Source organism: Manis javanica, chromosome 2 (genome assembly GCF_040802235.1).
Source record: "Manis javanica isolate MJ-LG chromosome 2, MJ_LKY, whole genome shotgun sequence".
Lineage (NCBI taxonomy): Eukaryota > Metazoa > Chordata > Mammalia > Pholidota > Manidae > Manis > Manis javanica.
This window is the reverse complement of record NC_133157.1, coordinates 90,699,876-90,843,421: the sequence shown is the minus strand read 5'-3', so window position 1 is coordinate 90,843,421 and position 143,546 is coordinate 90,699,876. Positions and strand designations below refer to the sequence as shown.

The window sequence follows — 143,546 nt, the reverse complement described above, 5'->3', positions numbered from 1 at the left end:
TGGGCCCTGACCGGAGGGGGCAGGAGCCCCAGGCTCTACACGTCCAGCGGGACACCCGTGGCCCAACTTATACGGGGCAGTTGCAGCTGCCCTGAGGGAGGCCATTGCTGCAGTAGGAGCTGGTTGTGATTTTTTAGCTCCAGCTAAATTAATCCACTTCGTAGCCGAGAAGCCACAGACAGCTGCGTGAGGCGGGCCCACTCTGGGTGGGCACTGTGGCTGATGCGTCCAGGCAGGTTGTTCTGCTTTCTGCTGCTGCACCCTCTTGGTGCCAGGATGGCCTGTTAGTGGGGTACACTGCATGACAGCCAGGACTTTAACCCTGAGAGTGCACACAGACTGCCCCAAAGTCAGGGCCATGGGAAATGCCCTCACTGGGCACCATGGGGCAAGAGACGCAGCGGCACAAACCCACGCTTCTCACAGCCTGGGCACCTCGTGAGGTCTAGGTGGGCGTCCTGGGTTTGCATTCCTGCCTCATTTCTGGAATATTCTGCCCAAAAGGCACAGTTTAGACTAACTGTGAGGGAACATCAGACAAACCACAGGGAGGGCAGGCTACAAGTGCCCAGCCTGCACTCCTTAAAGGCACAGCGATTCTGAGGTTGCGTCGCGAGGGGCACTCCTCGCCACACTGCTCTTTGCTGTCGACTGCATTGCTGACTTCGCTGGTGAAGTGGGGGCGGGCTCCAAATGTCCGTGGGGGTGCGAGAGAATGGCCCCGCTGTTACCGTATCTGGGGGTCAAGTGCATGACCCTGCCACTCTCACATGGTTCAGGAGAAAAAGCATGCATGTGGATATAGAGACAGACAGACAGACAGGAAGAGAGAAAGAAGAGGGGAGGGAGAGGAGGAAGAAGCCGCAGGGTAAGTTCACGGTGGGGAATCTGGGGGAAGGGAGAGGGCAGCCCTTTGTCCGACTGGTAGCTCTCCTCTCTGTGATGATGTCCAACTACTGATGTTAAAAGGAAGGGGCAGGGCTGTGGAGGCACACCTGGAGGTCCATCCACAATTCCTGGGCCTCTCTGCACCTCACCCCGGGGTCCCCTGGCCTGGAGGGGCTCAGATGGCAGCCCTGAAATCCTCCCTACTCCTAGTACTCCTTGTGTGGGCACGGTTCCTCTTGAGGGATCCCATGGACCTGTGGACAAGGTTGGGGGTGGTGCTGCTGTCTGGGCCATGTAGGCTTTTCTGGGCCAGCTGGGAGGACAGTAACAGTGGCTGGGGGAGGCTGGCAGGCCCTGGGGCCCTGGCTAGACACCCACGGGGGACCTGATTGTGCATGTACGTGGGGGAGGGTGGGGCTCGGCTGGGAGCCAGGGGGAGCGGCACTGCCCAGAGATGACCCCTGTAGCCCAGGGGTGGCTACACCTGCCCTGCTGTCTCTGACCACACACTGTCCCTCCATCTGTCGAGTCCTCATGTTATCCATTTCGGTCAACTACCTCCACGATGGGTGTAAGCCTCCTGCTTTGTGTAACAGTTTCTGCTCTTTTGGTTCTCATTTCTGCCTACATGTCTGTCACTTGGAGGGGTTATTATAAGTGCTGGGGCCCCAGCCCAGGCCCCAATATCAGATTGCCTGGGCTGGGGCAACTGGGCATTTGGTGTTTTACCAGGTTATTTTAGGGGTTTTCAATGCCCACTGAGGACAGTAAAGAGCTGCCTGGAAGGCTGGCCTCAATTGCCTGGCTGCATTCTTAAAATGAGCAGGGACAGCCACCCCAGCAGTGTCCCTGAGCGTAGTCAGGCATGGGGTCATCCAGGCCTGAGACTTGGTGGTACAACGGCCGATGTTGAGAGTCTGGCATCTTCAGGATCCTGCATCCCAACCCTTGCACAGAGCCTGGCATGCATGGGAACGGCAGAGTGCGTCTGCGGGGCACTGCATGGGAGCATATGCTCGCTGACGTCAGCAGTAGGAAGACAGGGCATTTTTGGCGTGTACAGATGGTTATGGTGCAACCAGAGGTCCTGAGGCCCCTAGCCCCCCACTCAGCTGGCCTGTGAAAACCCCAGTGCAGAGCAGGACACGGAAGGAGGCTTTCTGGAACTTCTTCTTACCTGAAGTACTCTGTTCTCTCTGCTCAGCATGCAGAGGGCTGCATGAAACTCCTCATTGCTGCATCTGTTTCACTCTTCAGATGCAGTAGGGTTGTTTCCTCAGCACAATGTGGGACTGGGAACACCTGAGCTGCTGGCCAGGTTTCTGCCGTGAGGAGTGCACAGCCCAAGCCCATGGACAGCTCCAGGGGCCCGGGGAGTCTGAAAGAGCTGCAGGGCTGGGCCTCAAAGTGAATTACTTAGAAATGAATGCCTCCGAAGGCATCTACACAGGTTCTGTTCTGCTCTGGGAATGGCAGTCAGGCTCTGACACTCACAGAAATGGGCTCTGTGTGCAGGGAAGTAATAGGGGCCCTGCTGGGAGAAGCAAGTGTATGAAGGCATGAGGCCCCTCAACTGGGGGCTGGGGTCCTGTCTTTGTTGGAGCACCAGATGGGGCAGCTTAAACAGCATGCATTGCTTTCAGCTCCAGAGGCTGGGAGCCTGGGATAAGGGCCAGCCTGGAGGGGCTCTGGTGAGGCCTTTTCCTGCTCGAAGATGGGTGGCTGCGTGCTGTCCTCATGTGGAGAAGAGAAGGCTCTCATCTCCTCCTCTTCCTATAAGGGCACTAACCCCATCGTGGGTTCCACCCTTGTGACCTCATCAAAACCTAATTACTTCCCAAAGGCCTCCTGATGCCATCTCTCTGGGTCCAGGGGCTTCAATATGTGAATTTTGGGGGATGCACACATGCAGGCCACATCAGTCTAGGTGATGGTGGGGGGCATGCTGGGTGCATTCCCAACTGCATCTTGCACAAAGCTGAATCCCACATGTCTGTGGAATCGTTTGCAAAGGGACTGCACAGGCACCATGAGAGCTGAGCACCAGAGCAGGAGACCCAAGCAAAGGGGGCGGAGCTGCTGGTAACATGGCTGACAGACAGTTAAGACAAGTCATCAACAAAGGGACGGTTGTTTGCTGCCTTTGACAAGGTCAATTCCAATCTGGAGAAGCTATAAACCCTCATCTCAGTGTCACCGAGTGCCCTGCATTTGCTGTGTGGCCCCCTCACCGTCAGGTCTCTGCAGTCGGTTCCCTGCTGAGACACTGCCTGTGCTGCTGGAGGGACTGTGTGTCCCTGGCAGCTTTAAGAAAAGAACAGAGCCAGGGCAGAGGAAGCCGTCCTGCCATTTACTCTGCCTCCAGGAAGGGGCGGCTTTAGTGATGAGCAGGTTTGGGAGTCTGGTGGGTCAGTGCAGCCAGTTCTGGGTGGCAGTGTTCCTGGTAATGCAGCTCTGAAACCCCTCAGAGGCTGGGGGAGGCTGCAGGGCCGCCAGGGCATCCAGCACAAAGGCCCAGCTGCTGGTGACACTGTCCGTGACATCAGCTGGAGGAAGGCTTGTTGGCAAGGTGCTGGCTTCTGCTGCCCCTGGGTGCCATGGGTGCTGGCTGACCCGTGAGGGAGCCCCAGTGCAGGGGCCCTGGACAGAACACCTGCCTCCAATCCAGGTGTGGCTGAAGCAGGTAGGGAGGGACACATCCTTTCGTTAACCACGTCTGCACAGTAAAGGCTCTTCAGGAGGACTCCGTGCCTGTCTGTCTGTCTGAATCCAAACTTTCTCTCTCCCACCATGTCTACACCACCTGAAAGCTGGCCTTCGGTGAGCTGATAACCCTGGAGTGGACACATGTGCTCAGTATATGTGAGGGCTGTAACCCAGGAAAGACAGAGTTCAGCAATGGGCTTTGTGCTGCAGGGCTGGCCTAGGCTGGAGTCCTGGGGCCACTCTGCCTCAGCTCGGGCTCCTTGTCTGGAAGTTGGGGGAGCAGCCCATGGTCTGGCGGGACCAGAATTGCGGGGGCCAGAAACCATCCATCCCTGCTGAGGGTAAGAGAAAGACCCAGCAGGAGTAAATGCTGCTCAGAAATGGCCTGGGATAGGACTGCCGCTGCATATGTGGGTTATGCATGTGTGGTGCCCTGTGCTCAGGGGTTGGGCACAGGAGCCCCAAGTAACCCACAGTGGGGAAGCAGCACTTCGTGTCTTGTGTTGCACCACGCGCCCTGGAACCCATCACAGCCCTCTTGGTTGTGGCAGGGCCGGTTGCCCAAATCTCCTACCATCTCCTACCTCTAACCTTCCGAGGAGAATTATTTGGCAGGTGTAGCAGCACGAGTTATCCCTCCGAGGAGGCTCCTGGGGACAGACGGGCCAGGGTGGGGCACAAAGCTCACCCAGTCTTTGCATGGTCCTCGGTTTGCACTGCTCTGCAGGGCTCAGAGCTGGAAACGCTGAGGGCTTGGGTCTAAAAGTGCTGGCAGTGGCTCTTGCGGGGCTGCCTGCAAGTGTGGCCTGTCTGGGCACAAGGCCCTAGGCTGGGAAAGAGGCCCCAGGGTTGTCCACGTGGACAGAGGCTGGAGCCTTGGTCACCCCCCAAGGAAGGTACAGCCCCTTGCAGCACTCAGCCTGGCTACCGATGGGCTGTGCTTACCTTCATGGGGGGGCCCTCCTGCGGCCGGCGGTGCCCGCAGATCCCCTTAGTCAGCTTAACCCATTCCACGACATTCATGTTCTCACAGTCGGCGTGGGTTCTGAGAGTGATGTGTCCAGCCGAGAGTCAGCAAAAGGCAGGGTTTGGGAGTAGCAACTTGGTGCCTGATGTCCTCTTTTCTTATTTAATGAGAAAGCACATTTTGTGCTGTCGTTTTCCCTCAGAGCCAGAGGCTAATTAGACTCAGTTTCCATTGTTCCCAGGAAAGCAAAAGCTAACCACGCTCCTGGTGGAAGACGGAGGAGGCCGTGCCCATGTCTTGCAGGCGCAGAGACCCCAGCCAGCAGCCTGGCATATGTGGGGCCTGAGAGTGAGGGGCTGGCGCTTACTTGCTCTTTTCTTCTCTAGCCTGCCTCTCCATAGAGGGCACTGAGGGGCAGCAGATGCCCCCTGGACGGCAGGAGGTAGATGTGCCCAAGTGACCTGTCTGCCCCCACTTCTGGTTGGGACAGCAGACCTTTGCATGCCATGGTGTGCATGTGGCGGTTTTCAGATAGGCTCATCTGTTGTGTGGCACCCCTCCTGTCAAGGGACAGGGTTTCTGTTCCTTCCCTGGGAGCCCAGGCGCACCTTAAGCATCCAGCATGTGGGAAGTCTTAACACCTTGAGCTGCCTGCCGTGTTGTGAGGAAGCACAAACTGGCCCACCAGAGTGAGTCCAGGGAGAGGCCTACACCCATGAGGAGACCTGGGCAGCCCTCAGCAGCTCCAGCCACCTCCCGCCTGCACCTGCCAGGGCCTGGTGCCAGAATCACCCAGTTGAGCCCTTCCCCAAACCGAGAAATCAGAAGATGGTGGGGGTTGTTTTAAGACACTAATTTGGGGGCAATTGGTTTCACAGTGACAGCTAGCTAGAAGGCATGGTGCTCCACCTTGCTATTACGCCCCACCCCAGACCCAGAAACCAAACTCCCCCCTGGATGGCCCTCGGAACTCAGACAGGGTGTCCTGGACCTCTGCCCTTCCCTGCCCTGGGCTCCCTACCAGGCCTGCTCGGGCCCAGGGGCACAACGCCACTTCTGTTCTTGCCTGCAGCCTCACCTACTGACTTTTAATGCCCCCCCTGCTCTCCAAGGGGCTCAGTCACCTTGGTAGCTCACACAGGAAAGTAAAATGAAATCTGGGAAACTGGGCAGCTTCCCAGTAGGAAAGTGGGGAAGGGCATTTTCAGTAGGAAAATGGAGACATGGGAAACCTGAGACGAAGCAGTCACTGGAACCAAGTTCATATCAACTCTGATTTCTTGGCAGCTGAGGGGCTTTTAAAAGTGCCAGTTCTTAATTTAAAAAGAAAAAAAAAGGCACAGCAGATCTTCATGAGAGATGAGTTACTTTCCTGGCATGTATATCCAGGAAAACTAAGTATTTGAACATAAGGCATAGGAAATAGCACAGCATCCAATGTTTCCCACAGTGTGGGTTTTGTGAGAAGGAAAGTCTTTTCACGTGGTAATTTTTAGTGTTGTTGCATAATAAAGCCTTGGGTGGGTCGATTAGCCCTCCACTGGGTGCAGCGTATCTGCTGGCAGCTGGATGGCACCCAGGGAGCCTGGGAGACAGAGTCCACCTGGGTGGGCAGGTCCCTTGTGCACCCTGGCAGGGACAGGATGGTGTCCTGAGGATGCCAGGGCTGGATCTTCTGTGCTGATAATTGAGGCCAGATCCCTGTGTTTTGGAGCCCTGCAGACAAATTGGAATGCTGACATTCTGTTCTCAGAGATTTGGCTTAGGCTGAGGGCAGGGGAGGGAGTGGCCCTCAGGGCCTGCTGATCTGAGCCTGCTACTCCCTTAGAAGTTCTGCTTGGCCTGACCTCTCTAGGGCATGAGGCTTTCTGGTCTGGTGGCCCCACTTACGCGTTCCCGAGCACCAAGCCTCAGGCCAGGGTCCTCTGAGGGCCCCCAGATCTATAGGTCCTGAGACAGCTCAGCAATGGCCATCTTTCTGCAGGAACTGGGCCAGACCTCCCCTCGCATGCATGGATGGTCATGGCATAATGAATTCATTTCACACAAAACACAGGCATGCATGGTGCAAATGTTTCTATGCATTATTGTCCCGCACTGAGAAAATAACTTGTTTTTATATGACCTTACCTGGGGATTTTATATGGAATTAAAGCCATTTCCTTCCTCCATGCCTGCCTATACTCACAGACAGAAAAATGGGTGAGCACACAGAGGTTTCCCCTGGACACTGGACATTTGTGAGGCCTGTCTATGCTGTCTGTGTGTCCCTAATCAGGAGGTCTTATGCCCTGTCCCTCAGGGGTGCTTAGGGGTCTGGTGGGCATGGTGTCTGGACATTCCATGTTGGTCCTCCAGCATCCTTAGAGAGGTCACGCCCAGCTTGGCAGAACATTGGACCCTGTCGAGCGGTCTGAGCCCCCTGAGCTTTGGGACGCTGCTCTCTGTGGGCTTCCCAGGGTGCTCTCCCATGGCTTGGCCCTGCTTGAAGTCAGGGACTCAGTCACACTCTGGGCTGGGGGCCCACATGCTGTGTTGGATGTAGCTTTTGATTTGTAGGGCAAAGGAGAACATGGGCTTTCCTGTTCACTGCAGTCCGTGCCACCCCAAGAGCATTACTATTTTGTGATGGGATGTAAAATCAGTACTTGTGATTCCATGCAATCCCATTATTTGCCCCAAGCCAGCTCTGCTCTGTGCTTACACAGTGCCCGCAGACACCCCACCTCCCGTCCGGCCACCCCAGTGAAAGCACCTTCTCTTGCAGTAGCTCACCTCAAGGTCCTCAGCTCCAGGCTCTCCTGCCACCTTCTCCCTCTCCTCCCACAAGGGATGGCGGCTGTGGGAATTTACCTGAGCTGGAGAAGACAGAATCTGCTCTGGGGTCTCACCCTTTTTTGTGTGGGCTGTCTGGCAATTCTGATCTATGTCACCTCTGAGGTCTCTGGGTGTTTCCAATAAAGAGTCCCCTTAAGATTCTACTTAATTTTTTTCCTTTGGAAACCTGCTGGGCTATACTTTGTCATCATTTTTGTCATTTGGACCGGCAGGATATGCTTAAAATTAGTCATATGTTTATCTGGGATTTGAGATTTGGCTGGAAGGAATTCCATGAGTGTGTAGTGTTGTTAGCATGTTGTAAATATTGACCTCTGTAGCTAGGTGTAAAACCACAGGATTTGTGAATTCAAACCACTAATGAGTTCTGAAAATAGCAACTCTGAGAACTGAGTTCAGAGTTGATTTTATTGTGCTGATAGTCGGGGGGAATACTGCTGACTGCAGGGAGACTGTACTGGCTGGGATACGCTGATGAAGACAGACCAAGATTAACCATGAACATGACAAGCTTACCTGATTTCCTCTCCTCTCCTTTCCTCTCTTCTCATTCCTTCCCCCATTCATCTCCTTCCCTCATCCATCCATCCATCCTTCCACCCGTCTACCCACCATCCAACTACCCATCCTTCCTTCCTTTCATACACACATATATCCCACCAGTATTTTTCAGAGTTTCTTCAAATTACTACAGCTGCAGATCTTTCTCAGCACCTCAAAAGGTCAGAGGTTTTTGACTGCGGATCCCTGTGGGATTACAGACCACTGTGACCCTTAGAGCCAGGAGGGGCACTCAGAGGACACATCTTCTCACATAATCCAGCACACAGGTGATGTCTGGGGGGAGACTAAGAAACACTCCTCTACTTCTTAGAAAATTGGATTTTTTTTTTAATCTGTGGTGGAGAAAGCAGAAATAATGGATAAAATTCAGATCCTGGGAGTTTAAGAGGACCATATAAACCAAATCAATTTTCAGCCTTTTCTAGAGAATTCAAAGGCCTCCAGAAGCTTCCTGTCACACTGCAGGTCAGAATTTGACAAAATGCAAGCAACTGAGGGGAAAACGATTGTAAACTGTGGTTGCTTTAGATACTGTTCTGGCTTCCACCTCAGCGACAGCTTTACTGAGACAGTTTCCATGCTCTCCAGAGAGGGGAGAGTCTGCAGCCTCGACTTTTCCTCTGGATCATTAAGTTCTCTTTGGCTTTGTGGTTCTATCAACCAGCTAAGTATGCTGGGGCATGCTGCCAAGGCCTGCCGTTACGGGCATTTCATGGGTCCTTTTGGATTGTTCTTTGCAGCTGCCTCAGGCTCATTCCACAGGATACCCTGAAATTTCACTGTGTGCTCCATGCCGCAGATCTGCTATAAATGGGGGTAAGGCCCTGGACACCATGCTCATCAGCTCACTGAGGTGACAGGAAGTACCTATGAAAGTACTTCTAAGTAAAAATGCACATTAATAATCTTAATAGGTTGGTACTTATTCAACGTTCACGTGGGGGAAAGCGGGCCGCACTCAGGATGAAGGGGCCAGCAGCCTGGAGCCCAGGGCATTGCGATTGCATCCTGGGTCCAGTGGGCATTGGTGGGGCTTCTGAGCTGAGGTGAAAAATACAATGAGATTTGTGCCTACAACTAGCTTCTTTCCTAGGTTCCAAAAAGAAAAGATCGAGGTATAACACCTATCACAAAATCCTATCTGAACAATAATTTTTATTCTGGCAGACTTAATCACCAACACAGCCGTCACCATAACTTAAATAAGGAAGACTGGGGTGTCAGACTCAGGGTCTGGTGGAGCTGATTGCTCAGCTCCGTACCTGAAGGAAACACTAGACAGGTTGGCAGAGGCCCTCAGGGCCACCTTCAGAGGGAGTTGGAGGTGTTCTCTGGTCAGTTTCTTGAGCAGAAATTTATGGTCAAAATGGCTGAAAAAAATGGTGGCATTAAATGGGTGATGGCATAGATGGTGGCCTGATTTAAGGGAGAGGAACTTTATTGGAGAACTGTGAATCACAAGAAAGGTGGTTGGATGTTTTTAAAATGTAAATAAAAATAGGAGACTGAAAACAAATAGACATGAAGGAAAGACAAAGACAGTCTAAGATGAGGTGCATTTGGAGGGATGAAGCTGTGCAAACTCCATGATTCAGAGGACTGACAGCAGCAGGCCCAGCGAGGAGCTCTGGAGACAATGGGGAAGGCGCAGTGAGGACGGGGTAGGACAGGGCTTCTGGGAGGCAGGCTTCTGAGCTCAGTCACGACTCTCTCACCACCCCCAGCTTCCAGGTGGCCAGTGGGAAAAACACACAAGACAGGAATGTGCAAGTAGGCAGGCTGCCACTCAGGGTTCAGATGGAGAGATTACAGATGTGCTAGAAGAGAGTGGGAGATACCTGGGTGCATATCTGGGTGAGTTTTTGGTGGAAAACTAACCATCAAAAGTAGCTATCGATGCATTAGTTTCTTTTTTCCCTTTGGTTCTTGCACAACGAGTGCAAGAGTGAAGAATTCCCTTCCACCAGTTATCACTCAGGACAGGCTGCGGGCATGCAGCATTCACAGGTGTGGAAGGCTGGGAAGGAGTGGTGTGGGAAGGGACTTGGAGAGGACTGTGGTGCCGGGCATGGGAGAACACCCTTGTGGGACTGTCTGCAGGTCTGGAGGTGTGCTGGGCTCACCTGGGCATGTGGCCACCCTTAGGAGGGCAGGGGTCTGCTGGCTGGATGCACTGTCATGTGGTGGGGCTATCAAATGGTGGCCTTCTTTGCTGTCCCATGTGTGGACCCTGGACAAGAGTGGAGTCTGAACCATTTTATTGTGGTTACAGGGGTGAGGGGTGATCATTGCCCAGCAGAGTGTGGGAGGCTCGGCCCCTGGCTTCCTCCTGAGTGGAATAGTAGCAGCCAGGGCACAAATTCCAGTTTAATTTTAAGCGTGCTCCAGCCCAGGTCTCTATTTCAGCCGTGTTGAAAAGCGGTATGTAAATTTATGCAAACGAGAGGCAAATCAGCCTCTGGCTGCGCTGGGGGCTGGGCCCCCTGCTGAAGAGAGCAGGACTGTCTGCTGCAGGTTTTGTCTTAGTCTTTCAGGCTTCTGCTGTTTGTCAAATTGTGGGCAGGTCTGTTGCCCTGAAGCTAATTTGAATTCATAACCAACTGCAACAGGCCCTGGAAAGCAAGTGTTCGCCAGATTTTATTTCACCTGGACCTGAGTCCTATTAGGGCCCATATGGATACTGTGGTGTTCAGCTCAGGAGAAGAAACAACTGCTGGCTGCATTTGAAATTCCAGGAACCCTGAGGTCTACCTTGCAGGCTCACAGCCGAATTTGCATCTTGCTCAGGTGACAGAGAACCTGAGGCACTCCCTAGTGGTGCCAGGCCCTCTGGGGCCACTCCACCTTAGGCCACCCTGCTGCTGAGTCTTGTCATCTTTCAGGTCTACCAGCTGCCCCTGCGACCTGCAATGGAGCAGAGGTTTCTGTGCAGGAAACTTGGAGGGACAGGAGCTCACCTTCTCCCTGGGCACTGACAAAGGATATGGCATGATCCCTGTTCTCTCCTAGCTACTGGGGCAGACCCAGCCTACAGAGGAGAAGATGGATGATCAGCAGAGACAGCCAGGGTGCTGGACTGTCCCGCTGGCACATGGCAACGAGGGCTGGGGTCTGACTCAGCCACCAGCACAGTGTGGGGCCCTTTCCATGAAGCTATGTCTTCCTCACTACTGCAGTGGCCTGGAAGAAAGGTGCCACTGTGAACAGGTGGTGCAGTTATGGACAGCAGGTGCCAGGCCAGCTGCCCAGGTTCCATCCTAGCTCCTCCTCTCATTGGGGGCACAGACTGCTGTGATGGTTAATTCTGAGTGTTAACCTGGCTGGGCCGCTGGCTGCTCAGATATTTGTCCAAACATTATTCTTGAATGAGATTAACATTTAAATCAAATAGACACAGTAAAGCAGATGGTGCTCCAAAATATGGGTGGGCCTCATCCAATCAGTCGAAGACCTAAATAGAACAAAAGGAGCAGCTCCCTCCCAAGCAAGACGGGGTCCTCCTGCCGATGGCCTTTGGACTTTATTTGCACCATCAGCTCTCCTGGGTCTCCAGCCCGCAGGTTCTGCACTTGCTAGCCTCCACAATCATGACAGCCAGTTCCTCACAATGAATCTCCTTCATTCCATATACACATCCTGTTGGCTCTGTTTCTCTGGAGGACCCTGACTCTGAACCTCAGTTTAATGTCTGTACTCTGAGGTAAAAGACACCCGACTCACAGAGGTGTATGGAGAATGAAATGAGATGATGGAGGCCATGGTGTTTATTTTAGCAAGGTTTGTAACCATTTGGAGGTTTGTTAACGCTCAGACCTCTGGGCCTTGGCCTGGGACATTCTGACTGAGCAGGCCTAGGGTGGGGCCCAGGAGTTTGCATATCTACATGTGCCCAGTGGCACTGCTGCCCAGGGAACCCACCTTGAGAACCACTGATGTGAGTGACAGCCGGGCTGGGCTCCCTGGGTGTGGGTGAGGTGCATCTCACAGGCATCCCTAAACTCACCTGTGCTAGGATTGGGGCCTGCAGTGGTTGGTGAGACACGATCCTGGTGCCCACTCCAGCCTGGCTTGAGCGGTGCCTCTTTGCTCACCACTCATGTGTGAGCTGAATCCAGGTGGACAGAGAGGCAGTGGCAGCATTTGCTTACTCTCTACAATGCAGCACGTGGGCAGCTATGATATAGCCTCATTCGCCCTTAAATTTTACACTGGCAGTTTGCAGTCTTAAAATTAAGGTGGATAAAATTTAATTGACTTCAGATACCTAAACTTCATATGTTGGGCACTTTGGGATGATCACATGCAGTTTAAAGCCCATCCCCTGTCTGAGTGAACCTGGGCTTTCACTAAGAAAAGTGTGGGGAAATCAGAGAGGTTCGTCTGAATCCTTGGGCTCGGTTGGGGATTGGGAGTCACAGTCAAGCGGTTTCACTCTAAGTCGCCTCTGTTGAAGTCAGCAGTGCCCTGGAAGCCATCTACTGCCCCAGCCACAGCATGGGGCCACACTCCCCCAGGTGCTCAGGGCTCATCTCTTGGTCTGGGCTGCCAGAGAAGCTCCTTCTTTCTCCTCTTCGCCCGGATTGTGCCCAGCAGGACAACAAACCCACTAGCGAACCCAGCACTGCACCCTGCTGGCTGCGTTGGGCGCCCCATCGTGGAAGAGCTCTGGTGGGATCTGAAGGAGAGCCGTGCCTCCAGGGAAGTGGCTGGATGACGCATGGACAGCGTGGTGGCTGCAGCCCAGCCCGGGAGCTTCAAGAGGGCCCTGGGACCAGCCACACCGGAGTGCCCTTGGAGGCAGGTCCCTGTGTGCACTGTGCCATCAGGGACCTGGGAAGGAAGTACCCTGGCCTGCTTCCTGCTCTCTCCCCAGGCATGGGTGGGGCCTGGGCATCTCCCTTGGGTGAACACCTTCCTGAGTGATGGTGATCTGTGGGAATGAGCGTGCCAAGGCAGTTGGGCCATGTCGGGGTTTGCATTTCTTGTAAGCTCCCAGGAGAGGCTCCTCGGCAGACCACTCTGTGCAGAGGGCTCCAGTCTAGACAAGACACTCCAGGCATAGACAAAAGTCAACTTTTGAATCATGGGTGCAAATTGGAATAGGAAAGTTCCTCACTTTCTAATTTCCATTTGCATGATCTTCTCCTCATACTGGCAGAGCCTGATGTTACAGGCTGTGTTGTTTCATCACAGCAACACCTGGCAAATGTCATGTGTCAGGACCGATCAAATGGACGAAGCCCAGATGTCCCCAAGAAAGCACTTACAACCATGGGCAGGTGGGCAGTTTGGTAAATAGGGTGGCAGGTGCTTACGCAGGAGCCTATGATTGATGTCCAGCTCTCTCAGGGTCAGCTGCGGACTCTTGGGGCATCTGCAGCTGAGTGTCCCATGAGTTTGTGTCTCTTGGGCCTGCTCCCTGGGTCCTCCCAACCACTCGTCCCAGGCCGAGCACATTGCAGACACCCTCCACACCATCGCCTTTGAAGATGTCCCCTGCTCTGGCCACTCACACCCCATGGAAGCCCATGGACATGTTCTCAAAGCCACACTATCGTCCCCTTTCCACTGTCTCCTCTCCAGCCATGTCCCCATCCCTGTAGGATGGTGACCATGGGCCACTAGCACCTGTGCTGAGTTAGGAGTCACCCACTACCTTTGATGCACCACCCACCCCGCCCCACCTTGTGCTTTAAGATGTAATTGACTCCACTCTGCCTACTTGGAATGACTGAATTGCCATCTTATCTCCACACACAGGAGTCACTGTATCCTCAGTTGATATGCTTTGGAGTATGAGGTGTCTTGTGACCAAATTGCCTGCAGCACCATCTGCTTCCAACCTGCTTCAGATTCCACCCAAGACTCTCCGTCTCCACACGGCCTTTCCTGGGAACCACGGCTCTGCAGGGGCAACCTTCACTGTCTTCCCCGCAAACACGTGGACAGTCCACACTTTTCTCTACACCTTACCTACATTTCTTAGCTGGAAGGTCCCTGATATGCCCACGTCACTCTCCAGGGACTGTATTCTTGTGACCACGCTCGTGGGCTGCAGTCACCACAGGGGTTCATGGTGTCTGCCTCTGGCTCTTTCTCCATGTGGCTCCCCGGCTGCTCTTCATTTATAAACATCTTCAGTTCCACAAATGATCCCTGTTTTGCTTCCTAGGGCATAATATGCAACAAGGCACAAGTACTTTGTGGCAGTTAAATGGACAAAATTTAAATTCATCGATATGTGTCTGGTTAGAACACAGGGAGTGTCTGCTTTGTCAGAAAAGTGATCTTTAGAAAGCAGCCTTGTAAATGATGTGGGCACTCCAAGAGTCAATATTTAGCATTTGCATTTCACACTGACTATCCATGCTGGATGACTTTAGGGACTTCCTAGTGGAATGAGGATTTCATGTCCTTTGAAAGGGACTCAAAAGGCTTGGAATTCCTGAGTCTCTTTAGTAAACCCCTAAGGAGACCTGAGTATGTGGCCATGTCTCCCAGCTTTGGAGGCAGGGCTGACGGGCCCTCCAACAGTCTGCCTGTCGACTTTCAGTGCTCTGAACTGCACCTGAAAGACTCCCTAATGCTTTTTACATATGAAGGGTGCCCCTGCAATGTGCTAGGGGCCACTGCCTGTGGGGTGCTTGCTTTCTGCCTTTCCACTGAAACAAAAGGGGCCAACATCACTCTCTGTGATGTTGGAGGGAGCAGGAAGTGGGGAGAGGCGTGTGGTGAGTGGTCAGGGGCAGAAAATGCAAAGCTGTTTGAAGTCAGTGCTGCCCAGGGACTGCTCTGTAATTTCCCCAGGCAAGACCCGACCAGTGTTTCTTGGAAAAACCCTGACAATGTCACTGTGCTCAGGCAGTCACTGCATGCCTATGTTGGGGCAGTCCCTGCAGAGCCATGCAGGAGGGCAGCTCAGCCCTGGGGTCCCCATGGCAGTGGTAGCTGCCCAGGGGCCAAGTGTGGGCAAGCCCAGGGTCACTCCCTGTGTGGTGTCCGAGCCTGAATGCCTATGTGCTGTGGACAAGGCCACACCCAGGTTAAACAGTATGGAGGCCCAATGCTTCTCTCCAGGGCTAGTGAGGGCTTTTGGTGAGTTGCAGGGGGTCATCCCGGATGGCCACTCAACTGCTTGCCTAGGTCCTGATGGCTAACTACAGGCTAGAATTGGCATTTTCTGGCAAACTTCCATTCCCTGAGTTTGTTGCCTGCTGTAGGAGTGATTCTGGGCTGACCTAATGGATAGCTACAAACTGTGCCGTGTGTAGATTTTTCTGGGAGTTTGCTATCAGTACAAGATTCCATTTGGTTCTCCCTGGACAGACAAAGAGGGTGAGTCCTGATTTTGCACACCTGATCTTGATATGATTTGGGGGATCTCTGAAATAAAGTATATACAAGTACAACACAAAGTGCTCCTGGCACCCACTAGGCGGGAGGTGGAACGTGAGTTGGAGGGCAAAGCCTACTGTGGCTTAGACCCCTTATGTCATCAAGCAGAGGGAAGGCATCATGACCACATTTGCCATGAAGTCTCCTCTAACACGTGGGGGGCCTGAGCATGTGGAGGGTCTTGGGCTCGCCTTCCTTCACGTCATGGAAGCTCCACACCACAGCCAATGATGCCATTCTGGAACATTTCTGAAGCACCAAGACCACAACACTTAATTCAAAATAACACCCCTGTATGTGACAGCTCGTGCCAGTGCTGAAGGAAACTCAAGAAAGACAAAATATTCACATAATTCCATCATTCTAGCATAAGAGCTGCTCTCTTCTCAGTATGGGCACAAGCACTCAAAATGTTGCAGTAGTGATCTTGGAGGCCTTGCTGAGAAAGACATGGAACCTGGAGACCATAGAGGAAAAGTCTGGCATCCAAAAAATAACAAGGGCAATGATCAGCCTGATCTAAAGCCTAAGAAATCCTGGGAAAATACAAATCATTAACAACAAGGCTGGTAGTACAAAAGGAGAGAGTAAAAATATTAGTAAATAGCTCTCAGGCAAGGAATTCAAATAGTTTTTAAGTACATGAAGGGAGTCTCTACTGCACTCAACGTAGAAGACATACAACAGAGCGACAGTGACATTTGTAAAGAGCAGGGTTTTTTTTTTTTTTGGTGGAAGTTGACAACTGATTCTAAAATGTAGGAAATTCAAAGGGCTAAGAAGGGGCCAAGCTGATCTTGAAGAAGAAGAAAGCTGGAAATCTCTCACAGCCGGAGAGGAAGCTGGAGGGGTCAGATGCTGTAGCATCTGCACAGAAGTAGGCAGAACAACACAGCTTGACTTAAGCAAAAAAACATGGTACAAAGGGAAAATTTTCCCCCAATAAATTGTACTTACTCATATTATTATATAATATACAGTTGACCCTTAAACAATGTGGGGCTTAGTCTGTATGTCCATATTCCATATACTTCACATATATATATATGGAAAATAGTTTGTCTTGACTCTTCTCTCACTTGATACTCATGATGAACTGCAGTTCTGAAGGTGAAAGGCACAAACAGTAAGGTTTTAAATAAAAACAGGAGAGTATCTTCATGACTCGAAGTAGGCAACATTTCTTCACCAGGACACAAAAGGTACATCGAAGGAAAATGTTGATGAATAGGACTTCATTAAGATGAAGCATTTCTCTTCCTCAAAGATGAAGGATAAGGCCGCAACACAGGGTGGGAGAAGTTATTTGCAATATACAGATGCAACCAAGGACTTGCAATATGCTACATGCATTTTTCTAAGTTTCTAGTCTGCTTGTTTTAAAATGTGGCACCTTATAATTGTTATTATGGCATTAAGTTAGCCCAGCTGTTCTCCTACTGCACATTTAGATGGTTTTTCACTTTTACTAGTTATTTCACCTCCTGATTTATTTTCTGGAGACTGTCTTCTCATTAGTGGACTTGGGGTCTCAGGATCAGGCTGGTTGTGGGCTCCAGGTGGAGGGCCACGAGGCTGCCTCTCTTGCTGGTGCCCTGGCTGCAGCAAATGCAGGCTGGCAGCCTTGCATGGCTCTGCCTTTCTGGGTGGAGGACAGGATCAGAAAGGGTGATGAGAGCTGAGTGTCCATTGCTCAGATGAACTTGGTGGGAAATTCACGGGAACGACAGATCGGGGGTGTGGACTGAGGAAGAGCAGCCCCCAGGGGCGCCAGCTTCCACCAGCAGGGGTCTGCAGACCAGGCTTTCGTTGGCTAGCCTTTCTGGACCAAAGGCATCAGTAAGAACGTGACTCAAGTTCTGGTTGTAACAATTTCTAACTCAAGGAATGAATGACAATTGAGTATAGTGCCTGTGCTCTTGACTGGGGCAGCCTGGTCCATCTTGCTCCACGTGCGGTCAGTTAGGTCAATGGACTTTACAGTTTATGTAAAGTTTAGTTCCCCTCTGGGGAGGCTATACTGTGTTCGAGAGAGAACAATCCCAGGGTGGCCAAGCAAGCATCTTGGTGCTATACTTGCACCTCTGGGTCCTCTTGCTCCTTGGGAGGACCTGGGCTCAGTGCATATGCTCTGTTTGTGATCTCAAACATCTTGATTCTCCAGACCCGTTTTTGCTGAAAGTCTACAGCAAATTTAGTGAAGTGAAAGTCTACAGCTGTTAGTGAACTGAAACCCTTTAATGCTAATAGTTATGAAAATAGGTCAGTTTTATAAAGCAAAATATGCAAACTGAACAACTGGGAAAGAAATATTTGAGAAGTTTAACATGTATGTGTGTATTATGTGGCTAGGAAGATTTTTCCCTCTGCAAAATGAAATAGTTTTCAGAGATATAAAATATATTTTTTTGAAATTAAAAAATCATTCTTGCATATGCTTTGGTTGCAAGAATGCACATTGTGTTTTGGAGAAACAGAACATTCAATATTGCAGAAGACTTGGAAAACATTCAGCTGATGTGCATTTGCTGAATCGGTCCCAGAGAGAAGTTTCAGGGGTGAGTACTGCCATCACTCTAGAGGGCAGTTAGTTTTGTCTAATACTTAGCCCTGGGCACCCCTTTGGAAATGGGTCTGAGGTGTTCCCCTGCAGTTTGTGAGCAGACTGTGTTGGGTGACCATGTGTAAGTTCCTGGGAAGGGTTCAGTCCTGGAAGGTAGCAATGGGAGGGACACAGCTTGTTTTGGGGATGAAAGCGTGTAAGGTGGTGCCGGCGATGGGAAATCCCATACTCGGGGCCTCTCCTCCTTGGTCGGGCTGCATGAGCTTGGTCACCAAAGGAAGAACATCTCCATCTCCTTACTCTGCTCAGGCCCCAACTAAGAAGGCCTTTGTCCCACCAAATGGCAACGAGCAGCTCAGGGCTCCACATCTTGGACGTGGTCCAGGCGCCATCCTCAAGGCTAGAGGAGGGTTCCCTTCTCTGTCTTCCAGCTGTATCATCGGGGGCTTCTGGAACAGGATTTTTAAACTTGGGGTTGAAAGACACTAATGGATTTATGGTTTTGTTTTTAGTGTGTGGTGAGCAAGGTAGAGGAAATCTGTTCCTTAGCGGGGCTCACACACAGTGGGCACAGGCGGCCACCTGACATAGATTGCATCTCTCTCTGGGGCACAGAGAAGTTTGAAAGCTGCTGTTCTAGAAAGAGGTCCCAAGCATCTCATCTGAAGGGATGAGTTCTTCAGAGTGGGAGTGCACACAGCCTCCTCAGGGGTGAGCCCCAGGCCAGGGGCAGAGACGGTGTGCACGGCCAGGGTGCTCCAGCAGGGGTGAGAACTGCCCCAGTGAGTGGTTCCATCTCTCCTCAAATAAGCCAGATGCTTTTAGGGTGGTCCCGTGGGAGTGCCACTTTTGTTTTGCCTGCCAGGAAGTGTTTGTCGAAGGCGGGTGAGAACCTGCTGACCTCGGCCCCATGCAGGCCTCCATCCTTCAGGAAGCCAGGGTTGAGCGCTCAGGGCCAGGTGGGCTCCGAGCGGAGCGGCAGGAGGGTTCGTCACTGCGCTCTGCATCCCTGTCACCTTATCCCCAACCCCATGCTCGGTCCAGGACGCCCTGGCCTCCTGTCCCCACTAGCTCACATGCTGTCTTCTTAGGGATGCCTTCCCTCCTCCCACGGGCCTGACCCCTTCCCTCACCTCCTCTCCATCCTGCCAGCTGCCTCCTTCCCTGTTCTGCAGCTCCGTGGCAGAGCCCCCGAGAGCCTCCTGGCCTTAGAACAGCAAATCATTCCTCTCTCCTGTGGTTGATAGCTCAGCCCTGCCCTCCTTGCTTGGGGTTTCTGAGGTGGCTGCAGCCAGACAGCGCCCAGGCCTGGACTCACCCAAGAGCGCCCAGCAGCGGGAGCTGCAGCCAGAGTCTTGGTCCTCAGGCCTGCTGAAGATGTTGTGGCCAGCAGTTGGCCTGCAGGGCTCTCTCACCAGAATGCCATGCCTGGCCTCTCCACGTGCGCTGAGCTTCTATTGCATGGTGCTGCATCCCTGGGCAGCACCCTGAGAGTCCTGGATGGCTGCAAGGCCTCTTAGGACAACCTTGAAAGAGCCAGAGCTCCTATTAGTTGAACAAGTGGGTGGGGCCAGCCCAGATTCCAGTGAGCAGGGTTAGAGCCCCAACTGGAGTCCCAAGGTCACACTGCAGAAGAGCCTGGGGATGTGAGAGATTGTCCAGCCTTCTTGGGAAAACACACCTGCCACTGTAGACTCACCTGACATCCTTGCCTTCATTCATTTATTTCTTTGCTGTGCCAGCGGGGTAGAAGGCCCAGCACAGCAGGCTTGTCTGGGCAGCTCATGGTGGGCTCCCTGCACCTGGACAGACACACTAAAGCAAAGACATGAAAAATCACCTGTTGCATTTTGACAGAGGGATAAAACTATCTGATTAATGTCAAAGGAGAACATTTCGGCAGAGGATGTAAAAACACAACTAACTGGGATCCCACTAAATATTTAGAAGTAGATGCTTGTCATTCATTCATTCATTTTTTAATTAATTAAACAATTATGAAATGTCATTGCTACCATGTGCCAGAGCAGCGCTAGATTCTAAGGACTGAAAAACACATGAAAGCCACAGGTCCTGTACTTTCTGTTAGAGAATGGCTGTGTGGCTGCAAAGCAGTAATGCTCCTTCCCTTTTAGGAACCTGAACTCTGTGCTAGGCATTGAGGTGTCTGGCTGCAGCCCTGACACCTGAATCCTTATAACAACCTTATGAGGGGGCACATCACCCCCACTTTACAAATGTGGATTCAGGTTTACAAAGGTGGGGTGGCATGCCTATGAATCTACAGCTTCCCCAACCCCACTTGCACCTTTAGGACTGCAGGGTGGGACCCCAGCACCTGTAGGTCAGGCCCAGCATCCTGTAGGAATTGTATGGTGGGGCTCCGGTACCCCATAGGATTGTATGGTGGGGTCACCATATGCTGCCCAGGTCACATGTGCACCAAGTCACTGAGACTGGGAGAAAAGAAGTCACTGGGACCCAGCAGTCTGTGGGTGGGGTCCTGTGGGGAGGTCGTCTATGGTAAGCTTGTCTTGTCTCAATGGAAAAACTCCAAAATGCAATCGGACCCAGGACTTCGAGGTCATCAGGGACAGAGATTTAGGACAGACCTGTGTGGGGCCAAGTGTGTTTATTCTTGACTAAAAACGACTTCCTTTTTCTGAGAAGAGAGGCCCACTGTGGACATAAAACATTTCTTACAGACAACTTTGTGCTGAGCTCAGGCCTTGTGACTCAATGTCATGTGGAATATATTTCCTATAACATGCTCCAGGGGTGAAAAATTAAGGGGAGAATGTTGGACAGGAGGCGTTTGGAGGCAGGTTGTCCCCAGCATAGATGGGCTATTTTCCACACTCTTCCCCTGGAGATGGTGTCTGGTGGGAGGGATGTGAAGCAATGCCTTCCCTCTGCTCTGGGACCCCAGAGTGGCCCTTGTCCCAGGGCTTTGCTGCTGGTCCCTGGAGCACGTTCTTTCCTGGAGGCCAGAGGTCCAGGTCCAGGGGTCAGCAGAGCTGGCTCCTCCTGAGGCTGTGAGTGGAATGTGGCCAGGCCTCTGTCTCAGCTCCTGGTGGTCACTGGCAAGCCTGGATGCATCACCCCATCTGTCTTCATGTTCCATGGCAACTTCTTGTGTGTGTGCTGTGTCCAAGTTCCCCTTCTTATTAGGACCTCAGTTGTATTGGATTAGGACCCGCTCTGCTGACCTCATGTTGACCTGACCATCTGCAGACACCCTATTTCCAAATAAGGTCAGTTCACAGGTGCTGGGGCTTAGGACTCCAGCATATCTTTGTGGGGGACAGAAACAGCCCATCGCAGTGGTTGCTGGGGAGGAGTTCCTCTCTCCCCCTCCCACCCTGCCCCTACACCCACACTGCCGTCACCTCCCTAACCACGTGGGTAAGTCAGGAAGTAGCTTAGATGCTAGCCCCAGGCACCCCGCAATCAGACTGGTCCTCCCACAGTGGCCCCACCTTACATGTGATGCTGCAGAGGCTCCGGGAGCTTTGCTCCTGGGGTCACCAGGTCAGAGTCACCAGGTCAGAGTCTTCTGTTTTTCAGCTGTTGACTCCCAAGGACACCTGCTCAACCTGCAGGTGCCCCTGGGGAGCTTCCCCACACAGACTGCTGGGCCCCTGTGGAGCTCCGTACTCTGTACTTGTACCCAGTCCCTCTGCAGACCAGACAGCCAGAAGGGATGGCCAATTTTTATCCTCCGGGACGTGCCCAGGACTGGTGGTGCAGGGGTCTGCAAGTGTCTCAGAGGGAAATCTCCATGTGTGACTGGTGCTCCCCAGCTCCGGGGAAGAGGGGGTCCCACCAAGACTGGGGCTTCCCCTGGGCTTGCCTGGCCCAGCTTCTCCCTTCCCTCTCTTTACCCCTGCATTCCTGCCCCCCCAGGATGTCCTTAAGAAATCATGAGAACATGAACCTGTGCTTCAACTCTGCTTCTGTGAGCCTGCCTTGGGCACCAGCACAGTGCCAGGCACAGAGTGGGCACGGATGAAACTCCTGCATGAGCCAGCAGGGAAGGGGGTCACCCTGCTTCTGTGCACTTGTTCTGTGCTGGACATCGAGGCCAGCCCCCTGCATCCACACCATGGCAGGGCTCCCAGGGGTGCCACAGACCTGCGGTGAAGTGGTCTCGCCAAGGCACGTGGTCAGGCAGTGGCAGATCGGGGATCCGAACTCACGTCTGTGTCACACCAAAATTGCAAGGCAGTCTTCATGAGGTGGGTGGAGGGGCCCCATATCCCTCTGCCTTAGGTCCCTTGTCCATCAGCTGGGACCATTGTGAAGATTCAGTGGTTTGATCCCCACAGAGCACATACATGAGTGTAGACATACACATGCACATATGCATACATCATGCACACATGTGTATATATAAGCACACAAGGCATGTATGCATACATGCACACACATGCATATAGGTATATGTATGTACGTATACATGCATGCATTATGTGCAAAACCACTTACCTGCACAAAGGCTCACTTAATGCTGGCTGGCGGCAATGTTGTTCTTTTAAGGAAGAGTGCAGTGTTAGGGAATGTGTCACAGAGCCCTGGACCCCTTCTCCCGCTGTTGGAGTCTCCCTCATGAGCTCCTGTGTGACAGGTGCTCCTCTCCTGGGCATCTACACCTTGTGGACGGCAAGTGGCCTGGGCCTTGGGAACTGCCAGAGCTCCCTGGGTGTGGCCTGCTGCTCCTCTGGCCCTGGTTACTGGGGTCTCCTCCTCTGGCTTCTGAGTGCCTGCCTCCCCCCCCCCAGCCATTGCTTTCGCCTGGCTGCTTGGGGACTAAACAAATGCTGAGAAAGTGGTTTCAACCCTGTCTGAGGAATGAAGGGCTATGGCTACCGCTCGGGTCATTTTTGGGCCCATGAGCTGGTGGAGACCCTTCAGCAGCTTCTTCTTCAGAGGAAGGTTGGAGCCCCAGTCTGCGGGCCTGCTCTGGCCCAGAGCCCCATCTGGCTTTTTTGGGTTTCTTGCTTACTCATAGAAGCACAGCTGGAGGTCCAAGCTCCTGGGATGGCTCTCCGCCAGAGCGCAAGCACAGGGAAGCAGGATGCAGGACGGGAGGGGCAGGAGGCAGCTGGGGCAAGGGCAGATCCTGGAGGCTGGGGTGCTGGCCACACCTCCGCCTCAGAGGTGCTGCTGTGTGACCGCTCACTTCTGCAAGATCACCACTCCCCTTTATTCCTGGACACCTGAGCAGGGGCCAGAGGCACAAGCTCGGACTGGCCTAGGGGCCAGAGGGACCCCTCTCTGCCCATGGATGGCGGTGGTGTCTGCGGGACTAGGCAGAGGCATGGATCCGAGGTGCCACATTGACAGAGCTGCTGAGCAGCTGCGGGGATTCAGAACCCTTGGCCATGCCCTCATTCCCAGGCACGCATAGGCTCAAGCCTCACCTGCTCCCTGCGGGAAAATGGCTGGGTAGGTCTGGGCTGCCTGGATGTTGATTCCACAGATGAACCCCTCTGCATTTACACACACACACATACACACACACACACACGTATATATCTCTCCCATATGCATAGACACACACACATACACATATATGCCCACTTCCCCACATACACACTGATATGCACACACACATGCCTGTGTACATATACACACACACTCACATATATACACCGATATATACCCACAAATACACACACACATATATATTCATGCACACATAGATGCTTGTGTTTACACACACACATATGCATGCACACATATACACACATCCATACACACGTGGAGAGGAATATGTATCCAGGAAGTAGGAATCATGGGGAGCCATTTCAGACGCTGTTAGCACAGGGGCCAAGCTGGGAGGAGTCCTCTGTGGAGTCCCTCCTGGGAAGGTGTGGGGCAGGAAGCTTTTGCTCCTTTGAGGAATAGGGTTTCCTTGGGCTCTCCCAGGTGGAGCACCCCACAGCCAGCCAGTTGGTGCTGGTTGAGCTGCCCACTGCTCAGCCTTAGTTGTGGCCCAGGAGTTCTAACCCCATCCTTTCTGGGCCCTGGGTTTCCCCACAGCAGGGCACTGGGCAACCAGAGCAAGCATCTGGGGGTGAGCCAGGAGAATGCCTGCCAGAGGGTGCAGAAGGGCCTGACGATGCAGGCAGGCCCGAGGTTTGCCGGGGTCTGCAGCAGGGACCCAGCTCCCCCTAGACGGACGGGTGGCGGGATCCCAGGAAGAGGGGTGTCTGGGTGGGACCTGGTGGAGACCTCTGTGGAAATGTGCCCCTTCCCACATGGCTATGTGAGGGACCATCCCCTCCCACACAGAGGGGCTGCTGATGTCACTGCTGCTCTCACAGGGCACATGCACAAACTGAGGGGTGGGCTGGAGACTGCCCAGAGACTTGCAGTTGGAGATACACGAGACTTTTAAAGGAAGCTCATCAGGGACTTGGCCACCACCTGTCCAGGCTCATCCCACTTATCTGTGGGTGACTGGTTCACCTCCAGGATTTGCCTTCAGCCCAGGTTACAGTGTGTGGCTGACAGGGGAGGTGTCTCAGGGACACTGGGACACCAAGAATGAGTCAGTGGGAGGTGTCACACTGTGTGATTCAGCCTCTCATGTCCTCTGTGCCCCCGACCACACACAGAGGTGGGAGCCTGCACCTGCTGAGGCCACACCCTGGAGCACTGGGCAGACACTTGCCTTTGTGGGTGTACCTGGAATACTGCTCTACACGGTCTCGAGGGGTTTTCCTGAGTACAGGAAACACTCCTCTCTAGGGCGGTGGCCATGCTGGTCTGCAGATTCCAGCAGCCACAGGCCACTCCAGGTGGTCCACAGGAAAGCTCTCCCACCAGCCTGTGGCACTGAGGTCATATATTCCCAGACGGGCAGACACAATGGAGGGGCCTGAACTGACGTGCCTGGACCGGAAGCTGATCCTGTTGTAGATTCCTGGCCTATAAATTCAGGGCTGTCTCTCACCCCCTGGCCTCTTTGACTTCTCATGGGCACTGGGGCTGTTGTCTGGTGTGCAAATCACTAAACATTCTGGGTTGCAAAAAGCTGGCTCCTTTGTAGTCCCATTGGCTCTGGCTGAGTTTCCCAATGTCTTCCAGCCAGCTTCCTGCCTCCCTTGTGCACTCTGGCTTCCAGATGTCCCCACCAGCTTCCGGGCTCCTCTGTGACTCTCCTCTGCTTTCCTCCTGTGACAGTGCTCAGCAGAAGTAACAAAGCCCATGATGGGGGTTCAGGGAGCCCCCTCACATGTGTTAAGAGATGACTGTATAGCTCTCTCATGTCTCTAATTAGGCTGGTGCACTTGAACTCTCCAAATCTCTCTGTTCTCCACTAGGCAGAAAGCTAATGTTATTAACTGACCTCTCTATCTACAGAGTGGTATGATCAGTAATCAGTAGGCACTGTAGATAAGCATCATGCCAGCAGATTCTCATATAATCCTCACAACAGAGAAATGAAGGCAGAAAGACACTAGACCACAGTTGGCATCTAGTAACAAGAGTGGTGGTTTTCAAACCTGTCTGCAGACCTGGGGACACTCCTACCACTGGGGGTGGAGTGTAACACTCCTCTCCCTGAACGTGGGCTGGCTTTCCTGGCAGAAGTGACCGTGTATGGCTTTGAGGTTAGATCAGAGAAGGCGATACAGCTTCTTCCTGACTCTCAGCATCTCATTTCTTGGATCGCAGCCACTATGCTATGGGGAAGCCCCACTTCCAGCAAGAAAGGCCACTGTAGCAGAGGCGTCACCTGGCAGCCAGTGCCCACCGCCCACCATGTGTGTGAGTGGTCCTTCAGATTCTCTGGCCTCCTAGTCACCCAAGCAGTCCCTCCTGGGTCCTGCCTAATTTGCAGATTTGTGAGCAAAATAAATGTGCTGTGTGGCCGACCTGTCATCCAAATTGGTACCTGTGCTTCCATCCTCTCAAACACATCACTTTCCAATTAGCATTCATCTTCCCTGAAACTTTTGCTTCTTGTGGCATATTCACTGTCTCTTTATCTATGGAGGAAGTTCCTGAGTGATCTATCCTCCCAGGGTGACTCAGGGGCAGCAAAGCTCCTAAAAACAACTGAAAAGAAACAACGATGGGAACTGTGCCTTGACTTTCAAACCAGGTCAAAATCTTCAACAGGCTTTAAATTGGTAAGACACCCTCCTTGCACTTCGGTTAAGATTTGGTTTCACCACTATTCTAGAATGAAAACTTTAAATCTATTATGCTTATCTTAAGGTTACCCCATGAACTTTAAAAAAATTAACACACAAAGCAATGTAAAAAAAAAAATAAAATAAAATAAATGTGCTGTTTTTCAGACACCATTTCTTGAGGTGGTTTGTTACCCAGCAGCAGATAACCGGAGTGCGGGTCTGTGTGTCTTCAGGGTCCCCGCCAAGAAGAGTGAAACGAGGAGGCTGGCCGGGCTTCCTTGTTGTCTGTCTGCTGTCGGTCTTCACGCAACCACCCTCACGAAGCCAGGGCCCCAACAGCCAATGGTGATGAGGGCCCCTGGGCACTGACGCTGCTGTTGTTTCCTGGCCTTGCTACACAGCCACAGTGGCCCAGGACCTGGCAGCCCATGGCTAGCCGCTGGAGCCTCTGGGAGGAAAAGGGGTGACTAAGGTGCCTCGCTGAGTCTTGGGGCCACAAGAGTGAGGGCCCGGGCTTGGAGGATGGCACTGTTCCTCTGCCCGGTGTCTCTCACCGGGGGCCTCGACCTCCTTGAGGGCACTTTGTCCTCATGGCCCCATGAGGGACAGGGCTGAGATGGGCCTGGTGGTTCTCTGTGCCACCCACCCTCTGCGGTACAGCTGCTGAGACCTGGGCAGGGTGCCACCGCCTCCTGGAAGTTCAAGGACAGTCACTTGGACATGGCAGCTGAGAGGTATTTGGGGATGCTGAATTCCACACCACCTGTACTTGTGAACAGAGTGGACTTCATGGGGTGTGAAACTTAAATTCTGAGACCCAGCGGACCCCAGGCACTGTTGAAAGCAGGCATTATATATGTAATAATTTTGCCATGCCTTTTTTCTTTTTTCAATTATGGCAAAAAACAGACAACATAAAATTTACAATTTTAACAATTTTTAAGTGCACAGATCAGAGGCACTAGCATTTATACTGCTGTGTGGCTGACCCCACCATCCATCTCCAGGACCTTTCATTTTCCCAAACCAAAACTCTGTCCCCATTAACACTAATTCCCCAACCCCCTCCCCAGCCCCTGGCAGCCATCCCTCTGTTTTCTGTCTCTGTGAATCTGACGACTCTAGGAACCTCATGTAAGTGGAATTCACACAGTATTTGTCCTTTTGAGATGTGCTTGTTTCACTCAGCATAATATCCTCAGGTTGATCCAGGTTGCAGCATATGCCAGAATTTCCTTCCTTTTTAAGGCTGAGGGGTATTCCACTGTATACATATAACACAGTGTGCTTATCCCTTCACCTGTCTGTGTCCACCTGGGTGCTTCCCCCTTTTGGCTGCATCACCGTTATGAAGGTGGGTGTGCAAACACAAGGCACATGCTGTGTGCCTTGGGTCTGTGGTGGCGCCCCATCCCCCTGGGCAGGCTCAGGGCAGCCCGGACCCCAGCTCTTGGCTATCTGTGGGCTCCAGGCCTTGGCTCACCCCGAGGCTTCCTGACAGGAGGGGCAGACAGGGCAACCTGAGCGGGAACCGGCGCCAGCAGCTGTCAGATGTCTTCACTTTCACGACGTCCAGGTGCCACCAGATACAGCCGGTACAGCCCATGAATCACCCGTAACTGCTTTCCTGACAGCCATAGCTGTCATCCACCTGTTGCAAATAAGAAGTCTCCGGTTTCACTGGCCAGGTCGGGTAAGTGTTTCCAGTGCCAGTGAGTGCTATGTGTGCCATGCAGTGGCAGGGCCTACGGCTCTGGACCGACATCAGTGTGTCCTGCATAGGGGCGCAGACCCAGGCGGCTGAAGAAGTCCTAGGGGAGCAACCCAAGAGGACACCTAGGAAGCCGTGCTCACTGCAGGCAGGTAGGAAGCTGCTGACGCCAGGTCTGGCTGCACAGCTGCATAAAACTCAGCAACCTGGGCCAGCAGATACAGAGCAGAGGGACCTGGCTGAAAAATTTGATAGGCTGTCAGGGTGTGCAAGACAGATAGTGTGGGGGTAAGGGAGCTGGGCCCAAGGCCATGCTCCTGGTGGCTCCCAGGCTCCAGGGCGGTCTGTGCCCTAAGACATCCGATAGTCACCCTTCCAGCCAGTGTACCCACAGCACTGCTCAAGGGCTGGCCACCGTGATAACTGAGAGATACAGGAGAGAGCCATAAATCATGGAGCCAGGGGTGTCAGGTGGCACAGACTGCAGGGGGAGGGAGAAGAGTCTGCTTGCATTTCCCATAAAATATCCCTTAGCTCCTCAATCAAGCTCACATCCTGTGTTCTTGCAGCACCCTTTTGAATACACAGTTTTGAGCAGTCTCTGGAAGGGATCCGCAGCCCCAGACACCTGGACAGCTCTGAGATGATGACGCAAGCAGAGGGCACTGCAGGAGATCAGGAACCACAGGGGCCGGGCTGCTGGGGAGGGTCCCAGCTGCGGCCCTGGGGACATGAGGCTGTGCGTGAAGGCATGGCTGCCCCACCACATCTCCTATCCCCTCTGCCCACCAGCTTTCACCCGGCGCCTCCAGCCTACCTGCTTCATGACAGCCCAGGATGCTGCTCTGGTTGCAGATTGTAAGGACTGCTGGGCTCTGCCTGGTAAATCTTGTTGCTGGAGGTACCCTAGATGGTGGCCAAGTCCCAGTCCCATCCTGATGGTTCTTTGTTATCACGATGCCCTCTCCTGTGAGTATTGGTTTGGATTTAAACTCATTTAAGTGGGAGAAGAACCAGAAGAGGATGGGAACCACCTGGTTTAACTTTCCCCAAAAGGTTGGATTTACATGAGATTTTCATCACTTTGGTATAAGAGAGGAAATCAAGGTTAAGTCCAGGGTACTGAAAAGTGCACAGAAAGAGCGACATCGCGGAGCAGATGTGTGGGGCCACAGGGGCACTGGAAGGAAAGTCAGGACCTGCCATGGGTGACAATGAAACATGTACGCCTGAAGGAATTTGAGCCAAGTGCGAACCCTTGAAGCAAGGGAGAAGCCAGTGATGTGAACCCAAGGAAAAGGAAAGAAGGGAGAAAAACACACCCAGTAGATAAGATCCGTGAAATCCAAGTTTGTTGCTTGGAAAAGAGCAGCTCCAGTCCCACCACTTAAACCAGCACACACAAATGTCTTGCAAATCTGATTGAGAAAGAGCAGACACAGCATTAGAAATGCAAAGAGTTCAATTAAAAAGGTGAATATATTAATTTTATATCTATGCATTTGGAAATCCAGATAGAATTGATGATTTCCTCAGAAAATAGGATCAATAAAGTTAAACTGCTTCAAGGATCAGAAGATTTCTGAATGCACCAGAAATTACAGAAGAAATGGAACATGTGGTCAAAGCTCTCCCTCCATAAAAGGGCTCATACTCTTACAGTTTCAGAGACTCATGTAATCACCCCAGATAATTTAACACATTTTCAGGGGATTAAAAAAAAAGAGAAGACTTTGCATGTTATTGTACAAAGGCAGACACATACCTAAGAATAAAACAATATATAAAGGACACATAGTATCATGATGACGTTTTGGAAGCATTTCCATTATTTTCAGAAAAAACTTGCATGCCTAATACAAATGCAGTGAGTCAGCACTGTATATGAGATCCCAGCAAAACCAGGGAAAGACAAGACATGCATGTATTTAAAAGATAAAGACATAGTTTTAATTATTTGCATGTAAAAAATCCAAGGTGATCGCAATAATGTGAACTAAGCTAATTATGTTGCTGTATCTAAGATAATTTTACAAAATGTGATTGTTTTGCTAAATGCCAGCAACAGGATAATGTAAATTTTTAAAAAAGGTCTTATTCATTTTATTAAAAACTGACAATATCATACAATGAGTGTACAGAGATAGATGTGCTACCTATTGTTATGGGCTGAATTGTGCTCCTGCCGTCTGTATTCCATTACTTCAGAATGTTACCTTACCTGGAAGGTCACTGAAGTTGTAGTTGGTTAAGATGGGGTCACACTGGAGAAGGGGGCCTCTACCCCAACCTGACTGGTAGCCACACAAGCACGGAAATCTGGGGATAGACGCACACCCAGGGCGAGCACCACTTGAAGATGGAGGCAGAGATGGACTGATACATCTACACAGCCAGGAACCCCCAGAAGTTAAGGCAGCAGCCTGGACCAGACTCCCCTTCACAGCCTCAGGGGGGACAAGCCCTGCCAACAATGTGATCTTGGATGTCTGGCCTCCAGAACCTAGAGACAAAAAATTTCTTTTGTGGTGCTTTGTGATGATTCCCTGAGCTGACAACGCACCTATGTATAGAATGCCAACAGCCTTTGCTGAGAGACAGAACAGAGATTTGGACAAAGGGAGAAACCCACCCATTCTTTGGTGGAAGGACTAACAATTGTTAGTAGAGCGCATTTCCTCAAGTTATATAAAGTCACTGCAATAACAGTAAATTTGTGGAAGCCAGCATTCGCGGGTACTATTTGTAGAGGGCCATTTGTCAATGCTTAACAAAATGGAAACTTTGTGTACCCTGTTAGCCCAGTAATCACACTTGTAGGATTCTTTAGGAAGAATTACATCTAGTTGTAAACACACAGGTTTAAGAGATCTCGCTGCAGCACGGTCTGTAATGGGAAATAATTGGGGAAAAAACACATAAATAGGTGTCAATAGGGATCGCTAAATAAATTATGGTATATGCAAAGTCTAGAATTCAATTCCTTCGTTAGAATGTTGAGATGGAGATGCCTGTATGTGTAGCTGACATTAGAAGACATCTATGACAAATTTTTAAGTGATCACGGCAGGTTTGCTTAGAACACAAATGCTACCATAAATTTTCAAAGCATCAACTGGAATCTCCCAACACCAGGATGGCAGGTCCTGTCTCCTGGAAAGTCTTCCCACCTCCCAGTCATCTAAATGCTCGCAGGGTTGCACAGTCTGAACAAGAGCTCTGCTGTGGTCCCTCCCCCTCGGGACGAGGCCTGCTGTCCACTGGCAGCTGTTGTTGCTGAGGCTACTGCCCAGGCAGGTGTCCCGGGTCTGTGCTGGGTGGTGCCAGCCTTGCCTGGGCCCACTGTGCCCCTGTGCAAGTTCCAGGGTGGTTTCTCCAGGAGTCCGCTTTCTCCTTGCTGGCTCATCTGCACACACAGGGCCAGTTAAGGTTCCTGGGCTCTTCAGGGTTCTGAGTTCCTCACCTGTAGTAGCGGGGTCACAGTGGGCTCTCCCCTCTCTCCCACCAGCCCCAAACTAGCAGGTGACACTGGGGTCCATCTCTGCTTTCCATTTCCTGCTAGGGAGTGCAGCTCTCCTGAATCTCCCTGTCTGACATAGGAGCTTGATTCCGTCATGGACCTGGCTTTTCAGAACACAGAATACACTCTTTTTAGAGCAGCCTGTCACCTGGCAATCTCCTTCTTTGAGGACCATTCACACAAAAACTGGGGGTGTGCACTGGTCTGAATTTTATGATTTATTCCTCTACTGAGTTACCTTTGCTCAAAAGCACTGGTGTTTCTCTTGCCAAAAGCAAGAACAACAACAACAACAAAAAAGAAAAGATACAAGTTAAACATTCAGTCGGTCACCTTATTTAAAAACAAAAACAAAAGCCACCATCCCCACCTGCACAATACACATATTTTAGATAAGTGGACAAAGGTCTGAAGGAATTGGCAGCAGACAGTCAACAGAAGTAATCTTGGGGTAGGAGAATCCTTCAGGGGGCTAGGAGAATAGTAACTGGGGGGAGTTCCTTTTTGCTCTCTAGATTTAATATTTGATTTTTTGCAACAAGCATGCATTACCTTTGTAGTTTAAAAACTCACTAGAGCTCATAGATTTATAAGTACTTACTAGTTGACACAGTGCTTTAATTAAAAAGTCCAGGGTTCATGAAACACATACTATGCAAAGCTCCAGTCTTGGAGAGGAAACAAATGTGATCAATAGGACAAACTCATAGACCCTGCCTTCCCATTCTCATTCTGTAGACACAAAAATGTGGGTAAAATTGCAATATTTCCAGAATCTTTCACCTGGCCTTAGTGCATCCAAGGGGTGGAGAGAAGTAGTCTATCTCCATACCAATAGGTAATTACAAGGGCAGGCAAGGGCATATCTGGACACAAGAGGTGGGTGGGGTCTCTTCTTCTGCAGCCAGGTGGAAAGAGATGGGGGACGACCACTTGTAAGAAATAAATGGCTTTCTCCCATTTTATTTCTCCCTTTGACTGATTTCAGTTTCACAGGTATTTTGCCCTGGGATTTTCACCCAAGAGTTACAAAAAAGTATCTCAGTTGATCAGAAACAGAATGATTGTCTTTGTCCTTTCAACTAAAGACACATGTAAATTAGGATTGCTAGAATATTTAGCATTTCATGTCATCTGCAGCAACTGTAATGAGCCACTCAAATATCTGTGCCTCTATGGTGATGAAGTCAATTTCCCAAACTCCATAGTTTTCTGAAAATAAAGATGTAATTTTTCTTCCCATTCAGGTTCATGCACTTCGTGAATCCTATCCACAGACCCATTGGATAAATTTTTGGAAGTTCATTTGTCACCTTATTGGTGAGTTACTTCAGGGTGGAGCTCTGGCCAGCTGATTTTCGTTAAGTCAGGAAGGTGTCCTCTGAGATGGGTCTGGTAATCAATATTTCCAAAGTAATGGTGAACAGAAGAGACTCCTTCTAAAGAAGGTGGCCATTCTGTTCATGTATTGCAGAGGACACTGTTCCACACTTAGTGCCCCTGGAATGACGAGGGGCAAGGACACAGAACCCGGAGGAGAAGCTGCCTTGGGAAGATGACTCGTGGCCATGGAGTTCCTCCCAGAGGATGGCAGGAGGGTGCCACACGGCCCTGGGAACCTGCCACCCCTTCAGGCAGGGCTTTGGGGAAACAGGCCCCATTCCCCGCCCCATTCCAGGACCAGGGCAGAGCCGACTGCTCCCAGCCTTGTTGGGCCCCCCACATCCTCCTTCACGGGCCTGTCCCTGTGAGGACACTTGGAGAGGTAGGGGGCCTTCCATCTGGCCAGGAGCTATCAGCTCATTCTGGGAGGGGAGACTTGGTTCATCCTTCTGAGATAGGCCTGTGATGAATGGGTCCTTTGAAGGGGAGAGGGAGGGTCTTGTCTTGGGAGTTTTCATGACATCACAGCATTATCATTCTCTCCCTTGACTTGGATTTTTGTCCTGTGGGAGGGCACAGTGCAGGGCCTGGCGGGGCTGCCCAAGGGCTGTCCCAGGGCAGATAATGCCCACAGAGCCCTGGCCGGCCTCAGCTTGGTGAGCTCACCCTGAGGTCCCTGACCTCATTGCTGCAGGGCGTTTTCCTGGCTTCCGGAATTGCCAAGATTAGCTACAATTTTTTCCTCATTAGGAACCAGAAGCATTGCTGAGGTGGGAGGATCCTGTACAAGGAGACTCGTGGTGAGAATTCCCAGATTACCAGCCTCACTGGGCTGTTGAAAGAATTCAAGGCTTGCCTCTATGGGGAGCTGTGAGATATACATGTTTCTCTTACAGTCTGGCGGCCCTCTTCTTCAATCAAGAGATTAAAGGTTTAAGGCCTGGTTCTTCTGGAAACAGTGAAGCTCACACTTTAAGAGTGTTAACATACACATTCCTAGATCCCATCTCCTAACAATTCTAGTACTCTGTGTATGTGTGAGTGTGATGTGTACATGTGGTATTTGTGCATGTGGCGTGTGCTTGATCACAGTGTGTGTGACATATGCATGTGCATGGGTGTGGTATGTGTGGGTAGTGAGGGCATGTGTGTGTATGTGTGTGGTGTGTGCAGAGGAAGGGAGGAGGAGGTGGGAACCTTCACCTTTAACCTGTGCCCCTGCCGCAGAAGCTCTGCAAGTCACGCTGCCCCCAAATCCTGGATCAGGGCCAGCCAGAATGCATTTTCATTCAGAGATTATTACTAAATATGTTAAAAATGTGGGGGAAAACAAAGGCAGTCTGGATAGTCTTTTTAAACAATAAATCCCATGCTTGGGGGATAAACTGGGCCCTCCTGCATCCTGTGGTCCCGTGAGAAGGCCACCGACCGCTCCGTCTCCAGCCCTGGTCTGCTGACCCAGCGGGCAGGAGTTGCGGAGTGCGGTGAGCAGCAGGGGTCGGCGGCCACAGCCCATCTCCGTGGTGAGGTGCCAAGTGAGCATGGGCAGGCAGGGACCCCTCTCCCGCAACCTGCCTTCCAGTCAACACGGGAATGTGTGCCTCCTGCTGGCTCTGTGGGAGCTGCTGACGGGAAGCCTTTGGAGCTGCTAGGAAGTTCTCCCTGCTGGTGCTGTGGGCAGCTCCAGAGCCCGGCACCCTGGTGCGGTTCTGCGCTCCAGCTTTGCCAATTGCTCCGAGTCTAGTTTGGGTGAACTAGGTTCAACTAGTTTATAAGCTAGTTATTTATAGAACAGCATATTAATATTAATAGTTGAGCTATTTTACCTAAGAAAGTTCCAGTATTGGTGATTCACATGCTTTGTTCCTTGGACATTTATTTATTCTTCATTGTGTGATATTTGAGTTTGTTCCATTTGGGTCCTAGTTCAAAATCTTCATATGAGAGATTCTCTTTTGTTACCATGTACACACTTATCTATATCTAATCTATCCATAAATATGTCATACATGCCGTGTTACCCAATTGGATATGAACGGAACGCCCCCCTCGCCCCCCAGCTCTCAGTTTATTCTCCCGTGATGATGTCTTCCTGGCAAGTGTGAAACAGTTCTCGGTTACTTCTCGAACCCAGGGCTCAAGGCTCACAGTTCTGCCTCCCATTTCTTCAGTCTGAGGTTGTGTGGCCGCGATTGCCCTCGCATCTGGTGCCCATCAGCCCTGCTCCCTGTGCACGCCCGGTCTGCCGAGGGTCTCTGGTAGAGGAGTCCTCTGAGGCGGCCCCCAGCCTTGCCCTCTGAGGCTCTGCTTCCCATCCGCCTTGGCCACCTACCACGCAGCGGCTTCGCGGGCGTCCAGGGCCCTCACAACCTCATTTCCCTCGTGGGCCGCCCTTCTGGGCCTCTGTCTCTCTTTCTAGAATGAGACTGCAGCCCTTTAAAGAGGGACTGGAGGCTCTTCCCCCGCTCCAGCCCCTCAGTCTCACCCAGACGCGGTCGCCACAGCTCCTACTGAGGGGCGGGCTGAGCTCTTGGCTGCTCGTCACCACAGATTTTGTTTTTGACACCAGTTTCCCTGGATAATGGGAAAAAATGGTCTGTTCATCTGAAGGCCCGAAGGATTCCTGGGCCCTCCCATTTGTGGCTTTCAAACTCACGTGCATGAACAGAAGCAGCGCTGTGAGAGAGCTGGGCAGCTGAGCTGGTGCAGGGGGCCCCGTCCTGGTGCCCTGACCAAGGGTGGTGGTCTTAGGTTCTCCCATTCTCCTAGCAGCCTGGAAACACCCCAGGCCTTAGGAGCAGCAGGGTGTGGAGTCCAGGAATTTTTTTCCTAATAATTAGAAAGGCTCCAGTATGACTTTTTTCCTTCTGGGGCTTAAGGAAGAAGCATTTGGATAAGATTTTAGTTGGAGAGGAAAGGATCCTCCAGTTAAAATATCATTTGTATCCACTCTTTCCTCTTCTTTGTGTTTTCAGGGAAAGTTGAAAAGGAAGAAATAATTCTGCTGTTTTGATGAGCAACTTTCACCATGCAGGTGGAAAAAGGGCTGGGCCCAGGCAATAGTCAAGTGCATAAACAACGTGTCCTGGCCTATAAGTAATCCTCTCCAGGCATGACTCAGTGGGCCAGGGGCCAGCCACTCCAACAATTCTGAGGCTTAAAAATCCCATGTTGGTCACAGAAACTTTGCAAAAGCACTTTGGGATCCTTATTCTCCATTCCTATCTAGCCTTTGAGAGAGAGCGGGTCATGTTTCTTTCTGCAGTGTATCATAAACCACATTGCTGCTGGGCCACAAGCACTGTGTCTGTCCATTCTTGGAAGGCGGACATGGAGGGCATGGCACTCATCTCCCATCAGAATATCTGTGTGTAGTCTGAAGTCGTATGAGCAGGGTCTGGCTTTTGGGGTTCTAGTATCAAGAAAAAAATTAATGCGTGTTCCACACTAGCACACAGCTTGGCTTATTTGTTAGCAGATTTGCTCACAATGACAGGAAAATGATCCTCTCATTTGAAAACAGCTATTATTTATGGAGAAAGTGTATGTTGTGTGTACCTGGATAGAAATTTTATGGTGAAGGCAGAATCACTGGAAAAATCCTTTCCTTCTTCACTGTACCCTGAACACCTCCATGGGAATTTGTTTTCCAGATAATTCTGCTGTTTTTGGGGCTATTGGACCAAGGAGAGGGATTTAACGCCTTCCAAAGGCTTCTCTCACTCCCTGGCTCTGGGCCACATTCTGTCCATGTTTTCTTTCTCTGGTTCCACACAGAAAGGATGGGCTGCTGGGAGGTGGGCTGACAGACAGTCCTAGGACTTTGCTGGTCACAGGCTGGTGGTCCTGGAGAGACACTGACAAAGAGGGACTGGGGACAGGACATCAGTTTTTGGTTTGTGGTCTGAGAAGTGGCTGGAGCTTTGTGAATGTTTCCTCTGAGGGTGCGTTGGTGGTCAGGTTTGTGCAAAAGACTCATGCCTGGGGCTAGCCGTGGAAGAGGTCACACTGGGATTTCGTAGCCCTGGGCCCACAGATCTTTGCAGAGCCCGTGGGTAACATACAGGGAGTTGTGAGTGTGCACAGGAATGCTGTGTTGTTTCCACTACTGTCCAGCAAATGAAGCACTTCAGTAGCTGCACTGACAGCCCCTCTGACTGCCCACCAGCAGTCACAGCTCATGTCCCTCCTCAGGGTAGTTAGTAGGCAGAAGGTTATTTTGTGTCTTCATGAAGAAGGGTATTCCAAAATTTAAAATAATATATTTTAATGGCTCTAGTTATCTCCAATTGGTTTCCTTTGTACTCCTGTGCATTTATTCATTTGAAAACATTATTCCCTGAAGGGTTCCACTGGGACCATGGCTTTGCATGGTTGCATGGACAGAAGGGCAGGTGTGGTGCTGGGGCTGTTAGCCAGGCAGTGCTCCACCTCTCAGAGGGACCTCATGCACCAGCTTTCTATGACGCATTAAAAAGGAGCAGTGTGCACCAGCTCCCAACTATGGCTTCAGTTTCTGGAGGGTCAGGAGTCCATCTGGTCTTCTGTTCAGGGAATCAGTTGGGCTGCTATCTCACCTGGAGGCTGGGCTGGAGCGGAATCTGCTCCTGAGCTCATCCAGGGAGGCAGGACCGAGGTATTCCCATACTCTTGAGGTTGCTGCCAGGGCTGCTCTAAGCTTTGGGAGGCACCCCCAGCCCTCATTCTGCAGCCCCTCCAGTGCCCTCACCCAGCAGGGAGCTCCCTGATTCAGTCATGGCAAGGGGGCCTTTTTTTGCATTAGCACCCTTCTCTGTGAACTTTTACTGGATTAAGTCAGGCCCTCCCAGAATTGTTCCTTTTTGGATAACCCCAACTTTTTGAATCGGAACCTTATTTACCTCTGAATAGTTTCATCAGCTTTTCCATCTCCTACTGGTTAGAAGTAGGTCCCAGGTCCTACCTGCCCTCTAGGGAAGGGGCCCATGGGCAGGGACCCAGGAGATGGGGGGGCCACAGGTTCCTTGGTCTGTCTGCTACAGTATACTTGGGAAGTGCAGTTTGGAGTTGTCTCAACACAGGATGTGAGAGGCAGCAGTGAGCCTGGGACCACCATACACCTGTGCCAGCTCACCTTCAGCTCCAGAGGGTCTCGGTTGGTTCCTCAGAGCCCCAGGTGGATGCCTGTACATCATCAGGGTGAGAGGAAATGAGATGGATGGATGTCCTGCTCTGCCCCACCTCATGTCGGCTGGCAGACCTGCAGCAATGTCAGGCCCTACAGCAGAGGTGGGACTCTCCCTCCCATCAGCCCCACCCTTGGTGAAGGTCTGACCCCCTGTGTCATACCTCTTCTCCTCCCTTCTTAGCAGGTTTGCTTCTGTGGAGTGACTAGTGCTCAGTCAGTGGCTGTACCCAGGGTCTGAGGTGACCAGGCCAGGTGCTGTGCCCTCATCAGGCCTCCCCTATTGTGACATCTGCTATGGTCTCTGCCTATTTTAGGAGCCACATCTTGATTTCCCTCTTTGCAGGCAGGAGCTGTTAGAGATGGTGAGTTCCTTCTCCAGGGTCATGTGGTGAATGACTGCGATCTGAATCTCAAGGGCAGGCTTCATGGCCCTCTAATGACCATGGGTGTGCAGCCTCAGGGAAAGTCTGCACCCCAAGTCCCCACCTGTGGCCACGTGCAGCTCTTTGCCTGCTGTGCTGGAAGGGACTTGCCAGGCCATCAGCACAGTGCTTCACTAAGGGGCCCAAGGCTCCCTCTGCAAGACTTCTGTCTCCCTGCCACTGACCTGCCCACAGACTGCATCCCCTCTTCCCTGTGCTCCCTGGTGCTTTGCACAAACCTCTGTTATGGCCCTCCAGGAACTGTACTGTAGTCACTGGCTCACATGCCTGTCTCCCATCTAACCAGTCAGCTTCTGAAGACAGGCAGTTGTGCAACACCAGGACCTCGTTCATTACCTGATATATAGTGGGCTCTTGGAAAATGTCTTTTGAATGACTGAACGAAGAAAGTGGAGACACTAAGGTGTGAATGACAGAGTCGGAGTAACACTTGGGTTTCACTGTTCACCAGTCAAATAAGGCACTATCCCTTTCTGTCACTCCTAAGGGAAGAGAGAGGCTTTGCCAGCACCAAATGAGACACCCTCACCTTACCAGTCTTTTCCTGTACCTATGGTTCGTCTCAAGATTCAGTCTGGGCTTTTGTCTAGACGTAAGAGGTAGTTTAATCCAAAGGCACAGACAGGGGGCTTAGTGGAGCTGGGCCTGAATACTGTTTTTGTCACTAAGTAACCAGATATTGGGCCCTGGCCAGTGACCTGCCCTCTGGGACAGGCCACTCATCTATCAACATGGAAGCGAAAACCCCGCCAGGACTCGGGGCGGCTGGGAGTGCTAACCCCCAGGGACTGGTGGGTACCAGTGGTCTTGCCCTCTGCCAACACTTGCCAAGTTCAGAATGTGCCCGGCTCCAGGATTCTGAGGATGAAGAGCTCAGCTTCGTGGGAAGCCAGATGTGGCAACAGGCGGTGGGAGCCAGGTGACGATCCTGTTGGGGGAGGACCCCTGTTGGGAAGCTGGTGATGGCAAATCAAGGAAGCTTAAATGAATAACAACAGAAAAGCTGGGATGGGTGGAGTCTTGAAGATGGGGGTGGGGTAGGTGTCCATACCCGCTGGGTCTTCTCATTTATTTATAATCAAGCACAGCTAATTCACACTTATGTAACTGCTGCATTCCCAAAGGGTTTTCTCATCTTAAACCTTCCATGGGAAGATTGCTTTGGATTTAAAGACACAGAACCTCCATTACGGTTTACTAGTTCCACAGTCCTCCTGGACTTGGACCTGAGCTGAGCCTGTGTGTGGGGCAGGAGGCCTGGCCACGGTCATAGTTCAAGCTGCTCACTTTGTCTTTTTGTCTGTGGGCAGGTGCTGCCTGACTGGACCAGCTCCCTGGGTGGCCAGCTGCCCCGCTGCCCCAGGACTGGGCTGCCCTGTTCTGGGGACCCTGCCCTGACCTCATCAGGTTCCCAGCTCTGCCCTGCTCCGTGTCCCAGAGGCTGACAGGGGTGGGCATGACAGACAGTGCCCCAGCCTCTGCCTCTCTTGGGGTTCAGCCTGTGTGTGCCCCAGAAGAACACACAGGAGAGTTGGCAGGAGAGTGAGGTTCGGTCCCTGTGGTTGGCCCCTCCAGCCAGGGCTCCCTGCCTGCCCTTGGGGCTGTCAGGGCGGTGCTCACCTCCCCATTCCCAGGAGGTTCCCTTGGGCCTTTCTATGCACAGTGAGTGGCTCCTTCATTCCTCTGCCAGGATTTGGGCTTGTGTGTGAGCCCCCCATGTGGGACCTTTGCACGCAGGCTAGATGAGTCTGCAGCGCTGCTGGATCTGGGCCACCCCAATGTCCCCCTTTCCCATGTCCCCCTCCAGTTTGTTCAGCTCACCCCTCTGTTGCTCTTCTCCCAAAGGCCGACTCCTCCTGGCTGTGGACCCTGGATTCATGGGAGGTCACACCCTGTCAGTGTGACGGGCCTTTGGGAGGTGACAGGTTGGGAGGGTGGACCCTGTGATGCGATTGGTGCCCTCCTTATAGAAGACACTAGAGCTCACTTTACCACATGAGGACAGTGAGGAGGGGGCTGTGGGCAAGCAGGAAGGGGCCTCGCCAGAGCCACCACACTGGCCCCTGACCCTGACTTCAGGTCATTCCTCAAGACGAACACGTGAGAGGTGTGAACATGTGGTCCCAGCCTGGCTTGTGATGTTAGTCGCTGCAGCCAAGCTGGCTGAGACACTGCCCCACCCACCCCTGGGCCTCACACAACCGTGCCCTCTGTGCAGCAGGCTCCCACCACCCAGCTTCGACTTCCCTCACTCAGGACCCTGCTCAGACCCTGACTGCCACTTGGCCTTCCCCACATTGATGACGCCTGGGTGCCCATGATTGCTTGGCACGTGGTGGTCCTGCTTCCTCTCCTGCAAGTCCCTTCTGAGGAATTATTCTCTGGAACATGAGTCACATACCTTCCTGAAATCTGTCGCACCAGCACGTGCCTGTTTCCTGGTGGGGGATTCCTTTTCCATCTTGCTTACTGGAGAATCCTCACAGCCCACACAGTGTCTAACCATCCTAGGTGCGCAGTAAATAACTGCTGGAGGATGTGTGACTAAAACTTCTGCTTTGCTCCAGGACATGAGGTGTTAGGTGGCTGAAGTCATAGAGCTGGAAGGGAAGGAGAGAAACTCTTCAAGACACATGTTTCTCAGCTTACTTGTACTTCTCCAAAGAGGAGAGGCTCCCCTTCTATTTCCTGTTCTTGTGGGCAAGCCAGGGAAAGGGGAAAAGTCTGTTTGATGGGCTCTGGAAGGGGTGTGAGTGTGCCAGAGGAGAAGTCAGGCTGCTGGCTCTGTGGGTGCCCAAGCCTGGGCCTCGCAGGACTGTGGGACGTTACATGGCCACTCACAGGAGAGCCATCTACGGACTTGTGGACGTGACCTGAGTACCTAATTTTCATTGGCTTTGCTTTCCCTGATAGTCTCCTAGGTGGCAACCACATCCTGTCTTGATCTGAGTTGCCTGAAAAGTTCACATGAGTCTGGGTTGGCAGATCTGAATGAGAAGTCGGGGCCCAGAGGAAGGACTTCCTGCTGACCTGTGCCCTGCACGGGTCACTGGTTTGCCTGTGTCAGTCCCGGTAGAGATTGTGTCAGATATGGCTTCCCCCTAAGGTCGCAGTGGTACTGGTACTCGTGACTCAGTGCACCAGTGTTGGTGGAGCATTACTGCCTGCAAGCAGGACGTGGCCCCAGGGCCCTGGGTTCTCACTTATGCAATGTTTCTGCTATGATTTCTCCTATCATTTATTTATTTCAGGCACCAGGTCAGTTTCACCAATTTCCTCATGAGCTCCTTATCTCTTCGGGTGCCACCGCACACGTGCAGTTTGCCTTCTACCCCCTACCCCTGTACTGAGCTCATGTCATCACTTGCGTACCCCAGCCTGTGGTGCTCATCTCTGTGTTTTTGCAAAAAATAAGCCCCTGTCCTGTTGTCACTGCTGCTGCTGGCTGGACACTAGCAAACTTCTTGCTTTCTTCCCTACCTCAGGGGTAGTGCAGCTTAAAGCTCCTGTCACCACACCACGCACGAAATCACTTGTTTTTGAAGAACCTCTCTTAGAAACCCCAAAGGCACTTTACAAGGCAGCATGGCCACTGGCTGCTTAGATTGTTATTCTTTGGCTATATCTTTTGTAACCTAGGTTTTAAAACCCGATGGGAGTGGACATCCATGCACCCCTGCTGCTCTAGGGGTGGGATTCTGGTGGGTTTCTAGGTTTGTCTCCTTCTGGACTCTGGCTGCCTTGAGGGGAAGGCATCCTGGCTGCTCTTCCTATGCCAGGCTTTCAGGCTTGGCTGCGGAGAGCAGGAGAGGGCTGCTGGGTGCATGAGGTCATGGCAGGTCACCTCCACCCCCAGCAGCACCAAACAAACCCCCCTTCATTGTGCTCCCAGATTCAGCCAGTTGGGAGAGTGGACGGCCGGAGGCCTGGTTCACCTGGAGACACTTCATCTGCAGATCTAGCACCTGGTCTGGGCTGGGGGAGCCTACTGGGATGCCTCTGTGTGGTTTGAGTTTCTTCCCACCATGGTGGCCTGGCACTTCTGGAGTGGATGTCGTCAGGAAGGTAGAAGCTGTGAGGCTACTGGGACTCAGCCTCAAAAGGCCCCCTCCCGCCTTGGCTGGAGCAGCCAAGGCAGCAGGGGAGGCAGGGGGACCCACCCTCAGAGGGCTGAGGCGGACACCACCCTGACCCACATCCTTCTCCACAAGGAAAGACTTGCACCCCGGGGCCACACCTGTGGGGCCTCAGGTGGTGAGGTGCGGCAGGTGCAGACATGCTCAGCCTTTGTCCCTCTCTGATGATGGGCAGTCATGAGTGGGCTGTGCAGTCCACACCAAGCCCCCATCGCAGCACCCCTTGCCCCCCCACCCTCCCATTCTGCTTGGGTGAGGGATGCAAGGGCTTTGGTGGAGCCGAGAGCCTGCCTTGGAAAGCAGCTGCAGGAAAGACCATCCCTGGACCTCTGCCAGCTATGGCAAGAATGTCAGCCTGTGCTCCTGTCGGTGGGGACAGGGAAAACAGCCATTTTTAGCAGCAGCATGGTCCCAGCCTGGCCTCAGTCATGGGTGGAGTGGCCCTGGAATTTGCCTGGGCTGCGTCTTGCTTTATGAGGAGGCAGGTGAGGGTGGCAGCTTAGACTTTGCACATTTCTGAGAAGAGTTCAGCTGGGTTACTGAAAGGCGAGGCTGGCAGAGGAGGACACCCTCCCAAAGAGGGACTCCTTTTGTGGGAAAACTCACATCTTGCGCAGTCCTGGAGGGGAGGCCATGCTTGTCCCGCAGGCAGATCCGTTGCCTGGAGTGATTTCCTCTTCAGGGAGCTTATGCGGAGGGCCTTTGGGCTGCAGGGGCACCAGGTGGTGTCTCTGCTGCATGAGGGAGGCATGTGGCCCTGCCCACCTTGCCCACCACTATCACACACCCTGCCAGTCACTCTTAGTCCAGCTGGAAGGATGCGGCCTCTGCAACGACAAACAGGAAAGGGTTCTCAATGTGCAGCTGATGTCCAGCACTCTTCCAGAGCTGACATGAATTCATGTTTTTCCCTGCCATTTCGTTTGGGAGCTGGGCGTGGAGACCCGGGGTGCTGGGAGAAGTCAGTGAGAGGGTAGGCCAGGACAGGGTCTCAGACCCCAGCCAGCACCTGCTGTCTGCCTTGGGTGGCCTCAGAGTCCTCCCCTGTGAAGGAGGAAGGAAGCAATAGCCATCTCCGAGCCTGGAATCCCCAGGAGGGCGGGAGTGCCTCCCCTGAGGCCCAGTCCCCAGCAGAGAAGGGGCAGAGGAGGGCCTCACTGCACAGATCCTCTCCTGCAGCTGAAGGAAGCAGAGGGCCAACTGTGTGTTTGAGTCCTCTTCTGCCTTGCACAAGGGACACACCAGCCCTGCACCTGTGGCCTTTTGCACCTTCTGACCTTTGCACTGGCTGACCCTCCTGGAATTCTCTGAAACACTGTAGTAATTCCCCTCCTTGGGTCCTCCAGCTGGGTCCCACGACGGGCTCCTTGCTGGAGCAGACACAGCAGGGCCCTGCACATCCCCAGGCTTTCCTCACTGCTGTGTCCAGCCCTTCTAGCTGCCTGCATTGGCATCTCTTGGCCCAGGGTCTTTTTTTAAATTGCCCAAGTTTGCCAAGCTGAGCTCAAGTGCAGGAGTTAGTCCCAGGAATTCAGCATTTTACCTAAGCTGGCCTCTCAGAGAGGAGTGGGATTCCCTGAGCCCTTTACCCCTTAGGTAGGGAGTTGGGGTGTGTGCTTCATGCCAGGGTGCTGGTGGGTGAGGAGCCATGTGTGGTTATAGGTGTGTCCACGGTTTCAGGGCCATGGAGAGGGAAGGACAAGACTCAAGAGTAAGCCCAAAATGTTAGAGCAATGGGGCGTGGGGCCCCATGCACACCATGATCATTGTTTTAGTCATTTCACGAAAGCATATGTCTGCAATGAGTTGGGAGGAAAAGAACAGAAGACACCCTGGGAATGTGTTTCCGGTGTCCAGGTGCCTGCTGCAGGAGTGCGTGCTCACTTGCAGGCTGGAAGTAGATGTTGTGATCCTTGTTTAGGGAATGGTTGCCTCGTTTCCCATGGAATGACAGTGTGGCTCCACAGGAGGGAGAATCAGCTCATGTAAACAGCACTCACCTCCACGAGGCCACAGCCCTCATGAGAACCTGCTGAGAGGAGCATGTTCAGTCTCCAGCAGATGTGCACACACACACACGAGCACAGGAAAATGTGCACACACATGCATACACATGTGTTCACACAGGTATGCAGCCATGTGCACGCACACATATATGTGCAGTATCCAAAGGGTACCAATATCTGGAAGCATTTCTGTGGTCGCCAGGGCTAAAGGGTCCTCTTTTAAAAGGAATGGGGGACAAAGAACAGCTGAAATAAGGAAAAGTGGGTCCTGCAGAGATCTTATTAGTTAGAATAGTGGGCTCCACAGGCTCAGTCTGCAACCTTGAGTTGTGGCAAGAGGTGCTGTCTTCCAGGAAGGGGACAGAGAGGCCTGGAAGGAGCTGCCCACGCGCCTCTGTTGGTTTGAGCAGTGAGCAGCTGGGGATGTGTGAGTGTAACCCAGAGAGCACCAAACTTCAGGTCAGCAGGCTCTGCTCCTCCTCATTTGGCAGGCCCCCAAGATGACTCCAATCCTGGGCTGGCACCGCCCTTCTGGAGGGACCCTGGTTCTCAGGGAGACAGGCTCACACCACGCCTGGGCCTTGGTGCTGTAGGGAAACAGGCTATTTATATCCCATAGGCCTTGAGGAATGGGAGTACCTCAGAGCCTGAGAATGCTGCAAAGTGTGTGTCAAGACACCTGTTCTGTGCTGGAAGCTTTGTAGGCATCATCCAGTCTAAGCCTGAAATTTACAGTCACAGAATGGCTGAGCTGGGAGGCAAAGGCTTCTGGAAAGTCCTGGGAAAAGGACCAGGACCAGGTTTCTGGATCCCCAAGCCACTGCGGTAACTGCATAGCACCTCATCAGCCTGAGGAGGTCAGGAGGGACTCAGGAAAGTGCCTTCAAGACTGAAGTCATGAAAAGTTCTTGTCTGACTAGGTAGCTAGGGGTCCTCCTGGGGGCATGTGGGAAAGCACAGTGGGTGCTGGGCATCTGCATGGAATCTGTCTGAGGCCTGGGAGACTCCTGTCTCCAGGGGGAAGGGGGCCAGGGGGGAACACTCAGGGTCTAGGCAGGACTGGCTGGCTGCTTATTACTCACTGATGTGTCTCCTGGTGCCCAGGTAAAGGGGGCAAACTCCACATCAGGTGTGACCGGGCATTGCACATAAACTGTGCCATTTGATTTGACAGTGGCCAGGGTGCTGGAACAACTCTGCACAGATGGACAGAGTGACTAGATTTTACAGAAAAATGAGACTCAGCACAGTTACCTTTCCCAGGTCACATGGTGAGTGGGGACATCCACATTCAAATCAAGTGGTCAGGTCCCAAGGCCTGCATCCCTATCACCCTGCCCACCTCCTGGTGGTGCTCCATGATGACCCCCTAACCACCAAGTACTGAGGTTGTGCATGGGCTGAGCAGAGCTGTGCATCCTAGTGTGGGCAGCTGCACGCCATCGAGTGCCTGCAGGCTTTACTGAGGAACTTGGAGCCCATCGCATGCTCTACTAGAGGGCCAGGGCCTCCCTGAACTGGCTCTGGGAAAGAACCCCGTCCTTAGGCCACCTGCTCAGTGAAGGTGGCTGGGCAGCTGTGTGAAGGGAGGTTCCCAGAAGCACATGGGCAGCAGACATGCTCTATGGAGTCAGTCATTACTGCCTCTGGCCCAGAACAGCTGGTGCACCTGGCCAGGCAGCCACAGGGAGTTTAATAAAGGAAATGGCCGGGTCCAGGAGAAGGACCCTACTGATGCTCTGGACCAGCGACCAAACTCCACCTGGGGGATGGTATGCGGAGGCTTGATCCTCGCCCCTTGGTCTCCATCCTCCAGTGTGGAGAGCTGTACTCAGCAACTGGGGTGCTTGTGTGGGCCAAGGATGCACCGTGGCTGGAGGGTCAGAGCTGTCAGAGAGCTGCCCTACTCCCAGCTGCCTGAGGCTCCACACAGCGTTCAGTGCTGCTGGCAGCAGGGTGTGCTGCAGCCACCTTCCCACAGAGCCCATGGCCTCCCACGCCTGAGAGGGGCTGTTCCTGGGCTCTCCTTTTGGAGATGAGCGTTCCCTAACCCCAGGTTCAGCTTGCTCTGAGGGCAGGCCTGACAGTCCTTCTAGCACATTCTATCCAGCCACCCAGGCCTGGGTGCCAGAGTGAGTCAGCCTGCAGACATCTCCCCATGACATGTGGTGTTCCTGGGAGCAGGTGCCCTCCCCACGGAGACCCGGAAGAGCACCCCTCTTTAGAGAAAATGCCACTCTGGACCACCACACCAGTGCTTTTGTCCTCTAAGAGGGTTTTCTTCTACCTGGAGGACTTCTTAGGGATTCTATTTACATGTTAGAACTGATCCATGCATTTTCATCTTTGGCAGTGAATGGGAGAAATCACAGCAGGACTGTGTGAGCTGAAACACTGAAGCCTCGCTCTATCCTGCGGACATTCTTATCTGCAGATGACTGGTCAGTTTTTCATTTCCTCTTCTTCCCCCAAGCTGGGATCGGATTCCACTGACTAAAGTAAAGTCTGAGTCCTGCCTCCCCTGAGATAACCCAGGCCCCCTGAGGAGGGACAGCTTTCCACCCACATGGGACTCCTGCCAACCCGAAAGGGAGCACAAGGCAGGCAAGAGGCTGACCTGCAGGGCGAGCAGGGGCTGCCCGGGAGGCAGGGCTCTGAGGGGCGCTCTGGCTGGGACACGGGCTGCAGAGGGACTCCCTCTCCCCGGGAGGCAGGGCTCTGAGGGGCGCTCTGGCTGGGACACGGGCTGCAGAGGGACTCCCTCTCCCCGGTGCTGGCTCCCTGGTTGCTGCTGGGGTCTTGCAGGGAAAAGACATCGGCTTGGCTGCCAGCTTTGCGTCCTTACTTTCTTGGGTGTGCTTTCCTCTTGACTCCGAGTGGGTAGTGGTAACAGAAGGGGCAGTCCCCAGTGGGTACTGAAAGCCGTTACATCTACAGCTCAGAAGCTTGGTCCAAATCCACTTGTAACTCAGGCCAGGAACCAGGCATCAGCCAGACTCCCTGCCCCCATCTCCCAGGGCACCCACACCCAGGCCTGGCACCCCTGAAGTTTTTGTCTCTTGAAGTCAGTGACCCTCCTCGGGTCAGGGGACACTGGGACTATGGCAACCACTTTGTGTTGTAATGTCAACAACTGTGCAAGATGCCAATGTGGCTCTGCATGCACCATCCTCAGCACCAGCGTGGGCATGTTTTTCCCTCCTTAGTTGGTGCCCCCACTGCTGTGAGCCAGGTCCACATCCTGGCATGGAGCCATGGTCCCTTCCCTCCCTAACATTTTTATTATGAAGACTTTCAAGCATGCAGAGAAGTTGATTCAATTGTACAGTGAACCCCCATCTCCCCACACACGATTCCATGACCCCCCTTCTGCTGCATTTGCTTCATCACACATCCCTCTGCTCTCCATCCCTCTACCACTCACCAATCCAGTTAATTTTTTTTCATGGGTGGGACAGGAAGTTGCTGATATCGGTAAGCACCTTGGTGCACACATCATAACTAGGGTTCGGCATCTGCAGCCCACTTCTGGGGGTCAACACATTCAGCCAAATGTGCTGACTGTGGCAGTACAGGTAGACGACCCCCGTGTAACCCAAACCCCACCAACATATGGCACCTTTTCCATCACCCTACAGAGTCCGCCTGCACCCTTTCCCAGGCAATCCTCTGCCCACCCTCAAAGTCAACCACTGTCTGGTTTTTATCAGCACAGCTTGGCATCATCTCTTCTAGAACCTCATTGAGTGGGATCATGGAGTACATGCTCTCCGTGCAAGGCTGATTCATTTGGCTTAAGGTTTTGAAATCTCCCTGTGGCTGAGAATATCTCAGTTCTCGGTTCTTTATTTCTATTGAACAGGGCCCCACTGTATGGGCAAGCCATAGTCCTCCTGGCTGAAAGTCCCCTGCACCTATCTGGTTTTGGAAACAGTGAATAACAATAGTGCAGCGGGTACATGCCTTCCTGTACCGTCTTTGAGTGGACACATGCTTTCAGGACCCTGCCTGTGGAATTCCAGCTCGCACAGCAGTCTCTGCAACATGCCCATTAACTGCTTCTCCTGCCTCACAGTCCAGCTTAGAGAAGAGCCAGCTGGTTCTCAGGTCTGGGGACTTGCATGCAGTGGGCTCTCACCAAACCCTACACTCCTGCCTCTTGCGTGTTACCTACTGGACAGTTTGGATTTCTGAGACCAGGACCAGGGAGCAGGTTGTCCTCTTAGAAGTTGTTCCAGAAGTACTGGCTTGGGTGGGAGGCATCCCCACAATGGATGCCCCGAGTTCAGCTACCAGGGAGTTGGGGGCTGTTTCCCAGCTGGAAGGCAGGGTTGCTGGGAAACGGGGTGTTTACCCTTTGACCTCCCCTTTGCCCCCATCACTGGTTGAGTTCTGTGCCCCCAGCAGTCACCTTGGAGCTCTCTGGCAGCCCAGGAAGAGGCTGAATGGGCCAGAGAGCCTCAGGCTCTATCTCAGGAGCCTGCAGTGTGTACCAGGACATTGCATTCCAAGGCCCGGAGGGCAGGGCACCCAGGTTTGCACTCCCTCTTCCCCAGAGGCCCCCTGGAGCCCTGCAGGCAGGCGTAGGGACACTGTGCCCTCCATGCTCCCATCACACAGGTGCACTTGCCTAATAGTGCTTGATCACATCTTGGCTGTGGCCCATGTGCGAGCTTCCCTGCAGCTGCAAGAGGACCCCCAGGACCTAGAGCAGTCTGCGCATGGCACTGCACAGCACCATCTGTTCAATCTAACCTTCAGGATAAACACACCTGCTCCATCCCAGGAATTGCTTCCTGCACGGCCAGTTACAGGGATTGGCTGGGATTGCTGGCAAGCGCCCCTGACTCCCTGCCCCTCTCCCCTGCCAGCCAGCCTGTGTGCTGTGCATGTAACCTCTCCCTAAGTCTGTGGTCTAAAGGTTAGGCTAAAGGTTAGGCTGGCTGGGCTGGAGGCAGGGGAGGACAGCATGTGTTGGCTGATGGAGGAGCTGTGCCAACTAGAGCAAGCTCAGGGCTGCACCGTGGCTGAACATACCTCTATTCAGAGGTTTTTGAGTATGTAGATGTCAACAATTGCAGGCTGAGCTGCTCTGCTTCATAATGAGAGGAATTAGAGGGAAATTCTAGAGACATCTATTCCTAGAAGCTCTAGCTCTTAGACTAACCTTGTGAGGAATTGGTTTAGTTTGAAGGGCATTTGCAGCCTTTACCTGGAAGAGCAGAGGACCGTTTGGGAAGATTTCTGGCCCCAAGATCCTTCTGGAACTCATTTGCCTTGAAATCTGGCCTAAGTTTCTACACAAACTTTGCACGATCCTGATCAGTTTCCATTTGAGACTGATGTCTGTGTTTAGTCAAAAGGCAAATTTTTATTGACTGGAAATACATGCAGGATTTCCAGGTTTCAGAGAAGGGAGTGTGGGGGCTTGGTTCGGGTGACGAGTGCTGTTGTTTCTTGTCAATCCCTTCTCCCAAGTGTCCAGGTAACCAAAGATGGATCAGTAGTGACAGCACCCGAGCTCCGGGCCAAGCCAGATGAAATGCCACCATGTTCTCATAGCGGCATGGCAACTACTGTCTTTCCTGTGCTCGGTGCTGGGGTGACAGTGGAGGGGACGCTGGAAACTGGTCTTCTGTTCCTGTTTCTATAATTGTGGGATTAACGGATGGGAGTGGAATTTGGCAAAGCAATATGGCCCTTCATCGACATAGAATCACAAATATTTCTATTGCCTGCAGAGTCCCTCAGGGAGCAGAGCTTGTCTACACCCAAACACACTCGGTTTTATGGACACAGTAGTTTTATGTAGTCAACAAGCACTGAGAATCGAAAGGGCCAAAGTGTTTCTGGGGCACAGGTTCAGGCTGGGAACGTTTGGGTGGGGCTGGGGGGTGCAGAGACCATGAGGTGCCCTGAGCTGACTCTGGGACCTGTCCCAGGGTCAGAGTCAGGGAGAGCGAGTCTGGGCGACTCAAAAAGGCTGTGGAAAAGAGCACCAGCGCTCTTGATCGAATAATGGCAACCTCTTTTTACTGTTGACAATTATTCCCAAGGAATGACAGCAAGTCTGCGCTGCTGGTGGGTCATCAGTAGTTGGGCAATACCGGGGCGCATATTGATTTGGGATCAGCCTGGACCCAGGTTAATGAGTGTTTTGTTTCTTTCCAAAAACAGCTTTCTTTATGCTTACAAAACAAAAGTAATGGGCAATTCCTGTATCTACAGGTCCTGTCAAATGCCCGCTCAGAAGAGGTCAGCAAGGCATTAAGGCTGGGATTCTTTTGCCTTGTAGGCCCCGCTCTGCCCTGCTCTACATAGTTCTCTTGTTGAATTAAAGGGCTCCTGGGACGCTTGCACGAGTATGCTCTATTTCTTAAAGCCTTATGATGCCTTCCCAGTGTGACAAGTCAATGCTAAGGCCCATACCTTATGTTAAAATTCATTTCTAACCAGGGAGACCAGTGTTTCTCAGTTTGTATCCACTCCTAACATGCACCGTTAAGCCAGGCCCACACATTCACCCAGCAAATGCCAAGTGCCCAGTGAACTCCAGGAGTCAGGCAAACCTAGGGCCACACCCATGTCACCTCTAGGGACACATAGGTGCCCTCCCTACTGGGCCATAGGTTCTGTGGAGAGGACATGTTGGAGGAAACATAGAGCCAACGAGAATATTATAACTTAGCAAGTTCTGAAACGGGCTGATCCAAGGGCTGAGGTCAGGACAGGGGCTGGGGCCTGTGTTTGCTGGGGGGTGGTCAGGGGAGGCTTACCTGAGGCAAGGCCTTCAAACCGGGATGGGAAGCCACTTGCAAGAGGGACCAGCTGGATGGCAGGAGCCGCTGGGGCGGAGGGAGCTGGCAGGGCAGGGGCTGGCAGCCCAGCCTGAGGTGCGTGGCCCAGGTGGCTCTGTCATTCTGGGATCTGGGTTTATTTAAGAGCAGGAAAAGGTCATTGCGGGATTTCAAGCAGGGGCTGCCAGATCTGATCTACAGTCTAGGGAAATCACTAGTTGTTGGGGGGAGAGCCAGCTGGGAAGGGGAGAGCAGGAGTGGGGGAGGCCAGTCAGGAGGCTCTGTGCTGTTTCAGGGAAGGTGTGTCTACAGGGGGGCCAGGGCCAGGGAAGGGGCTCAGGAGGGTGAGGAATCTAGGGCTCAGGTGCGACCCCCTGGGAGAACAGTGGTTTCATTGCTGAGATAGGATGTCATGTCAGAACAGGTCTGGAGAGGAAATCGGGAGGTGATACCAGAGTATCCTTTTGGTTGTTCATTGCTGCATTAAAAAAAACACTCAAAACTTACTGGCCTAAAATTGGCAAAAATTAGGTTGATTGACTGGCAAAGCCCAAGGTTCTTTGGCTGGTCCTAGTGGTGTCTCCAACAGCTACAGTCTGCTGGGACACCCCAGATGCTTTTGTCACATGTGTGGTGCATTTGTGGGGACAGCTGGAGGCTGAGCTGGGCTGGAGCACTGTCTGGCTGGGGCTCGTCCCTCCGCGGAGTCTCAGGGCCTCCCCAAATGGCCTTTCCAAGGTCCTGGTCCAGTCAGACAGCTTATGTGGTTGCTCAGGAGCTGCCAGCTTCAACCCACACATTCTTTTGGTCAAAGGAGGGCCGGGTCAGCCCAGACTCAGTGAGGGAGGGGACAGTGCAGGCCCCTCTGGGGGCTGGTGGTGAGGCACCTGATGCAGATGGCCAGCTGGTGTTTGAGCATGTGAATTGGGGCCTGGGGAGAAGTCTGCACAGAAGGTACACATCTGAGCTGTCAGTGTGTAGGTGTTATTAGCAGTCAGGAACAAGAAGGGATTTGGTCCCTCAGAGCACGTCCATGGAAAGAGGCTCTGGAAGCTATCATTTCAGGGCCGGGAAGAGCCGACTGAGTTTGAAGGAGAGGCAGTGGATGTTGAGGGGAAGCACCATGAGGAGGAAGAGACTCAAGAGAGCATTAAAACATGAGGGAATCTTCCAGAAGGCTGTGCTGACCCTACCTGTTGCAGGCAAAAGTCGGGTAAGGGGAGATGGGCAATGCTGGGCCTGCCAGGATGGAGTCCTGGGTGGGAGCCATGGAGGGTGTTGGACACCACACCTGGTGAGGTGATGGAGACTCTTCCTCCCCAAAGGCGGGCTGCATGGCACCCAGAAATGGCCCAGGCCCCGGAGCCCTTGGGGAGGCAGATGCCAGCCCTGTTCAACTTCTCCTCTTCTCCTTGTCAGGCTCTCCTCATTTCCTTGTCCCACTGCCTTGATACTTGACAAATAATGCCTTTCACTGTTACTTGCCTTGTCCGGGACTGGCCTGAGTCCTCTATTTTGCCTGGTGCCTGGGTGACCATGTGTAACTGGGCTGGCAACTTCCTCAGAGAGGAGGTCAGAAGGTGGCCTGGAGGTTTGCCCTGTCTGAAATGTAGGGTGCTGGGTCATGGAGGATAGAGGGGAGCGAGGTAAGGGTACAGTGACACTGGAGGGGCTGATCCCCAGGGACCTGTGTTCTCTACATTGCACTTCCCCAAATGGGTTGAGGTTTACAATGGTGGTTTTCCTATTTTTATGAGCAGAACCATTTCTTCTAACAAAATGCCATATGTCAAAGCCCAATAATAGCAGATAATACAAATTGGCTGCTCTGCTGAACTGTCTTGCTTGCTGGCATTGGCCCTGGGAGGGCCACCAGGAGGCTCTCCATGATTCCCACCTGTTCAGCTGTCCCCTCTTCCCCAATCAAGAGCACCCCCTGGGTCTGAGGAAACCTGGCTTGTGTGCAGGGAACCTTTTAAATGTCAGTGCATTTGCAAAGAGGTGCATTTACCCTGTTTTTCCTTTGCGTCTTCTAAGGAGAAATATGTCACCACATAAAGACATCAATTCCTTTAATGAATTCAGAACCTCTGAGAAGGGCTTCTCAGCCCAAGAATGCGCCTTCCCCAGAGTGGCCTGTGCTTACTGTAACAGTGTTCACATCAGGAATGCCTGGTGAGGGTCAGTGCCCACTGTCGCGCGCCCCGTCCTCGCCAGCAAGAACAGCACGCAACAACAGCAGGATTCTTCTGCAGAAAGCTTTATTCTTCAGCTCTTTGTGAAACAAATGAGTTGGGCAGGACCTAGAGGGGAAGGAGAGGCTTGCTTATATAGTTCTCATGCTCTGACCTGGTTGGTGCGGCTCCATATGCCTTATTAGCATAACAATTTGGTGGGTCTCATTGGTCCTTATGCCAAGGCGCAATTAGCATGTAGTTTAGTGGTGTGGGATGATTTGTCATTAGGAAGTTCGGGGCCTTCCGGCTGCCCTGCATTGGGCGCTATTTTCTGAGTGCAGCTGCCAACATCTCCCCCTTTTTTGTCTAACAGAAGCTCAAGGCGGAACTTGCCAGCAGAGGCGGAGACAGAGGCCTGACCTCCATCATACTTCCTGATGCCCCCTTTTTGGAGAGGGGTTCTGGGCATCTACCCCTATGCAGTCAGGCATGCCTCTCAGAGGGGTCCAAGACCTCTTGCAGTGCTTTGCCTCGCATCCTCTGGCTGGCGTTGGGACCGCTTGGTACAAAGGGTTTGGACCTTTTTTCTCAACCCTCTTGCACCATGAGCTTCTTAGAGAAAGCTGTGATTAAGCAATGAGGTACTCGGGCCTGGTGCAGTGCCACATGGGCTCAGGGTGCAAGAGCTACCTCAAGCTAAAGCCGAGCTTCTTTCTTAAGCATGTTGAGCCACACTTGGGGAGAGGTGCCAACGTCTAGCGCCATTAGGGCTTGAGCAAGGATCACCTTGTCCTGCTTATGTTGGTTGCGGAGTCTGCATAACAACCAGAGTAGGAGCATGAGACCTCCAAGCATGAACACACCCATCCCAGCCATGCCCGCCCACTCCTTGACATGGGAGAGAGCTCTGAGGAACCAGGAAGAGAGTCCTTCTGCTACGGAGATATCTAGATGGGTGGAGTTGATGTGGATTATTTCTCGCCGCAGCTCTTCTAGTGCCCCATCGAAGTCTTGGGACCAGTTTCCTGAAAGATACTGGGACAGGTCTTGTGACAGATTAGCTGCCCGTGTAAAATTTTCATATTGAATGCTAGTGATGCAGAGAGCATGATATTTCCGCTCACATCCCAATTGGGCCATCTGCCAAAGCACCTCCATTTGTTCCTCTACAAGGTCTATGTGCTGATTGAGGATCATTATTCCTCCTTTCAGTTTGCCATCAAGTGTGGACTGTTGGTCCAGGGCAGAAGCTACTGAGGCTGCAAGGTTATTGAGCTCTGTAGCCGATTTGATGGAGGTGTCTAAAGCTATACCAGCGGCGGTGGCTGCGACCGCGGTCGCGGAGATCAGGAGCACTGTGGCGGCTGTAACGCCGAAATCGCGCCTTTCTCGAAACAGAGTCATGGTGTTAGGGGCGTCTACAGGAACAGGGACCCAACGGGGGATGCGGACTACCAAAGCATTGGTAAAGTTACGCGCATCCCAACACTTAGACAGAAAGCAGGTTTCATTGGAGCAGGAGTCAAAGCTACTATTGGATAAGATAAACAGAAATGGGGGGTATACGCATACTGGAGAAGGTGGAAAAAGGGAATTAGGTGACTCTGGACCTGATTTTGCTGAACACGTGTAGTTCTCGTTGTTATGGGTCATGGTCATGTTCCAGTGTGCGCGCGTGTGGTTGTTCTCGCACCAAAAGGTGATATTTTTTACACCGATTCCCCCACCCTGGAGGGCGGAAAAGGGGGAGAGGTCGGTACACGAGCCATTGACTCCACACAGCATCCATTTATGGAAGGGGTTCATGCTCAGCTGCTGACGAAACTCACCTTCGAGCACCTTTACTGGCCACCAAGCCTCATTGGCTGGCCGTCCCTCCATATCTGGGGAGATGGTAAACTCCTGCCTCTCAGTTGCCCACGTTACTACAGTTGACTGACAGTCAGTCCAGGGCCACAGCTCTCCCTCATAGTCGCCCACACAATGGGAGGCATATTTGGGTTGACGAAGCCTGTCGGTGGAATTGTTCCTGGGAGAGTGTACAAATGTGCCATTGATCCAGAGAACCATCTGGTAGATAGTCATGTTCTTATAGGGCGGGCTCCCTTCCTTATTAGGCCCTTCAAATTTAGCTGACATAACGGGGAGGCTACTGGCCTCTAGAATTATGTCACTGAACCATCCGTATTTCCTCTGTTTCAGGGAGATACAGCCAGCTAGATTCTGAGTGGTGAAGCATAATGACCCATTAGTTACGAAGGATCGGTTTTCTCCCAGGGGAGCTACTAGGGTGTCTTTAACTAAGTAGGGCAAGTTCATACTAGCATTGGTAGTGAAAAAGCGTGGAAAAACGGCTGCATTGAAACGGACAGGCATAGGCTTAGGAAAGGCAGACAGGATTCCCCATCTCAATACTCCCTGAGTCGGGGTCTCCAGTGTCAGGAGCAGGGTCAGGAGGTACAGCGAAGTCATCTCCTTTGTTTAGGACTTTCCTCGTTAGGCGCTCCGGGATCCAGAAGGGATTTTCTTCACCCTGGGGGAAAACACACACAGCTCCCCTGGATCTGATTATGATTGGATCCGGGCCCTTCCATTGGTTAGATAACACGTCCTTCCATTTTACTAGTTCTTGTGGGTCTTTTGGCCACTGATTATGGCGATCCGCTGCTGTATGGCCTTGAGCATCCAGATTTAAAAAATTTATAGTGAAAAGTGCTAGGGCTATGGCAGTTTTTGGTGTGGGGGGTATATCTTCAATTCCCCCTTTTTGTTTAAGTAAATAGGATTTGAGCGTGCGGTTCGCGCGTTCCACAATCCCTTGACCCTGTGGGTTGTAGGGAAGGCCAGTGATATGTTTTATCCCCATGTGATGACAAAATTGAGCAAATTTTGTAGAGGTATAGGCTGGGCCATTGTCTGTTTTCAGAATCTGTGGTAACCCCCATGCGCTCCAAGCCTCAAGGCAGTGCTGGATGACATGGGAAGCTTTCTCTCCTGACAATGGGGAGGCAAAGATGACTCCTGAACAAGTATCCACGGATACATGTACATATTTCAGTTTCCCAAAAGACGAAATATGCGTCACATCCATTTGCCAAACTTGTAAAGGCCTAATACCTCTGGGGTTGATCCCAACATGAGGTGTGGGAAGGAAGCTGCAGCAATGTTGGCAGCTAAGGACAATGTTCCTAGCTTCGGCCCTGGTTATGCTAAACCGCTTGCGCAGTGTTTCGTCAGTGACATGAAATTGTGTATGGAATTTTGAAGCTGTGGTGATAGGGTCTAGCAGGGGAAAAGCTATGCTTCTGGTTGCGAGGTCTGCCAAGTGGTTGCCTTGGGTCATAGGCCCGGGAAGGCCTGAATGTGCTCTGATATGAGTTATATACAAAGGAGATTGCCTATGAAGTAGTGCTGATTGTATCTGTTTGAACAAAGTGGCTACTGGGCTGGACGCTTTGATTAGCCCAGCCACTTCTAGAGATTTGACTGCATTAACTACATAACAGGAGTCAGACACAATATTTAAAGGTTCAGGAAAGATTTGTAAGACCTCTAAGACTATGCGACATTCCACTATTTGTGGAGTGTCAGGCGTGTAGCCTTTTGTCACAACTTTGCCATCATGGACATAGGCACCTGTGCCTGTCTTAGACCCGTCCGTGTAAACTGTTTTTCCATGAGGCAGCGGGGTTAGGCTAGTGACCCGAGGAAATACTAGGAGATGATTTTTGGCGAAGTTGATGAGGGGATGTTTAGGGAAATGATTATCAAAGGTTCCTGAGAAACTGTAAGCAAGTATGGCCCAATCATCGTTCATAGCACATAATACTTGTATCTGTTCTACGCTGTAAGGGGTTATAATTTTAGCTGGAGCCTCTCTGAAATGAGTCATGGAGGTTTTTACTCCTCTCAAAGCAAGTTTGGCCATGGCTGCCGGATAATACTCTATTGTTCTAGCCTGAGAGGCTTGGGGATGGATCCAGATCAGTGGGCCGTGCTGCCATAAAACTGCTGTTGGCAGCTCCGGGGTGGGAAGCACACACAACTCAAAGGGTTCATTCAATTGCACTCTATTTAATTGTGCTGTCATCAAAGCCTGTTCTACTTTGCGAATGGCTTGTAATGCCTCAGGTGTGAGGGAGCGTGGTGACGTTAGTTGTGGGTCTCCTTCTAGGATTTTAAACAGTGGTGTCAACTCAGTGGTGGGTATCTTTAAGTATGGGCACAACCAATTAATATCCCCTAGGAGTTTTTGGAAGTCATTCAAATTTCGCAACTGATTATGTCTTATCTCAAGCTTTTGGGGGCAAATTACATCTGTGTAAATGGTTGCTCCTAGGAATTTGCTAACACTAGATTTTTGGACCTTCTCGCTTGCTATATTCAGTCTCCAATTTTCTAGGGATCTAGTGAGATCTATATATGCTTCTTCTATTTCCGCTGGTTGTGGGGAGCAAAGAAGGATGTCATCCATGTAATGGATGATCTTTAGCGTGGGATAGGTCTTACGAATTGGGTCTAGCGCCCGCTGAACATACAGTTGACATATGGTGGGACTATTTGCCATTCCTTGAGGGAGGACCTTCCACTGAAATCTGGCGTCAGGTTGTTCATGGTTAATAGCTGGCAGAGTGAAAGAAAATCTTTCTCTGTCCTTGGAGCTTAGGGGTATGGAAAAGAAACAATCCTTAATATCTATTATGAGCACCTTCCATTCTCTGGGTAAGGCGGAGAGGAGTGGCAGTCCCCGTTGTACGGGTCCAAGCATTTTCATTTGAGCATTTACTGCTCTTAGATCATGAAGCAACCTCCATGATCCTGACTTTTTCCTGATTACAAATATGGGTGTGTTCCATGGGGACACAGAGGGTTCTAGGTGTCCCACTTGGAGCTGCTCTTGCACTAAGCAATGAGCTGCTTCTAATTTTTCAGAGGATAGGGGCCACTGAGGAACCCATACGGCCTCCTCTGTGAGCCAAGGTATGGGCATGGCATCTTCAATGGCCCCTATGAAAAACCCAGGCCGTGACGGTCATTCTTTACTTTGGGCAGGATGGGCTCTATGCGTCCCTGTTGGTGTTTCCCCAGCCCCTTGCCGGGGATGTATCCCATGTCCATCATCATGCCTTGGGCGGGAGTGGAGTATTCATTAATGAGTTTGAGGCCTAAGTCTCTCATGACATCCCTCCCCCATAAATTGACCGGTAGAGGGAGTACATAAGGGGTGACTGTACCCTCTTGTCCTTCAGGGGCTCGCCATTTCAATGGTTTGGCACTAATTGAAGGGCTTGACTCATATCCTAAACCTTGTAATGAATGTGAGGATTGGGTCACAGGCCACTTGGAGGGCCACCAGGTTGCAGAGATAATACTTTTATCTGCTCCAGTGTCTAGGATTCCCTCAAAGCTCTTTCCCTCTATTTGCAGAGTCAATTTCGGTCGATCTGTTAAATCTAATACTATAAAGGCTGAATCCCAGTCAGAGGAGCCGAAGCCCCTTTCTCCCCTTTTTGTATTGGTAGCTGGATAATTGGCGTGGAGACTGGGCAATACTAAGAGCTGGGCTATGCGGCCTCCCGGGGATATAGGATAGATTCCTCTGGGAGCCGAACACATGATTTTTACCTGTCCTTCATAATCTTGATCTATAACTCTGGGATGGACTGTCAGGCCTTTTAAGGCAGCAGAAGAGCGCCCTAAGAGCAACCCAACGGTATTTGGTGGTAGGGGGCCTTTAAAGTCTGAAGGGATAGGCTGAACTCCCATCTGTGGAGTCAACACTATTCTGGTGGTGGCACAGATGTCCAATCCCGCGGAACCTGAAGTGGCTCTCCTTGGGGGACCTGGTTGTTCCCGAATGACACTTGCGTGCTGGTTGCCCCATATATTTGCGGGCCCTGGTGGCGAGGGCCCCTCTGGGCGTTTTTTGGCAACTCTAAGGGCTTCCCCTCTAAGTTTTTAGTAGATCGGCACTCATTGCCCCAATGCCTACCTTTCTTACACTTAGGGCATAACCCAGGGGTCTTTTGGGTTGTTTGTTCTGAAGCTGGGCTCCTACACTCTCTCTTTATATGTCCTAATTTCCCGCATTGAAAGCATTTGATACTTCTGTTAGTGATCCTGGCTTGTTTGTGGCTCTGTAATATGGCCGCGGCTAGGCCCGCATTAGTGAGTGGCCCTCCTATTTCTCTACAGGCTTTCAACCAGGCGTGTATCCCTTTTTGTTTCCAGGGTGTTATCGCCTGTCTGCATTCCTTGGTACATTGTTCAAATACTAATTGCTCCACTAGGGGCATTGCTTGTTCCTGATCTCCAAATATTCTGCCTGCGGCCTCCATCATACGAGCAACAAAGTCAGAAAATGGCTCGCTCGGCCCTTGAATAATTTTTGTCAAATTGCCGGACACTTCTCCTTTGTTGGTGAGGGCTTTCCATGCCTTGGCGGCACACGTGTTTATTTGTGCGTATACCTGTAAGGGGAAGGCGGTCTGGTTGGCTACCCACTGTCCTTGGCCCGTCAGCATATCATATGACCACGCAGGCTGTCCTTCGGCCGCGTTTGCGCGTGCCTGGGTCATACTGATATCATGCCACAATGCCTTCCATTCTATGTATTGCCCCATACTAGAAAGGCATGCCTTAGTTACATATTGCCAGTCTGCGGGTGTCATGGCTGTCTCTGTTAGTCTTTCAATTTGTGCTATGGTGTAGTTAGCACTGACTCCATAAGCCCGAACGGATTCTGCTAACTCCTTAACTTGTTTATGGCTCAGGGGCTGGTGAGAGCGTACGCCATTATCCTCAAATACAGGAAACATTTGTCTAATTGCCTGAAGAGTATCTGGGTGGCAAAAGGAGAGTGCGCCACTCACGTAAGGTGGCGGGGCAACGGGCGTCGGGGGACACCCTACTTTCATTTTTTCCTTGGTCCGCTTTTCAACTTTGCTGGTTCCCTTACTTCTGCACTCTGCGGTTTTATTTTCTTCCCCTTCCTCTGCGGACGTTAATTCCTCCTCAGATTCCCTATTGGAGAGTTGGAGGTCCCTCAACTCTTTCCAGGGGTATTTACTATTTTCTCCGAGGCGATCGTCACTCGCTTCTCGGGGCTCTTTCGCTTTTGCCCTAGGCGGGCTTTCTCCCTCACTCTGGGGTTTCTTTACTTTCGTTTTTGTGGCCTTTTTTCGGCCGCGCGCGCTGTTTCCCGTTCCGTTTCTGACATGCTCTCTTGGATATCTGTCAATGCTCTCTGACCTTCTTTTATTACCCTTTCACACCTCTCATCTTGCAGACAAGCTCTAATCAGTTTCCAGAGGGGCCTGGTGCCTCCCCTCAGGCTGCCTTCTTCCTCCTCTCTATCAAGATCTTTCCCCAGTTTGTCCCAGCTCGGGATTGAGGGGGACCCTGAACAAATGAACCAGGGGGCCACACGGTCTATCTCCTTCACAAAAGATCCTAAGATTTTGCTGGAGACCTTCAAGTTTCGCTCTTTGAGAGCTGTCTGCAGCGCCATGACTAATGACGGTGCATTCCCCATGGTGCCTCCTTATTTACAGAGAACCATCAACCATTATCCTAAAAAGCAGGGGCCTCTCGGAACTTACCCCTCCGGGTTTTCTTCTGACCTGCAGTTCTGAATCCTCTCCAGATGTCTGAAGGCTCCTCCCTGTGCCAGTGATGTTCTGGTTCCCGGGTTTCGGCACCACTTGTCGCGCGCCCCGTCCTCGCCAGCAAGAACAGCACGCAACAACAGCAGGATTCTTCTGCAGAAAGCTTTATTCTTCAGCTCTTTGTGAAACAAATGAGTTGGGCAGGACCTAGAGGGGAAGGAGAGGCTTGCTTATATAGTTCTCATGCTCTGACCTGGTTGGTGCGGCTCCATATGCCTTATTAGCATAACAATTTGGTGGGTCTCATTGGTCCTTATGCCAAGGCGCAATTAGCATGTAGTTTAGTGGTGTGGGATGATTTGTCATTAGGAAGTTCGGGGCCTTCCGGCTGCCCTGCATTGGGCGCTATTTTCTGAGCGCAGCTGCCAACAGCCCACCAGTGGGGCAGAGGTGGATGTTTCAAACTCCCCCAAATATTTACGCATCTTGTAGAGTTAAAAATTCATATAAACTTGAACAATAAAAACAAGGCCTATGAGAAGGAGCAGAGGGGGCTTTTTCTTCAGACTTCCTTCAGTGGCTCCATTGGAATCAGCCCTGAATGTCCTGTGGCAAGAGAAATTCACAGGCTCTCACATAGGAAATGAGGCCATCATTCCTCCCATCTAATGAATGGAGGACGGAATGGCGTGTACAGAGGGAAATGGTAATTCTAGGTAGATTTACTTAGGGCAACTTGAGTAACATAATGTCTTAAACTTTGATTTTGCAAAAGACAAAGTCATCCTTAATCTTAAAAAATGAATGAATCTTAAGTACAAATGATTCTTACACAATCACCCTATAAGAGTCAAGGGGATAATATTTAATATTAACTAGGTGAATCCACCTCTTGGGATGCTAAGAGACTATGGCTAAGTGGCTGAGGTGTTCAAAGATTTATCTCTGAAAAGGTAATTGAAAATAGGGGTAGCTGATGTGTCCCGTAGACTGCCATCTCGGATGTCTGTGTCTTGAGCCATCTTCTCCTATAGGAGCTCATGGTGTGCTCATGGTTGAACCCTTGGAGGAGCACCTGGGGGGCTGCTATCTGCGTGGATGGTTAGGAGGAGATACTCCCTCACATGAGAGAACAGAGAGCACAGCCTTGCATCCAATCAAAGAATCTTGCTCATGTTCTCTGGGTGAGAACAGAGAGACAGCACAGTCATTGACAGTGCCTCTGTTGATGTACTTTTTAACTTGAAACTTAAAAAAAATGATTTATTGAAGTATCACTTAAATACCATAAAGTCCGTCCATTTTAAGTACAATTTAATGATTTTCAGTACCTTTACAGAGGTGTGCAAGTGTCGCCACAGTCTCGCATTAGAGCATTTCTGTCACCCCGGGGTCCATCCTTTCTTGCCCTTTGCAGGCAGTCTTTGCTTCCCCCATCCCTAGCCCCCGGCAATCACTGATCTGCTTTCTGTCTATGGCTCTGCTTTCTCTGGACACTTCAGGCTGTATGTGGCCTTCTGCATCTGGCTTCTTTCCCTTGGCCCAGTGTTTCTGAGGTTCGCCCACACTGCCGCCGGGTGAGTGCATCCGCTCCCTCCTGCTGCCCTTTAAGGGTGGATGGCACCTTCGGCACCCTCCCACCTGCTGTGGGCACCTAGCTGTTTCCATTTGGGGGCTGCCATGAATCAGGCCGCTGAGCAGGGTTGGTGTTTATGGTTCAGACTTCATTTGCTTACCTGTGGCTCCCAGCATGCTGTTAGGCAATACAAGTGCTCATGGCTGAACTGGAAACACCAGAACTCAGTCTCCTAGTTACTCTTTTGATCCTGGGGCTGGTTATTGACAATCTCTCTGAAGAGGTTTCATGTGTGGGTAAAAGTCACAAAAGGAAGAGCAGCATTCACTATGATCAGTAAATTATGCTGGACATGTTGATAAGGATGGATTTCTGTCCTTAACCTGACAAGTATTTTATTTTAGTTGTGGTAAAATACACATCACATAAAATTTACCATCTTAGCCACTTTTAAGTGGACAGTTCAGTGACATTAAGGACATTCACATTGTTGCTCATCTTGCAAAACTGGAACTCTGTCCCCATTACTCCCCGTCCACTTCCTCAGCCCTGTGCCCACCCTCTACTTTCTGTCTCTATGAATTTGATGACTCTAAGCACCTCATTTGAATAGAATCATATAATATTTGTCCTTTATTGCCTGGCTTATTTCACTGAGCAGAATATCCTCAGGGTCCATCCATGTTGCAGTATTTGCCAAAATTCCCTTCTTTTTCAAGGCTGTATAATACTCAGTTTCATGAATGGATTACGTTTTGCTTATCTATTCATCTGGTCAATGCACATTTGGGTTGTTCCCACTGTTTGGCTGTTGTGAATAATGCTGCTGTGAACCTGGGTATGCAATTATCTCTTTGAGGCCCTACTGAGTTGCTGGGCCATATGGTCATTCCATTTTTGTTTTTTTTAGGTGGATTGTAAGTGAGCCCTCATTATGGATTGTATTTCTCTTCTTGCTCTATTTCCCTCCTATAGTGTGCATTCCTTGGGATAAATATTCAAGTTTAACACCTAGAGGGGCAGGGAGTATTTTTTTTTTAAGAACATTATGTTTACTAGGCTCTCCCCTTCACCAAGTCCACCCCACAGACCCCATTACAGTCACTGTCCATCAGCATAGTAAGATGTTGTAGAATCACTACTCATCTTCTCTGTGTTGCACAGCCCTCCCTGTGCCCACCCCCCCACATTATACATGCTAATCATAATACCCCCTTTCTTCTTCCCCACCTTTATCCCTCCCTACCCTCCCATACTCCCCAGTCCCTTTCCCTTTGGTAACTGGGCATGGAGTATTTTGATTATTGTTCTTTGCACCAAAAAAGAAATCTTGGCATCACTGACTGGAACAATGAATAACTCAGGGTGCCCGACATTCTTTATTTCATAATAGGAATGCATTAGGCAATCTCCTTTTAGGGTTAAGAAAACATGAGCATCTCCTGGTTGCTCCCCAGTGTCTGCCCCCTGGAATGTACCCCAGGAGTGGTCATGCAAGGGCCCTGGCCTCAGCACCCTGGAAATCTTTGGGTCTGCAGGCCCCCATGGGAGTACTGGGCCCCTCACCATGTGACTGTGGAGATCACAATGATTGGACTTGGACATATTGTCAGAAATGCCTCCCAGAGTCAGAAGCCTGGCAGGATGTTAAGTGCAAGTCCTCTGAAACTGGCCTGCGGCTGGGGAGATGTCCCTGCAGCTCAGGCCGTTGCCCTGAGCTACCACAATGATTTCCTGCAGTGTTGCCAGTAGAGCTGGGGGGTAAGCCACGTGGGCTGGTAGGGGCCTCCTCTGCTCTGTCGGTGGGTGGTCCTGGGGGCACATGCTCTGAGGACAGGGCTGGCCTCTGACTGTGGGCTGGCAGAGGCTGGCTGCCCACGGCCCTGCTGCAGAAGCACATGCAGCAGCCCCCTATGTGGCCAGGACATGGCTGTGGCACGTGGCCTCCACGTGGGGCTGTTTGTGTCCAGGGTGCTGAGGGGATGAAGGTCACTTGTGCTGCTTAAGAAGCAGGCCAACTTCATGTGCTGCTGCCAGCTCCTCTCGTGGGTTGCTGAGAGAATCAAGTGAGGTGAGGTGTGACACACTTGGCACGGTGCCTGGAACACAGCAGCCTCTACAGAACTGTGGCTGGCTGAGTTTTCTCCTGGAAGCTAAGTGAGCCGGGGCTCAGGGGTCAGCAAGCTACTTCTCAGTGGCTGCCTCACCCCTGCTGCTTGGTAACCCTTTGGCAGGCCTGTTAGTGCCAGCATCCCAGGGAGGGCCAGGCCGCATGCTCTGTGGCTCCTCTCTGTGGCTGGCTGCTAGGTCAGAGGTGGCCCTGTTCAGTGAGTGAATGTGTGTGTGTGTGTGTGTGCTTCCTGTGTGTCTGTGTGTGTTTGTGTATGCACACATATGTGATTGTGTCTCTATCAGGGCTGGCCTGGGTGGAGGGGTTAGTGAAGGCTGTGGGCCCACCAGGACACAGTGGGCCATAGTCCTGCTGGTGGGGCGATGGGGTCATGGCTGGGTGGAGGACAGGGCCCAGGGCTTGTGGCTACAGACTGCAGCAGGTGGGTGGGCACAGCCCAGGCCTTGCTCCGGAGCCTTCCACTGCTGAAGGGGGTGTGGGGCAGGGCCTGAGGTGGGCCGCAGCAGGAATGGGGACTCCCACAGAGCTCCCTTGTACATCACCCCAGGGTGGCCACCCAAGGAGAATGAGGCCTGACTGGACACTCTGAAAGCCCTGACCATCGCTTCACTTACAGGGAGGGTGTGCACGCCACTCAGACTGGAAATCAAATATATTCACACAGAGGATAATCAAACAGCCTGATTGCCCCACCCCCAAATCCAGGCACGGGTGACTTCACTGTGTGCACTTCATTTCAGAAACCCCACGATCTTATTTAAGCTACAAACCTCACTGAACTCCGGTGTGAGCGATGGATGCTCACCTCATTTTCTCTGGAATGAGATATTCAAGAACACATGGGCTTAGATGAGAGCCCTGCCATGAAGGTGACCCTGACTGCACGGCTATAGCTGGGAGGGACCTTGCCATGTAAGAACTCCTTTAAAAAAAGACTTAAACTGAGTGCCCGCACTCTCAGGCAGGTGATCCATGGGTGCATTCCTGCCCCCCAGCTCCTCTCCCCAGACACCACCTCCTGCCCCTTTCTTTGGGGTTCCTCATTCACCCTGGAAGGGCTCCCTTTAACTGTACCCTCACATGGTTAATCCCACCCCCACAACCAACTGTCCTTCCTGCCCTCCGCCTGCTGGTCTCTCTGCCTTGCTCCCTGGAGCCGTCTCCCCATCTCCTCTGCTTGGATTCCTTCTTCCCTCCCACACATCCAAGGCCCAGGCAGACGTGGATATGGCTGGCTGCTTTCTCCTCACCCAGAGGAGGCCTTGCCACGCTCAGCCCTAACACAAGGCAGCCGGGTCCTTGTGCGGCGCTCTGCTCTGCCGCTCAGCACATTGTTCTGGAGAACGCCTGCAGCACCCTCCCAGACCTTGGACTGGGCGCCTGCGCTGCGCCGCCCAGCAAGAAGGCGCCAGCGGCCACAGCAATGTCGTGCATCTCTTGCGCTAGGCCTTACGAGGTCTTGGCAGCTTGCGTCTCTGCCCCCCAGGCAAGGCTCCAGCAGAAAGCTGAGATGGGCTACCCAGAGCCAGAAGCAGAGCCAGCACGTGAGGGAGGCCGCCGAGGATCCCCCAGCCTCAGCTGAACAGCCCCACTTGGCCCCCGGTGGAGCAGGGACAGCTGTATATCCAGGACCCATGTCAGCTCTTGTACAGCAGGGGCAGCCCAGAAGCCGCATTTTGGGGTGACTTGTTACAAGCCACAGAATCTATATTTAGCCATCAGCGGCCCAGGCCGCAAGGTTGGGCCATGTGTGGAGAGCGTGCAGGGCAGCCAGGCAGGCCCTGACGGGAAAGCAGCTTCTCCCATTAGTTCTCCTGTGCTGACGTCAGCCGGCAGACTCAGCGCCTGTCTCTCCCTGCTCTTTGAAGTGACTGCAGACAAGTTCTTATGAGTGAAACATCTGACAACATGGCACGGTGAGCTCACTGCTGTTCAGCCCAGGGTAGAGGTGAAACGGGTCAGGGGCTGTGCAGGGTGAACCATACAACCCCACAGCTGCAGACTGTACATCCTGCCTGCTACTCCCATCTCACAGGGGAAAAACTCCTGGCATTAACTCAGTGGTGTTGAGGTTCTGCAGCTGGGACAGTTGTGGAGGGACCTGGACTCCTCCTGAGACCCTGCACATCAGTTGGTATGTCCACTCTCAGACGTCAGGTGCTGTACCAGAGAACTGCTCATCCTCCTGTCTTAAGTGGTTCTCAAAACTCATCCGAGGGCCCATGAGTAGCTTCTGCTGCTGAACCTGGAAGCCTCAGGAGGCCTGCTTTATTACCAGCAGGTTTTACTCTTGGTTTTCAAAAGGGCTTCCATGCTGAGCAGACTGTTAAGCTCGACTTGGTAGAGCCGAGATGTGGAATCACTGTTGTATACTAACAGAGTGTCACTAACGAGGCAAGTGTTAGAGGGCAGACATATTTGGGTCTTGCTTCTGGGATTCTGCACAGGGCTCCCCAGGGAAGAATGGGGAGGTTTGTTGGTGAAGGCATCCTCCTCACCTGACTATGAACTTGGGGGCACATGCACAGCTCACAGAGGAAGGGCCTCGTGACTGTCTCTTCCTACAGCCACCCAAGGCTGTTGCCTGGCCTGGAGACACAGACCATCTCAGAGGCCTCTGAGGTCACACTGCTAGCATTCATCTCCTCCCCATTAGGCAAACGTGGATGACTCTGTTTACTTGGAGACCTCTCATTCTGAGTTCTCCTTTAATTTCCATTTTGAAAAGCCATGGATATACAGACTGGACGGTTCACTAATCCCTGCCATACTGCTTTTCTGGCTGTCCTGGGTGTTAGGCTGGCTGGGTCCAAAGGCCATAGGGGTGACACAGTTGAAATTTGTGCTCAAGCCTTTCTTGGGATAATAAGCAAAGTCATGTGTGGCTCTGTCCAGTCAGACACTGGAGTCACAAGAAGGGCCCTTGAGTGAGGAGCTGACGTGGGGTGTAGCACAGAGGCAGCCCAGGCTGGGCATTGTGACAATAGGACATAAGGCTCCCAGACCCCCTTTCTGAAGCCAGTGGTTCCAGTGGGTGGTGATTTTAAGTCTTGTACTGGTGATGCTGGGTTCTTGTTCGTGGAATCGAAGAATGAACTTGACCAACATGCAAGGTAGGAAAGCAAAGGAGAGGCTTTTATTTATAGATAAAGTGAGAGGACAGAGCTCATGGCTCAGGCCAGGAGGGGACAAGAGACCCCCAGGGTGGTGCGTTGTTTAGGGGATTTATAGTTGGTTGAGAGACAAAGGGCTAGGGATGCACACCTGCTAAGTGGTCCCAAAATGTTTATCTTTGAAGAGACATTATTAGTCTTCTGGGTTATTTACAAGAAATTTACTGCTGTGATTCCCTCCCAGGAGAGCAGCTTCCTGGTCTGGGAGCATATCACTCAAGACTGCCTGCTTTGCTCCCAAGGTGGGCTGAGTTATTGTCTGTTTGTTAAAGAGTATGTTAGGAAACTTACTTTTTAACTAATTGGGTTTTTAAATGTGATCTTATGTTTAAGACAGAATCCAAGATGGGATCCTTCCTGTTTTTACTACATTGTTTTCGGCTTGCTTGCTAAATTGCCCAGGTTGCAAATCACTTGATTAGGGCTGGAGGAGGGAAAGCAGCACCTGGGTAAAGTCAGAAAAATAAGCTGGGCCGCCCAGAAGGCCAAAGTAAATCCCACAATGGATTCTCTTGCTTTGTTTTTTATGGACGCCCTCATCCTACTCTGTCTAAGCTCATGGTCCCTGTCTCATTGGCTTGCTATTCACCTTCCAAGGAAGGGCCTCCAAGGGGTAGATGGAGTCTCCAGGAGTCCCTAGGTAAATGGCCAAGAGTTAAGTTCTACACCCAAAATGTGGAGCATGGTGTTGGTGAGGTCTTTCACCTGAGCCCAGGAACCAAGCTGAACCGTGATTGTTCCAGATGACAAGTGGCTGCTGTAAGGACACCTGTGGATCCCTACCCATCTGTCTGGGGTCCTGGAGTCCAGGTCTTGCAAACCCTGCCCTTGAGTCCCTCTGAGAGCATACACTCTTTGCTTCCCCCGTCCCCGCAGCTGAGACTGCACCCTTCCTCTAGAGGCCATCTGCCCCTTGATGACCCACACCTCCCCCTCTGCTCCCCAGGAGAACCCACCTTGGTGTGGGACTCACCTCTGTTCCCAGGCCCCTCAGCTGCACAGCACCCACAGAGAGAGCATCCAGGCCCCTGGGGGACCCTCACTCAGTGTCTGAATGCCAGCAAATAATAGCTGTTCAGTTGGAGCTGCTGGATGGGGTGATGGAGCTGGTCGGCAGACAGGCAGCCCTGAGATGGTTGAGAGCAATGGCTCTGGGTTCAAGTCCTGCTCCTCTTAGCCTCCTTAATACCCAGGCTGGCCATGGGAGCAAGACTAGTAGTGCTTTCTCACAGGTGCTCAAAGGCAACACCTCCCAGGTGCTGGCACTTCAGTGGTCCCCATCCTGGGGACATTGTCATGCTCATGCTCTGGGCCACAAAATCTGACATCTTTCAGATCAGGACTGCCAGGCTTCCCCACCTTCCCTCCGCTTCCTACCTGGCTGGGGGAGCCCACTTAGAATGCAACCTCTTGCCCTCACATAATTATAGTTCATTTCCATCATCATTTTTGGGTCTTGTGGCTTAATGGCATTCAAGCTGCTGGTGAGCTGCTCCTCAGCAAAGGCCAGGGGCCAACTGATTTTCCACCCCTTCAGAAGGTGCAGACAGCCCTGTGAGCTGATCCCGAGCCTGGTGAGATCAGTCCATGACTATGGCCTGCGTGGGACCCACACCATTAGGCCAGACTCCCTCACCTTCCCACAGCACGGTAGGCCTTCTCCGACTACGTATGCTGATGACTACAGATTCCATGGGCGTGACTGAAGCTGAGCCACACCGCACTGCACTCAGAAGGAGCAGATGGGATAGCAGCCTCTCCAAGCCCTTGGAGGACACATGGTCCACCTCTGTCTGGAGATAATTCCTTCCCTGGACCAGTAACTGAGAGCAGGTCCTTCCTCCACCAGAAGGATGTGCCCCCCTCACAGTGGAGGGTAGTTGGAAACTCAGCCAGCACATGCCCACAGGGTGCAGCCTCCCTCAGGTGGCACAAAGCACAGGAAAGGGTTAGCCTGGTGCCCAGCCTGAGCCCCCAGAGCTCAGCACCAGGCAGGGTGAGGCAGGCCAGCAGCTCCCCAGGATGAGCTACTCACACCTCCAGTTGGTTCTGGGTCTCTCAGGAAGCTGCCGAGCCTAAGGTTGGTTCCTCCAATGATGAGGCAGCTCCAAGCAGAGAAATGAGGATGCGTGGCTGGCTGGCCCCTCAGTGGGCATGAGAGGTGGACTCCTGGGCTCTGCTCTCACATCCACAGCCCCCAGAGCTCACCTGGAATCAGCACCTGCATGCAGAGCCATTTCTGAGGGACATACTCAGCTGAGTTTGAGCCCCAGAGCCCCAGGCTTTCTCCTGCTCTTCTTCAGGCCGTATGAGAACGAATTAGACTCCAACAGATGATGGGAAACAGAAAGCCGTCCAAATGTACGGTGTGATTTTGGGCAACCCATGCCCTAGACTTGCAGAGACAGATTCCAGCCCAGTGTCCCCTTTGGCCTGGCAGTGCGCAAGCTGCAGACAGTCTTCGCCCTCTCAGGTCGCTTTTCTAGGACCTATCCACCGACAATGCGTGAAGCACCTCCCCCGGCTTCCAGCGGACCGTGATGTCATCAGTGTGGCAAGGGAAAGGTGGGGGCCGGCAGAGGGCGCAGAGCACTGGGCCCGCTCCGCATTTCATGGTGTCAGGGTCAAAGGACATGCGAAGGAAGACAGAGGTAGGGAAGTTTAAGTATAATCTAAATTTAAATTTGCTTTACAAACAACACAAGGAAGGCACATTAAAGAATAAAGGTTGTGAGCTAAGTAGCTATCATCCTCAGAGTCGGAATATCACAACTATCCTGCACGTGGGTCTGGGTCTGACTGCTCAGCGAGTAACGAATCACGTGGCATAGCAGGAACAGCGCTCGCAGGCCCCCTGTTTGGGCGGGTGCCCAGCCACCTTTCCTTCTCGGCTCCTACCGGTTTTCCAGGCTGCGCCCCTGGCTCCAGGTGTTGCTTCCACCTGGGCCAGTCCCCGGCTCCCCCCACCCTGCCCCTAGCCCTTCCTGCTGTTCCGCTGGGAGCCCACGCCGACCACGCCCTCTACTTCAGACTTCCGCTCATCGCCAGTTACACGCTGAGTGTGCTCACGGGTAGCGGTGCAGCAGGCAGCTCACTCCGCGAAGGCGGGGCTCTCCTTGTCCCCTCGCCCTGTGTCCTAGGGCCTGGGACAGGGCCTGGCGCCTAGCTGGTGGAACCTAGAACCCTTCCTATGGCTGCAATCCCGGCTGCCTCTGCCCATCGCGAGGCCCTGCTCTCTTTGGTCACCTCCCCCCAGACTGTGGATTGTGCCGAACTTGTTCATGGTCCCTGACACGCGGATCCCAGCCCCACCTCAACCTGCCAGCTAGGTGGTCTCACCGGGGTTTTCCCCCTTACCTAGTGAGCTCCTCCTCAGCCTGGTGGTCCCAGGATACACAGGCCCCCTTCTGGTCTGCTCAGGGGTGGACATGTCGCAGAATGTCATACAGGGTATTCACACAGTTGTTCTCTGGGGGAGCTGTGCCCAGGCCCCATGCTGCTGGTCATATTGGGACTGCTCTCCAGGATAGCCAGCCAGCCCTGGGCACTCTCTGGTTGTTCAGGGAAAGTGACAGGACAGCTTTACTGGCAGGCAAGAAGACTCTGAGTTTCTATACCCAATTGTTGGGGCGACGATGCCCATTTGCTGGAGGGAGGCTGAGGGTGCAGAGGGGAGGAGGTGCCAGAGGCCCCAACTCCGGGATGCAGAAAGGCTGCCAGGGAGTCCATCTGGCTTTTTTCTCCTTTTGGCAGATCTCACGTCTCCTTAAAATTTGGTGTTTACTTGTCTCTCCAACTGGTCTGGAAGATTTTCAAGGCTGAGGACCCTGTCTTATTGACCATTACTTCTCCAGCTCCCAGCCAGACACTGGGCATGCCGAGACCTTTGAAAAAGTCCATGAGTGAGTGATGTGCCCTCTGAAGTGATTCGGGAAGGAGCAGCCCCTCTCCCGCTTGGCTACAGGCCTCCCGTTTACATGTGCTGCTCTCTGAGCCTGTGGGGGAACACTCTGGTGGCCCAAGGCCTCCCGAGAGCCAGAGGATGAAGCTCCCACCCAGCAGAACACCTCAGTGTTATCGGGGTGTGATCGCCATCCCTGTCCCCCTTAGCTCCCACGCATGTGTGTGCGTGTGTGTGTGTGTGTGTGTGTGTGTGTGTGTGTCTACGGCAGCCCTAATCGCAGACTGGCGGCAAACACCAGCCTCGGAGCTCTAGGGAGACTGGATTGGGGGGTAGTCACCCCCCACTGCCCACAAAGCCATGAAGATCACCTAGAATTCTGACCCAGGCATGCAACAAAATCCCCCTTGTGAACAGGTGTCAAACTGTTTTTAGTATTCTGCATTTTTGAGCCTCTTCCTTTCAAGCAGTCTGTGGATGTGTGGTGAAGCCTCGGCAGTGCTGCGGGTGGTGGAATTACTGAGAACAGCAGCAGAGGGGTTTGTAGCCACCCCCTCCTATGGCCATAAAAGCTCCAACAGGTCCTACTCCCCTTCCCTCTGGGCAGAGCAGAATGACACCCCCTGAGGTAATGCAGCACAGGGTCACTCTGACCTCAGAGGGATCCCTCGACCCTGCTATGAAGCTGAGACTCCCTAACAGGCTGGCAGCTCAAGGGTTCTTCTGGGGAAAGGAGCACAGTGGTCCAGTACACCCTGGAATCTGAACGTTTCTCAGCAGGGGTGGGAAGGTGAGGATCCACCTGAAAGAAAGGGAATCAGCCTGGTCCTCCAGCCTCAGGGCCTGAAAGGGGGTGCTCGATTTTGTTCTCTGGTGAAAAAATGCAATGGATGTACTTTAAATTCTGTTTGGTGGAAAAGACACTAAGTTAAAAGCAATGAATTAGACTTCACTTGAATTTTTTAAAAAGCATGTAATTGTTTCATGAACTCACCTGCTTTGGAACTGAAAACTCAGTAAAGGTTTTAGAAATGAGGTCATTGTTCTTAAATGCTGGATGAAGCTGTTCTCACTGAAAGCTCTGCTTTCGCCAGTCATATGGGCTGCCCGCTGTAAATGGGTTGTTCTCTGTGACCTCTGTGGACCCTAACACAAACCTACCAGAACTGTCTCACATCCATCATTCCTCTTAGGAAGCATAGGTGTTATTCATTACAGAAATGTGAGTGAGATCAAGTTTTAAAATAATGAGTGCCCTACACATGCAGGCTCCTATCAGATGGTGGTGACTCAAAGTGCTGCCCCAGGGGATTTATTAAGTGTCTAAATAGCTAATGTAGAGGCACATCCAGGGGATATCAACATAGATCCCAACCAGCCCCTGGGGCATCTGCCTGGCCACGTGTGTGCCGGCTTCCCTTTGGATTGGAGGCGAAGAGAATGGTTCGTGCAGGAAGCTTCACTTACTCCCAGATATCTGAAAGGAGATATGACTGGGCTGACTTACCTAACCAAGCTGTTAGGGCTCAGTCCTGCTGCATCTAGGTCTTTATGACAATAGCCTGAAGGGAGGCTGGCCCTGCATTTCAACAGCACAGAAAGTGGGGGCACAGGAGAGAGACTGCTCGCATCTTCTTCAGATTAACTCTGGCTGAGGACAGGAATCTGCAGAGAGGACTGGTGGCTCCATTTCACCAAGGAGGATGGCCCCTGTTGCCCTTTCCTCTTACCTTGTACGCAGGGTTTCATGGATCTGCTGGGCCTTCCTTCTGCAGTTTGGCCATGGGGAGTCAGAGTGTGCTTTTTATTTTCAGCCACTTGACTGTCAATTGCTATGAAAGAATCCTGGCAGCCCAACCTGTGTACTCCCTGGGGGATTTTCTGGTCCACATCTTTTGATTTATGAGAGGGGAAAGTGACCCCGGAGGTTTGACATACACATTTACCAAGTCAGGAAGGGGAAACAGAAATTGATCATTGAAAGTGAGCCACTTAAGTGTCACTGCTTCTGGAAAATTCCTGATGATTTTATTTACCCTAAAAGGAGTTTATGTGTCTCTGTGTTGTCAAAGCCCCATGGAATCTAGTGGCCTTGTCTGTGGTAGGATTACTTTTTTGGAAAGTAATGGCTATTTCTGTTTCTGCTGCTTGGGCCTCCTGGCAAGAGAATGAAGAGGTAACGTCTTCTTTGCCAGAGGGGTGGGAGGTGACAGTGCCCTGTGCTTATGTGTCCCCTGCTTGAGAAGCAGCTAACAGCTTCCGTGCTTTAGGGCTGAACAGGAGCCTGGGAAAGGGCCCTAAGCAGGGGGCATTAGGGGAGCTCTGGGAGGCAGTCCAACTCAGTTGGGCAGGCTGGCTTTCCTGGGCCCCAGTGGGGCTGCTGCTTTGATGGGAGACGGGGTGTGGCTTCGTCCCATTGTCCAGGACCGTGTCAGCACGGATGTCCCAAGGGACAGGCATGCAGCCACAGACGGCATTGACAGTGGCCTTCCCACTCAAACCATGGGCTCGAAGCCAGATTGGATTCACTTTGGAAAGATAATGTACTTATTTCATGTCAATAGCTCAGCGATTTATTTGGGTTTTTCATCCCATGAATACATTAAAGTGCATCACACTTTTTCACAGGGACAAAGTGTGGCAGTTGTCCACGTGGCTCAGTGCCCACTAGGGCATGTTTCTGAGCTGCTCTTGCCACCCAGGGGCCATGAGGCTCCTAAGAGTCCCACTCCTCCCTTCCTTCCAACTTCCTGGTGGGAGAACAGCTCTGTGACCCAGGAGGGGAGGGCAGCAGAAGTCTGGGTCCCTGGTGATGGTGGAGTCCCCTCCCTGGGGGAGTGTGGGTGAGAAAGGCCCCTGTCCCCTGAGACTCTGAAGGCAAGCTCGGCTGACTTTGGAATGATCTTGGGATGATGGAGCCAAGTCATAACTAGTTTGCTGAGACTGCAAATAAGTCTGGGTCAGAATGAAATAAATATCCCCTTGCCTGGCTGTGGAGCCAGCTTACTGTATTAACTCACTGTTTCCCTGCCATTGGCACAGTGGCTGCTGAAAAGAGGAACTCACAGCCCATGGACAGGAACAGACAATATTTAGGCTCTGGAAAGAGGTAGGCCCTGGCGAGCCTGGCCCCTTGGGAGGAGTAGACACTGACCCTGCCCCAGAGGGTGCACATGCAGAGCAAGGACACGTGCTTCTCTCTGTCTGTGCTGCCGGTGGGTTTCCCGAGCAGCTTTGTCTTTCCGGGGACATGGGAGTGCCGCCCAGAGAGACATGCAATTACGAGGTGTGCTGGGGGCCCTGAAGGACAGTACTGCCTCTGCCTTTGCCCTCTCCTCCTGCCCCACTGTCTTATCATAATGTCCTTGAATGTTTTGCTGGGGTCACTCCCCACACCCCGCTCTGGGACCCTGGCTACCTCCCATGTGTGGTCCCCAAGTGGCCCTAGTGTCCTCTAACCCCGTGGCCTTGTGTCATTCATCTCACAACTGAAACCCCTCTCGGTTAAGTTCACAGACATTGAGCAGCCCTGAACTGGGCGTTCTTTCAGGTCCTTTGAAAGAACAGGTGAGCCTCCTTGATCTTTACGTCTGGTATCACTCCAGGTCTTCTTTGATCCTCAAAGCTGCTCAGGTCCGCCTCCGGGGGGCTGCAGGGCACGTGCAGGGGGCCCCAGCTCCCTCCCAGGATGGCCTCTGTGGGAAAAGGGACAGTATAGTGCTGTATTCTCCATGTAGTGATGTCAGCAGGATTATGATACTTGAAAAAACATGACTGCAAGGGCTGCAGTAGCCACCAGCCTGCGGGGGGTTTGGCACTGTGGCCCTGACCACTTCTCCCGGCCCCACAGTTCACCAGGTCACCCCTAAGAGATGGGCTCTGCAAAGCATGGATGAGAGAAGCGTTTCTGGGAGGAAAGGATTTCTTTCTCCTCCTGGTTTTTCTCTCCTCCTTTAAGGGAGAGGCTGGAGACCAGTAACATATTAACACATCAAAGTTCAGCCAGAGGAAGCAGCCGCACTCCCAGTACAGTGCTGTTTGCTTTGTAGATGGCCTGGACCCAAAGCACCCACTTCAACCGGACTTCTGGGGGGCTCAGGGTGGAGGTGGAGGTGGGGAGCCTGAGACTCAGAGGATTGCTTGGAAGTTGAGGACAAGAGAGGCCTGGTGTCGGGGACTGGGGGTTGCCTGATGCCCTCGGGAGAGAACTTTTTGCTGATGATCTGATGGAAAAATGAAGCTAGCTTGGCCTCCATGTGCACGAGGGGTCCCGGCTCCTGGAAGGACCCGCCTGCTCAGCCTTCACAAGCATTACTGCAGAAGAAGGGGCTGTAGATTCTCACCCCAGCTTTTGGGTGAGCTGGGGAAAGGTCATCACCCATACACATGGAAAAGAGAACTTGGTGGAGATAGCTGTTAAGTGCTTCTGCTTCTCAACAAAAACGTCCTACGCCATGCTGCAGCCTTGATCTCCTCCCTGCCTTCGCAGAAACCGTTTCTCCAGATCGGCCCCGTGGTCAGGGGCTAGCCAGCCCTCTTTCCGCGTGGCACTCCATGTCGCAAGGCAAAGGCCTGCAGCCAGCCCAAAGGCCCCAGCACATGTGTGGGAGCGAGGCTTCATTGGCCCCGCCAAGTCCCTGTTTAGGAAGACAGTCCTGCCTACTAAATGAGATCATCCTCCAGTATTCTGTGCATCATCTCGTGAATATACAATAGACTTTGTCTCATGTAATTGCTTCAGTAGCTGGAGAACTACTGGGGCTGGAGAACACGAGAAGCGGAGGCTCAGAGGAATTATGAATGTGCCCAGTGGTACAGTTGAAACATGGCAAAGTTGGTTGCATCTGGGTCCAGTGGCCTCTGTCACAGACTGATCCTCCATTGGCCCAACAACAGCTGAATACTTATTCTTATCAAGGTCACATGGAATATTCATCAAGATAAACTATATCCTGTGTTAGAAAATGAAAAAGCTGAGTGGAAATTTTATGAAGTATGCACTCTGACTGTAATAACTGAACTAGAAATCAGTAACAGAAAGCTTTAAAGAAAATCCCCAAATAGAAACTAAATAACTCACTTCTAAATACCTCATGAGTCAAAGAAGTTTTAAGGAAAATTGGAAAATACTTTAAAGTGAATGAAATGAAAATATATCAAATGTTGAGGTGCAGCTAAAGTAGTGCTTGGAGGAAATTCACAGCACAAAATGCATAAAATAGAAAAATCTTGTGGTAGGCAGAATAGAGGCCTCGCAAAGATGTTCACATCTTACTGCCGAGAACCTCTGACCTATTAGTTTACACAGCAAAGGAGAATTAAAGTAACAGATGGAATGAAGGCTTCTAATCAGCTGACTTTAAAATGGAGAAGCTCTTCTGGATTATCCAGCTCGCCCAGTGTAGTCACAGAGGCCCTTACAAATGGGGCGAGACAAGAGAGGGAACTAGAGGGATGTCAGCATGAGAAAGACTTGACTGGAGATGCTGCTGGCTCTGAAGGTGGAAGGAGAGGACCACACGGTCAGGGATGGGCATGCTCTCCGGCAGCTGGGAACGGCTGATTGTCTCTAGAACGTCCCTCAGGAAGGCGGGTTTGCTGGCACCTTGATTTTAACCCAGTGAGACACTTCCAGACTTCTGGTCTCTAGAATTATAAAATCGCAAATTTGTATTGTTTCAGCCACTAAAGTGTATGGTTCTTAGAGAACCACAGGAAACTAACATAAGAAAACAGTGTCAAATGAACAGTCTCTGCTCTAACCTGAAGAAACTAGCAAAAGAAGAGCAAATGGAATGCAAACGTGGAGTAGAAACAAAGGAGTAAGTGAAAAAAACCAATAAAATTGAAAACAGAAAAATAGAGAAAATCAATGAAAAAAATAAAATATCCATTTTATAAAGATCAGCTGCACTGCCTTTGAGACAATGGACCATTTCTGGATTCCTCCTCATTGTGTATGGCTTATGAACCGGGTTTCCTGTTACTTGCAGCTGAATGTGGGAACTCCAGCTTGCCCACAGGGGGCTGCTTTTCTCCTGGGATGACTGACCAAAGAGGAAGGGCAAACCAGTCTTAGGGAAGTGCAGAGGGTTAGCAGACTTTGCTCTTTAATAACCGGTTACACACGCAGGGTCACCTTCCCTGGAGAACTGGGTTCCTCTTGTCCCTGATGGGCAAAACAGCAGGGGTTCTCAAAATCTTTGTATCTGAGAATTCACATCATCCAAAATGCCATATCATGACTAGTATAATTAATGTTTTAGTTGCACTATGAGTGTGCTATGCATGAAACAATTCTGTGGACTTAACTGGGACTCTAATTGTCTCATGTTACCCAGTTACTGAGACAATGTATTTTAAGTTATAAATAACAGAATTAGCAAATTTTTGGAACAATTTTATTTTTACTATGTATTATTAAATACTTAAGTGAGGGGTCCTTCACAGGATTATTATAGGAGTGTGGAAAAGAGAGAGACACTAAGGCCTGGAGAACCTGGAAAGGCCCCTCGGGAATGAGGGGAAGAAGGAGCTGGTGGCGACCACGGAGTTTCCCACTCGGCTCCTCGGGAGAGGGATGCTTGTGCCCTTCACTAAGACTGGGGATTCTGGAAAATACTGAGATTTTCATGAGAGTTGGTGAGGGGGTGTTGGGTGGGTTTCTGTGGTGCTGGTGGTGTCTGAGGCCGAGTGGGGTCACGGGCCCCAACCTGAGGGAGGGCTGGCAGAAGATGCACATCTGGAAGTCACGAGTCAGAGGGTGGGAGGAGCTACCCAGAGAGCATGCAGAAGGCAAGGGCCAGATCGTGGGGGTGCTGCTGTTCTGGGGGCAGAATGGGGTGATCAGGGAGGGTGGCATCACGAAGGCGGCGGGAAGAAAGGAAGAAGAAGGCAGGGTGTCAGTGCAGGGACGCGGGTGTGCATTGTGATGGATTTAACACTGGGTTCCTGGCCACAACCACCACGGGTGGGCACTAGCTGCCCATCTGGACAGTCGGGGGGTGCTGGGGGCTTATGGGGTCTATGGGTCTTGTGGGGGGGTTGTGGGATTGTGTATGAATGTGGGTGTTTGTGTGGTTGTTGGGGTGTGGGGATTTGTGGGTGTTTGTGGGGGATGGCGGGGTTGTGGGGCTGTGTAGTTAGTGGGGTTTGTGTGTCCTGGGGTCAGAGTAGGGGTGACTGAAACCAGGGGAACATGCGGCAGGAGAGGCAGAGGGAAATCCAGGGCAGCTGGGTTTGCTTTTGGCGCATCTGAGAAGCTGGAGAGCTGATGGGCCAGGAAGAGTTTGGGGCTCCCTCTAGCCCAGGATCAGGTCCCCAGCTGCCCATCTGTTGTGCAGTCCAGGAGCAGGTGGGCCGGTCGGGAACCTTACAACTCCTTCTCCTTTTGCTTCCCTGAGCAGTTGCCTGGCGCTGGCAGCCCTTCTCTGGGCAGCTGGGAGCAGCTGGAGGTGCCAGGAGGTCAGACGGGCAGCTCTCTGATGTGGCTGGACAGACCCCATGGCGTGGGTGCCGGTCAGGACTGTGGCTCAGGCCCCACTTCACCCCCTGGGTGGCCTCCAGTGGGCAGCAGGCAGTCCTGGGTCCCCCGGCCTCCCTGGTGCTGGGGCAGGGACAGGCCTGTGGTCCCGCTGCTATGATGCTCCAGCCCACAGACTATAGCTCTCTCCCCGTGGGCCTTCCCACCACACAGTCAGCTGCCTACCAAAGTGGACATGAATCACTATCTGTGGGGTCTGGGGCACATTCCCAAGGTGCTGGGTGCATGAAAATAACTTGTCTTTTATTTTCTCTTCAAACACGGGCAGGCCTGTGTGTTTTAGGATAACAGCACCATGTGCCTGATCGCCATGGAGCAGTCTCGGGTCACCACTGGGCTGACGGCTGCTCTCCTGGTGAAGGGCTGGGGTCAGGACAGTCACTCTTTGGCCCAGGCTGACATCTCTTCCACATGCAGAGCCCATAGGGCCCTTCTGCCTCAGGGGTATAGGCACCAAGTGCTCTCGCCAAGCCATCTACCTCCCGGGTAAGAGGAATAGATCACTTCTCCAGGCTTGTTTAATTCAGTTCTGAAAGCCATCTTGTAAGGATTTCCCATCTTACAAGAAGGAACAGTGTGGGGCTGGGGCAGCCCTGTGTGAGATCCCAGCAAAGGACTCATGGTTGGCCGTGGGGGACAAACCCAGCACCGAAGGCTACCAAGCTGAGGGGCTTCTGGCTGACCTTGACCCAGGCAGAGCAGAGAATGTGTTAGAAATCCCAGGCCTTATTCCCCATCCTAGAGGAACTCTGGACTCCGCCCAGGGTTCCAGTGCTTGCTCAGGCTTGAGAACCACTTGCACTGAACTCTCAGTGCTTACTTGGAGCAGATGTCAGCTCTGCAGACACATGGCCCTTCCGCTCTTCCCAGGAGCAGGAGCAGGGGCTCTGATTCACTTAGTCCCTGAATGGTGTGGCCACTTCTCATCCAGGCTCTCGGAGTCAGAGCTGCCTTTCTGAGAGGTCGGGAAGAAGCACAGCATATGAATAAGTGTGAGTGGAGGAGACGATATCATCCCAGGAGCAAGAGAGCCTGGAAAACCAGAGCGAGAGAGCTTTCCAGGGGTGGAGGATTAGCAACACGTGTCCAGGTAAATGTGGGCCAGAGAACAAGGCGCCACCTGAAAATGTCAGCGGCGGTTGGCCTCCAAGAAGGTTCCCTGTGCATCTGCCAGCTCTCCCTGAACTGACCTGGCTGGTAAATGCATGCGTGTGCCACACCCACACGGACACACAGAAGCACACACAGATATACATAGACATACACAGATACCCTCAACATACACACAGACATACATGCAGCACAGATACATACACATACATATGAACACATCCACACATACAGATACACACAGACACACACACACACACACACACATACACACTCAAGTGGGCAAAGACTGGATTGCACGCTCTTTCTGACTCAGCTGAACTGCCTTTTGTCAAAATGAACACTCTTGCTTTTTGCTGCAGTCTCTGCCCACCTAAAGGTGATAAGGGTTTGTGGTTTACAAGGTGTCTTGCCAATGGGTTTCAAACCCAGGCAAGTTCGCTATGGATTCAGTGTGACCAAAGAAAATGACAGCAGAACGTTCTTGGGGGTGAAGCGTTATACCCAACTTTATTTCCAGGTGTCAGGTCAGTCACTAAAATCCTGTTCACTCAGAGCAAGTGCGCAGGCAGCAAGTCAGTCTCTGCCTCTGGGCACCCCTGCCTGCCCAGCTGTCCTCTGGGCCTCTCTGCACAGCCGTCCTGCATAGTCATCCTCTGGGCCTCTATCCTTGGCGCTACCACCACTCCAGCCTCTGCTCTGCTATCCTGCAGTCTTGCAGCCCTGCCACCATGTCACACCTAGAGCACTGGGTGGAACTCTTTATATAGAGTCAATGGCCATGTATTGTCCACAGGTGTGCAGTGAGCTAGTCAACCAGGGCCAGATGAGAATCCTGGCCACAGGAACTCTCATTTTATGCACACAAGGGGAAATCAAAGTGGGCACTTGAGTCCAGTGTCTTCTGAGGGCTCTGTGAACACTGTCGCGAGGTATGATGATAGCAGCCGGCTGCTGCTGGCCTGTGGGGTGGAGCCGTCAAGTCTCTGCCTTGGCAGAGAGATCCCACCTGGGAGACTCTCCGCCTCCAGACAGGAACGAGTATCATGGGTTGGTGTGGTTTTGTGGAGCCCTGGGCAGCCAGGCACTCTCTGGGTCTGGGAAAACAGGTGCCTACTGTCCCTTCTTTCCATGGGGGCCGCAGAGCAGACAGGGCCACATTTGGAGATGTCGGGAAAGAGCCTGGCTGGTTATAAGGTGCTGCTTATAACCCAGGCCATTTATGTGCTCCTCTGACCCGCAAGGTTCCACATACTAGATTTTAGATTAGTCTGAGCTGCTGAAACAAATGGGCTTAATATTAACTGGTGAAACTGTTAAACTCCTCTAAGAGTTTCTGTGGGTACAGTTGTTGGCAGCAAGTGACTATTACAGGCTTTGATTTATGGTCCTGTGTGTCCCGAGCATTCCTTCTCTTCCCAGGGTTCTGCTTCTCATACCTTTGAGGGGAGCCCCTTGCAGGGGCAGGGCAGGCCGCTTGGGTGTTCTTGGGCCTCTATCCATGGGACTGGTTAGAAGGGGTGAGAGTTGGTGCATGCAGCAAGGCCTGGGTTTTGAGGCCAACGGGCCTTGCTTTCTCCTGAATTGGTGCTGAGCCTGGGAGAAGTTCCTAGATTGAGCAGTAAACCTCTTTGCATATCTGTGGGCCAGAGTGCCCTGGGAGAGCACAGCCATACCCATGCAGATGTCTGGCGGAAGAGGACAGTCCTTCAGCTGCAGGGGTCTCAGTCCTCAGAAACCTGGGGTTTCTTTTTTCTTCCCCTAAGTTGTTTCTCTTTTTTTAACTTAAAAAATGTGATAAAAAGCACAACTGAAGTTTACCATCTTAACCATTTTTAAGTACACTGTGACATTAAGTACAGTGACATCCATGTGCAGCCATCACCACCAGCCCAGAACTTTGTCATCTTGCAAAACTGAAACATATTCCCACCGGACACTGGCTCCCCTGCCCCTGCAGCCACCCTTCTACGTTCTGTCTCCATGACATTCACTTCTGCAGGGCTCTCCTGCAGGTGACATCGCACAGTTTGGGTCCTTCTGTGCCTGGCTCACTTCACTGGGCATAATGTCCTCAGGGTTCATCCAAGTTGCAGCATGTGCCAGAATTGCTTTCTTCTTTAAGCCTGAGTAATTTTCCATTGTGGGGATGGACCACATTTGTTTGTCCATTGACGGACACTGGGGTGGCTTCCTCCTTGACTGCTGTGGACGGCGCCGTTAGGAACTGCAGGTACCAGGATCTCTTTGAGACTGCTTTGGATATGTATCCAGAAATGGAATTGGGAGCAGAATGTGTTTTTAATCACTTTTTAAAGATGATCACAGAAGCAGATAGAAATGTAAACAGCACCTGTGGGTCTTGGTGAATCCATCCTCGGACCGAGGCCTGGCTCTGGGGGGAGGGCCATGTGGCCATATGTGAATGGTGCAGGGGAAGGTGATGCAGGGTGGCTAATGGTGGGGGCTCAGAAGGCATGTGGGCAGAGGTTGGAAAGTCTTCCAGCTGGCCCTAGGGGTGGGAGGCGCTGGCCATACAGTTCACATGGGGGGACTAGCAGGGGGAGGGGGAGCTGAGAGCTGGCAGGGAGCCTATGGGCCAGGGCCGTGCTGCCTGGGCCTCAGCAGGTTGTCGCATAGGTTGCCCACAGCTCGGCGATGGTGGCCCTATGCTGAGCAGGGTAGCAGGGAGACAGCCTTGTGTGCTCTGAGCCAAGTCTGAGCCACTCATTCCATAATGGAACAGCACCGATGACCATGACCTGCCATCTTTGAAAAGTTCCAGAATATCTAAGCTCCTTGGAGTAGAGAGGTTACTTAAACATGAAAGATTCTGCCTTTATTATCCAAGTACAGTAGGGTGGACATGTTCATGTGTAGACACCCTGAGGCACACTGCATCCGACTTCCACACTTCCAATCAAGTGAAACATTTTGGAAGACAACAAAAATCTTTGCTCTTGATCCTCCCCCACCCCCATCCGCCACACACTTTTTATTCATTTACTTTTTTTCTTTCTTTAGGAAATGTAGGAAATGGCTTTGAAGTGTCCTAGAGCCTTGAGGTGGGAAGTGGGTGGAATTCCTGTCTGGGCACGGGAGGCTCCTGTGCTGGGGGCAGGTGGGTCAGGCACTGGGAACAACAGCAGCACATGTAGCCGAGCCCTGTCCTTTGAAGTGAAAAGATTAAACATCATGTCAAGTGAGCACTGGAAGCTTGACTGAAATGTGATGATATGGAAGCCTGATACCTTCAGGGCCAAAGCCTTATAAAGATAAAAATCAGATTATTAATGACAGTTTCCAGTTAAAAAAACCCTCTTGAGATGTGTTTGATCAGCAGCTCACAGGCAGACACCCATGCCTGTGAACACATGCAGACCACATGCTGGCAAATGGGAAGATGGTCTGCAAGGCAAATTCTGCAGGTACAGACTGGCCCGAGAGCCCCCAGCGCCCAGCAGCCCAGCCGGGGGCTTGGCACAAAGCCAGGGCTGCCTCCCCGGCTCTCTGTGTCCTTGCAGTCGCCCAGCACAGGGTTTCCTGCTGGAGAGGAACCTGCCTGAGGAGGTCTGAGCTGGGGCAGCCCTACCCTGGAGGCTGAGGGGAACTCTCATTTTGGTGGGTGAGGCTGCTGACTCCGTAGCTTCCTGTGTTTGGGCAGGAGCCTGAGGAAGAGATGCAGCTGCCCTGGTGGGCATACCTGAGGGTGGGACAGGTACTGAGATTTGAGGGGCCCCCAAAGAGGTTCCAGTGGCAGCCTGGGGCCCAGAGCTCCTGTCCAAGGTGCACTGTTGAGGAGGCCTGGTCCTTTCTTTAAAGGAGATGGTTTCAGCTAGATAATGTATTTGGCACATAGGAAAAACATCACTGGATGGTTACTGGACTGTCCAGGCTCCACTGGGCATGTGTCTAGGACCTCTGTTTCCTCAGCTGTAACTGCAGAGGGCTGGCCCATGTGACTTCTATGGCCCTCTGCTGTCAGTCACGAGCATCTCAGCATAAAGCAGTCCGTCAGGTCACTTTTGGGGGGTAGAACTCAGTACAGACACTCAGATTAAAGAAAGGGATGGAAAGGGAAGTTTCCAAGTGCAAGGACCTGCCCAGGCTGGGGGCTCAGGGGCCCTGGTCAGGCATCAGGAGGGAGTTGCCAGCGGGGCACAGACAGCACGGGCATGTGGAGCTGGGGAGATGGACCTGAGGGTTGGGCTGTCACCAACCTCCATGGAGTACTTCCTCATCAGTGCCTCCCCAGGACCTTGGGGGAGCACAGGCCTGCTCCGTTTGTCTTGCAAGAATGAGTAAGCCCAGACTCACAAAGGCAGTATATCCTGAATCACGATTTGAATCCCAGCCTCTTGACTCCAAGTTAGGTCTGGTGACTGTGGAATTCTTTACCTGTCATTTGGAACTCCAAAGCCCACCCCTGGTGGTGGCCACTGGCTGCCTCTCTACTCTTGGCCTTCTGCAAAGGCAGCCTGGCCAAATGAGGGATTTTGAAGGCTCCCAAACAATCCGTTTGCTCAGAGAGAAGGTGTGGATCCTTGCAGGCTGCCTACTGGGATGTCAGGAGTCACAGTGCTAGCTGTGCAGTGGCTCTCAGGACAGAAGATAGAATATGCTGGCATTGGCGTCAGTGGGCTGGACTTCAAGTTCAACTCCCAGTGCCCAGTAGGCCCTCATTCCACTATCCTCCACTGGGCAGTGGCTTGGATGATGTAGGAATGCTGACTTGCCCCTGCACGCAGATGGGCTCAAACGGTGGCTCCTGTTGTCTGTCTGCTGCAACAGCAGTATGTGGGTTCTCTGAAAAAGCACAGAGCTCAGGTGTGGATGTTTGATTAAATGCTTCCTGGTTGTGAATACAGAGCCAAGCCCTTGACTAGGCTGTTGAACGTGCTTTGTATGCTGTGGAACTGTTCTCAGGTGGGTCTTTAGTGCAAGTGCGAGCACAGCCAATGGGAACGCCCACGAGGGGCCCTCCACTGGGGCAGAGCAGAAACAGGCGTGGGCAGAACTGGCTTCTAGCCACCACCTCTGGACCACATGCCACAAGAGGACAGGCTGATGTTTGCTTGCCTCTGAGGACATGGGAGGACTCATAGGGATGGAGTGTCACTTGCTAGACAGTGGTGACTCATCTGAAGAAGAAAAGTGCCTGGGGTCTAGAGGGCAGGAAATGCCAGTCATCTGCTCCTTCTGGTTTAAATGTAGCCAGGAATTCAGCTTGTGCACTTACAGGCTGCCCTCTCCCCATGAAATCCCCTGCAGGCAAGAAGGGCAGATCTTAAGTGGCTCTCAGGGGAATCCTGGTGTTAGCTGGGCTGGAGAAGCTCTGCTCCAAATTTTGATATTCTGACTTCTGGAGAATTAAGTATTGACCCATTTCTGCTGGTCACTTGTCACATCGCATCCCATCACACCCCTGCTGGAGAACCTCAGGGCCTTGGGAGGTCCCATCTTCCTGAAGGTCCAGTTTGTAGGCTGGGGCTCCTCCCTCTGCAGCAGCAGGCTGCCCGCCCCTTGCCAGGCTTCCTCAGGAAGTGCTGTCTGCTTCAGGCCAGGGTGAGATCACACCCTTCTGCTTAGGCAGAGGACCGCATGCATTCCATGGTGAAGTTCAAATCTCACTGGGTAGGTGAGGCTTTGTTACATTTTCATTGTGTGATGCTCCCTGGTAGAGAGACCTTCATGTGTCTCCTTCCAAAAGTACATTAGAATAAATCCCAAACTGTGATGTCGGTCCAGAAACACTCACATGTACACACAACCACTACACACACACACTCACAGAAGATCTATGAGTGACATGTTGGCTCCAAAAGACGTGAACCGCCCATGCCACCAATGCTTTCACAAGGACTTGGGGTGACATCCTAGAGCCCGGATGGCCTCAGAGCTGATGGGGGGAGGCCTGACTCTTGGCAATGCCCGCCTCTGGTTGTTGACAGTCAATATGCAGCCAGGCCTCTTCGTGTATTGAAAATTGGCTGCAGAATGGATGCTGTTGTCTTGGGGTGTCTTGTACAGGTGGGGCCATGGGGTTGGGGACAGGTGAGCATGGCTGTGGGCCATGGCTGTCTCGTGGGAGCTTACCTGGGGTAATGCTTACCCCCAGCCCCATGTCCCTGGGCATCCAACAGGCCCCCCACCCCCATCCAGTTGCTTCCTACCAGGTCACGCTTTTGCCCCGGGAGACTTGTGCCTGTGGGTTTCCCTCCAAAGTTTCATGTAGAAGAGTGACTTCCAAAATGCAAAGTTCTGTGCTCACCATGAACCTCCACCCAGCAGCCAAGCCACCCATAGGATGTCCTGAAACAAGAAGGTGTATCTGGAGCCGACCCACTCAGAGCCCCTGCAGACGTTCTGCTCCTGGGGTGGTCTCCTTTTCCTTCTGCAACTGAGCCTGGGGGACGGGATACATGACCGGCACTGGTCACAAAGTCCCTGCTGGCTCTGGAACTGAAGCAGCACAGCTGCTTCCAACCACAGGGGACCAGGGGCTGTGTCACCGAATACCACCACCCTGATATGGGTTTAAAATGTTCTGACATTGACATTTAATAGTATTTGGTATCAGCTGTGGAATGTATGTCCAAAGACAGACTATCTCACAAAAGTAACATCCCACATATTTCAAAATAGTAACATTTGCTCTGTCCATCCATGTTCCCGGCCAAATACGGAGAATGAGAGCCTCTTGGCCCAAGCTGCTTGGGCCTCTCTGCAAGGTGAGTCCCCGACAGGGCCTGCTGAGAGCAGGGCCTCTGCTGAGACGGTGAGCCCTGCGTCACACATGCACAGGCCTTTACCTCCCGGGCCAGCCACGTGCTCGGCAGCCTCCCGACCGGGCTCCTAGGCGCGGTCCTGGGTGAGCCAGTGTCAGGAGAAGTGCTGCCTTGCTGCTGGGACACTGGACCTGGACTGGAACACGTGGAGGCAGTCAGACCAGGCGCTGTCTTCACTTCCCACAGCACCACCCTCCCGCCGCCAAGGTCCCTGGGTGGCAGGAGGCAGCCGGAGAGCTGGCCCAGCACTGGGTGTGATCAGATATTAGCATCCGGCTGTGCTAATGGGCTACACGAGGCTTCCTCTCCAAAGCTCGCTAGAGACGGCTTGCCCTTTGAAGGTCCAGAGCTGTTGCATGTGCTGATTTTAATTTGTCTGGTATACTACTGCAAAGAGCCTGTCACTTTGACAGGTATGCCTGTGAACCCAGGGAGTCTCCCCCGCCACAGTTCTGGGGTGCTGCCACTGGCCTGGGGTGCAGGAGAAGAGGGCAGGCACTGTTTTGCATCCTCAGAGTGGCCCTGCCTCTGAGGCGTGGGGTGAGTCCCCTGTTCTGGGGGAGTAGGAAGGTGGATTTCAGCACTTCAGTGTTGCTTTAAAAGTGGGGGAAATCAAATACAGACTCCTGAAATATTAGCAGCCCAGGGGTTGTGCTGCACTATGCTTGAGTTTCAGAGAAGATGTTGTAGACCTGGGATGTGGCTCTCCTCTTAAGGTGACTGGAATCTCTGTCCCCTTCTTCCTGCTTCTCAGCTAAACATGGGGCTAGGCATCCCTGCTGCCCTGTGCTGGGTGGTTCTGGGGCGGCATCCACAGCTGGAGTTCAAGTCACACCCACCCATGGGATTGATGGGGTCCCAGCTCAGGCCCCTGGTGGTACAGTTCTTACATTTCCCTGGGGCCCCAATGAAGAGCCCCTAAGTGACGCAAGAGCCCTTGGCAGTGTGTCTGGCAAGACTGGTGCCCTGACACTGCAGCCCTGGCTTCCCCATGGAAAACTCTCTAGGCAGGCTTCCTTCTGCCTGTTGGCACCCTGTGCCTGCTCCCATCTTCTTGGAGAATGAGGCCCTGTGGCCACAATGACCTCATGCAGGGACCTGTGGGCTGCTTGAGTAGCCTGGGGGCCTTCATATGCCTGACATGTGACATGGTTTCCCTTTAGTTGCATCATGTTTTGGGGGCACAGGTGAGCTTGGGACTGAAAGGGGTCAAGTCCTGGGTTCACAGCAGTGGTTTCTGTGTCAATGTTCTTTTAAGCTATTTCCATCTTTGCTTCAGAAAAAAGGCTGTGCTCAGAGGGGTTGGTCAGCAGTCTTCTAGAGTGCTACTGACCTGCCTGGAAGGTTGTAACCTCCAAGGTGGTAACAAAGCACTGGGGCTCAGGGGACAATGGCTAAGGAGGGTGGCTCCAGTGGTCATCCTTGGGTTGTTTACAATTACTGAGTGGACAAAGCAACTGGGAGTCAGAGCACAGGACCTGGGCACAGGAAAGATGCGGAGCCAGCACATATCCCTGTACAGGTTCTGACAAGGCGGTCGGTGCTCAGCTGAGTAAAGATTCTGGTTTACCAACTCCAACACTGGGGGTTGGGGTGGGGTTCCCCATACCACCAAGCAATTCCCTGACACCAACTTGGTATCCCACAGTTCAACTCAATTCTGACACCATCTACCCGAAGATAGTGGTGGCTGAGGGCTCAGCCCCACGAGATTGTCCCTGACCCCACCTGAAAGCCAGTCAGAAGTCTGGGTTGTACCTGTGCTTCTGACCCATGGACTACAGATTGGAGGTTCCCATGACCTTGGGTTCCCTTAATTTGCTAGAGCAGCTCACAGAACTCAGGAAACATTTTACTCACTAGATCACTGGTTTATTACAAAGGTTATAACTCAGGAGCAGCCAGATGAACAGCTGCAGAGGGCCGGCATGGGGAAAGGTGCAGAGCTCCCACACCCTCTCCAGGGGTGCCACTCTTCCCGAATCTCCATGTCTTCACCCACCCAGAAGCTCTCCAAACGTGTTCTCTTGGATTTTTATGGAGGCTTCTTTACATAGGCACGAGGAGTAACGTGTGGGCAGGGGCAGTTGATTCGGCCTCCGGGCCCCCTCCCCTCTCTGCTCAGGTGGGACTGAAAGTTCAGCCCTCTGGTCACATGCCTGGCTCCCTGGAGACCAGCCCCCACCTCAGATGCTGCCATGCCACCTCATCAACATAACAAGAGGCAGCATCATCCATGACTCCCATCATAGGATGTCCGGAGGATTTTAGGAGCTCTGTGCCAGGAACAAGAGGAAGACCAAATGTACATTTCCTATTGTGAGTCACAGTCTCACACCGAGCCATGCTCTGAGTTCTTACTGTGAGAGTGGGTTTGAACACTGACAATTTTGCAGTTCCCGCCCCAAGCTGGGGCTCCTCCAGAGGGCCAGCATGACAGGAGAGGGCAGCCGGACTCCGGGCTCTTCTGGCAGCAAGACCCAAGGGTCCTGCACCCTCTCGCCTCGCCTACACCCCACTTTCTGACCCAGATGGTTTGCTCCTGCTCATCAATTTCAACGTCCACTTGGGTGAGTGGGGGGCCGGTGCCCAAATAATATGAACAGAGAAGGCCAGCCATTTTCATGGAGGGGATAGCATTCAAGAATGAATGTCTTTATCAATAGTATTCTTTATACTGAGTTATGCATTTTAGATTTATCACCCTGGTCGCACTATGGCTCAGGGCAGAGGGTGTTCTTGTTACACCCTTTCAATGAATAAGGAAACCAAGAAACAGGGAGGTGGGCCTCATCAGAGGCTCCCTATCAACTACTGGAGCAACTTGAACTCTTAGGTAGCACACATTCCACACGTCATGGAAAGAGATCTAACTCAGATCCTGAATGTCCTTTGCAGTGCATCCTTGTGACAGAGAACACGGCTCCAACCTTGGCCCAGGCATTTGGCTCTTTAACTACAGAAGCACAGCTGGTTCTTGACTCTATAGCACCTGAGGGCGTACAAGTCAACCACCAGGAGTCCCAGTGAATTGAGATGCTCTGGGCTGGTACCACTATTGAAGGGTGAAGGGGAAAGTGATCTCAGGGATTTATTAAACACAAAGAGGAGAATTTCCAGGGCCCTCCCAGCCTTGCCAACCACGCTAGGCTTATGGCTCTTGAATCACAAAATGGGGATTTGTTATTTCAATGAAGAGGTCAGGGCCCCTGCAAGGCCTTTGATGCCAGAGAAATGCTTTTAGGCTCAGGACACTCCCCACTGGTGTATTTTAGAGCTACTTTCATAACAACAATTAAAAAGAGTTTTCCGCATAATTTTCAGTTAAAAAGATAATGCATTGCCTGAGTCTGCAGTGGTTTGCAAACACATTCAGATCTACCAGCTCTGGAGAAGAGCTTTCTGGAAGGAAGCACATGTATTTTTGGCAGCGCCATTTTGGGAAAATGTCCTGTGCCATTCCCCAGGGGCTTGGGCTACGGTTCCATGTGCTTGGCCTCCCAGGGCACAGGCGCGACCCCAAGGCTGGCTCCGCATCACAGGTGCTGCCCACGGTGGGTGCCCTGAAAGTGGAGCCACCTGTGGTGCAAAAAGTTGGTAGAGAATTTATAAAGCAGCATCTCATTTCTGGTTGATGGTGACACAAACTTGAGATGTTGGCACATCTTTCCTATTTCATGTCAAAGATTCATGGTACAAAATTTGTTAAAAAGATGTTTCTGGAGGACAAGTTAAATGTCAAAAACTAACAGCAGCTTAAACAAGTATCTATGAGTATTTTGAGAACTCAGGCATTCCTATTTCTGGCCTGTCCTTTTCTTCTGCCTGGGTAATGAGGTGTGGGGGTCCCCCAGTGGGCTGCTCAGCCCCAGTAGGAGGTGCTGAGGGCCGTCTTCAGTTCTGGTTAGCCAGACTGCTTGTTTCATTAACATCCCAGAGTTCTGCTCTGATCAGCATGGGGATGTGTACCTGAGATACGGGGGACCACAGCCAATAGAGACTAGATTAGTAAATAACCACAAAACATGAAGAAGACACATGTGAATAAAGTGAAGGTTCCTGTGGCCAGGACCCTCACCTGGCTCTGGTCAGCCAGCTCACTACACACGTGTGGGTAATACATGGCTGTTGACTTTATATAAAGAGCTCCTCCCAGTGCTCTGGGTGACACGGTGGCACAGCTGCAAAGCTGCAGGAGAACAGAGATGGGACTGGAGTGTGGCAGCCCCGAGGATAGGCTGAGATGGCTACGGGGGTAGAGAACCCCAGAGGCAGAGACCGGCTTGCTGCCTGCAGACTCGCTCTGAGTGGGTGGGATTCTAGTGACTGACCTGCCACCGTGGGAATAAAGTTGGGTATAAACCCCTTGTCATGCCAATGGGTTTCAGCCCTGGGCAAGTTTGCTAGGGATTCAGTGTAACCAAAGAAATTGACAGCAAACGTTCTTTGGGGTGAAAGGGTTTATTACCTGGCTTGTTCTCTGGTGGTAGGTCGAGCACTAGCGTCTCCACCTCCGCCCAGAGCACTGGGCCAAGCTCTCTATATAGCGCAATAATAGCTTATTGCCTAAAGGTGTGGAAACGGCAGTCTGGCAACAGGCCAGTTACATCATCAGGGGGTTTAAGTTCATTGAGGATCCTGGCCACAGGAACCCCAACTTCCCCACACCCTTTCACCCCAATAGCATTCTACTGTCATTTCTTTGGTCACATTGAATCCATAGTGAACTTGCCCAGGGCTGAAACCCATTGGCAAGACAACACATCACTCAAATCTTATGCCAAATTTTAGAGGCAAATCAGGCTTTTATTTTCTATTTGGAGGTGACCATAAATTTGACTACATACTTTCATTTATTTTTAGGTAGAAATATTCACAGGGAAGGACCAAAAAGACCGGGGGTTTTGTCAGAACAAAAATATGAGATTGTCTACAACATAAAACCAGCTGCAAATTCTTTCGGACTCTTGCCTGGGCCCCATAGTGCTGGAGCTGAGATCCCAGGGCTTGAGAAAGCCCAGTCCAGTGCTGACGGGAGCGGAAGCCAAGCTGGGGCTGCACGTGGGTGCAGAACACCTGAGCGGACTTCAGATTTCTAATGAAGAAGACCTGTGCTTCTGTGACAGGTGAGAGAGGTCGGGAATTCACCCGGTGGAGAAAAGCAGTTGAGACAGGCTTGCAGAGTGGGTGGGTTGCAGAGGGTGGGAGAAGACTAGTGGGAGGGTTTGGGGGATAATGTGCAAGGGGTCAGGGTCACACTGATCGGGGGACCCCAAGGGGACTAGGCGGAGGCATCAGCTGGTGCCGAGGAAGCAGTGGGCCTGACTCAGGGGGCCACAGACACACTTGGGGGGACAGCTATAGGAGAGGAAAGTAAGGGGTAGGGGACATGGGTGACATCACAGACAGAGGTGTGAGGACAGCTGGGGCAGCCTTGAAGGTGTCTGCAGCCAAAGGGGAAATCCAGGTCAGGGTCTTCCTTCTTGGTGGCCATGGGATAGGAGCGCGAGACAGAGCAGTCTGACGTCATAGTGGCTGAGCCTGAGATCTGGCCTTGGTTGTGCAGGAAAGATTTGGCTGGCCTTTGTCCCCAGCTCCTGGGAAGTACCTTCTAAATCCTTGGAATTTCCTGAGTGACAGGAGTGTCTTTGTCATTGAGGTAGGTTCTCAGCACCTGGGATCATGCCGTTGGGGTGTCTGGCCACACCTGGGGGACCAGTTGTGGGTCAGAGCACATCGGCTGTCGGCCCAGCCCCTGTGAGGGGCAGGGGAAGGACGCTGGTGTAACCTCAGGCTTAGGAACTCGGCTGTCATGTCAGGAGATGGGACTCAGGTAGAAACTGCATCCCTGAAGCTTGGTCATGCCCAGCGGGTGGGCAGGAAGGGTGGGAGCCTGAGGACACAGGAGCTTCCAGGGTGGGGCCTCCCAGACGGCCTGTATCTCTCTTCCTTTGGCTGGTTCGGATTTGTGTCCTTTACAATAAAACTAATCCTGAGTATAGCACTTTCCTGAATGCTGTGAGCTGTTCTAGTAAACTATGGAACTGAGAGGTTTGTGGGTCCCCCCAAGTCTGTTGCCGGCTTGGGGCTGCAGTCTGCATTGAGGGGACCCTGAGGAGGATGCTGCCATGGCCTATGCCATCTGGAGGGCTGGGGCTCTGCCACAGACCCCTTGGCATCAAGGTGGCGACATTTAATCCTGATGGGAAGCCTGGGAGAGGTGATGCCTTTGTGCCGGGCCTCCAGGTCAAGAAGCAAGGGTAAAAAAGCTGCCTCTTAAAAATGCCCTCCGTCAGGCTATTTTTAGGAGGAAACAGGGTGCTGAGAGAGATCTACACATTGTCTATGAACCTCAAATTCCAGGGTCCAGGCCGTGGGCCCCTGGCTCGATTAGGGTGGACTGACAACCTCACTAGGTTTTATTGTCCTCTCTCCAGAGTGCCTTCTGCCCTTTGTTTATTCCTGCGTCAGCACACCTGCCACGCCTTACCTGCTCACCTTCCTCCTGTCCCCAACCACTCCTGCAGGGGCAGAGGGCAGCGCCTCACTCGGTGAACTGCAGCAGCAAAGGTGCCCAGAGAGAAGGAACGTATCTCCGCTGGTAGACATGGCATCACGCAGTTGCCATTACTGTGTGCTCCTGGGGCCCCTCAAGGATCTTAGCACCCCACCTCTGGGGGCTGAACCTGAACCTGAACACAGGTGGGGCCTGGTAGGGCCCCCCAAACTTGGTACTGTGTCCCTGGATAACTTTTCTCTGCAACCCATGCTGGTGGGTCATTCCTGATAGAGAAATCACAGCGAGCTCTTTGTTGCTCTGGGTCATTGTTTAAAGTACTTTAATGAACAGAATGCCTCCTCTTTGACCCCTGCATTCCTAGCTTCTTTATTCCTGTTCCTAGTCAGCATCATGCAGAAGCTGACAATTCAGGACGAGAGACGATTAGATAGAAGTGTTTTTTCTGCTGATGCCTGCTGGGAATGTTCATGAATATCCCCAGCCTGATGAGCCCCCTTCTCCCTCTCGTGATTGTTTTCCACTATCAAATGTTCCCCCAGCTGTGGCAGCTGTAGTTCAAAGCTGTCCCCTTGCAACAGAGTGTGTCCTTGGTGGGTTTTCTGTCGAGCTGATTAATACCCGGCAAGCATGTGTTTCCTCCAGGCAGCAGCTCTGTGTTGGGTTCTTCAAGGCAAATAAGAAGCTGCCAGAAAGAGTGATAAATCCTCCTTGGTGCCGTGCCTTCAGCCTTGGGTCTCCCAGGCGTGCTCCTGCAGAATAGGGAGGGTCATATAATGTGAGTATTTGTGCACCCAGAACCGTGCGTCTGTGATGGACCAGCTGAGTGCTTAGGCGGTGTGCACCGTGCAAGGTGAAGCCGCAGGCGAGCAGCCCTGGCCTCTGACCTCGGCCTCTTCCATGACGACACAGTTGTAATCTGCCCATCTGAACGCCTGATCCTGTGAATTGACAGGCAGTACAGAATGGCCACTGTGTTGTCGCTGGGGGACACTGAGTAGCTGTCAGAATGAAATTTAGGAATTGTGGCGAGAGACAGACAACAGGAAACTGTAATTAGTGGGTGGAGAGAAAAGTCTCACCCCCTGAACTGGGCTTTTCCAGGACTAGCTGGGCCATGCCTGACACACAGGGAGTATCTCAGGAGGTGGGCCTGGGGCCTTCCCTCGTGTCAGCTCACCCTCAAGACCCACGCTAGGCAGGGACAGCTGGCGTCAGTCCTGGCGTCTGGAAGACGGGTGTGTGGCCAGTAAGCCAGCTCGGCCCAGAGCTGCTCCTCCCTGCTGCAGAGGCGGTTCCCCTGGTGGGCCAGCACCCGCCTGCTCAGCAGAGACAGCCCTCGAGGAGCCATCTCCTCTGCAGACCTTGAGCAGGGGGAGCAATGTGGCAGCACCGCTCAGGGCACCTTCCAGCTCTCGCCTGCCGTCAGTGGCTGAGAGGCGGTTGGTAATGACTCAGAAGGGCCACCGTGGAGGCCCAGTTATTTTTCTTCCTTTGTTAAAATCCTGGCTATGAATCTGAGAGACAGTACACAAGTAGTCCCAGTAGAGAGCCCACCTTTAATGGGCTGGCATCAGAAGGACAATGTTGCTGGCTCAGAGCTGTGGAGAGCAGTTTGGGAGGGGCCAGTAGGCGCTGTGGCCGGGTGGCATTGAGTAGAGGCTGGAGTCCTTAGGCTGCTTGCCCCTCAGTATGGTACGTTGTATTTTCCAAAGGTCTCATGCCTACCTACATCCCATCCTGCCCAGTCCTCTGACAATGGGACTCTGGGCTCCTCCAGTGAAGGGCGCCCCCCCTTCTCTTTTGGGGCCTGGCAGGCCTCTGTGACTGTGTCACCGATGGAACATGGAGGAGGTGGTGCAGGGCACCGGTGGGCTCCAGATCCTGAAGGTCACCACAGGGCACACCTCAGTCCCTGGACTCTCTCACTCAGCACTCCTGCTCTTGAAGCCCAACCACCATCGTGGGAGGAAGCAGGGGCGCAGGTAGAGATAGCCAATGGCCTTGGCCGACCACCAGCCCTAGGGAATGGCCTTCAGGTGGCCCCACCTACTTTGAGTTCCCAGAGGCCATGGGGCAGAGACAAGCCACCTCGGCTGCTTCCTCTTCCACTTCCCTTTCCGACCACAGGGGCCCTGAGAGGTGCTAAAGGATCAGTGCTGTTTTAAGCCCCTAAGTGTTGGGTACTTTGTTTTGCAGAATAGATACTAATTCAATAATTATATTGAAGTAGTGGGTGTTGTCTGGCCTCAGGCCCTAGTGTGACCCCTCTCCCCTGTTTTTTTTTTTTTTTATCTCTTTAAGATACTCTGATTCTGTGTCTTTGCATCTGCCTTTGGAAGCCTGGTGGGTGGTAGGAGCTCAGGCAGCAGGGGAGAATGACCACCACTGGGCATAGCTTCTCGCTGTTGGTTTTAGCTCCACAGTGATTTGTCAAAACTGTTTACAGCAGAAATTGCAAAGGAGAGCAAATGGCAGGAGGCAGAGAAGCTTTGCAGGGACATGGATGCATGAGCTCCACAGTAATTCACAGGAATACAGGGGTCAACCCCGTCACTCAGGCGACTTCTAGACCCCACATGTTTCTTGGCTCATTCCGACCATCACTACTTTTCCAGGCATTCCTGTTTTCCCCCTGAGGGACTGGACGTGCTTCAGCTTTCCAAGGCAGGGCTTGGCTGCCATGTCCTCTCGCAGCACGTGGCATCAGCATGCCGGGGGCTTCCTTGCAGCGTGTCCTGGCAATGTGAGGGAGCACGCACGCACGCCATCTGACACCCCCTTACCGAGAACTGACATTTGCCCAGCTGTACTTTTATATAGTCACAGGGCGCAGATACTACCAGGTTCAAAGAGATTTAAGCCTTCCTCCCCACCCAGCTGCTGGGGAATGATGCCTGGCATATGGATGATGGATAGAATTACACAACTCGAAGTGTGCTGGAAACCTGTCTTTAATTTATTTTAGTTTTTTTAATAAGTAGCTCAGATCATTGGCCATGGGCTGGGACGGAATGGCAGGCGTCTGGAAGCCAAATTCCCCGCGTGGCGCCATCTGGGGTGACCTGGAGAAGGGAGGCAGTCTACTCAGCCACATTTAGCATCTCCAGCCAGGTGAGGGGCCCCTGCTCCCTGGAATTGGAGACAAGTGTTTGAATCCCTGCGGGAGACCTGACCGGAGCAATCAGCCAGGCTGCCCCGGGCCTCCACGTGCCTGGTCTCCGAGCCCACAGCCCCTCCCTCCTGGCTCTGGGTCTCCCCGCTGGAGTTGCTCAGTGAAGACTAGACTCAAGTGTGTCTTTTAACTGGATGGGCTGCCATTGAAAAGTCCCAAGCAGCTCCTATCTTCCAGGGTAGGGACTGGGATTTGCCCTCAGGATACTCCCAGTGCAGCAGGTGGGGTGCAGGGAAGCTGTGGGGGGCTTCTGATGTGCCAGGCCTCTAGGGAAGGAGAGTTTGCAGGGATGAGGCCCTGCTCTGGGAAGGCGGCCAGGAGCCTGGCCAGAGTGGGCCCAGGAGGGACTTGCAGGTTGGGGGAGCCCTCAGAGAGGGCCAGTTCCAGCCTCCGGGGGAGAGGTGGGAGAGGCAGGCTCTGCCTGCAAGGTTAGTCAGTGCAGACCAGCACAGAAGTTGGGTGGCCCGCTCAGCACCTAAGTCCTGGTGGCTGGAGAGAAGGCTCTAGAGTGTCTGTCCATAGTGTGAGCCAGGCTGGCCCCAGGGATGGCCGGAGCTCCCCTAATGCTCACTGCACTCTTTATTTGTTTGATGGGATTTATCCCAAATTGTATTCAATTTATAGGTAAACTTCATTGATTCTTGCCCACATGTTTGTCAGCTTAAAGGGCGGCAGGGCTGTGTCTCTGAGTCACCAGCATTTATCTGGCACCTCACACCATGCCAGGCACAGACAGGGCTCATGTGTTTTGGATACGAATACACACATGAGCTTCCATAGATGGGAGGCAGTGCCTGGAGTTCCCCTAGCCAATGCCCTTTCTCCTAGAGAGCTCTAGTAAGGTCTAGTGACCCTCCACTTTACCACACAGGCAGGAAAAAAGCAGTGGGTAAAGGACAGCCCGTATCCCTCAGACCCCTGTAGGTCACACCCCTCCCTAGGGAATTGTAGGTACAAGCCTGGGTTTTTGAAAAATGCTGGCTGAGCAAGCTCAGACTAAAGTTGGGATCTTTAATCTGATGCTTCCTAGGTTGCCCCTTGGCTGATTTACTGAACCACTCTGACCCTCAATTTCCTTTTCTATAAAACAGGGTAATAAAAATGTCTCCCTCCCTCGGCCACTGGGAACCATAAACACAATCTTATGTCGAAGGCATGATGCATGTTGGCATTGCAGGAAAATATATCAAGACACAGGGAAACTGTATCAGGATTCTAGAAATGGGAAGACCTCCAGGCTGACCTCTGAGCCAGGACTTGAAAGCCAAGGAAGGCTGGATAAGGGGACAGCAAGGAGGAGAAGTCGAGGAACCGATGAGAGGCAGCACGCACAGAGGCAGACTTTGGGTAAAAGCCCACTGTAGGCAGCAACTGGGCAAGAGGGACACCAGCCTTTCTGGGTGATGAAGAGCATGTCAGGGTGTTGGGAAGACTCAGCTCTCAGGAAGACAAGGGGGTCACGCTTGTGCTCCACTTCATGGAGACAGACGCAAGCGGTGGTCTGGGGAGTCAGGAGAGGGGCTCTAATGTGAAATGAGCCTTCTGCAGAGGGGTAGGTGTGTCTGGGTAGGCTTTGGAGACTGAGGCAGGCAGACACAGTTATGGTGAAGCAGTGGGAATACAAAGAGAACTTTCAGAGAAATGAAGGACAGACCTTGACATGTGTGGGTCAGGGGAAGGAGGGACACTGTGGGGATGAGCAGGGCTTGCAGAAGGAAGCCCCTAAGGTGGCATGGAGCTGGAGCTGGAGCTGACGTGGGACGTGGGGGCAGCACAGAACTGTGCTGAGGTCAGGGCGGCTGTGCTGGTGTGGGCTGCCTCCAGACAATCATAAAGCTGGTTTTGAATTACAAGAACAAATTGGGGTAATGATGGAGAATTGTGAAATTCCTTGCATTGAATCTACCGTCCAGTTTGGGGACAATTGTCATAGCAGCAAGAAGCTGTTATAGCTCTCATTTATTCAGGTTCTCTTTAATAGTTCTCAGTAATATGTTATTGCTTTTAGTCTTCTTTTCAAAATACCATGTATATGTATTAATATAACAAAGTAAATTAAACTTGCTGGAAAAGCTTACTTGTGTAGGATAGGATACCCAAGATGTTTAGCTCTGACCATAAGACACCCCCCACCCCTTCTCGCAAGACTGTCCATCTCCCACCTGCCTCCTGCTTCTGTACCAGGGCAGGCGGGCCCCTGTGTGACGGCCCCTGACCCCACCCCACCCACCCCGAGCACTGAGCATGCTGACCACGGCCAGGCCCAGGCGTGGCTGAGGCTAGGTGGCCTGTTCCATGACACACCTCTTTCTGTGTCAGGTGACGAGAACCTCAGTGTGGACATCGTTAGTTCATTCTGGGAATATCTGTTGAGTCAGGCTCTGTGCTAGGCTTCAGGGATAGAGAGTGGTGAGAAGCAGGTGATTGTGTGGGGCTGTTCAGTTTGGACTAAGAACCCTGAAGAAAATAACCGTTGTGGGGAGGCCCGGGAGAGCACTGGGAGGTGAGCTCAGGGGCTGGGGGAGCCCCCTGGGGGAGCCCCCTGCCCTGGCCCAGCTGGCCAGGCCTGCACCGGCAGGGCCAGGGGGCTGGGTCACAGTCCTCAAGAAGGTTCGTGTCAGAGAGGTGGGAGGGGCAGGCAGTGAGCCCGGAAGTGACCACAGAGGCAGGCGGGCGAGGTGACATTGATGGGAGGTGCTTCTTGAGGAAGCCTCACCCATGTTGCTGGGCATCCCTGAGAAGCACGAGGGAGCGGTGTGGGTGGAGGACCTCAGCCTGTCACGACCAGCAGACTGGCCGCAGTGGGCTGGGCTGGGGCAGGTCTGTCTTGCTCCTCACAGACTTTACCAGGTGATGTGTCTCACGCAGATGCATGGAGAATGCAGTGCGGGTATGAGGGCAGGGGCAGGAGGCTGGCTGGGGCTGTGCAAACCCCAGCACTGGGGGCGCCCCTCCAGGTGAGCAGGGAGGCAGTGCAGTTGTTCCAGGAGAGGTATTGTGTCTCTCTCCTCAGACTCTGGGCTCACTCTTAAAAATCGTGGAGAACCCCAGGTTTTGTTTTGGGGAGCACACCTCTCAGGTGTTTCCTGCACTGCCTGTGAAAACTGCAAAAGCCTTAGGACACAGAGGCCACGTGCACACCACAGCTGTGGCAGTGGGAATGGCCCTGGGGCTGCTGCACGCCTGGGCACACTCAGGGGGCCATGCCAGCAGGGGCGATCACCTACCACTGCTGAGGATGGGCCGTCACCTCGTGGGGCCAGAACGGGTCAGGATCCCTGGGGTTCCTGGGCCACTCTGAGCACTGCCGACTTGGCCAGAGCTTCCTGTCCCTCAGGAGGTGCCTCCCAGGTTAGAATGAGGGCCTATTCCCCGTGGCCGGGCCTCACCTCCCAGCCATCCCACTGCCCTGGGTGCACAGCAGGGCCATGCGGCCCTGCCTCTCTTGCGATGTCGAAAAATGAAGCATCAGGGTCCCAAGTAACCCACCTTCTTCTCATCCAGGTTTTGATGGAGAAATCTGAGCATCGCAGGCTCAGCTGATGGGAGCAATGAGGCACTTTCTTGCTGACAAAGGCTGTGACTGGGATGCGGCTGGGATGCTGGCAGAGCCTCCTGAGGGAGCCCTGGGCTGGCAGGCCTGCTGGGCTATTACACAGGACATGGGACAGGGTGGAGGCTGGCCTGCACCCAGGGGTCCATCAGGGCCTCACCTCCTGGGCTTGCCCATGGTGCCCCTCGTGCAGGCTGATGGCTGAATAGGTCAGTGGCTCTCAGGGGCCGATTTGCTTTCTTCACTGAAGTCGTAGGGTTTCAGCTCTGGTCTAACATGGCCGCTGCCTGTGGCTTGTCAATCCTGGAGGTGCCAGTGTGGTTCAGGAGTGTGACCCGGGTGGGCAGCTGTAGTGCTGCTGTGGCCTCCCTGTCCTGGCGTGGCTGCCCTGTCTTGGAGCCCATCTGCCTCTGCCTCATGACCCAGGCCCACCTGAAGGCCCTGTGGTTTGTTTTCCAAGGGTCTGTGTGTGTGTGCGTGAAGAGGCTCCTCTCCCGTACTGGTATAGTTTCTGAGTGGAGTCTTTAAAGTCAAATACACTTCCTAGAAGAGCTCAGTGTCTCATTTCACAAGGCTGTCGATGACCCCAGTGAAATCTGCTGTTCCCCAGGGCATCTTACCGGGGAGCACAGGGGCGAGGAGGGGACAGTGAGGCTGGTCTGGGCCGTGGGGACCCTTCATAGGCGGTGGTGGTGGGCGTCCTTTCATAAGGAAGGGTACCCAGCAGGACTGGGTGCCCTTGGGGGTCCTGATCCTTGAACCCTCCCCTGTGAATGAAAGGCCCAGTTTCCTTTTCTTATGGCTCCCCTCTCAATCTTTCGGAGGAAAACGGCCACCCTGGTGTGGGAAGCCCAGGTCTCCCTAGTGGCGAGTCACTTGTGGTCCAGACCCTAAACCCGAGGAAACGCTTCCTGCTGAGCCCCCAAATAGCCCCTCATGAGCTCAACCCTTCAGTGGCCTTGAGGTCTCCCCCTCACCATTTGGAACACTCTGCCTTTCAGGACATGGATGGCTGTGTCCTGCCTGCCAGGTTTAAAGAGATATATAAAGGATTTCTTGCTCCTTTAAAATCCAGAAACAGCAATGATTTCTGTGAAGTATACATTAAAGTTATTGTCATTCCTCACGCTCAAATATGCCACTGTCAGAGGTCACTTAGTGGGGTATGTGACACTTTTGGGATGTCCTCTGCATGGCCATGTGTGTTTGCCCTGTGGATTCTCACGGTCAGAAGTGGGGTGTGCTGGGCTGGGATCTTCATTGCTATTCTGTAAATTGAGGTGTAGTTGACATCCGACATCATTCTCATGTAGGGCGCTTCATTTCCTTGCACCCAGTATCCTGGACACATTCCATGCCAGAGCACATAGATTCACCTCATCTGCTAAAGTGACAGTATATCGCACAGCACAGGCCATGAGCCATCCACTCAGGCTTCGGTGGATGGACATCCAATTCTCTCCAGCAGAAATGGAGTGTTTTTGACAAGAGTATGAAGCTGTACTGAAGTGAGCCAGTGTTGCCAGAGGGTAACTCAAATGCACTCAAATCCACAGAACTAGGTTAATTGTACAGATGCCACTAGTAAGTGCTTGGTCTCCAGCCTTCGCAGTTTCTTTAAAAGACATTCAATAACCCAATTAAAAAATGAGCAAAGGATCCGACTAAATATTTCTCCAGTGAAGGTAAAAAACATGGCCAATAAATACATGAAAAGAAGTTCAATCTCATTAGCCAACAGGGAAAGGCAAATCAAAACCAGTGAGGTATCACTGCACACTAACAGAAAGGCTATGATCAACAGGACAGACAATAGCAAATGTTGGTGAGGATGTGCAGAAGCTAGAATCCTCATGTCCTGCTGGTGGGAATGTGGAATGGTGCGGCTGCTTTGGAGAACAGTCTGGTGGTTCCTCAAAAAGTTAAACACTGGAGCGAATGTGTAACCATTTCACATTTAGGTTACACCCAAGAGAACGGAAAACAAGTTCCCACAAAAATATGCACGCCCATGTTCATAGCAGCATGATTCAGGTAGCCAGAAAGCGGAAATGACCCAAATGCCCCCTTGCTGATGCGTGGCTAAGGGCATGGTAGACCCGTACAGTGAACTATTGCATGGCAATAAAAATTAATAAGGTGCTGGGACATGCTACAACATGGATGAATCTTGAAAACATCATGCTAAGGGGAAGAAGTTAGTCTAAAAGAGCTGCATATTGTATAATTCATTTTATATGAGATACCCAAGATAGCAAATCTAAGGAGACAGAGAAGGGCTGAGATGGGAATGTGTGGGAGCAAACGGGGAGCAGGGACTGCTGACAGATACAGGGGTTCTTTTTGGAGAGATGAAATGTTCCAAAAGTGATTTTGTTTTGTTTGCACAAGTCTGTGAGTATACTAAAAACCATTGAGTCGTTCAGTTAAAGTCTGTGAAATATATGGTATGTGAATTACATTTCCACAAGCTGTTTTACATATATGAATACTTAATAATAATAAACTGACCTATCATCTATGTATCTATCTGTCTCATATCAGCAAAGGCCTCATGACCAACTAGTGAAATTAGAACTGTTTCCCATACATATTGTCTCATTTTTGGTAGGTTTATATTTGTATATGTTAACCCATTTTCTTCTGCCTTTTCCCCTACTATTTTATTTATTGTATGCTATAGGTGGTTAGAGTGTAATTTAGCCCTTAGATTACTGTAGGTCACTGAGCCTGGATTTTTATGGAGTTAGACGAGGAGGGACCTTACTCTGGGACTGTCGTGATGACAAAGGGGACCTGGGTGTTCACTTCTGGGGAGAGGGCAGGTGCACTCCCTTGATGTGGAGAGACTGGCGTTCAGGAGGGGGAGCAGACCATGGAGGCTGTGTGGGGCGTGACTGCGTGTGGCTGGCACATGAGGATATTGGTAGCCCAAGGGTGGCTGGGGTGGGGACGTTGGCCCTGCGCTCCGCATCACCCTCCCCTCCGTCCAGACCACCTTCCTGCGGCCCAGTTCCTGTGCCTGCCTCTGAGACTCCCTTCCAGTCAGGCTTCAGGCTTTCAGTTCAGACTTCAATGTCAGATGCACTGGCCTGAGATTCACAAGGCAGAGTCATGGGCCTGTGTTTCTGTAGTTAAAAAAGGTGGTGGAGACCCTGGTTTGCGGGTGACAGGCTGGGCAGATGCAGGGTCCCGTCTCCCGGATGGTGAGGACCAACACGTGGGAGGCAGGTCACCCACGGGGCTGCTGCAGCAGGGGGTGTGGGCCCTGCAGCGGGTGGTCTGTGTCTCTCCAGTCCTGATGGGAGGGCTGTGGGTGCTGGTGGGAGTGATGCTGGAGCCGATCATGGGGGTCGCAGCCCCCTCCTTGGCAGCCAGTGATGTGCTTGGGAGCCGTTTCTGAAGCTCATCCTGGGGTCTGTCTCTCCAGCGCTGCTGTGCTTCTTGGAACCACTATTACCCTACCAGTAATCCATTTTTGCTCTGAACTGAGAGAGGATTCTGGTTTTTGTGACTGAATTACGTAAGCAGATTTCTTAACAATAAGCCATTTTTGCATTTCTGGAAGGATCTCAACTTGGTTAGAGTGTATTCCCCTAAAATACTATTGAATTATATTTCGTAATACTTGGGTAAGATTTTGACATTGCTTTCGTGTGTAAAGCTGGCCTATTTCCTTTTCAGATTAGTTAACTTTTAGTATTAGTGTTGTGCCGGCCTTGAAAAAGGAATCTAGAAGCTTGCTTTCTTTGCTGTGTTCTAGAGTAGGCTATGTGTTAGTGTAATTATTTGTTCCATGAAAATTTTCAATATTTTCCACATAAAAAATCTGAATAAGGCATTTTTTTTTGGGTCAGGGTAGCTTTTAGATAGCTTCTTCAATTTCTTCCATGTTTATCAATTTATTAGATTTTCTATTTCATTTGAGGTCAATTTGGCAATTACATGTTTACCCAAAAAATATTCTAGAGTAGAGTGATTGGTCCATCTTATAAAAATATTGTTTCTTGTTTAGTAATATAAATGGAGAGGGCATGACAGAGAAGCTTCCAGCTGCCCCAAGGAGCATCTGCCAGAGCTGATTCCCAGAGAAGGGCCCGGGGATAGAGGAGGGACCGCAAGGGCTCAGGCACATGTTCCCTGGCTCTGTTCTCTCTGGACAAAAATGTTACAGGTGGACCCCAGTTCCTTTCTGCTGGGAAAGGTTCACTAGAGGGGGAACGTCAGTATTACATGCTTGTGTCTTGAGACACTGCGTGGGCTGCACCATATCCCCCCACCCCCACACCAGCCCTGCCTCCCCACCCCTGCTGACTGCCCACTGCACTGGAGGTCCCAGCACCGTGATCAGGACCAGCTTGCTGGGAACAGACAGGGCAGTTTAGAGCTGAAAGTCAGCAGGCCTGTGCTGGGCCCCTATGGCAAAGGGCTGCATGACCTGGTGGTACATGTAGTTTTTTAAAATATGCTTTTGAATTTCCAGATAGGAGATCTATTTTTGGTTATGTTATGAGTTTGGGTTTCTAATTCTATGCCTTACAGACAGATAATACTGGTTATGTAGTGTGGGTGAGACTTATTTTGTGGCTCTCTGACTGGTTTCTTTGCTGAGACCATTCCACACACGTTGAAATGCATGTGTATTTTCCATTCGTTCCATGCAGGGTTCTATACATGTCTGCTAGACCAACATACTCGATGGCATTCAAGACAAAATCCTAACTTTTTCTTTCAGTCTGCTTCATTTTGCATTTTCTAAGAGAAGTAACATAGTCTCTTAATATGATTGTATATTTTTCCTTTCTCTTTGAAATCATTTCAGCTTTTGTTTTATGTCTTGTAAGGTATGCTGTTAGCTATTCACAAGGAGTCTTATAAATTCCTGGGACAGTGTTATTGTTATCATTAAGATGTGACTCTGTGTCACTGTTCTGCTTGATGTCCCCTGTGTCTGATGGAGAACTATGCCTGCCAGCTTCAGGCTGGGGATACTGGTGGGTGTGGGCGGGGACATCAGTCAGGGTTTCGGGTCCCCAGCTCTTGCTGTCTCTGTCTGTCCGAGACATCTCCTGGCCTATGGATCCTAGCAGGCGGCAGATTCTGCCTCCCCGTTTGGACACTGACAAGGACAGCTGGATTCCAGCTTCTTTCCTGCAGGTCATGACGTCTAGTTTTGGCCGAAGAGAAGCTGTTTCCTGGGCTTTGAATTGGGAGCTGGTGATGTTGGGAAACAAGGAGTGGAGGTCCCATCCTGACAGCAAAGGGGGCACGTTCCCTGTCCCGAGACAGCAGTGGCCCCTCTGACACCAGTTGGAGGGCCAGAAGCAGAGCCCACTGGGAGTGGTGGCAGCCGTGTTCTCAGCAGAACGGTTCCAAGGGATCATTTTTGGCCGTGACTCCCTTTGTCTCTGTGGTTTTGGCTGGTCCAAGTTCTCCAGATGCTCTGGGGATTTTACTGGCTGCTTGATGCCTGTAATAAGTTGCTGGGTTTGGTTGGTGGGGAAGGGGAGTGCGGATTATTGGTTTAAATAATCTGTAATTGGCTTCTGGTCCTTGCAGCGGGGACCGTGCCTGCTACTGAGGGCATGGAACTGCTGCCTCTATCTCTGATGCGTTAACACATGGGTCACCCTAGCTTTGCTTACCTGTAGGTGCCTCTCCAGCACCCAGACACTGACTCCTAACATCTGCCATCCACATAACCAGTTGCTCCATTCCAGGATAAATGTCTATCAGTATCAGAATTATTAACCTATTTCCAAAGTTCCTTAGGCCACCATCTCCCCCACTCACTTTAGTGAGATGATTCTATACATGAGATACAGTTAGATTGCTTGTCATATTCTGCACTCTATCCTGGTATCTCCAGTTTCCTAAATGACTTTTAAAAATTGCACACGTTAACATTCACTCTTTGTCTTGTAGAGTTTATGGGTTTTCACAGATCAGTGTCATTTATCTACAATTATTATAGTATCATACAAAATAGTTTAGCATGCTAAGAAGGTCCCCTGTGTTCACCTATTCAACCTTCTTTCCTGCCTCCCAAATCTCTGAATCTACTGATTTTTAATTGCTGCTATAATTTTGCCTTTTAAAAGATGTCATATAATTGGTAATTTGGTCTGTAGTTTTCAGACTGGCTTCTTCCACTTAGCAGTATTCACCTCTGTCTTTTCTCGGTTTAATAGTTTATTCCTTTTCCTCAAGGGATAATATTCCACTGCAGAATGTGCTACAGTTTGTTTATCCACTCAGCTACTGAAGGACACCTTGGTGGCTTCCAGTTTCCATGATTATAAATAAAGCTGCTATACACATTCATACACAGATTTTTTTTGTGCGGATGTAAGGATGTAAGTGATACACTTAGAAGTGTGATCACTAATTTATATCATATGACTATTGTGATGCACTGAACTGTGATCCCCAAAACTATGTATTGAAGCTCTAATTACCAATGTTACTATACTTAGAGATAGAGCCTTTCAGGAGGTATTTAGGTTTAAGGTCATCATAATGGTGGGGCCCTAATCCAATAAGACTGGTGTCCTTCTAAGAGAAGGAAGAGACACCGCAGATCTCTCTCTCTTCATGTACACCAGAGGCAAGGCCACGTGAGGACCTGACCACCTTCAAGCCAGGAAGAGAGGTGTACCCCAACCCTGTTGGCATCTTGATCTTGGTCCTCAAGCATCCATGATTTCTGTTGTTAAAGTCACCCAGTCTGTGGTATTCTATTACGGCAGGTTGAGCAGGTTCATAGAACTGCGATGAACTTTGTAAGAAACTGCCATACTGCCTTCTAAAGTGGTTGTACTGTTTTGCATTCTGACCAGCAATGGGTGAGACGTCCTGTTGCTCCACATCCTCATCAGCATTTGGCATTATCAGTGTCTGGATTTCAGTTATTCTAATAGGGGTGTGGTGCTATCTTATTGTTATTTTGATTTGCAATTCTCTAATGAAAAATTATGTTAATCATCTTTTCATATGCTTATTTGCCATATGTATATCTTCTTTGATGGGTGTCTTTCCAGATTTTTTTTTACTCATTTTTAAACAAGTAGTTTGTTTTATTAATGCTGAATTTGAAGAGGGGTTTTTTTTGGTGGGGGAAGGTATATTTGTATATGAGTCCCTTACCAGACACGTTTTACAAATTTTTCTTCCTCTTCATGTTTTATCTGTCTTAACAATGTTTTTTGCAGAGCAGTTTTTAGTTTTAATAATGTCTAGATTTTCTTTCATAACTCATTGTCAAACCCCAAATCACCTAGAACTTTTCCTATCTTCTAGAAGTTTTCTTGTCTTACCTTTAGGTCTATGATACATTTTGTGTTAATTTTGATGAAAGGTGTAAAGTCTTTGTTAGTTTCATTTTTTCTGTGTTAGATTTCATTTATCAACCTCTGATTGTTCCAGCTTCATCTGTTAAAAGGACTATCACTTTTTTCTATTTAATTGCCTTTGTTAATTTATCAAAGCCATCTAACTACACTGTGTCAGACTGTTTCTGGGCCTTCTATTCTGTTCCGTTGGTTTTGTGTTGTTCTTTCATGAGCAACAAGCTGTCTTGACTAGGCTAGTTTTATAGTAAGTCTTGACATCAGGTAGTGTAAGTCCTTCAACTTTGTATTCTTCCTTCTGCTTTTCTTCCTCTTCCTCTTCTCTCTTTAGTATTATTTTGGCTCTGCTAGGTGTTTTGCCATTTCATGTAGACTTTAGAATGAGAAAATATAGTTGGCTGACATTTTATTGAGATTGCATTGAATCAATAGATCAAATTGGCAAAAACGGACTTATGAGAAATATTGAGCCTTCTAACCATGATTTTGATTTCCTCTCTGATAGTTTGTAGTTCTCTGCATATACATCATGTACCTTTTTTGTTAGACTTACACCTAAATTCACTTTTGGTGGTCTTATACATGGCATTATGTTTTTAATTTCATAATCTAATTGTTCATTGCTGGTGTACATCAAAGTGATTGATTTTTGTACATTATCATTGTGTCATATAGTCTTGCTATAGCTGCTTATTAATTCCAAGAGTTCTTTGTTGCTGATTCTTTGGGATCTTCTACATAGACAATCATGTTATCTATAAACAAAAACAGTTTTTTCTTCCTTTTCAATCTGTGTATCTTTTATTTCCTTTTCTTATCATATTGCTCTGGCTAGAACTTCCAATATAACATTGAACAGGAGTGCTGAGAGGGAATATCTTTGCCTTTTCTCAAATATTAGGGGGAAAGAATCCAGTATTTCTCACCATTCAGTATAATGTTAGCTGTAGTTGTTTCTTCTTTGTAGATGTTCTTTATCAAATTGAGGAATTTCAAATGGAATGCAATGCATTCGTTTTAGGAGACTTCAACACACCACTCACTCCAAAAGACAGATTCACCAGACAGAAAATAAGTAAGGACACAGAGGCACTGAACAACACACGAGAACAGATGGACCTAAGAGACATCTATAGAACTCTACACCCAAAAGCAACAGGATACACATTCTTCTCAAGTGCACATGGAACGTCTCCAAAATAGACCACATAGTAGGCCACAAAAAGAGCCTCAGTAAATTCAAAAAGATTGAAATTCTACCAATGAACTTCTTAGACCACAAAGGTATAAAACTAGAAATAAATTGTACAAAGAAAGCAAAAAGGCTCACAAACACATGGAGGCTTAAAAACATGCTCCTAAATAATCAATGTATTAATGACCAAATCAAAATAGAGATCAAGCAATATATGGGAACAAATGACAACAACAACACAAAGCCCTAACTTCTGTGGGATGCAGCAAAAGCAGTTTTAAGAGGAAAGTATATAGCAATCCAGGCATATTTAAAAAAGGAAGAACAATCCCAAATGAATAGTCTAGAGACACAATTAGCAAAATTGGAAAAAGAAGAACAAATGAGGCCTAAAGTCAGCAGATGGAGGGACTTAATAAAGATCAGAGAAGAAATAAATGAAATTGAGAAAAATAAAACAATAGAAAAAAATCAGTGAAACCAAGAGCTGGTTCTTTGAGAAAATAAACAAAATAGATAAGACTCTAGCCAGACTTATGAAAAGGAAAAGAGAATCTACACACATCAACAGAATCAGAAATGAGAAAGGAAAAATCACGACAGACCCCACAGAAATACAAAGAATTATTAAAGACTACTATGAAAACCTATATGCCAACAAGCTGGAAAACCTAGAAGAAATGGACAACTTCCTAGAAAAATACAACCTTCCAAGACTGACCAAGGAAGAAACACAAAAGTTAAACAAACCAATTACGAGCAAAGAAATTGAAACGGTGATAAAAAAACTACCCAAGAACAAAGCACTTGGGCCAGACGGATTTACCTCGGAATTTTATCAGACACACAGAGAAGACATAATACCCAATCTCCTTAGAGTTTTCCAAAAAATAGAAGAGGAGGGAATACTCCCAAACTCATTCTATGAAGCCAACATCACCCTAATACCAAAACCAGGCAAAGACCCCACCAAAAAAGGAAAATTACAGACCAATAGCCCTGATGAATGTAGATGCAAAAATACTCAATAAAATATTAGCAAACTGAATTCAAAAGTATATCAAAAGGATCATACACCATGACCAAGTGGGATTCATCCCAGGGATGCAAGGATGGTACAGCATTCGAAAATCCATCAACACCATCCACCACATCAACAAAAAGAAAGACAAAAACCACATGATCATCTCCATAGATGCTGAAAAAGCATTTGACAAAATTCAACATCCATTCATGATAAAAACTCTCAGCAAAATGGGAATAGAGGGCAAATACCTCAACATAATACAGGCCATATATCATAAACCGACAGCCAACATTATACTGAACAGCGAGAAGCTGAGATCAGGAACAAGACAGGGATGCCCACTCTCCCCACTGTTATTGAACATAGTACTGGAGGTCCTAGCCATGGCAATTAGACAAAACAAAGAAATACAAGAAATCCAGATTGGTAAAGAAGAAGTCAAACCATCACTATTTGCAGATGACATGATATTGTACATAAAAAACCCTAAAGACTCCATTCCAAAACTACTAGAACTAATATCAGAATACAGCAAAGTTGCAGGATACAAAATTAATACACAGAAATATGAGGCTTTCCTATACACTAACAATGAACTAATAGAAAGAGAAACCAGGAAAACAATTTCATTCACAATTTCATGAAAAAGAATAAAATACCTAGGAATAAACCTAACAAGGAAGTGAAAGACCTATACCCCAAAAACTACAAGACATTCTTAAGAGAAATTAAAGAGGACACTAAGAAATGGAAACCCATCCCATGCTCTTGGCTAGGAAGAATGAATATTGTCAAAATGGCCATCCTGCCCAAAGCAATCTACAGATTTAATGCAATCCCTATCAAATTACCAACAGCATTCTTCAACGAACTGGAACAAATAGTTCTAAGATTCGTATGGAACCACCAAAGACCCCGAATAGTGAAAACAATCCTGAGAAGGAAGAATAAAGTGGGAGAGATCTCACTCCCCAACTTTAAGCTCTACTACAAAGCCACAGTAATCAAGACAATTTGGTACTGGCACAAGAACAGAGTCACAGACCAGTGGAACAGAATAGAGACTCCAGACATTAACCCAAACGTATATGGTTAATTAATATATGATAAAGGAGCCATGGACATGCAATGGGGAAATGACAGCCTCTTCAACAGATGGTGCTGGCAAAACTGGACAGCAACATATAAAAGAATGAAACTGGATCATTGTCTAACCCCACACACAAAAGTCAATTCAAAATGTATCAAAGACCTGAATGTAAGCCATGAAACCATAAAACTCTTAGAAAAAACATAGGCAAAAATCTCTTGGACATAAATATGAGCAACTTCTTTGTGAACATATCTCCCTGGGCAAGAGAAACAAAAGCAAAAATAAACAGGTGGGACTATATCAAGCCGAAAAACTTCTGTACAGCAAAGGACACCATCAGTAGAAAAAAAAGGCATCCTACAGTATGGGAGAATATATTCATAAATGACATATCCGATAAAGGGTTGACATCCAAAATATATAAAGAGCACACACACCTCAACACACAAAAAGCTAACAATCCAATTAAAAAATGGGCAGAGGAGCTGAACAGTTCTCCAAAGAAGAAATTCACATGGCCAACAGACACATGAAAAGATGCTCCACATCACTAGTCATCAGAGAAATGCAAATTAAAACCACAATGCAATATCACCTCACACCAGTAAGGATTGCCACCATCCAAAAGACAAACAACAACAAATGTTGGTGAGGTTGTAGAGAAAGGGAAACCCTCCTACACTGCTGGTGGGAATGTAAATTAGTTCAACCATTGTGGAAAGCAGTATGGAGGTTCCTCAAAAAGCTCAAAATAGAAACACCATTTGACCCAGGAATTCCACTTTTAGGAATTTACCCTAAGAATGCAGCAGCCCAGTTTGAAAAAGACAGATGCACCCCTATGTTTATCGCAGCACTATTTACAATAGCCAAGAAATGGAAGCAACCTAAGTGTCCATCAGTAGATGAATGGCTAAAGAAGATGTGGTACATATACACAATGGAATATTCTTCAGCCATAAGAAGAAAACAAATCCTACCATTTGCAACAACATGGATGGAGCTAGAGGGTATTATGCTCAGTGAAATAAGCCAGGTGGAGAAAGACAAGTACCAAATGATTTCACTCATCTGTGGAATATAAGAAGAAAAGAAAAACTGAAGGAACAAAACAGCATCAGAATCACAGAACCTAAGAAAGGACTAACAGTTACCAAAGGGAAAGGGACTGGGGAGAATGGGTGGGAAGGGAGGGAGAAGAGGGGGAAGAAGAAAGGGGGCCTTACGATTAGCATGTATAGTGTGGGGAGGGACATGGGGTGGGCTGTGCAATACAGAGAAGACAAGTAGTGATTCTATAGCATCTTACTACACTGATGGACAGTGACTAATGGGGTATATGGGGTGACTTGGTGAAGGGGAGAGTCTAGTAAACATAATGTTCCTCATGTAATTATAGATTAATGATACCAAAATAAAAAAATTGAGGAAGTTCTACTCTATTCCTCCTTTGCTGAGATATTTTATCATGGGTGGATATTGTGGGTTTTTTTAAATGCTGTTTTGCATCAATTGATATCACCATATAATTTGGCTTTCTTAGCCTGTTGTGATAAATTATATTAATTGATTTTCAAATACTGAGTTAGTCTTGCATACCTTACAACCCCACTTGCTCATGCTGTATAATTTTTAAATTATGTTAATCAGTTGTTTAAATGACTATTCAAATAAGATACTTATTTTAGAAAAGACGGTTGTACCTAATAACTCTTATTTAATCTATAGCTTCTCTTTTTATCCTTCTCTATTGTTCTCTCATATTTAGCAATTTGCCTTATAGTGTTCCCAGCAGTTTGTATTTTGTCAATTTCCTCTCCATATTATTACTTAACTTGTTCTTCTATCCTCTGTATTTCTGTAAAATGGTAGTTGGTTTCAGAAGTTTATTTTACAATTACATTTAATTGATTGCTTGGTTGATTGGTCTGGGGGCAAGATATTTCATAGAGGGTGTTGCGTGCTTCCATCGGGCAGTACATAATGTTTACTTGTCTCTCTTTGTGGTGTCAGAACCCACTGATGTTCATTGTTCCAATACATGAACTCCTTCAAGGTACAATACTGATGTTCTATTTCTACCATTCTTTCTTCATTTATTAGCTGGAATATTTCTATGAAGAGGAAATTTCTTTTGTTAACTATTTGATATCCAGTGAAAGAGTTTATATAGGAAAGGAAGGATAAATATATGATTCTTTCCCTCTATTTACTGTTTTCAAAACAATGAGTTAATTCCTGTAGTGAGGTGTTTTTTTCTGAAGTGCCATTATTTGCTCAAGGACTTAAATAACTTGTTGTGTTTTAATCCACTGCCCTTATAATTTCTGTTTTCACTCTTGTTGTCCCTCCTACACAGGCATTGGACAGCTCAGTCTAGCAGGCTTCTAATTCTTCAGACAGGCCCTAATAGTTTTCCAGTGTCCTTGTTTTCAGATATGAGCAAATGTTCCCAACACATCTATATACTTGCTGCCCCTGGCCTGGAGTCAGCTATTCCTCAGAGAGCCCTGGTCCCTTTTCGTGGGAAATGTAGAGATTGCCATCTGCACATGCAGCAGAGTTTTAATGAGAAAATGGCAGTGGCATTCAGAGAGCAGGCCTGAGTGGTCTTAGAAGCCTGTGCCACGTGTGGGAGGCCTGAGTCACTTGTGTCCTGAGTTTCGAAAATGTTCCCATAGAATGGCTTTGTTTTCCTTGTGCTGGGGACCCTGGAGTTTCACCCACCCAGGGCAAGTCGTTCTGTTCATTTCTTGGCTCGACATTCCGTGAACCACATTCACAGTGCAATCTTGGAATCCTTACGTGCATGCGGTACAGCTTGAGGTTTTGACTTCTCATGGGAAACCTTTTTCTTCCCATTCTTGGCCTCAGGCAGATGGCAATCTTGCTAGACACATCCCAAGACTGGCAGCTGGAATTCCTCTAACCTCCTTTTCCCACAGGGCAGGAAGGTCATCCATGGCTATCCCTTCTGTTCTCCCAGCCAGATGCCAGAGTCTCAGCTCTCTGGGTGGGTTCACTCCCCATCTCCCCCAAGAGAGGGCTAAATGCCAGGGCTGTCACTGGGTCTGTTTCCTGGTGCAGAGGTGTTCATCGGGGGCATGGTTTTTGCTCCCAGTTGAGTCTGCTTTGTTTCTGGTGCCTAAGACCTGTCTTCTCTCTTCTGAACTTGCCAAAGGTTTTTAAGACAGTCATACTCAGCACTTTTTAATCTCCCTTCCCCTTGCATCTTCTTGTCAACCAGGGAACCATACAATTAAATGTGGCGGGAGCTTTTCCATCTCTGGTGAGGTTGCATTTGGTCCACAAGAGGGAGGAGTGGGGCGCTATCTTTCTCCTGGGCTGTTTCCCCCATCCGAACCCCTTGTGTGTAGGGAAGATGCCCATAGCTTGAGCTTTGGATTGCGGTGGCACTTGAACATGTCAGGTGCATGGACCACCCCCATCTCCAGAAGGTTGGATGGGTCTGTTCTTCCAGCGCCCAACTCTGAGAGTGCAGTGGGCATGTGGTGAGCAGCCGGCCTTCATGGAGGGAGGGCTGTGGCCTGTCCTGGTCACTTGTCCAGTGTCATGTCCTGTGTCACCTCTGCCATTTTCCCATTTTTCATCAGGTCACATTTTTTAAAAACATGTTTAAGAGCATTAGTGCTAAATACCTCATGCTACCTTATCAACAAACTTTTCTTTTCCTGGAGGGAAATGCAGATAGTGCCTTCAGAGGCATCAGTGCCAAGTGGTGCCTCGGGGCGTTTGGGGTGACTCCTGACCCACCACGAGCCCGTGGACGAGGCAGCGAGGCTCTCTGGGGCTCTTCCCAAGACGTGAGCACAAAGGCCTGCATTCCCTTCCTTTCAATGTGTGTTGTTGTTTCTTCTGACGTGTTATTACCGACTGGGGGCTGATGGACCCCTTGTTCTTAATTCAGAGCTGCTGTACGTGAGTGTCCCACCTCTCCACTGTGTTTTCCTCAAACCTCAGAAAGCCGAGGGCAGAGAGGACTGACTCACGGCCATGTGCAGGTTCAATTCCTCCTCTTGGGGTGAGGCCTGCTTAAGCAGGACTTTGGTTGAGCACATTTCCTCCTAATTTTAGTGACACAAAACCTTTCTTACAAGCAGGTGCACTGTAGTGACAAAATGCATGCCTATAGGGGAAGCTGGTGTCTCCCATGGCCTCATTGGTGTATGGTTTCTAAGGAGCCTGCTGGTGATATGCTCGCCTGAGGTTTGTGTAAATGGTGCATTTGCAAGAAAAATGGAGTGATTTTCTGACTTAGTAACTGTTGCTTGGAGACTGTTCACTAAACGTACAGTTCAGGAAAGATAGGCAGCAAAATGGCACAAACACCACACCCAGACCCAGGAGATGTGAGTGAATGCCCCAATCCCATCACTGGGGTGTGATCTTGGGAGGGTTGGTACCCAGGGGGGCCAACCAGGAGACAGTGATGCCTACTTCGTGGGAATGCACCAAGGACCCAACAACCCCCTGGAGGTGGGAGTGTGTTCAGCACACAGCACTGGAGGCTGTCAGTGGGTGGGAGGGCAGCTCTGACCGCCTGGATAGGACACACTCTGCAGTCCGGCCAGCACGGGCCTTGGGCCACTAGCAACTCCATACGGGCTCCTTCAAACTCGCCTCCACTTCCCCACTGCCCAGTGCCCTAAGGGACCTGCTAGGTTCTCATTGGAAGCTTGTTCATGGGCGAGCACAGGGTCTGATTTGAAATTAGACTGTGACCAGCCCAACTGGGTCACTTTTTGTTGGGTATAAGAATCGTGCTGCTTAAAGCTGAAGATAAATTCATCAATGAAGGCAAACAAAGCAGACACTCGGTGGATAGAATTGTTCCTTTTTTTCCCTCAGTGCCTATACCTGTCCTTCCCTTTGACACAGACATATGTTTCCCCAGGTGCCAACCTTCAGTTCTAGCTTTGACACTGAAGTTTGGTTGGTGAGGGACACCCTGTATGGACCATTTATTGCATGTTAGCACTTTGTCTGGTGCTGGGAATGAAGAGAGGTCCCAACCCTCTTGGGGCTTTAGCTTGAATGTTCCTAACAATACTGGGGGGTCTTGCAGGAATATGGGGCACTAGTCCCCTTTGAAAAAGCACAGACTCAAATGAATTTACTGGGACTCAGAGTAACCAACAGCAGATTTGTTTTACTTGGATGGCCCAGACAGCCTCTTGAGTTTTCTGAGCCTCAGTCTCCTCATCTCGATGTTGGGAATGAGAATCTGTCCCTGATACAGTCACTTGCTGGGACTACTGGAAATGATGGAGCTGGCGAGCCTCGTTTTCCCCCTGCCCCAACTTGACTGGGTTGACACCAGATGGGTTTGTCTCCCCACAGTTGTCCAGCTTTACTAAGTACCATTTCCTGTAAGACAGAAACCTTGGGCCACCTTACAGATTTCCTCAGCAGGTCCTAGGATATAAAGTAATTGTATTCAGTTCCCATGTCATTGGTTCCCATTTTTACATTAGTGGGGATTTCATGTACTTATTATATTTGACAAGAAAACTTCCAGTTCCCAAATCAAGGCCTTCCAAATCCAAGGAACAGTTAAATCCGCACAGGCAGGCAGTGCTGCAGCCCCAGGAGGTTACATGTCACAGGCTGCAGAGTTTGTCTGCAAATGCGTGCGATGATGTCGGCAGAGAAGGGATGAGCTTGCCAATTAACAGCTCGTGTCTTCTGGTCCGCCTTCTAAAAGTGCCTCTCCCTGGTGGCTCAGCCAGCCTCGCTGCACTCTGCCCTGGCCAGGCGGAAGCGCTCTCCCTATGGGGAGGAAGGATGTCAGCGTGGGCAGAGCAGCCTGCCAGTATGAGGAATTGGTGCCTCGTGCCTTCCTTGGAAAAGTGTACTTTCCCACAAGAGTGCCCAGCTGCTGCATCTGTTTACAGCTCTCTTCTCTGCTGCTTCCTGAGAATCAGTGGGCCTGTCACACATCCTGCAGCCAGGGTTGCTGATCTACTTAGCATGGCTTTATGAGCTCTGTTACACGGGTCCCGGGTGTGAGATCGTTGTCTCATCTGCGAGTACAAATCACAAATTCCTTGCAGTTCCTTAAATTTCTGGAAGGGGCATTCTCAATCACTGAACATGCACCCTGCCCCCATAGGCAGGGGAGGCCAAGCCTGCCAGTTCCAGCTCCTGTAACAGCTGCTGGTGTTTTAGCTGGGCTCAAGGCAAGCAGGAAAGTCCACTTTCCCAACAGCTTTGCAGCCAGGTGTGGCCGGCCTGCGCCCCCTCCAGGAGGTCTGCCACAGCACTGTGTGTGCTCTGCGGGAGGCCTGGCTCCACAAAGTGTGGGTGCTGAAGCTTCACCAAGAAGCGCTCTCCCAGGGCAACAAGAGTGAGGGAAAGGCACCCCGTGGCAGGAGGGACAGAGCACAACAGGGACATGCCATCCTGAGCTGTGCTAGGCCTCTCAGGGAAACATGGCCTGTAGATTGGCCATGCGGCATTCTTCTTCAAAGAACGACCTGTCTGAGAGCAGGGTCCTGCAGCTGTTTCACACCTCTTATTGGTCACAATTTGACCCATGGGCTCTACCACCCCTTCTCCTGGTTGTATCCCTCAGCCCCCTGGGGTAGGCTTTGGGAAAGCCAGGTCCTACTCCCTATGGCACTGGACTTCATCTGAGCCCAGAGGTGGGGAGAAGTGTCAGGGCCTGCATGGATACCACAGTTACTACCATCCTGTTGTGTGCAGGGAACAGTAGAGGCTGTGGTGCAGCCTGCCCCACCCCACCCCTACCAGAGACAGCTGGACAGTTAGTCTGTCAGGAGGAGAGATGATGGTATAGCCACCAAGCTCTAGCAAATCTAAGGAAGGGCAATCAGTACCTCTCCTTAAAAGGAGATGTCCTGGAATGCAGATGTGATGGTTGGAGCTCTGGTAGCCATTTTGAAGCCCAAGGAAGATGGCAAAATGCTAACAATGGTGGAGTAGAATCTGGAACAAAGCCTGGGCTCCTGATGGCATTTTGAAGTTGCCGTACTAGTTGACAGAACTGCTAAGCTTCAGACTTCTTTTACTAACACTGCTGTCTCTTACATAAAAGAGAACCAAACTTCTGTTTTGTTCAAACTAATGTTATATTTCTTTGAATATAAACCAAACCTAATTTTAACTACTATAACACATAATTTGTTGAAAGAATGAATATACACACCGATTCACTAAAACTTGCTGTATTATCCAAAACAGTAGTTGTAATGAGATATATTTTGATACTAACATCTGTCCTCTGTAGCTGTGTGATTAATGCCTGTCACTGAGAGTGGGGAGGTCCCTTCCTCTGCGGACCCCTTGCCCACCATGCATGGATCTTGCCCGTCTTGCAGTATAGCACTTTCAGTTCTTTCTGCTTCCGTGTTGCCCCATATTCTCTTCCCTCAAATATGACCCCCTCCAGCTACCACTGTTCAGCAAGCTCCTCCTGTACTTTGAGGGTCCCCTGCAGATGTCGGCTCCTACTGAGGCCTTCCTGTATCTTCATGCTGTGCTGTCACTCAAGTCTCTGTCTGAGACTCTCTCTGTGCCACGCTGCCGTCAGGGCCCAAATCACAAGAGCACAGTCCCCCAGCACACAGAGCCCACTGGGCCCTCTGCTGCCCTGCCTTGCTCTAGGAGGGCTCTAAACCCACCTTTTCCCCCCTTACTCCACCTACTTTCCCTCCCTTCCTGTCTCCACTGATGACAGGCCCTATTTCTCCCACAGAGAGCATGTGAACCTTCAGTGGAGTCTGTGGGCCAGCCCCTGCCCAGCGGTCCACCTGTGCTCCAACTGGAGGTGCCAGCCTTGTTCCTGGTGAGGCCTCGGCCAGTGCGGGCCAGCTCCTCACCGGGTGAGCCATCGGCCTCCTGTGGTGGCCAGAGCCTTTCAGTTTCATGCCTCTTGGCCCCCAAAGGCAGCTGTAGACTCAGTCTCACCCTGTCCTCAGCACCATCTGCAGGATCTTTCCCAAGGATATAACATGCTAGAATGCATCTCCCATCTGAAAAGAGTACCTCCCTTTGCTCTCCTTCTACCTGCCACCTCGTTTCTGCCCCCTTCACAGCAAACCCCACTGAATCATGTGTCTTCACTCCTCTGTGCCCTCTCTGCGAGTCCATTCCAGCCATATTTCCTTTTCCTCTCCGAGGTCACTGGGGACCTCAATGGAGCTGAACCCAGTGTGGTTCTTGCACCCTGGCTCCCCTGATGCATGACATGGCCCCTAGTCTAAACAATGCCCGCTGTGTGTCATGGCTCCGCTGGCTGGCTGGGCCTGGTGGGATGGCTCCTGTGCTTACAGTCAGAGGGAAGCCGGGCTGGAGTCGCCTAAGGCTGTGCGTGCAAGGAGGCACGCTCACACGGCTGGCAGTCTTGGCGCCCATGGGCTGGGAGCTGACCACGGACCCTTGACCACAGAACCATCACATGGCCCTGCACTTCTCATCATGCTGGTTGGGCTCTACCAGAGAGTATTCCAAGGGCAAGCAGCCCAGGAGATGAGATGCAGAAGTTTCCAGGACACTTACTGCTTTACTGCTCTGCCCAGAGCAGATGTGGGCTCGTTCTTCTGTATTCGAGTGGGCAGTGCAGTCACAGGATCCTTCCAGACTCAAGGGCACAATGAGAAGTGAGCTCTCCTCCTGATGAGGTTGGCAAGGTGGTATTGTAGAAGAGCATCTGGCTCGGTGAGTCGCCTTGGGCCTGCAGCATGGTCCTCCATGCCTCTGACAGGGCTCTGCATGCTGCACCTCCACCTCTCTCCCACTCATCTTCAGCGCCTCTCCAGGCCCCTCCACCTGCCCAGCCTCTACTCACTGGGCTCCCCACGCATGATCGTGGGCCCATTTCTTTTCCATCTACAGCATCTCCCAGGTCATCAGACCTAGTACCTTGGCCTAGTGGTGCATGGCTGGCCAGCCCTGGGGCAGGTCTGCTGGGGTGGGTGCCACGATGCACTGCTGTGGCAGGTTCCCCTCCAGGTACCTGTTCTGAGGCTTGAAAGAATGGTGCTCTTTCCCCAGAGGCATTTGAGAATCTGCTCCAGGGTGGCCTTTCTAAAGTTCAAGAGGCATGGAATGACCCTGGGGTAGGCACTACAGCTGTGCACACATGGAGCTCCATGTCCTACGTGACTGGAAGAAGACAGCTTCCTGCCCCTTGGATGTATTTGCTGACATTTGCCTCCCTCTTCCTTTCCTTACCTCCTCACTGGGGGAAGCCTGTATTGATATGGAGATATTCTGGGTGGCTCAGAATGCCAGCTCCACATGCAAAGAAATGCGGGACCCCTGGTAGGCTTGAGATGGCTGAAAACCAAATGTTGATTGTGCAAAGCCACTGGGGTCTGAGATGCATTGTTACTATGGCATAATCAGTCTGCTTATGTCCCGCAGGATACTCAATAGGGCTTTTTAGAGAAATAGGGCACATTTCTTTTTTCCCCCAATCTAAGCAGATAGATTCCCATGCCCCCAGCTCCCCAAGTATGCAATAATAAGAAATGAAAATTGTGAGTTCCTAAACATTCTATTGTGGCTTTCCAAGCACTGAGGATGCGTGAATGTTTGATGTCTGTCTGTAAGTGTTCATCGTACAAGCAGCACACCCCTCCCAGGAGGTTGAGGACAGATCCCTGCCAAGCCCAACCCTGTTTCCAGCTGAGATAACAACACATCTAGCAGTTCCTATTGTAGCTATGTCAGAGCCACACATAGTTGAGTCCAGGCAGCTGTTGAATGCTGATTCACAGGTTGAGCCCTTGGATGTCATTGAGACAGTGCCTGCTTCCCAGGAGTTTGTGCTATGTGATGTGTGCGATGTGCCTGTTCACTCCTTCAGTGAGTGTTTACTGAGAACCTTCCATGAGCAGGCTCTGTTTCTGGCACCTGGGATGCAGCAGGCAAGGGAATCTATTCACTGATGTCCCTGTCCTGCAGCTCTTCCTTCTAGTTCGTGGCGTACAGTGATAAGAGCCCAGAGGAAGAGCAGGAAGGGCAGGCAGAGCATCAGAGTGCAGCCAGGGATGCCTCAGGATAGGAGGCATTGGAGTAGAGAACAGAAAGTGGCCGAGAGCTCTGTGGGCTTCTGTGGAGAGTTTTTGAGGTGGGGGTGGGAATGCTCGTGGATGCTCGTGGAGTGTTGTAAAGGTTCTCAGGACTCTGGGGTGCGGTCAGTGGGGTGGAAGGAGGCAGGGAGTCTGCCAGCACCGTAAAGTTTTAGGCAGACAGCCCAGCCTGTGAGCATTGCTCTGTGGACACCCTGTCAGCGGACTGGAGGGGGGACTGTGAGCATTGTAACCCACTCTCTGAGTCATAAGCTGGGTGGGTGGGGGGTCACAACAGCATGAATCTCACTGGAAAGAACTGATCAGTTCTTTAAAAATGTGATGCAAATGTCAAATAGGTACTGGGTAAGAATGGGTAAAAAGATTCACTTCTTTGTTAAGTGTCTCAAAAGTCACAGCGTTATTTCATATCCTCAAATATTTAAACAGAGTTTAGAGATTTAAATGCACTTTTCCTCTTAAAGCTTCCAGGATCTGCTAGTTCCTGCTCCATGCAGGTGGAGCTGTTCTGTTGAAATGTTTTTCTACTCTGACTTCCTGGAATGGGTTTGCGTAAGGAAATTGTTTGGAGCATTTGCCCTCTAACCCTGGTAGCCAGGAGCCTCCGTAGGGAAGCGGCGCCTGCTGTGATGTCTGCGGGGGGTGCCTGGCTCTGGGACCAGCCCCTTCTGTCTGCAGTACAGGCCTCCACTCTTGGCCCCTCTGGAGGACAGGGGCAGGTGTCCGAGGTTTCAGAGCAAATAACGTGAGCGGGATGTATTCAGCATAGCTCCGTTGCCAATTCCTGAGGCCATGGTTGTTTATGACTCTGTTTTCAGTTGTATTTTCCTTTGAGGATGTGGTCTCAAAGGACAGCTCAGGGGACTCCCCTGGACCCTCATGGTGAAATTAGACCAAAACACAGAGAAGGAGCAGGTGGGCCCATTTTCCTTTCTGGGTTCAAGTGGGTCTCAGGGAGAAATACAAGGACAGTTTTAGAAGATCTGAAATGTCTTCTTCAGGGTCTGCGCTGAGCAGTTTCTGTGGGAAGTGCCCTCTTGCTTTGTCAGCCCTTCCTATGGTGGCATCGTGGCTAGCAGGTGGCACTTCAGCTGAATCGGGCTGAGAAGATACAGCAAGAGCACCCTCTGGGCTGCTGGGGCTGACTTGTGCACCCCTTCCCTAGTGTGGCTCTCTGTGGAGACGGGCCCTTTAAGGAGGCCATTCAGGTTAAGTGAGGTCACACAGGTGGGTCCTGAGCTGACAGAACTTGTGTCCTTGGGAGAGGACACCGCAGGGCCTGCTCCGCATCGGCCATGGGAGGACAGCGGGAAAGGTGGCCTCACAGGCCAGACCTGCTGGTGCCGTGATAGCAGATGCCAGCCTTCAGGACCACAGGGTCAATGTCTGTTGTTCAAGCCGGGTTAGGGTTAGGCTGCCCAAGCTGAGACACACGGAATCAAATAGCAAGATATAGTCCGTGAGGTGTGAGTGGCCTCAAGGGAATTCAGCAGCTCCCACTCACTGCCAGCACCAGCATGGTGTCTAGGGAAGACAGGCCCACGCCGGGCACGCTGGCCTGGGCTGAGTCGGCTGGGACGCCAAGGGGCTGCCACCCTGTGGGTGGGTGCGGGACGTCTTTGGGCCACAGCTGCTGAAGAACTGCCGCAGTGCAGCCGTGGGCCCGCAGCCTCATGCTCGCCGTGTCCCCTCTGCCCTCACGGCTCCGTGGCCGGCCCTCTCCTGTGCGGGGAACGTTCCCGCCGTTCACCTCCCACCCACTCACTCGTTCACGAATCCATTCAAACCATCATGCCTTTGTTCAGTCTGACTTGATTGCAGAGAGCCAGGGCCTGCACTGGCTCAGGCCAAGCTCTCCACGAGCTCACGCCCTGCTGTTTGGTTTGGGGAATAAGCCACGAAAAATGATTTAGGGGATGAAATTCTCCACCATCTGAAAAACTGACAAAAATTAAGCTTAGGGTCATCAGGATGTCAGAATTAGAAGTGACAAGTCTAAGTAAAGTTGGGGGTGAGGGGTGCAGACAGGGCAGACTCCTGACGCGAAGCCCTCCAGCTCCTTTCCCAATAAGAGCCCCTTGTCTCTAGTGAGTCAGGAGTCAGAGACACGGAGAGTGGCTGGGGGGGCCACCCCATGGAACTCCCCTTAAGGGCACAGGCCCCTTCTCCATGTGGGACAGTCAGAGAAACAAGCAGAGGGGCCGAGCTATAAAGGAGGCAAATGCAGGCTGCGTGAGCAGCTCAAGGGAACCCCAGTGCCCAGGAAGGAGGACGGGGGGTGATGGGCACACTCCGCCCAGGGTAGTCAAGGTGGCATTTAGGTTGATGTATTGGGAGCTGCCACTGCTGAGAGCAAAGGCAAAGGTATTCAGGTGCAGGGGATAGTGTGTGCCAGTGACTTGCAGTGTGGAAAGAGGGTCATGCGTTCTGGGAAACAGAAAGAAGGCCAAAGATTAAGGGGTAGGGTTGTGGGGGAGAGGCTGGCAAGGAGGGCTGGGTCACCCAGACAGGGCTGATGGAGAGGAGGTGGAGAGGGAGCCCCAGGGGGTTCCAGTCGGGGTGCCACCACGTGTCCGGGTGAGGGCAGGGCAGTTTGCAGGATGCGTTGGCAAAGGGGATGGTGAGCAGGAGCAGGTTTGGGACACAGTTTGGAGGTGGAGTTGGCAGGCTTTGCTGATGGACTTTGCATATGGAAAAGGACAGGTCAGAGGCGGGGAAACCGGCTCTGGAGGCCCGTGTTTGATTCCGGGTGACATTCCTGTGAGGCGTGGACACAGCATCTCCAACGTGACCCCAGTGCTCAGCAAAGACACTTAAATAATGGTTGCTGGGGCTTCCTTTGAGGTGCAGAGAGCCTGAAACGCAGGGGTTTTTAATTCATTGGAATGGAGGCTAGTGGCCAGGAGTGGGAAGAAGCTCAAATTGAAGGGCAAAGTGGTGTCTTCCTGGGGTGACGTCATCACTCTGGTGTTACTGATCTGCACAGATACAGACAGTGATCTGTGTCTTGGGTCCATTATGTTAATATTAATGCCAAAATATTAATAGGTACATACTTTTTTCCATTTTACTATTCTGGAAATATCTATTTGAAGGAGGTTGCAGAGGCTTCCAGGCCCAAGGGTATCTAGTCATTCCTTAATCCACGGAGCAGGTGCCTTCCAAGCAGCTGCAGGGAGGGGTGTTTCCACAGCCCCTGCCAGCAGCCCAGCTGTCCTCCCTGAGATGAGCACTCTGTGGACCCTCTCAAGCCTTTTTCCAGTCTCTTCTTGCTCTTTACTCCCCATGTTGCCAGGATGCTAAAGGGCTCATTTTACCTCTTGCCAGATACCCTGAAGTATTTTAAAGAAAACAGCCATTCCCCAGTAATCGTGAAGATGCATGCCCAGCAGCCTTTCATTTGACATTTATTCAACACACTCGGCTGAATAACGGCACCCTCAGAGAGGAGCGCATGCCTATCCCAGGACCTGCAAGTACGTTACATTACTTAGCAAATGTGCCTTTGGGGGTGGAATGAAAGATCCTGAAATGGAGAGATTATTGTGGGTTAGCCAGATGGGTAAACAGAGGGATGCACTTGAGGATGCAGGGAGCATGAGCCAAGGATGTTGGGTACCTCTGAATGCTGGACAAAGCAGGGAAACAGGCCTTTCTCTGGAGCCTCTGGAAGGTGGGCTGACCTGCTGGCATCTTGTATCTAGTCCAGTGAAACGGACTGAGGGCTTCTGACCTCTATTACAAGATGGTAAATCCATGTTGCTTTATGCCACTAAGTGCGTGGCGCCTTGCTCTGCACCCCCTGCACTGCCCTCCTTGGTCCATCTAGGCCGACTGGGCGCCTGGTCAGATTGCTACATGCTGGTGTCGTTTTTCCAAACAGGACAAGACGGTCTTAGCTTATTTCTGTTGTTTGGAATGGCATGAAATTAGCATCTAAAGTTACCTTGTCACCTGGGTATTTATAGGCTCATCATAAAGTCTGGAAATAATAACAATAATTATTTTATCTTGAAACTTCACATGGACAAACCATTGAATATACATTTGCCTATGTTCCCGGAGTCTGTGACCACCTGGTGGAGCCCACGGTCGCAGGGACTGCTCCCCGCAGGCTGTGTCCACAGAGCTGAGCCAGCAAATCATGTTTACTTGTCATGTTTATTGGTTAAACATTGGTGGCTTCTACTGCTTTAATCAACTGATTTAATGACCTAATAGGAAATTATTTTATTCCTTCCACACATAGTGACTAGTAATGGCCATGCACGGGGTTTGGACCTGAAGACTCAAGTATGAGCAACATAGACAAGGCTCCTGGGCTCAGAGGCTTCTTGCCTAACAGAAGAGCGCACAGAGCTCCAGCGGCTGGGGCAGTGGCATGATGGCCAGAGGAGCCAGGCAGCCCAGAGAGGGGCTCAGAGCATCCTTGAAGAGGTGGCATTTGCCTTGGGGGCATTGACTCGGGAGCAGGGTGCTGTGGAAAGAGGGAAAACCCTCCCGGGAGCCTGGGCCAGCTTGTCTAGGGTGAGCCCAGCAGTTAAGCAGGGCAGGTGTGGTGGAAGCAGAGGGAGTGGGGCGTGGGCTGTGCAGCTCTGCTGGTGTCCCTGTTTGCCTCCAAGGTGAGGAGCAGGTTGGGCTGTAGGCCCTAGAGGCAGAGCCGGGTTGGGGACACCAATGAAGGGACACAGGATAGGGCAGGGAAGGATGCAGGGAGGAGGGCGGCCTTTCTGCCCCCGTCTGTGGCCTGTAGCCAAGGGCAGCTCTTCAGGGAAGGCTGCAGGTTCACTGAGCAGTGATAAGGGGACCTGGGTGCCAGCAATAAGGGGATCTGTAGGAAGTCTGGGGGTCGTGGCTGGGTGTGGACCTGCGGCGACATGAAAGGAGCCCCGTGGCAAGAGCAGAAATGCTGGAGCAGCCAGGTGCCCAGGGCCGAGTGCCGACGAGACCTGCTCTGCATGGGAGGCCCAACTGGGAGACACGGGCTGATGTAGAGACTTGGGGGAAGCAGGTCTCCATGGCCTCCTGTCAGCCTAGATCTTCTGGGCAAGGGCACAGTTGTCAAGGTGACTCTGCTAAGAATGAGTGGACTGTGGACGGATCAGGGCAAGTCTAGGCAGAAGCTGCATGAGTGATAGCCAGCATGGAGCTCCGGGGCATTGCTTTGCTGCCTTGCATGTGTGGCTGTGTCTGGGTGGTTGTTGGCCCTGCCTTCAGCGTGTATCAGGCCCTGCCTTCTCCCCCCCGCCACCACCACGGCTGACCACCCACCACCACTCCCCGGGCCCTGCCACCCCACGTCCTGCTGGGACTGACCACCACAACGTCCTCCCGAGGGCTTCCCACCCCTGCCCTCAGTCGCCTGCCATCAGTTCTTCATGCAGTGGGTGGAGTGAGCCCTGAGAAACCTTGGACAGCCCGTGACATCCTTCAGCTCCCCATTCCCCTCGGAGCAAGGCCACGTCCTCACCATCACTCACAAGAGCTGGCCTTTCAGACCCTGCCGATTTCTCCCTGACCTCACATGCTGGTACTTCCCCCATGAGCGCCCTGATCCAGCCACTCTGACCTCGGGCTTTTCCTGCAGGAAGTCAAGCTGAGCCTGCAGTCTTTTGTAATTTTCATTCCCTCCATCTGGAGGACGTGTGCTCTGTCACAGCTCCTTCCCACCTTTCAGATCAAGTGTGGGATCTGTCTTCTCAACGATGTCTTCCCCAGTCACACAACTGAAAATTGTGATCCATCCAACACCTGTTTCCTCCCTTCCTCCCTATGTTTTCCCACAGTTCATGTAACCATGTGTAGCACTGCATGTGAGTGAGTGTGGATGAGTGTGTGAGTGTGAGGAAGTGTGTGGTATCTGTGTGGCATGTGTGTGTGAACGTGTTTCCTACAGAGGGGCTGATCCTGGTCGCCCCAGTAGGGCACTCCATCTGAGAGCTGGGATTTCTTTTCCCTTGGCAGCGGCTGGTCCTCAGCCGCTAGGCCCTGGCCCTCGCCTTTAGCTCAGGACTGAGCCCGGTGGGGAGAGGGCCCAGGGGGCAGGAGGGAAGCTCTGCCTAGCTGTCAGTGTGGATGCTCTGTTCTCCTGTTTCCAGGCTGTTTGGACGCCTGTTTCTGGCAGGCTACCACATGTACGTGGCCCCCTTGAGGTTCCCCGGGTAGGCCCCAGGCAGTCAGTTCTGCGCAGCACACTGGGCCCACCCATGCTCACTGTGCCTTCACGAGTCAGTTCACAGCAGAAGGCACTCACCCTCCTGGAGGTGGGCTGCTGCGCTGTGGCCTCACAGGTCCTTAGAATCTAAGCAGTCAGACTCTTCCTGGCCGCATGCTTTCTGAGGATGGGGACAATGCCTCTCATTCCCGCTGCTTCCCCAGAGTGCTACCTGGTCCCTGCCTGTCCTCCTTGATCATCAATATATTCCTATTGAAATCATTCAGTACTATAGGTGCTGAGAAGTGTGGCTGTTGCTGTACAAAACTGTTAAAATAGAGGGTTCATCAGTGGAGGGTCAGGGTGTGCATATATGGGTATATTGCTTGATTAGATACAGACATACAGAATATGCAGGCAGACAGCAGGTGGGTATACATATAGGTACATGTGCCTGAGGTAGACACAGATACACTGAATATGCACAATGACCAGACCACACGTAGCTGTAGGACTCTGACCTGTGACCTTTGTAGCAGCCAGCCCAGACGGTCAGGACCTGGTGATGGCAGCCCGCTGCCCATTTTCCTGTCCTCACTCTAACCAGAACCAACCAGAGAGAGTCAAGTGTGCTTCCCAACGAACTGCAGAGGATGCCTCCCTGGCAGCCCACCCCCAGCTGCCCCAGGTGCCTGCATACATGCCTCCCACTCTTTCCTCTGTCAGCTTTCCCTCCCCTGCCTGCCTTTGAGTCTCTGTCAAAGGCAAGTGATGCTGGGTGCCTCCCTTGCTGTGGCAAGCCCCAAATGAATAGCCTTGGGTGGTTCTCCTTTGTGGGTGTCATTTACACCTACACACACATGCATGCTCACACATGTGTGCACACAATCATTTGGGTTTTGGTTTTGATAACAGCTTTCAAAGACTGATGTAAGCATATCCAGAAGGGTCTGGGGGTCATGCCCTGTGACTTCTATACTGGTGCCTGCATGCTGACTATAGCTCCCACTAAAGGAAGGCCAAAGGCAAAAGGAAATGTTGACAGAAATTCAGTAAAGGGAGCAGTAGGCTAATGGGCTGCTCACAGGGCCCGTGCTGACACCGGTGTGCCTTTGGGGCCTGCTGCTGGAGGGCTGGCACCATCTCTGCTCCCGCTTTCTGGCAAAGGTGCAGAAAGCCTCCCCTGAAGATGGGTGGGCACTGGGATCCTGAGCACTACCTGAGGAGGTCCACCTGTCCATCAGAAAAATGATTTTGTATTTTATATGAGTGCAAAGTAAGCTCTAATTACGGTTTGCTAAGCCACAAGATTTGATGGTTTATCTGTCATAGCAGCTTGCGTACCTAAACTAATACTCCAAACAAAGACATGAAGACAAAAAATAGCAGAGGATGCCAAGTGCTGGAGCTGGGCTGTGACCAGCTGGCTGTGCCAGAGTGCCGGGCAGCTTCTCCCTGGAGGCGGTCTGAAGCAGACACACAGGAGCCGTCACAGGCTCTGGAGAAGTCTGGGGGGAGACATGAACTTGTATAAGGCGGGAGGTGCAAGGTATGAGGAAGGAGGCCGGGGCCGCAAGGATGTCAGCCAAGGGGGTCAGAGTGCACGCAGGCATGATGGAGGAGTGGGCAGAGGTCAGAGCAGAGGCTTGGGCTGGCTAAGGAGAGAGTGGTTTTAGTCAAAGTGCAATGAGAATCCTACAGGGTGTCACCATGCAGCAGACTTTAGGTTACATGTGGGGACGGTGGCTCAGGTGCAGGGTGGACAGTGGCCATGGTGGGATGCAGAAGACTGGCCACCATACAGAGTTGGGGTTCAGCTAAGAGATGGTGGGGGAGACAGCCAGGGGTTTGCACATGTTTTGGAGAGAAGGTCAGGAGTGGCTGAGGAAACAGGATCGTTGACTGAAGCCCTTGGAGAGAAGTGTTGCAGAGAGGTATAAACCTGGGGTGCAGGGATGAGCCATCATGACCTCAAGCAAAGTCTCAACTTATTAACATCTTGGGAGCAGCGTTGTCATGGGGCAGACATTCCCTGTATTTGTTTCATTGAAATTAAAATCCGGAAACAATAACTATAAAGCGGGCCCTGAGGCAATAGCTTCCTGCTCTAAGCCCAAATTGGAAAATTAGTTTCTGCAAAATGACATTACCTGTCACATTAAATTAATGAGGCCACTTGTATTTTATTGAATCTGAGGTTTTATAGTACTTGATGTGAAAATTATTTTGGTTTATAGTTATATAAAAGCTGTAAAGTGCACAAAATTTATATCTAATTTTATTTTGCTACATATTCAAGTCACATTACAGTGAGAATAATTAAGTCAAGATATGAGATTGATGATGAATCTTTTTTCTTTTAAAGGGGATGTATACTTTGTTCAGGTTTTGACAGTGCCTTGGCGTCCTGCTGAAAAATGTTGTGTGGGTCTGTTGTGCATACACAAAAATGACCCTGTTGGTCCTGTGTGCATGGAGGGTCAGGATGCTGCTGACTGCGGTAGGTCTCCACCCTGTCCCCGTGGGAGCCCATCACACACAGTTTTAGAATGGCTGCCCTCACTGGGAAAGAGCTATGGCTCCTGCCCTGACCGCACCTGGTGGTCAGCTGGGGAGTTTGCAGCATGGATACTGACGGTACAGATTCAGATCCACCTCAGCTGGGGTAAGGCCTGGGCATCAGAGGTTTAAAAGCCTGACCAGGCGCTTGGAATATGCAGCCAGATTGGGATGCAGGTGAACAGAACAAAGCCACCCAGAGGTGCTGTGAGTGGGAAGGATGTTAGATGTACTCTCTCATTTAGCAGAATTTCACTAAGTATGGGAGATACTAGCATCACCTCAGTAAGGCTCTATTTCTTGAGAACATTAGTGGTAGCTCCCATATCAACTGTGCCCTATGCTACACTCTTTTCCAGAGTTTCCAAGGGCACTTGTTAGAGATAGAAAGTCTTGGGCTCTGCCCAAGATGTCCTGACCCAGATTCACAAGGAGATGATACTGAGCATCTATGTCCAGCACATCTGCAGGGACTGTCATACTCAGATGAGGGAGACAAAAGAAGCATGTGTTATGGAGATGACGTGCGTGCAGGGCTCTGGGGCCAGACAGAGCATAAGCCCCAGGGGAAGAAATTGGACAACTGATGCAGTGAAGGTTGGGGGCAGCATAGACTTGCTGTCAGCAAGATGGCTGACCGGACACGCAGATCCTCACTCTAAAGAAGCACAAAGTGAGCGGCAACATACAGACCGAAGCAACTTTGTAGGAACTCTAGAAGCCAGGTGAGGATCTGCAGGGACCAAGTCCAAACTCTCAGCCAAGAAAAAGCCACACTCATAACAGAATATTTGTGCTGGTTTTGCTCATCTTTGCTCCCCACCCCTGGCATAACCCAGCATGGTCAGGAAGAAGCTGCCCAAACCCTTAGGAAGGGAAGGAAAGACTGGAATATTTACCAAGTGCTGGCTTGTCTGGGGACTTGATCATTTCTGTCTCACCTGATTTGGAGTGTTGCTGGAAATGGTGCCATAGTTTGGATATCATGTAGAAAGTAGCTGGTAAGAGGGCCAAGGGCCACGGCACGTTAGAGCTGCAGGGAGTCCTCAGACCCACAAACACCTGGGAGCAAGAAGTTATGGACAAAGAAATGCTAGACTCAATACAAACTAGAAATCAAAAGAACATCTAAGTTCCTGAGAAGAAGCAAAATGAGGGAAAAATTATGACATTCCTAGACGAACAAAAGTTTATAGAGTTCTTTACCACTAGACCTACCTTACAAAAAAGTGCTAAAAGACTCACTTCAGTTTAAGGACCCATGTGTAAGTTGGAAGTGAAAGGATGAGAAAAGATATTAAATATAAATAGTACCTAAATGACAGCAGGTGTGGCTATAATAATACCAGACAAAATACTCTTTGAGTCCCAAACTGTTACAAGAGACATAGAAGGACATTATATAATGATAAATGCTTCAATTTACCAAAAAGACATAAAAACTGTAACCTTATATATATATCTATATAGATCTATATATATATATATATATATATATATATATATATATATATATATATATATACACACACACACACATACATACACACACCTAACATCAGAGGTCCTAAATGTGTGAAGTGATCATTTATACAACTGAATGGAGAAATAGACCAACTCTACAATAATAATGGAAGACTTCAATACTCCACTCTTTCAATTATGGATACAAGAACCAGACAGAAGATCCATAAGGAAGAGGGCTTGGCAGCACCATAAAACAAGTGGACCTCACAAACACATACAGAAAACTTCAATGACAATAACTGGATTTATACATTTCTCTCAAGTGCATATTAACATTCTCTAGGATATATGTCAGACCACAAAAAAAGTCTTAATACATTTTAGAAGATAGAAATCTTTTTTTCTGTTTTTTATTTTTATTTTGGTATCATTAATCTACAATTACATGAGGACCATTATGTTTACTAGACTCCCCCCATCACCAAGTTCACCCCACATACCTCATTATAGTCACTGTCCATTAGCATAAGAAGATGCTATAGAATCTACTTGTTTTCTCTGTGTTGTACAGCCATCCCCATGCCCACCCCTGCTACGTTATGTCTGCTAATCATAATGCCCCTTTTCCCCCCTTGTCCCTTCTTTTCCACCCATCCTCCCCGGCCCCTTTCCCTTTGGTAACTGTTAGTCCATTCTTGGGTTCTGTGAGTCGGCTGCTGTTTTGTTCCTTCAGTTTTTTCTTTGTTCTTGTACTCCACGAATGAGTGAAATCATCTGATACTTGTCTTTCTCCACCTGGCTTATTTCACTGAGCATAATACCCTCTAGCTCCATCCATGTTGTTGCAAATGGTAGGATTTGTTTTCTTCTTATGGCTGAAGAATATTCCATTGTGTATGTGTACCACATCTTCTTTAGCCATTCATCTACTGATGGACACTTAGGTTGATTCCATTTCTTGGCTATTGTAAACAGTGCTGCGATAAACATAGGGGTGCATATGTCTTTTTCAAACTGGGCTGCTGCATTCTTAGGGTAAATTCCTAGGAGTGGAATTTCTGGGTCAAATGGTATTTCTATTTTGAGATTTTTGAGGAACCTCCATACTGCTTTCCACAATGGTTGAACTAATTTACATTCCCACCAGCAGTGAAGGAGGGTTCTCCTTTCTCCACATCCTTGCCAACATTTGTTGTTGTTTGTCTTTTGGATGGTGGCCATCCTTACTGGCATGAGGTGATATCTCATTGTGGTTTTAATTTGCATTTCTCTGATGATTAGAGATGTGTAGCATCTTTTCATGTGTCTGTTGGCCATCTCAATTTCTTCTTTGGGGAAGTGTCTGTTCAGATCCTGTGCCCATTTTTTAATTTGATTATTTGCTTTTTGTTGAGGTACATGAGCTCTTTATATATTTTGGATGTCTGTCCTTTATCAGATCTGTCATTTATGAATATATTCTCCTATACTGTAGAATGCCTTTTTGTTCTATTGATGGTGTCATTTGCTGTACAGAATCTTTTCAGCTTGATATAGTCCTACTTGTTCATTTTTGCTTTTGTTTACCTTGCCCGGGGAGATATTTTCATGAAAAAATTGCTCATGTTTATGTCCAAGAGATTTTTGCCTATGTTTTTCTCTAAGAGTTTTATGGTTTCATGACTTACATTCAGGTCTTTGATCCATTTTGAATTTACTTTTGTGTATGGGGTTAGACAATGATCCAGTTTCATTCTCTTGCATGTAGCTGTCTAGTTTTGCCAACACCAGCTGTTGAAGAGGCTATCATTTCCCCATTGTATGTCCATGGCTCCTTTATCATATATTAATTGACCATATATATTTGGGTTAATATCTAGACTCTCTATTCTGTTCCACTGGTCTGTGGGTCTGTTCTTGAGCCAGAACCAAATTGTCTTGATTACTGTGGCTTTGTAATAGAGCTTGAAATTGGGAAGCGAGATTCCCCCAGCTTTATTTTTCCTTCTCAGGATTGCTTTGGGTATTTGGGGTCTTTGGGGGTTCCATATGAGTTTTAAAACTCTTTGCTCCAGTTTGTTGAAGAATGCTGTTGGCATTTTGATGGGGATTGCATTGAATCTGTAGATTGCTTTTCGCAGGATGGCCATTTTGACAATATTAATTCTTCCTAACCAAGAGCATGGGATGAGTTTCCATTTGTTAGTGTCCTCTTTAATTTCTCTTGAGAGTGTCTTGTAGTTTTCAGTGTACAGATCTTTGAAGATTGCAATCTTACAAAGCATTTATTCAACCACAGTAGAATGAAACTACACTTCAATAGTAGAAGGAAAACTGGAAAATTACACATATATGGAAATTAAAGTCTACTCTGAAACAACCAATGGATCAATGAAGAAATCACAGGGGAAATTAGAAAGTATTTTGAGATGAATAAAAATGAAAATACAATATATGTTTATATGATGCATCAAAAACAGGATAAGGGAAGAAATTTATAACTATGGAGACTTACCTTTTGGAAGGGAGAAGATCTCAAATCAACAATCTAAATATTTATACCTTAAGGAACTAGAAAAAGAAAGACAAATGAAACTTAAAGATATCAGAAGGGAGGGTAGTAAGGATTAGATTAGAGATAAAATAGAAAATAGAAAAACAGTAGAGAAAAATTGATGAAACCAAGAGTTAGTTATTCAAAAAAGATGAAAAAGTTGATAAATCCTTGTTAGACTGACTAAGGGGAAAAAAAAGAAGGCTCAAATAACTAAAATAAAAGTGGAGATATTCCAAAACATTTTATAGAAATATAAAGGATTATAAGGGAAAATTATAAACGTCTGTATACCAAGAAGTTAAATAACCTAGATGAATGGACAAATACCTAGAAACACCCTATCAAATCTGAATCATAAAGAAAGAGAAAATCTGAACAGAGCTATAACTTATAGCAAGATTAAACTAGTAATCACAAACCCAATCAGAAGTCAATCAAAACAAAGAAAAGCTCAGGATAAGCTGGCTTTACTGGTGATATCTACCAAACATTGAAGGAAGAATTAGCACCAGTCCTCCTCAACCTTTTCCAAAAAATTCAAGAGGAAGGAACATTTTCAAACTTAGGCTAAGAGGCCAGAATTGCCCTGATTCCCTTATGGAAAATGATGCAAAAATCCTCAACAGACTACTAAAAACAGAATTAAAAAACCATGAAGAAGATCATATCCTATGAACATCTGTGATTTATTCCTGGAATGCAAGGATGATTTAACATGAAAATCAATCAATGAAATATACTGCATTAACATAATGAAGGAAAAAATATCATCTCAATTGATGAAGAAATAGCATTGACGAAAGTCAACACCCTTTCATGACAAAAAACACCAAACAAACTTGGAATAAAAGGAAACTACCTCAAAATAATAAAGGCCATATATGAAAATCCCACAGCTAACATGATACCCAATGGTGGAAGACTGAAAGCTTTTTCTCTAAGATGAGCAAAAAGACAAGGATGTCTATTTCCACCACTTCTATTCAATGTAGTGCTAAAATCCTAGCTAGAGCAATTAGACAAGAAAAAGAAACACAAGACATCTAAACTGAAAAGGAAAAGTACAATTGTCTGTTCTCAGCTAACTTATGTGTAGAAAACCTGACACATATGTGGAAATATCTTAAAAATTCCACAAAAACCTGTTAGAACTAATAAATAAATTCAGTAAAATTTCTGGATATATAATTAACAAACAAAAGTCAGTTTTGTTTCCATATACCAAAAATGCACGATTCAAAAAGGAAAAGGAAATTACGAAAAAATCTCATTTATAATAGCATTAAAAAGAATAAAATACTTAGCAATAAGCTTAACCAAGGAGGTAACAGACTTGATGTAATCTTGTTAAGATACCAAAATTACTCAAAGCTATCTACAGATTAAATGCAACCCTATCAAAATTCCAATGGCACTTTTTTGCATATGTAGAAAAATCCATCCTGAAATTCATATAGAATCAATCTCAGTGGACCTTGACTAGCCAAAACAATCTTGAAAAAAGAGAACAAAGTTGACAGTCTCATAGTTCCCAATTTCAAAACTTATTACAGAATCACAGTAATCAAAACAGTGTGAGACTGGCATAAAGGCAGACATATAGACCAATAGCACTGAATAAAGACCTTAAAGTAAACTCTTCCATTGTATGATCAAAAGGTGCCTTTTGACAAGGGTACCAAGAACACTCAGTGATGAAAGGCCAGTCTTTGAACAAATGGTGCTGGGAATATTGGGTATCCACTTGCAGAAGAAAGAAGTTGGACCCTCACTATATGTAAAGTTTACCTCTAAATGGATCAAAGACCTAAATATGGAACTTAAAACCATAACTCAGAAGAAAATATAGTGGAAAAGCTTCACGACATTGGATTCAGTAATGATTTCTTGAATATGACACCACAGACATAGGCAACAAAAGAAAACCACAGGTTTTCTACATCAGAGGAAAAACTTCTCCAGCCCAAAGGACACAATCAACATAGCAAAAGCAACTTACAGAATGGAAGAAATATTTGCAAAGCATATCTCTGATAAGGGGTTAATATCTAGAATATATAAAGAACACCTACAACTTAACAACAAAAAGCAATGCAATTTGAAATGGGCAAAGCACTGAAATAGGTATTTCTCCAAGGAAGGTATATAAATGGGAAAATGATGCACAATATCCCTAATCATTGTGGAAATGGAGCTCAAAACCACAATGAAATACCACTTCACACCAGTTAGGATGGCTAATAGCCAAAAAAAAAAGAAAAGAAGTGTTGGTGATTGTGGAAAAATTGAAACTATTGTGCATTGCTTGTAGGAATGTAAAGTGTTATAACTTCTATGGAAAACAGTATGGTTCTGCCTCAGAAAATTAAAATATAAGTACCATATGATCCAGCAATTCCAGTCTGGGTATATAACTAAAATATTGAAAGCAGAATCTTGAAGAGATGTTTTATATCTATGTTCATAACAGCAGTATTCACAATAGCTGAAAAGTGGAAGCCCCAAGTGTTCATCGATAGATAAATGGGTAAACAAAAAGTGGACTATACAGGAAATGCAATATTATTCAGTCTTAGAGAGGAAGGAGATCTGGAACATGCCACAACATGGATGGACCTAGAGGACATTTGACTGAGGTAAGCCAGTCGCAAAAGGACACAGACTGTATGATTCCAGTCATATGAGGTCCCTAAAGTCATCAAATTCATAGAGACAGAAAGTAGCATGGTAATTGCCAGGGGCTAGGGGTGTGGAGGGGAGTTAGTGCTTAATGGGGACTGAGTTTCATTTTTGAAGCATGACTTTAGGTTATTGAGCACGTCCTTGTTTTAGTTTGACATTTCACAGTTTATGTTGGACCAATTTCAAGATTACTTTGTAAGTAAATTTTGGATTTTGAAATTGGCTAAGTATTTATTCCTGGTGTAGTAGTAGCTGACCTTCAGGTGAATAGAGGGCATGGTGTTGCCATTTGTATGCCTCTGTCTAGAGGACCACTATTTAGAGAACTGTAGCACCTATCATGCTATGATGGAGCAGTTCACCAGATTCCTCCTCAGACAATATCCCATCAGGGTCAAGTTCTGTGCAGCAAATGCAGTAAGCCAGTGGCCCAGGAGCCCCCAGGAAGAATCCTGTCTGGCTGTTGTGAGAGCTTTATGACCTTGATGCACCCAGATGGCTGGAAGGGAACCTGTAACAGTTTCAGGTGGCTTTCCTTCAGCAGGACACCGGCAGGGACAAAGCTGGAATGAATGATACACCATCGTTGGTTGCAGCCGGCCACCTGAGGGGTCCTTTCAGGATGTGGCTCAGGTGCTGTTTGTCAGGTCTCCCCTGACCCCTAGATGAGCTTGGGCACCTGGCTCCTACTCCCTTAGTCTCCCACACAAGCCACAGTTACACTTAGCACCCGACTCTGCGGCTTCTTGTTGGTGCCCATGTGTGCACGAGCCTGTCCCCTTGTATCTGTGTTGCCCAGCCACTCAGTGGTCCTTTCTCAGGGCTCATGGGGGCTGAGCTACATGCCTCCCAGTCAACACATGTGACAAATACTAAGGGTGTGAGCCTTCCTCCTCCACCTAGAGTTGGCGTCAGCTCCTCTGCTCAGGGTTTTCAGAGTCAGATGAAGAAGAGGCAGATAGGGTGCAAAGGTACCCCTTGGTTTTCGTTTTCCCATCCAGAGCATATCCCCATGGTTGAGTGGGACAGACCCCCAGGTACCATCCCCCACACGAGGGGGTATATAGAACCAGTGGCTTGGACCCAAGGCTAGCCCTGGGATGTGCCATAAGCCATTGGTACATTTGTGTCTGCAGTGTCCCTGCTCTCGGCAGGATGAGCCGCCCTCCCCACCGCCAGGTCTCTCCCACCACTTTAAATATCATGGAGTCTCCTTTGCAGATAACTCCCTGTGCTGCCTGCCTCAAGATTCCTCCCACCTCTTCTGTCTCATTCCCATGGATTCGGGGGAACGGGCTATCCATGCCCAGCTCTCACTGGGGCACCAGGGGTTCCACACCTACACTCAATAGGCCCGTTCCCACCTCTTCATGGCACACTTTCTCTTCGGAGCTTCTGGGCACCACCCTGGCAGGAGACAGGTGGTTAAGTGTTTGTCAGATAGTTGAACAGCTGGTGCTTCTGAGGGCCAGTGGCAGAATGCACTTCCTCCCGGCTTTTGTCTAATTTGGGAGGTTATTATTCCAATGAGAAATATGAACTCAGGAGCCAGGCTTTTCCCTCAGGTTCCCCTTCTGAGAAAGGTGCCTACCTGCTGCCTCTTCTGCCCTGGAGCCACCCCACAGGGAGAACCACCCTCCCCCGCCCCATCTGGGTCCTCACTCAGCTCAGAGGTGCAGGTGGAAGGGGAGAGCCTGTGCGTGGAGCACGGGTTGCCTCTGGGCTCTGGCCATGGCCCAGCTGAAGAGGTCACTGGGATTTTGGCTCCAGGGCTGCCCTGAGGGAGTAAGCTGTGATCATGGCCGGTGTTCTAGGGGAGTCAGACAGTCACCCATGGAGGGCAGAAGGTTTCAGCCAGGGGCAGTTTGCCCCCTGGGGACACTGGCAACGTCTGGGTATAGACATCATGCCTGGATGGTTCAGTTGTCACCACCAGGAGGGAACTGGCCAGTGTCCTGCTGTGCTCGGGCACCCCCACATCACCTGACCCGATGTCCACAGTGCCAAGGCTGAGGAACTGGATTCTGACCTCCCGCCAGGGGGTGCTGGCTCTTCTTGGGCTGGGTGAACCTTCACGTGGCCAGGCCATGAGTCCACGTTTCCAAGGAGGAGAGGAGAGCCTCAGTGTTGTATCAAGGGTCCCATGGTTGGCAAATCAGCCACAGCTGCCACCCTTCCTCTTACAGCTCCTGATCCTCAAAGCCTGGGTCCCAGGGGCCACCTGGCCAAGGTCCAGGCACACGGAGAGCGTGGGTCTGCACGGTTGGCTAGGAGGAGAGAAAAAGGGCCTCACAGGCAGTCCAACATGAGCCAGCTAGTGGTAAAAAGACACTGCGGGGTGCGTGGGTCTCTGACTCTCTGGCACAGCCTCAGAACCCAGCGGCCTGAGACAGTTTGTTAGACCTCATGATTACTGCCCATCAGGGCCTCAGTCAGGACTTGGCTGGGAGTCTCAGCTCCAGGTAGCAAGCGCTGAGCTAACTTCATGGTATGAGCTGGCAAACAGGTGCCTTGGGGCCTGAGTTCTTGTCCTGTATCTGGCAGGTTGCAGATGGCTGTAAGCTGGACCTGGCTAGGACTATAGCTCAGAGGAGAGGACATTAGCACAGTACTAAGGGCCGAGGCTTCCTAATATGCTTCAGGATGCCCAATAGGGTCTCATGAGATGGGAGGAGCCCATGGCCATTCCAGAATGCGTGGGCCATAACCTGCCATCACATTCGGCCCCTCTGCTATACTTTATGGGCCCAAGTAGACCCAGAGCCACCCAGATTCAAGGGGGTGGGGCTTCAGACCCCACTCTTTATGGGGTATGTCTTTAACTCCCCACACTCCAGATCCACCCCAGAATGGCTAGGTATGGAAGCCAGAGACTGAGACAAGTTCTTAGGGGAGTAGCTCTGGGATGTCTGTGGGGCAGGAGGGACCCTGGCGGTATAAGTGGTCCAGCTCAGAGGCAGGTGCTTTCCCATGGCAGGCCAGTCTGACCACATTTTTCTTCCTGCTGGTCACCTCTGACCCTCCCCACTTTAGTGCTTGGATTTACTGAATACAGAGGAGCTAGCAAAGCAGGAGCCAGTCCTCAGAGCCCCCCCAAATCCTCTTGTTACACGTGTGTGACAGAGTTAGAAGAATTTAACCCCTCCCGTTAGGAGTCCTTAGGACTGGGCTGGTGACCAGACTGTCCCCAGGGCTCCTCCCTCCTCTCCTCCTGCTCGTGCCTGACTTATCCAGATCCCATGTGCACTGCACTCTCCCTATAGACCCATCTTGGGTATAAACCTGTTTCTGGTCATTTAAATCACTACAGTTGTAGACAATGAATGCCTCCTCACATGGAGATTACAGGCAAAGAGAAGTGGTACAAAAACGGAGAGGTGTCTGCACAGCTAATTGCAGCTTCCAGAGTTATTAGACATTTAGGAGATGCTGGGATGCATGCGGATGGCTTAATGAAAGGCATCCTTTTAGAAGGTCTTTCAAATGTGATGACAGAAAAGCACTGAAAGCACCTTATGTGTGGAAAATACCTGATGAATTTTAGCTATTAAAAAAAAAATGTACTTAGTGTTTCCCTGGATAATTGCATTTTAAAATAACTTCCTCTATCAGTAGCTTTACTTGTGGCCCTGTTTGTTGCATTTGGCCCAGGCTTCTGCTCTGCACATGTGACCTATTAGGAAGTGCCCCTGCCCCTGGTAAGTAGGGAACTGGTACAGATACCATTTGGCTGAAGGCACCCAGTGCATGCAGGATGGTGCTAAGGGGGCACCTTTCTGGTTTTGAAACAAACCTGTTGTGATCCTTTATACAATTAAAAAATAATAACTAAATTGTTTTTTGCCTTTGGCTTCAATTCACTCTGGAGGGTAGGGACCACAAGTCATGGTGTCTGGAACACCAAGTCCCCTGTTGTATGTGGCCTGGATGCTCAGGAAATGTTGGTTAAATTCCTCTTTCCTGCATAGATTCCAGTTGCTTCTCATGAAGGATGGACGAGTGGTGTCTGCCTGGGATTGTCCACCTCAGTCGGATCCTTTGCTTTCCTGTAAGTGACAAATGAGCCCCCAGACACCCCGCTGCATTTCGGTTGTTTTCTGGGTGTGCAGTCATGGTCCTCCATGCAGGAAAACATTAAGGAAGGAGGTCAAACAGCCCTCTAACTGACCTTAAAAATCAGCCCATGTCTTGTTGACTTGATCCGCAGGCTGTAGCCCACCTGGTTTTCTCAGAACTGGAGCCTTCTTGGTTGTTGGAATGAAGCTGTGGCCGGGAGGGAAACCATGCCCAGGTGCAGTGCCAGGTGCTGTATTTACTTAGCTATTTCTCCCTCCATGGGAAGTATACCAGAGGTTGCTAATTTATTTATTTAAGGGCTACCAAAGAAACTGCAGAAAACACCGAGCATTGTATGCCACCGTGTGTGCTCAGTTTGCCTGTCCCCTTGGAATAGGTGCTCTACTGAAGAGGAAGTCGGAGACCTGGACCCTTCGGGGATACAGGGAAATGAACGCCCCGGGTGCTTGGGAGCCAAGCTCGCCCCGTGGGAGGGCCTTGCTCATCGAGCATCTCGGTGCCCCTTGCTTACCCAGCAGGCCCAGGTGCTACTGGCTGGGCTTCCCCACGGGGCTGCACCACCCTCGTTGGAGCCGCCCTAGAAACCTGCGCAACCGGGGGAATACAAGGGGTGGGGGATCTGTCCTCCAGGCCCGCAGGGCCACCTCTGAGTCACCTCTTCCCTGTGAATGGTCTCCTGCTGCAAGGGGTTGTGCTGTGGGCAGTGGCTGAAGACAGGACCCAGAGGGGGCCAGAGGGCGGGCATCAGCCAGCGGTGAGGGTGGACTTCCACATGGGCTGTCCAAGGCTCCCAGGGCTGTGTGGCTGGCGACAGCCCTTGGGTGCCATACCTAATGGTGGAGCTGGCTGGCTTGCTGAATGCAAGGATGCCTGAGGCTACGGTGGCCACAGTGAGGCGGGGAGTGCAGCCATCTTGGCCCAGACCACATTCAATCCCAGCCTCGGGGCTGAGGCCAGGGGACCACTTGGTTCAAATGTCAAGTGCCCTCAGGCTTGAGAACCACCACCCACTGGCTCCCAGTGGCTGGAGGTGGTGCACCTTAGGCCCTCGCTGAAGACCCTGGGCGGCCCTCAGGAGCCTGTGCCGCTCATCTTAGGGCCAGCAGAGCCTGGTTCCTACTGAACTATGGGCCCCAAGGTGGGAAAACTTGAAGTTTGAGAGCAATTTAGACTATGTTCTCATGTTCCTTCTCACGAAAATGTAAAATACAGCACAGACAACATAGCACAGCACAGACAACACAGAACTTCACAGAATTACACAGCCCAGCCCAGCACAACTAAACTGCCCTGGAGAGAGCTGGGGCCTTGCGCTCCGCAGGGCTTGTGTTTTGAGCCCAGAACAGCCCTCCCATCTGGAAGCGTCCGAGCTCAGGGCTAGCTGGGGGAGTACCAGGTGACAGCCTCTCCTTGAGGGCAGGCTGGGGGGACATGAGAGACAGGAAGGGAGCCCAGGGTGGGGGTGGGGTGCCAATTTTGGGGTCAGGGTTTTGGGAACTGGTACGTCAAGGACCCCGAGGGATCCTGGAAGGAGCAGGGCTCCAGGAAGTCACAGTTCATGCAGCCCAGGTGGCTGGACAGCAGGCTTCCAGCCAGGGTGCACGGCTGACCCCATGCAGGCTGGGACGGGGGAGCAGGATGTCCACACTGACACTAAGGCTGATGACACCCAGGACTGCCCCTACTGTTGTCCAATGTTTAGAGCCCCAGGAACCATGCTCTCTGGACAAAGCTGTGGGCAGTGTCAGTGAAGCAAGCACCTGCTGCAGACCCTCCAAGGCCCCGCCGCCCCACTCCTTCATACAGGAGACATGAACATCATGTCCGTGAAAACAACAACCCAAGGTGCTGCAGTGTGTGGCCCATACCCACAGTGCAACAGTGGCCGTACTGAGGTGTGAAGGCCACAACGTGGATGAACCTGAAAACATGTTGCTCAGTGAAAGAAGCCAGACACAAAAGGTTGCACATTCTGTGATTCCATGTTGAGAACCACCCAGAACAGGTAAATCCATAGAGACAGAGCACAGATCAGTGGTTCCCCAGTGCTGTACATGGTGCTGGGGGTGGGGACCGTGGAGCAGAAACTACTTAATGGGTAGGGGGTTTATCTGGAATGATGGAAATTTTGTGGAACTAGACTGAGGTGGTGATTGTTCACCACTGGATGCACTAAATGCCACTGAATTGTTTACCTTTAAATGATTGGTTTTATGTTATATGAATTTCACCTCAATACATTTTTTATAAAGGAAAAAATTGGGCATTGCTGCTTTATTCCTAGGAGCCCCCAACTGGAAGTGACCCAAAAGTCAACCAGTCTTAGAATAAAGTGTACTTTATCCACATGCTGGTATTCCATACAGCAAGGGCAGCGGATGTGGACTCTTACAAACTGTATTTGGGGACACAGTGCACTAAATGCCACATAAATCCATTTGTATGATGGTCCAGAACACATAAGACCAACCTTGGCAGTGGAAGTCAGAATTGCAGCCATCTAGGAACTTCTGGGGTGGCAGAGCAGAATGCTCCACGTATTGATGTGGGTTGGTGACACAGGTGTATAAAATTGTCAGATTAATCAAATCACATCCTTAAAATTGGTGCTCTGTGCTGGATGTAAATTATAACTAATACAAATAATAATTTCAAGATGGAAAGAAGGATTTAGGGAAATAGCAGCATTAACATGGTACGTGGACTCACTGGTGCCAGGCTGGCCAGAACCCACGTGGGACTGGTCACCTGGCTGGTCTTTCCCTGTGGGCTAGAAACACCTGAGCCCAGCTCCGCCCCTCTGCTTCCACATGACTTCATCACTACCTGCTTTATGCATCTGT

The 143,546-nt window shown here is 50.7% G+C and overlaps 1 long non-coding RNA gene across 1 annotated transcript; it reads left to right on the top strand.

The window, feature by feature from the left end:
• Window positions 1–38,192: 38,192 nt before the first annotated feature.
• Window positions 38,193–128,071, top strand: LOC118970771 (uncharacterized). Its single transcript, XR_005058871.2, has 5 exons — window positions 38,193–38,214; window positions 38,965–39,214; window positions 92,104–92,366; window positions 124,556–124,704; window positions 125,478–128,071. It is a non-coding gene; the product is annotated as an uncharacterized lncRNA (long non-coding RNA).
• Window positions 128,072–143,546: the final 15,475 nt, after the last annotated feature.